This window comes from Talpa europaea (assembly GCF_964194135.1).
Source record: "Talpa europaea genome assembly, chromosome: 8".
Classification (NCBI taxonomy): domain Eukaryota; kingdom Metazoa; phylum Chordata; class Mammalia; order Eulipotyphla; family Talpidae; genus Talpa; species Talpa europaea.
Genome location: NC_140075.1, coordinates 10,818,995 through 10,963,173, shown reverse-complemented (window position 1 = coordinate 10,963,173; position 144,179 = coordinate 10,818,995).

Genomic DNA, 144,179 nt, shown 5'->3' with positions numbered 1-144,179 from the left:
TAATTTAATTTGAGTTGGTGACCAGTATATATATGTTTTCTAAAAGCATAGGAATGGCGAACATCAGTGAAGAAACCAGCTTGCTTATAGGTTTAGCTTATCATTGACAGGGCCGTGATTTACATCTGGACGCAGGCGCATTCCTAAGTAGTTAGGCTATTAATTTTTCTTTTTGTTTTATATGATTACTTCTTGTTTTAACTACTCACTACCACTAAATTACTATTAATTAACACGGGTGAATTTTACTTTCCACAATGTAATATTTTTATCATTAAGATTAATGCTAACAAGGCTAAGCATACAACAGAGAAATTATTAAGCTAACAGTTCTATTAATACACAGAGTTTAGTAACGTTTCATTTGAATTAGCCTAGTTATTAGATTTTGTATGTTCTTTTTTAATCAGCAACCAATGACCTTTTTAGACAGAGAAAGAGAAAAGATTTTAGAAAGAGAAAAGATTTTAGAGAGACAGTTGTATTAGAATAAAGTTTGTGGGCCTTGAGAAGGCAAGATAAGTTTCCATGCGGACAGCATTCCTGTAGTGGCTCCTGGTGGTCGTTATCTTTCAACAGGCTTCCGTCTTATCTATGTCTTCAGGGGGTTTTGCTGTTCTCCCCCTGCGTGCTGGTTCCTTGCCCAGCAGGACCTAGGGACCGTGGCTTATCCCTAAAGGTCACTGCAGGGGGAGGTGCAGCAGGTATGTCTTCAGGGGGTTTTTGCTGTTCTCCCCCTGCATGCTGGTTCCTTGCCCAGCCGGACCTAGGGACGGTGGTGAAAGCCATTAGCCCTAAAGGTCACTGCAGGGGGAGGTGCAGCACTCCAGAGTGTGGAGCCTCTCCCTGGGGCGGTCCTGGGGAGTGGGCCACTCCTCTCTGCTGCCCTTGGACGGGAGGCTGGTGTCAGGCTCACAGCACTTGGAGGGTCCACCCGGGGGAGGGCACCTGCACACACCTCACCCAGGCCTGGCCAGCCCTGCTGGGGGCTGAGACATCTCCCACCCGGGGTGCCTGTTCTCCCACAAGGTGGAATCCACCCAAACTCAGCCCTGCTCCTCTCGGGCCATGCCCTGCAGGGGTCTCGTGGGCCCGAATCAAAGTGCCAGAGCCTCAATATCCTGCGTGTGCCGGCCACAGTGTTCTTCAGGGTGCCATCCTTGCTCGCAGATGTCTGCTGTTCCTGTCCGGCAGTGTTATTTACTTAGGGCTGGGTTACGGTTGGATGATGAGGCCCGAGGCATGCGGTGTCCACCCCTACAGTGATTAGTTCCTTGCTGTCCTGTCCACGCTAGCTGACTCTCCCTTTCTTCTGTCTCTGTGTTCCTTTGACTCTGATTTTCTCTCTGCCTTTTTGGTCTGTCCTCAGCTACTTCTCTCTGTTTGTCCTGGTCTTCTCTTCATGCCCGTTTCTGCCCCAGTATTCTGTGTCCCCCTCTTTTTCTCTCTGGGTTCCCCGAGTGCTGGTGACTCTAGCTCAGCTCCCCTTAGGTGATCAGACAGTTCCCAGACCTTGTGGCATCCCCGTGAGAACAAGTTAGAGATGCCAGGGTTCTTCTGCCGGTCGGGCAGAGTTCATAAAGCTGAGGGGCTGGAGGAACAGGGTTGCTGGGAGGGGGGGCTGGGTGTACCCTGTGCTCTCCAGTGAGGGCAGTGAGAGTGAGTGAGGGGATGGGTGCACCCCATGGGGACAGAGGCCCTTCCTGGCTCCAGGTTGCCTGAATGTTGATGAAAAAGACCTGGACGGCCACAATCCATGTTGGGTGTGAACAAACTGGGCACTGGGAGGAGACGCTGAATTTGGCCCTGGAGTCTGAGGTAAGGTTTTATTGATGGAACCTCCATCTAAACACGTGGGTTGAGCTATCACGAAGCACAGAACCTGAACAGAGGGCCTGCTGGGAGGCACAGGACAGCTCTGTGCTCTGGCTGTTCTGGCCACGGTCCAGGCACCAGCCCTGAGGGCTGCTGACCCAACTCTGGCCATGTGGAGCAACGGTTTGCAGGGCTTGACAAAAGGGTTCAGCAGAAACATGGCCCAAGAGGCTAGTTATCTTCAAATATTAACCACTGGATGTTTCCGGGTCTGCAGACTAAATCTGGCACTTTGTGCCACCATCTACAAGTCACAAGGTTTACCCAATGACATACAACCTGATATCAAGACATCTATAATTCAGCAATGATCATTTGTGTCCTAATAATTACAATTCCATAATAGACAACAATCTATTCAATGAAATTGTAAAGTTGGATATTCCATTACAGCTCCACTCTGGATGGCACTCTCTTCCTAAACTACATTCTTCTATGGACACATGTTCGTAACATGGACTGTTGGATACAATAATAATACTGTCCTGATTACACTGATATAGTGATACAAATCTGATTTGATTAGCTGTTGGTCATTTACCCCACTCTACTGTATACCTAAAATTCAAGAGATCACAAATAATCATTTTTCATTGGGTATACAAGAACTGGGGTGTAGGCCAGAGGTGTGGAGGGATTTCAGGATTCAGCAGAGATAGAGTGTGATTCACAAAAGGCAGATTGAATTACACCGCTGAGGGGAACCTGTGGGCGAGACATGAGGGGTCTGCTGCACCATAGGTGGGTTTGCACCCTGGCCTGGGCTGGACTCAGGACTCAGCCGCAACAGTGCTGAGACTTTTCCCCTAGGCCACCAGGGAGGTCCAACCAACCCAAATGGTCAGATACCATGTAACTACCTCTAATGTGTAGTTGGAATGATCCCAAAGTCACCATTCATTTGGTTCCTTCCCTGGGAATCCCCAGGCAGCAACGGGAACAGAGGTGGCAGGCAGGTGAGGGAATCATGGCCTGAGAGGGCGGGGCAGTAGTGGTTTGGCTAAATGGCTCCCACTGAGGAGTTGGTCGTCTGCAAGGCCACAGTGAGGAGGAGGCCAGCCCTGTGAAGGGAATGGACATCAAAGGAGTACACAACTTGGGTGAAGAGAGAACAACTTTATTCGAATTTGTACAGTGAACAAGAAACCTTGGAGGATATACATGAAAATAACTTGAAATGAATTAGGAAACCAAGATTTGGAACTACAAGAGAAGGGCCAGGTGTCTGTGGGTAGAGGCCTTGTAGAAGTTAAAGGAGGGCATGTGGAGGAGGAGAAGTAGGGGGTGCAGCAGTGCTGAATGGTCAGCTGTCCCTGATGTGGACAGGCAGGACAGGGCTGAGGGGCTGGGTCCCTGGAGGGGTGGTGTCAGGTGAGCACCCTCAGCTTGTGCTATGGATCCCTGCAGGTCCCGCTTCCCCAGGCAGAGCTGCTGTTGCCTTAGCTCCCTCACTTTAACCTGCAGGAAGCTGGCCAGGGCTGCATCCTCCCACAGCCCTGGTGTGAGCTCAGGATCGCCTGCACAGGCTGCATTCTCCCGGGCATGGCCTGGCTCTCCCAGGAGTGTGGGGTGAGCTCAGCATCATCCTCATGGTGTGCAGCATCCTGTCATTGTCTGGTTCCTCCAGCGGCACTCTTCTTGCCTCAATATCCTCAAAGAAGTGTGCAGGATCCTAAGTTAGAGACCTTAATCAGAGACTCCCTAAAGGGGAGGAGGCAGTAGAAGGACCAGAGGGAGGGAGGGAGGAGCACAGGGGACTGAGGTGATGGTGCACAGGTGCCTTGCAGAAGGAAACTCTAGGCGACTACACCTGATGGGGTGGGGAGAAGCAAATAGTGTTTACAAGTGAAAAGTGAAGTAAAAAATAAAAAAAAGAAGACTATAAAAAAATACAATCAAGCCTGCAGGATCGTCCTCCTGTCTTGGCTTCTCCAGTAGTGGGGGTGTGAACTGTCCACACTGGGCAGCTCCTGAAGCATCCTGGCCTATACCTGTCTCCCGCAGTGGGGCTGCTGTGAACACACCACTGCCAGCATGCCCTGCTGGGGCCTGGCTAGGGCTGAGTGCTCCTCAACCTACTGGCCAGGTAGGGGCTCAGGAAGCTGCCCAACATCCTACAGGGCACAGAACAGCTCCCACAACTGAGCATCATCTGGCCCCAAACGTCATTGTTGTCAAAGTTGAAAAACCCTTTTCTAAAGCAACCTCCATGCATCCTTTGCCTCCTCTAGCCTGGGTGGCTCCTGCAGCTGTGCTGGGCCGCCACTTGCCAGAAGTGCTCTGCCAGGTGTGTATGTGTGGGGAGTGGGAAGGGGTTCAGTACCCCAAATCCTTTAATAAATTTTATCATATCACTGTCCTGCTCAGAACCCTCCTGGGTCTCCCAGTGCTCCTCTGACAAAATTCAGACCTCTTTCCGTGGCTGCAGGCCCTGACCCGGCTGACCTTCCAGCCCACTGGCTGCCTCCCCCAGTGCACACCTCTAGGCCTGTTGTCCTTAAGCACAGCCTGGCACTGGTGGGAATGTTCCTCCTTGTTCTCCTCACGGCAGGCTCCTCTCTCCTCCCTTGTCTCCTCAGTGGGGCCTCTCCCAAACCCCCTTTGAGAGGCAGCCAAGCTCCCACCCCGCCCTTGTCCCGATCACGCTGTCCAGCCTCACCATCTGCTCGATAGACGCTCCACACGGGCAGGATCTTCGCTGGTTTTGTTCCCTGCATAACAACCGTTCTGGCACATTTTCATTACTACTAGTATCCGCCTGAATCCTTATGTGAATTTTCTTATTTTCCAGCTTTATTGTCTGCCTCCCCAACTACAGAATGAGCACCGTGAGGGCAGGAGCTATTTGGCTGGTTTTCTAGTTCCCCAGCACCTGGAACAACAGCCAGCAAGGGGCAGGTGCTCGACAAAAGGAGCTCCTCAGGAGTTGGGGTTCCCCACCCCAGCCACTATCCTTCCTGCCTCGGGCTGAAGAGTGCCAGTTTTGCCATCACCAAGGGAGAGAAACACTGTCCCCGAAACAGGGGGACACAGTGCACCGGCAGTTAAGAACATGATCTGGGTTTGCCTCCATGAACACTGGCTGTTTGAAGGCAGCAAGTTGCTTAACTGCGCGGAGTCTGCCTTCTCCTCCATGGAAAGGGGTAAGAATAGAACAGACTTGATAGCATTGCTGGGGAATCTGGCATGCAGTAAGAGGTGAATAAATGCTGGCCAATATATTTGATAGAAGTGATGCTCATAACCCATCTGCCTGCCCCAGAGAAAATGACAAAGCCTTGGCACAGAGGCTGACAAGCACTCCTGTCCCCGGTGGCAGTCCAGACTTCGCTCTGCCCTTCCTGGTGTCCGCCAGATGTGCAGAAGCTGGAAACACACATTCTCGTGCAGGAAACAGAGATACTTGTGGCCCAGGGAGCCCTGAGGCCGACTCTGGGGTTTGCGTAGTTCGAGGGTGGACAGTGAGATCCGGGGATGTTCCCTGTAGACAGAAAGCGGCACTCAGGTATTGGGAGGGGGCAGAAGAAGCAGACAAATGGTCCAGCTAGAGTAAGGCCACGAGAGGTGATGGAGCAGCAAGGGAGCCTCAAGCCCTAATGGGACGCCTGGTACTGGCAGGCCGGCGGCGGGAACTGAGCAGAAGAGCACGGGAGCCAAGGACATGGCTCCTGCTTGCAGGGCATGTGGGCAGGATAGTCAGAGGCACTGCCATGGGGATGGGGGTTACAGCTAGTACATGTTATAGGAGCTCAGTGAAGGCACAGAGGTCTGTGGAGGCCACTGCATGGCACTACCCAGGGATTTTCATGCTGTCTATATGAATGGCACCAGTGGAGTCAGGCAGTGCCCAGCCTGTGCAGCACCATGACCAAAGTATCAGGATGAGCTCCCCAGAGGAAACAGTCTGATACAATATGACTCCAGAGAGAGCAGGATCCCCAGAGAATGCCCTCAAGCCCCAGGCAGGGCTGGCACCTACTGTAGCATCTGGGCAACCTCTGGATCCCTCCTCATCGGGTGTCTGAGGAGCTTCAGGGCATGGACTCCATAGGTCTCCCCTAGAACTGCAACCATGTCTGAAAGGAAAGAAATGGGAATAAATAGAGGGTATGATCCCACATAAGTTACCTGGCCTAAGGTGGCTCTGGCTAGCAGTGTGCTAAAGGGTTTGTAAATCAGAATATCACATCTCTATCAACAAGTACAGGCTTTGGCACCAGTGTTGGGTTGAGCCCAGGTGTAATGATTATCTAGGTGACCTTTTGCCAACCTCTTTGCATTTCCAACTTCTTCAGTGTCCTATGGGGTTAATGTGCAAGCTCAACAACATCATGCATACAAAACAGCACAGTGAGCAGCCAAAAGGAGTGCCTAGTGAGCACTTAATACATTTTTAATAGGAGCAAAGCTAGAGAATGCTAGGCTGTTCCATTCGTAACTCAGCAAGCATTTATGGAGCATATATAACATATCAGGCAAAATCCCATGTGCCGCTGACACAGTAGGACATGGTCTCTGTCTTCAAAGTTTAATTTCCAGTGGGATGTTCTAATTTTGAAAGTTTTGGCAAGGGAAGATGAGGAAGGAAAGATGAGGATGACAGAATAAGTTTAAAAGGGGTCTTTATTGCACTCCCGGGCAAACTTCACGGACCCAAGGTGGGGGTCGGTGAAGCCGAGCCTATTGTCAAATAAAGGCAGGTTTTTATAGGATGGGGAGAGGGAGGCTGGGCTTGCAGATAACAAGGAACAGTTGTTTTCTGATGGTATCAGCAGGTCCTCATTCTCGGGCCCTAGCTGGACTTCCTCATTCTGGCCCTTAGGTTGCTTCCTACCAGATGCCTTTTCACCCTTGTAACTCTGGTTACCACCAGACCTTTCAAATTTGATGGGTGCTTACGAATCATCTGTTTAGTACAGAGGTTCTCCATGTGTCTGGGTAGCAGAATCTGCCGGAAGTAGTTGGAAAAGGCAGGAGCTCAGAGCCACGGTCCTTCCTCCCCCTCCCCATGTTGGTCCTTCCTCCCCTCCCCAAATTCGGATTGAGTGAGTTTAGAATGAAACCTGAAAGGTCCATGCAAGAGGCCGGAATGAAAAGCCCACCAGGAAGCCCCCTGGGGCAAGAATGCAGAAGCCTGCCTAGAAAATTCTGACAATGAACGCCTCCCCGCCCTAGAAACTTTTCCCGCTCTTGCAAACCCAGTCTCTCACCTGCCTCCCCCTGACAACGTGTGCCACTCCACACAGGGGTCCCCACCTTGGGTCCATGAATTTCGCCTGGGGCGCAATAAATTTTCCCTTCCTTTGAGAAAGCTTGGCGGGGCTCTTTTCTGTACGACGCCGAATTGTCCTGACCCGCGGGATTCGGAGACACGGAAAGAGAAGGGCTGAGGATTGAAATGAGGGGCTTCAGACGACTTGCCACTAGCGGTTGCTTCTTTATTTTTCCTTTTTCCTTTTCCTACTTTTACATGTTTCTTTTCCCTGTCCTATTACCTTCCCTGGCCTTCTCTATGCTCCTCTCTCAGTACGTTTCTCAGTATCCTCTCTCAAAGTCTCTACGCAGTATCCTTTCCGCAGTCTCCTTCTCGAAGTCTCCTCGCCTTATCCTCTAAGCAGTCTCTGCAGTCTCTCTTCCTTATCCTCTACGCAGTCTCTCCTTATCCCCTACACAGTCTCCGCAGTCTCTCCCACTCTCTCCCGTGGTTCCCTTCTTATACCCTCGTAGCTCCTCCCATTGCACCTCCCAGTCCCACGTGATTTACCAGAAACGCAGTGGTTTCTCAGAAGGCGAAACAGGAATCGAAACCTAACTTGCAAGCATGTGCAACACAGCACATGCTCTAGGCAGCTCCAGACATCTCCCCCTTTTTCTTTTAAATGAGACACCTGGCCTGTCTTAGGTTGGCATATCCCGTAACCAGCCTTACCTGTCATCGCTAATCCGGTGCACTTGGTCCGGACCGCTGTCTTAGGTTGGTCTGGACGGGCTACGCTCTTACCTGTCTTTGGCACACAGGTTCTCTAGGGCTAAATTGACCCATCCAGATGTCACTGGGGAGTCCTGGTCAAGTACCATGGTGCCAAATACTTGCCTGACCGCAATAGCACGTTCTTTGTTTCGCTTCTGTAGCCGACAGAGAAACCATACACTGAAGGCACAAACAGCCAAGAGCTAAGGCTATCACCCTGCCCCAAGCTTGCAACTCTGAGATGAGTTCTCTAAACAAGGCAATGACACCCTCACCCGTAACAGGAGTAACACAAATAAAACTGTACAGAGGGTTACAAGGTATGTGAGTGGTTAACAAAAGTGTGTCTATCTCTTCTTACATGAGCTAACTGCTGACTAAGCATAAAAAGTCCAATTCATAAATGTCCATACATATCTTGTGGTGTTGGTAAAGCAGAAGCAACATTGGCAGCTGATGCACAATCGCCCATCATACTGACATCTGGGACGCTTGTGTCATCAAGGTTTGCAGGGTCAGGTGTATTGACAAACCGAACCAATCAAGCAGGAACCCATCAGGGCGCTTCCGCTTCCTGTGGGAAAAGACAAATGCTGCCAGGCAGCTGTATTAATACTGGTGCAGGTGGTTGCCACTCATTATTGACCAGGTCCTTCCATCTCACAACATCGTGACCTGCTGAGGATCTGGCGACCAGTGCCGATCAGCAGCTGACCACCCCTGGGTATCTAGGGTCAAAAAATTAAGGGTAAAGAGAGCTGTAGTCAAATGGTCCCTGGTGGAGTGCTCTCCCCCTGTTTGTTTTAAAAGCATAGTTTTCAGAGAACCATGGGCACATTCAACTATACCCTGCCCCTGCGGGTTGTATGGAATTCCCATTTTGTGCACAATGTGATGGAACGCACAAAAGGAGGCAAAAGCCTTACTGGTATAACCAGTACCATTTTCTGTCTTAATGACACGTGGGCGGCCCATTACCACAAACACTTGTAGCAAATGTGAGCAGACATCAGAAGTCTTTTCACCGCAATGTGGGGAGGTGAAAAGAAAACCAGAAAATGTGTCGATGGAGACATGGACCAGGCTCTGTCGTCCAAAAGAGGGTACGTGAGTCACATTGGTTTGCCAAATATGGTTAGGGAGGATGTCTCGAGGGTTAACTCCTGGGGGCGGCACAGCAGCTAGAGAAAAAGATGCACACTTGTGACAGGCACGAACAATGTCGAGCTTGACAACGAGTCAACCAGTAACGACCCTTAAGTGACGTGGCGTTGGTGTGCAAGACTGCATGTTCTTCTACTAACATTCTTGCAGCCTCTAACTTCTCTTCCGGCAAGGGCCACTGTGGTACCCACCCAGGTGTGTCAGATTTCCAGGTGATAGGAATGGGCATGGATGGAGGCCTAATCACAGCGGCCCCTAGAAAAAAGGTAACTGAGCCCTCGTTTATCCCCCGCTTCCCTCGTCACTTCCTGTAGATTAAAAGAGGTAGACCCTTGCTGTTGTTTACCCAAACCTTGTCCAGGCACGTAGCCCTGATTAATCATCATTTGGCCTACTGGACTATCCGTGACTAATGAAGCCCCCATCTCCACCAGAACATCTCGTCCCCAGAGGTTCATGGGGATTCAGGGGAGGACATAATGTTGAAATTGCCCACTATGGCCCTCATTGTCCCTCCAGTGGAGCACAGTAGTACTCCTGGAAGTATTTTGGGATATTCCCAGACCCTGGAAGGAGGTGTAAGCGGTAGCCACAGGACACTGTGAAGGCCAGTGCTCCTTGGATATAATGGAAGTGTCTGCCCCAGTATCCAAAAGGCCCTTAAATGTTCTGCCATTAATTATCAATTCAATTAGAGGCCTCTTATCTAATGTCAGAGCCAAATTCATAAGAGGGTTGCCTGAAGAGCCAAAACCTTCAGCACCATGAATTACATGGTGGACTTTTCCATCACTGGCTAATCTTGGTACTGGTATAATTTGAGCTATTCTGTCACCAGGGGATATAGAGATAACTCCATGAGCAACAGATGCAAGAATCTTAATTTCTCCAGTGTAATCAGTATCAACGAGGCCTGGGGTGACCTGAAGGCCTTGAAGGGCACTGGAGCTGTGGCCAATTATTAGCCCCACAATTCCATCAGGGAGAGGACCATAATGGCCCGTAGGTAAACATTGCACTCCCATGCTAGCAGTAAGAACAGTATATGCAGAGACACTCAAATCGAATCCGCCACTTCCTGGGGAGGTGCAGAAGAGGTCAGAGAAAAACTTTGCCTTATTGGGGGATTGCTCTGAACTTCCCTTATAATTGGCTGACAGGGTCGCCGGGACTGTGCCCTCCCCCTCGAGTTTCCCGGCTGCCCTCCCATACGGGGGGGGGGGGGAGGGTCAGCGGATTTCCCTGATAATCTGTCTTAGACGGACACTCGTTTGCCCAATGACTACCCTTTCGGCACCATGGACAAACTCCTGGTTTCTTTTGAGGGTTAGCAGTTTGTGGTGCCGTAGTGCCCCCGCTCTGCCCCAAAGACGGGCAGGAGGCCTTTATATGCCCTTGCTGACCACAAGCGAAACAGACATGGTTTCGTGGTCCAGTGACTGTACCACAGAAGGCCTGAGTGATCACCGCACCGGTAACTTGAGCTTCACAAATATCCTTACAAAGTCTCATAATCATCCAAAGTAGCCCGAACTTTCCAGGGTCTAATAGCTTCCTGACACCATTTATTAGCATTTTCAAATGCAAGCTGTTTAACTATCAGTAGGGAGGCATCAGTGTTACCTAGAATTCGGCCAGCTGCTGTCATCAATCTTGCTAGGAACTCTTCATCTGTCGACCGTTGAATGACCTTTGTTAATTGAATGTCAGCTCCTCCTCTATCTCCTATTGCCTTCCAGGCTGACCGTCCAGCTGCTGCAACTTGGGCAAATACAGCCGGATCATAATCCTTTTGTCTGTCGTTACTATCGTATTGCCCTTCTCCTGCTAACATATCCTTGTTTCTAACTGGAAATCCAGCACCAGCATTGAGTTTAGCTGCATGAGTGCAGTTCTCTAAAAATATACCTTTCCATACCAAATAATCCCCTGGGGAAGTAACCGCTCTGACTAGCGCCTTCCAATCATTTGGAGTAGGATTCGCGCCAATCCAGCTATCCAATAAGGTATGCGTAAAAGCACTCTGGAGAACATACTGAGTAACTGCCTCCTTTAAAGCCTTCAAATCTTTAAAAGCTGTGGAGACATGTACTCTAGTACGCACCCCTTGAGGATCTGTCCCTTCCACGACTGGATAAGCATAATTAGGGGCCTGGGAAGCCAGGACTCTTTCCATCATAGATCACAGTCTTTCTATTAATGGAAGATCAACCCTGTTGAGCATTCTAGGAGGTGGCTCAGGAGGTGGCTCACCGGGTGTTTTCCATCTCCTTTTACGCTTCCCTGGCTTATAACAACCGAGGCCTTTCTCATCCTGTTCCTCCCCTCCTCCCGACTCATTGGTAGAATAATCTAGGGGAGGGGCTGTTGGTATTTTTTGAGTAGAGGAAGGGAGACTTACCGATGTGGAACTCACAGTGGAACTTCTATCTTCTTCCTCTGTTTGTTTCGCTGTCCTGACGGCCTCAGTGGCTAACTGAGTGGCAGCAGTGCCACCGGCATTAAGAGCATCTCCCACCACTCCCCAGACCATCAAAGTAGTACCAGGAAGAGACTCAAGGCCATATAATTGCTGATGCAAGACAATAACTCCTTTCACCTTATTCCAATTGTCACTATCGACCTGATCCTGCTCCAGAAACCATTTACTAGTGATACTAAGGGTCTCTACAAATCCTTTAAGAATTTTTCTACTGAGAGGAACCCCAAACTTTTTTAGGAGAGCTTCCAGGGAAATAACTAACTGCCCCTTGGACATTGAAATGCCCATGATCCCAGCTACCTTTCCTTACTTTACTTTACTTGCCGGCTCACCACAGCTGATCCTTCAGTGTTTCCCTCGTTCTTTTTCATGCCCCACGTTGGGCGTCACCTGTCCCGACCTGCGGGATTCGGAGGCACGGAAAGAGAAGGGCTGAGGATTGAAATGAGGGGCTTCAGACGACTTGCCACTAGCGGTTGCTTCTTTATTTTTCCTTTTTCCTTTTCCTTCTTTTACATATTTTTTCTTTTCCCTGTCCTACTACCTTCCCCGGCCTTCTCTATGCTCCTCTCTCAGTGCTTTTCTCAGTATCCTCTCTCAAAGTCTCTATTCAGTATCCTTTCCGCAGTCTCCTTCTTGAAGTCTCCTCGCCTTATCCTCTACGCAGTCTCTGCAGTCTCTCTCTGCTCTCTCCCGTGGTTCCCTTCTTAAACCCTCGTAGCTCCTCCCATCGTACCTCCCAGTCCCACGTGATTTACCAGAAACACAGTGGTTTCTCAGAAGGCGAAACAGGAATCGAAACCTAACTTACGATCATGCACAACACGGTGCATGCTCCAGGCGGCTCCGGACACACACCCCACTCCCTCGGGGGCGTCTCCTGCCATCAAGAAAGGGGCAAAGTCACCCCAGAGCTGCAGCGGGAGGATGGGGGCATCCCTAGCGAGCAGCCCCTGCCAGGGGGCGAGTGGGCTGCGGGCCTGACTGAAGGCAAGCTCTGGCCACACCGGGGTGGATCCTTGTTTCCTCATGGGCACCTGGGCACAGGCTCCCCTCACATTGAGCAGGGTTACCCCCCCCACATTCAGGGGCTCCAGGGTTTAACAGCCAACTCACAAGAGCGGAGTGTGTCCCAGCTTAGACCTCAGGCACCGCCTGTGGGTCCAGAGCGCTCCAGGCACACACATACCTTGGCCATAACATACACAATTCCAGGGCCCACTCTGCCAAGTGTGGTGGGGCACCTCGCCAAAAGGGGGTACTGCCAAAGCCCCCTGGTAGCATAGGCACAGGCAGCAACCCCAGCCACATGTTGCTTTTTGGAGTGAGGCATCAGGACAGGGAACCTGGGGAGTCAGGCCCCCTCAACAGGAACACATGAGGGGGACAGGCCCTAAGCCACTGGGGCAACGCCCTGGAGGCCACAGGCAAGAGCTCAGAGGCATGGAAGCCACCCCCTCCAACCCCAAATAGCCCAACCCCCCATCTCTTCCCAGCCCTGCTACACCACAGTCACAGCCCAGGGAACAGCCCCCCACACCATGGGCTTGGGTACGAGGCCTGGCCTCTCCACATCTTGGGGCTCAGGGGAGCCAGTTCTGCACCTGCATTTGTGCTTGAGAACACCATGTAGCCCCACAGGGGACACCCCAGACAGCACACCCTCTTAAGAGGGGTGGTGGTATGGGCTGCAGCTCAGGCCCCAGCAGCTAGGGACAACACGAGGCCCCTTTGCTGCATTCCAGGCAGGAGCCCATGGCTCACTTAGTGTTGACCAGGCTCCCCACCTGTGGGGCACAGTGTAGGCACAACCCACTGCACCCGCAACCAAGTCTTGGGGAGCATGCAGGCAACATGGAGAGCTGTCCCGTAAGGACCCGCCCCCAGGGCTCCCAGACCAAAGCGCTCACCCACAGCCCACGTGGCCTCTCAGAGCCACCTGGACCACACTTGCTGCGGTGCTTGTTCCCCACTTGCCACGAGTCCATCTGCCCTGGTACAATCTCACCCCACTGATGAGCAGAGGCGACCCCCACAGGAAGCACACAGGCATAGCAGAGTCAGCCCAGCCCACACCATTGGTTGAGGTCAGGGTTATCATAGTGAGTAAAAAGGACACTTTCTAAGGTGCCATAGGAGATGCAAGGGGCTGCAGAGAGGAGCCACCACCCCTCAGAGCCCACCACTGACAGCCCAGGCCATGGCCCCCAGCTCCCCTCAACATGGGCCTGGCACCCCTGCCACCACAGCAATGGGGCTGAAGCTAAACACTCTTCCAGGGGCAGTCCAGTAAGGGCAGCACAACTCTGGGGTACACAGCACCAGGGGACAGAGCCACTGAGCTGGATGGAGCCAAGCCCGGGCATCAGCCCTCCATGACCCCAGGTGCCCTCTCATGGAGGCTGCAGCAACACCAGCCCTGCAGGCACAAGCAAGGGCTCCCACAGCCACCCCCTGGATGGTGAGGCTCTAAAGGCAGTTGGAGCCTGAAGCTGGCCTCAGCACCTCTGGGACATTGCTTGTCATGGTCCTCCACTGTCTTGAGAGCCGGAATCCCATGTCCAAGCTGCAGCACTCACAGGGGGGAAGATGCCACCCCAGGGGCCCTTGTACACAGGGCTCAGCCAGCACTTGATGTGCATCATGGAGGAAGAACAGCCATGTGGGGGCTCAGAGCTTTCTCTTCCTCTTCACCAAACAGCCCCCGCCACGTGACAGCAGCACTGACCCATGCACACAAGGCAGGGCTCAGCACACAGCCAACTGCTTGGACAACAGCCTTTGGCAGTTCAAGCACCCCCACTGCCCACCCAAACTCAGGGAGGCTGCAAACCTCAGTAATGGGGGCAGTGACCCATCAGGCAACGCAACACTCAGTCACCATGAGCTGGATCTCCACCTGCCCACCAGGGGCACCTCCCCCATAGGGCCCAGCTGGAGGGCTCCGCTCTACAACTGGCCACACAGGACCCAAAGGGCCCCAGCTCCTGAGACAAGCAGTACCATGTGGGAGATGAGTGCTGCTGGCCACCACCCAGAACTCCAGGCCTCTGACACTGGCAGGCAACACAGGGACAGCCAAATCCAGGCCCCCATGGACCTCCAATTACCACCTTCGCTGGATCTACGGTGACATTATAGCCCCCATGGGGCTGCGGTGGCCTGGGCACTGCCCACAGGCAGGCACTCCTGGAGCCCCTCCAGCAACAGCTGCCCTCACAGGCCTCTCTTGCACACTGGAGCTGGAAACGTGGGGCTCCTCCTTTCTCTGGCATCTCCTCCTCCAGCAGTACCACACAAAGGCTGCCCTCTAGCCCCAAAACAGCCCCATGGGCCCAGGTGGCTCAACACACTGGCTCTTTCCAAACTGAGGGCTCCAGGTAGCAAGACACCCCACTGAGGGTACCAGGCAGTATCCACCAGCCACACCATGAGCTGCCCAGATAGCAGCCACAGGTACCCATAGCCTGAGGGCCAAAAAGACTGACCCCCAGCACAAGACTCACCTCAGGTCCCCCTACATCTTGAGTGCTCGGTGATCATCAGTTGTAGAACACAAGGGCCATTTCACTGCATCCCAGGTGGGTAGTGGCCTTGGGAGGGAGCCCAGAGACCCTGGCACAGTGTAAGCCAAGAGCCAGGTGCCTGGTGGTGGCCAGGGCAGCACAGAGCACAGCCAGAGAAGACCGAGACAAGAAAGGACACAGAGGCCCGGAGGTCCCAACTCTCAGGCTGTCTGTGCACAGCAGGGTCAGCTCATGACACTGGCAATGGCATGATTAACCCTCCAGGAGGGGAGGACAAGCTCTCTAATGAGCCACACACAACACTGAGGTGTGCAGCTGTGGACACTCGGTCAACCCCAACTTGGTCTGAGGCCAGCACCACAGCAGGGGGGCTGCAGGGACACAAGGCCAGGGCAGAACCCACTGCTGCTTTCAGGGCATCAGGACAGCGAGGCACACTGGGGGCTAGGCCCTGTAGACAAGCAAACAGCAGCACAGAAGAGGAGCAGGTTCTGAGCCATTGGGGCACACAGTGGAGGCCACAGGCAATGGGCTGAGGGCCCTGGAGCACAGGGAGGCATCGCCACAGAAAACATGCACCTGCCAGGACACCTGCCTCCTCACAGCCCCAGAGCTGCACATTCACAGCATGGGGAGCAGCCACCAGCATGGGTGTTGGCGCAAGGTCTGACCCAGTAGCAGCCTCAGGCAGTGGGCATTTTCTCTACACGTCTGTTTGTGCTTGAGCCCGCCTTGTGGGCACAGGGTTCCCCATCTGACAAGACGCCCCTCACAGGAAGGGCTGGTGCAGGCCACAGCACTCACCATAGCAGTTGGGGGGTGAAGTGTTTTCCTAGTCTTGAAACAAGACTTCCAACTCCACTGGGAGTGCCCCCCTCACCAGCTCGAGGTGTGGGGTGTGTTGTGGGTCCAGTGTTTGCATTCTGCGTGAGGCACCACTACCCTGATCAGGTCTTGGGGAGCCTGCAGGAAACTCACAGCCCTGCCGGGCAGCACCCCCATCTACTCCGAGATGGAGACGCTTATTGCAGACTCGGCGGCTTCTCAGAGGCTGAGCACCGGTCTGGCCATGGCGTCTGTTGCCTTCTTGCCACCTCACCCCGCCTTTGGGCAGAGGCAGCACCCGCTGGGAGACCATGTATGGCCGCCGGCGGTGCATACGCCGTGGGCGGGTGCTGCTGGGCACGCGGTGCGCAGCTCTGAGGCGCCGTAGTGAGGGCGCGGGTTTGCAGACACGCCCGAAAACGCCAACACTGGCGAGGGCGGCGCGGGATTCTGCCCCTAGAGAGCAGCCGCCGATACTCTGGCGGCAAAAAGCACTGATTTTGGGCCAGAAAAACCTCAGTGCCCAGCGGCGGGGCCTAGCCGCTGGTCCCCGCAGCTGCGGCCGGAACACGGCCCCCCCAACCCCCCCAACCCTTTCCTGCCGCCCTAGTGTGCGCTGGGGATTCTGGACGACCTAGGGCGAGGGGAAGAGCCGGGGCCCCGTGGCGGGGCCGCCCAGCCTAGGCCATCTGGGGGGGCCTCTCCACACTTGGGGCGCTGCCAGCCCGGCTCCCCCCGCGGCCCTCCCCAAGGGCAGCTCCGGCCCAACCCCGCAGGAGACTCGCGTCCTGCGGCTCCGGGATCCTGGGATCCGGCCCTGGGCCCCCAGCTTCAGCCCACGAGCCGGCTCCGATTCGCGGCCCCGGCCCTGGCCTTTCCGCGGGCTTCGACAGGAAGCTCGCACCTCGCGGGTCTCATCTGGCCCCCCGAAACCCCGTTGCCTGTCCCCCGCGACAGCGCCCGCCCCAGGTCCTTGGCCCAGCTCAGCCGCCATGGCCCGGCAGGCTGAGCCGAGTTCACGGGGGGCTCGCCCCCCACCCCCGCCCCCTCACTCGCGGATGCTGTGCCGGCTCTGGCTCCAGACACCCCAGGCTTGAGGCTCGCGGACCCGCCCCAGTTCAGACGCCACCCCCACCCGCAGCGCTCGGCCCCCAGCCCTGGGCCCGACCCCAGGGTCACGGACCCCGCTTGATTCGCGGCCCCCGACCCAGCATCTCCTGCGGGAGACTTGGGGTAAACAGCAGGAAACAAACAAGTAACAATAACAAAACAGCAACAGCACTGACTTGCAGTCACTTGCTAAACCCCCTGCAAAACACTTCCGTGTGCGTGTCTCTTTGGACATTAACAAACCCCCAGCGCTCTCAACTTCCCATCGCACAGAGAAATAGAAGGGATGCTGGGGAGTCCCACTGCGGTGAGCTTGAGAGCCAGATGTCAGGGTCTACTCTCCACACACATTTTGATGTCCTTGCTGTTAGACTGCCTGCCTCCCTGACACAGTACATGGAGTGCCGGGGACCAGCCTCCGGCAAAACGTCTTGTCAGGGGTTCCTGAAAGGATGAGACGGCCTAGGCGAAAACGAAAGAACTGAAAACTTAAGGGCTGAGGGGAAGGGGAATGAGGTAGAATGAGGAGACACTGACACTTGGTGAGGTGCTAGTGTCTTCTGCCGAGAGACTCAGCAGGTCTTTATTTATTCATTATTAGTAATAATAATAAGAAAATACATTATCAAGTGTAAAGCATAAACAATTAGTATATTATGTTTCCCATAGACTACTGGCCCCTACAGGTCTCAGCTAGACGGCAGCTCTCAAGGTTAACAGATAATAAACCAAACCTAACATTAAAGCTACTTATTTTTTCATTTAGACAATTATTGAAAATAGTGAATAACCGCCAGTGCATCCCTATCAGCTAAAGCCTAAGCATCAAAGGACTATTCTATTCACATGACCTTCAGCCGGAGACCAGCTGCAGTTCAGCTATCAGAACTTTTTCTACCTAGAAACTCCTTAACTCAAATAGCTTCATATTAAAAACTTTCCCAAGAAACTTCAAGAGAAAACAAAATAGAAGGACCTGCTATGATTATTGTATTGTAATGCTTATCAGGCATATTCAATAAGTTGTCTTCCATTGTCAAGTAGGCCAAATTGTTTAATAATTAGTTTCTAATTTTCCATGCCGTTTATTTGCAATATACTGATGCATATAATATAGTGCCTAATGTACCTTTTTGGGAAATTTTTTCTTATTTATAACCAAGAACAAAAAGTGAAGGAATGTTAGATCTTCAACCTCACGGTGTGAGGCACAAGGAATCTTCGGCCCCACGGTGTGAGGCCCTTTGGCTTCGGCCCCACGGTGTGAGGCCCTTTGGCTTCGCTGCTTGCCAGTGTCTTATCTGGCTGGGGCATCAAGGCCTCCTGCAGCACCTCCCCCTTTTTTGTTTTTGGCCATCATTTGCATAGTTTGTAATTCAACACGTGTCTGATTGATAGCATGGAAAAGCAATTTAATAAACAATGGGAAGAGTACTAATATAACTATGGTGACAAGCAAAACAATACCTAAAGTAATAAATGATGGGAACCAGGCGGCTTTAGTGGTATAATGTTGTAAGGAAGTCAGGAAGGAAGCAGCAACTTCTGCAGGTGTGGAGGAGGGAGCATGAGCTAAACTAATTGCCTTAATATCTTTCTGCAAAGCAGTAAGGTCCAGGGAAACGTTTGTATTATTCCAAACACCCAGTAAATGATTTTTGACATTATTCCAAGAAATAGAAGAAGAGTTATAAACATGTGGAGTGACACAAATCCATTTGTAATCAGAATGACATTTGGTAGTCAAATGCGTTTTTATGTGTTGAATTTGATTGCCAATATGTAAAAGTGATTCCTCAAGAACATTTAAACGAGCTTCAAACTTATTATCAACGTGGTCTTGGATAATCAAAGCATGTGTGATGTTACGAGACAAATCATTAACATGGGAGGCAGTATGAACTTGTTGTACGAGAGCAGTAGTAGAAACAGCAACAGAACTAATAATAGCAATAAGTGCCGTAATACCCAGTATAAGCGCCGCTACAAACCTTTTGGAGCGACGCAGTCCCTGTCCCACAAGCTGAAGAGTATACAGTCCAATGTCATCATACCACGGCTGTTGTAAGCTTACAGGGAGCATGACATAAGGAGGTTGATGTAAGATAACAAAAGTATCTTTAGACAATGAGCCAACAGAGGTAATACAGTTGGTGAGAATACAGCCAGTACAATTAACATGAAAAGTATGGTGATGATAAGTAATGGTTAAATGTCCGGGGCCCTCAATGAGGAGGGCATGAGGGGGGCCCACACAAGCCCGCACGGTGACAGCATGAAGAGAATGTCCAGGTCGGCGAAAAAGCACAGGTGAAGTGGCGGCAAGGAGGCGAAATAAGTCCGGGTATGCACGGGAACCATTCGAAGTGTTGATGATGTAGGTGGGGGTAATCCATCCCTCTGAATACCATCGAGTGATAGGTTCAAGGGGTGGGATGAGGCGATTTGACCGGTTGTAGATGAGCGCATCCTGCAGAAGAAACCTATAATCCTTGGGGACATTAGTGGCAGATGTAACTGCTCCAAAAACTGAAAAATCATAAATAGAAAGATTAGTCTGGTAAGGCTGGTAACGAATTCCTGCAGAGGGAAACCTACAATTATGCCAGGTGGGAAATCTGTGATTTGTGTTAATAATATTCTGGGAATTATCTGAGTTATAAATTGAACAGGCTGGGAGAGTGGAGGATACTGAAACTCGAGTTATGTTTTCATTAGTGCTGTGAGGACTAAGGAGAGATATAAGTAGTACCCATAAATCACGGTTAAGTCCGGAGGAGGAAGGCTTTGAAGTTGCTGTCAAAAAATATTTATCATTAATAGGTAGGCAGCCAGGTAGTTGAGACTTCATATAGATAGGATTGGATGTAAAACACATAGGAGGTGAATCCATGCGTCCCTGAAAAGAAAAGTTATTAGTGCTTTTAAATAAAACAAAAGAGTCTGAATCTCCACCTAGTAAATCAGAATAATTAGTGTACACACGGGGCGAGGGAAATCCCCAAGGAGTGGGATGGAAAAAGGGGGGATCTGGGATGTAAGCCCAATAAGAAACAGAAGGCGTGAGAGGAGTAGGAGAAGTTGGGGATACTTTACATGATAAGATTGCTAGCATGGCAAGGAACATTGTTTCTGGGGTGATGTGTGTGTTTTGCTGTACAAGTAGTTGTCGAGCGTTGGAGGCCAGATTTCTGAGCAGATCCCAATTATCATGATGAGATGTCTCACGGACCCGAAAATGGTGCAGGGTTCAAGTCCCTGTTCAGGCGCCAGTTGCCGGGGACCAGCCTCCGGCAAAACGTCTTGTCAGGGGTTCCTGAAAGGATGAGACGGCCTAGGCGAAAACGAAAGAACTGAAAACTTAAGGGCTGAGGGGAAGGGGAATGAGGTAGAATGAGGAGACACTGACACTTGGTGAGGTGCTAGTGTCTTCTGCCGAGAGACTCAGCAGGTCTTTATTTATTCATTATTAGTAATAATAATAAGAAAATACATTATCAAGTGTAAAGCATAAACAATTAGTATATTATGTTTCCCATAGACTACTGGCCCCTACAGGTCTCAGCTAGACGGCAGCTCTCAAGGTTAACAGATAATAAACCAAACCTAACATTAAAGCTACTTATTTTTTCATTTAGACAATTATTGAAAATAGTGAATAACCGCCAGTGCAACCCTATCAGCTAAAGCCTAAGCATCAAAGGACTATTCTATTCACATGACCTTCAGCCGGAGACCAGCTGCAGTTCAGCTATCAGAACTTTTTCTACCTAGAAACTCCTTAACTCAAATAGCTTCATATTAAAAACTTTCCCAAGAAACTTCAAGAGAAAACAAAATAGAAGGACCTGCTATGATTATTGTATTGTAATGCTTATCAGGCATATTCAATAAGTTGTCTTCCATTGTCAAGTAGGCCAAATTGTTTAATAATTAGTTTCTAATTTTCCATGCCGTTTATTTGCAATATACTGATGCATATAATATAGTGCCTAATGTACCTTTTTGGGAAATTTTTTCTTATTTATAACCAAGAACAAAAAGTGAAGGAATGTTAGATCTTCAACCTCATGGTGTGAGGCACAAGGAATCTTCGGCCCCACGGTGTGAGGCCCTTTGGCTTCGGCCCCACGGTGTGAGGCCCTTTGGCTTCGCTGCTTGCCAGTGTCTTATCTGGCTGGGGCATCAAGGCCTCCTGTAGCAATGGAGGAAGGGCCATCAAACGCTGAAACTCAGGATTTTGATACAAGGAGCTAAAATGACCTCTATTACTTAGATCACTGAGATATTTAGAGTAACATGCAGGCTGGAGAAACAAAAATTCTTAAAAACCTAATATAGAAGAAATGGTTCTGGCAAAATATAAACTGCATATTAGGTATGGACTCATCTCTGCTGATTCATGGCAAGCAGCAGCATAGTCAGAAGGAAGAAAAATATAACTCGAGCAGTCTTGAAGTCTTACATGGAAAGAGGATTTGGGGACGCAGATGGTGCTTCTCCTTCTACTTCTATTGAAAATCATAATTTTGGAAATGAACAGCAGCCACATCGAGTCATACAAGAACGGTGTTTGTTGATTCATAAGCCCTACCACCGAGCCTAGTGAGGAGGGTTCAGATGAGGAAGGAAGGAAGGATGATGTAATTACAGATTCAGCATCCCTATGAATTCTTCCCCAAGCTGAAATGGTGAAAAGCAAAGACATAATTACCATTCATTTACATGAAAACATTTTTGAGTGTTCCAAGAGGCCAAAAATAACCTACCAAATTAACCCAAATAACACTGAGCATAGAACCACACTCGAGATCGTCAAAGCAGGATGCTGTGCTGGGCACCCAGCCTGTTTCCGGGCGTTCTGGGGTTCCCATCACAACAGCACATAATGTCCATTCTCCCTGCTGTTGTCCTGCTGACAGGTATATGGGCAGGTCAGCGTGGACGGCTGTATAGCACTGCTCCCTGGGTGACACTCAGCCCTCTTTTTATGAGTGGAAAGTTTTCTGCCTTTACTTCCATCCCATAAACTCCACCAAGCCAAATTCTCACTTGTTCCAGTACACACGAGCTTTCCTTGCTGCCCACTGGGTGACACGCGACACCTCTGTACTTGCAGCAAAGTGTACCCCAAGTCTTAGGGTTCTCATTCCCAAAAGGAATATGAAGAAGAATGACAGGGATCCGGAGAAGAAAAATAACTGTGAAGCAAGTCTGAGACCTCCAACTTCCTCTGATGCCTTATATGCAGGGAAAGAAAAAAAAAAAACTTGTACAGAAATTTGGCTTGCGTGGGCTTCATTTAAACAGCCACTTTAAAATAAGGACATGCACATGACCGCTACGCATTTGACAAGAAGTTCACAACGATTCCTCCCCAGGACGTGCTCGTGAGAGCCACAGCGACACCCCACTCCACCCCGAGGGACTCCTGCCCCACGATGGCTGAGCCAGCCAGGTGCCTGAGAGCAGCGCAGCAGCCCGGGCTGATGACAGCACACATCGGCACTGCCACTCTTAAACTATGGAAGGTTTTATTTTACGTTATTCTGTTAAGAACACTTACTGTCACTTTTTATCTCAAATATAAAGCTACAAATACACCAAAGCCACGGGGCAGCACCGGCGTAAACACACAGACCAAGAGAACAGAGTGCAGAGTCGGAGAGTCAGTCCGCACCCACAGTCACTGCCCCCACGGCAGCCAAGAACACACTCTGGGAAAGGTCTTCTCAACAAATGCTGTTGAGAAAGCTGGGTATTCACATGCCGAGGCCTGAAGGAGGATCCTCCTCCTACACCATACTTGAAAATCAATAAAAGACTTCAGTGTAAGCCCTGAAATGCCAGACTTTGGGAGGAAGCATAGAGGAGAAAGCTCGTGGTCTTGGTGTTGATGATATTTGTGCTGATGACAAGGAAAGCACAGGCAGCAAGCAGATTAAAATACTGAAAACAGCACCGCATGTGGCCTTCTCTCCCACCTGACAAGCTGCCGTGAGCATTCCTGGACACAGCTGTTGGTGGCCACGCACACTCATTAGCCTTGGTGTACCCTGGGGTGCACCTGTAAACACAGATGTGTGCACCTGCCGTGCACTCCAGACCAAGGAGGACATGTGCCCAGCAGACTTGTCCAAGGTGCCTCAGAGCCGCTTTACTCATAATAGCAGAAAACAGGAAATAATCCCAACCACAGAAAAACAGGAGATTAGCTAAATAACAAACTATGCTACAGCCGCACACATAGCAACACAAATCAGGAAGCTATGACTACACGCAACAACAGGGCTACATGTCATAAACAGCACATTGTGAAACAATGCCAACACGCGAAAGTCCCTGTCATGTGATCCCATTAATTTGAAGTCCAAGGACTGGCAAGCGAACCCTCACTGACAACAGTGGCCTCAGTGGGGACTGGCTGATTTGACATAGGCATGAGGAGGTGCCTGAGGGGCCATAAGCCGTCCATGTCTTCATCTGGGGAGTGAGGACATATTTTATATGGATTTTTAAAATTTTCTGAACTGCATACTTAGGATATAGGCACTTTATATCTTGCGAGAAATCCAATAAACTACACATTGACATACATAGATTTTACTCTGTGTCTACATCTCCATAAACAAAGTCTAACCCTCTAAATCAGGGACTCACTTTCAGTCCAGTGTTAGCACTGACAAATGCACACCTATCCAATCTTTCATTAAAAAATAAAATTTTAAAATAATGCCAGGACAATAAACAAGTCAAACGCCACCAGAGTCTACTTAGCTGATATCATGAGCCACGATCAATTGCACTCAGCTCACTGACTAGATTTGGAGGTAGCTTCAGGGCACCCAGGAACTGCCCCAACCTACTTTATCACCTAAAAAAAGCTTTGAGTTTTTCTGTTTTTTTTTCTAAGTAATTAGGACTAAAGAGAATGGCTTTTGTTACAGTAGTCAGTGCATCGTCTTGAAAAGCAGGAAACTTTTTGTTTTGCTCTAAGCAAATATTGTTGGATGTGTTACCTTAGAAGGCCTTGGCTTTGGGCTCCTCTGCTCTCTGGGCAGACATGCCTGAAGATGGGGTGACCGAGGAGTTTCATCTTAGAGCTGCTCTGTGCTTGCTGAGGTGGCTGTGGGGTGGGGAGCAGCAGGGGCGGTTTCCAGGTACAGGCCTGGTGCCAGCCGCGGCCCAACTTACCAAAGTAAGTCTCCAGAACCCCACTGCCAGGAGCAGACACAGAGGAAGAGTTAAGAGTTAATGGATTCTTAGGCCTCCCCTGGAGGCGCAGGGAGTTGAGAGCAGTGCTGTGAAGCTGTCTGTAGCCTCTGCAGAGCCAGTTCGATCCCGGCCAGCCGGCGAGGGTCCCACATGGTGCAGCAGACCTCTCCTGTCTCACCCACTGCTCCCCTCAGCAGTGTATTTCAGTCAGTCTGCCTGTTCTGTTCCCCGCTCTGTCTCTGGTGAATCCTCTCACCCTCCCGCACCTCTGGCCTGTACCCCGGTTCTTATATAAATAAATAAATATCTTCTAAAAAAAAAAAGGTTAATGGATTCCATCCAGAGATTAAACATCAGTGACCAGGGAGCTACTGAAAAACTAGAAGATTCTGAACCAAGAGAAAGCTATCATCTATCCCAGATTCTGCAGGAGCCTCCTGTGACCACAGCAAGGAAATCCCTTGGGAGTGGCCAGGCCCCCGAGTTCCTTCCATACCTGGAAAGTCCTTGGCCCCACTGGCAGAAGTGGAGTGCAAGCAGGAGGACAGGACAGGACCGTGGAAAAACCTTCTGTCTTTTGGGGGGAAAAGGCATGAAATGAGAGCCATAAAATACTTAAAAAGCATGAGGGAGTAATTCTGTATCTTGTTTACCTACATGAAATTTTACTATGAAATTCCCTGGTGTGCAATCTGTAAGAAGGCTGTTTTCTGAGAATGACTCATCTAATGATTTTCTGAAAAGCAAACTTGAAGAGCTGTCTATGAAAATTCTATTGAGAAAAATAGCTGGAAGACAAAAAATACCTTGTACCCAAAAGATGGAGACCGTCTAGTAGGTCTTTTTAAAAAGGGAGTCGTGTATGTGCTTATAGGAAAGTCGTACATTTTCTTACAGAAGCAGATCCTCAGCTCTCGCCAGGACTGGAGGGCAGGTGTGAAGCCCTTGGCGGGCCTAATGCTGTAAGCCGTTTATCTTTTTAACTTGGTATTTCACCAAAGAAAAGAGTCTAATTTGGGGCCTTTTTCACCATCTTTTCCTTTCATTATGGGAAGGTCTTCCTGACTCAAATCGGAGAGCATGGGCCAAGGAGAGGGCAGAGCAAAGCACATTGGGCAAAGACCAGATCTGAAGCTTCAATAGCCTCCGCGAAGTGGGCCGCAGAAAGTTGGTGACCAAGGGTGTTTGCGGTTGCATGTGGGGCGCAGGGACCTCAGGGGAGATGTGCAGTGCCTTGGGGGAGAAGCCAAGCCCAGCTGGCTCCACCCTTGTGCCAGGGGCAGGCTGGACAGGCCGGATCCAGCCCCCCTCTTCAGAGCACAGGGATACTCCAGAGGACAGAGAAAATGGCTTGGGAGAGGCAGCTGGACACGGAGTTTATGGGGTATGGGTTCCAGACACTGCACAGGGGTGAGAGTGTAACTCACTCTGATAGCTAAGGTGGTCAAGTTTACATCTTTTGTGACTTACCTTGATCACAAATGCTTCCCAGGGGAGGCAGTGCTTTCAGTTGGGTCTCAGTGCTATGGTGGCATGAAGGGCAGGTGGGGCACAGAGCCACCCAAAGGCAAGACTCTCTGTTGAGGCTGAAGGAAAAGATATCAGTACTCCAGGATACCCGCCGAGATTTCAAAGGAATTGAGAAGAAAGTCAAATATACTTCTCAAAAAAAAATAATAATAACAACAACAACTACGGAGCAAGCAGCATTTTGTGTTAGTGCAGAAGGCAGAACTACTGGGGGTATCCACTCCAAAACTATGAATTAGTGTCAGGACCTCAGGCAGAAATAGTTTATATTGTTCAAGTCAGGAGTTGGTCTTCTGGGCAGTTGCATTGGGTTCCAATCGCTGTAGTAATAAGTTGCCACAAACTTAGTGGCTTAAAACAACACAGATCTATGATCATTCCAGAAACCAGAAATAAAGATTGGGACCCGATGGGTCAAAATCAAGGAGTTGTGGGGATCATTCCCTCTACAGGCTGGAGGGCAAATCATCTCCCTGCCATTCCCAGGTTCCGGGCTCCCTCCCATTTCTTGGTTCCTCAAAGCCAGACATGGCCACTTGGGACTTTTTCAGGACAAACTACGCTGACGTATGCAAGGACCCTTGCCGCAGCACTGGGACAACCACAGAGCCCAGGGAGTCTGTTTAAGATCCAAGGACTGGCAGCCTGCAGCTCAGCTCCCCTGGGCCCAAAGTCATCACACAGTCTCGGGTCCAGGGACTGAGAAACAGCTGCCTGTGGGCCTGCCTTCTGCACAGCACAGCTGAGTCATGCAGCGAGGCTGTCATTACCTCACCTCCCCAAGTGAGATATCTCACTTTGCTCGCAGGGTGTTCATCTAATAAGATCTACAATTTACTGTCTATTTGCGTTGGTCTCCAGCCACCAAATACATCAGAAAGGTGGAAAAGAATAAACCACTGAGTTTCCAAACCCTTTAGCACTCCAAGCTAACTGGATGGAATTTCATCCAGCTTTTAGCAGTAAGGGGATGTATAATCCCGTTTTAAATGTACCCTTTATATCAACACATCCACTTGGAATATACAGAAATAAAGGAATAGACAAAACTAAATCAAAACAAAGCCTGGAAATCTGACCTTAGAATTGAGGTTATCAGAGGGGGAGGGAGGAGGGAAGTGGAGTGTCCAGGGGGAGGGGCCAATGGTCTGGGGTGGAGGACTATGGGGGCCTTGGTGGTAGGTGTGGTGATATCCACTTGAAGAGGTGTAAACCTATACCCCTAAACCATATACAGTTGTTGTGAGCCAACACTACTCAAGAAACGGTGACACAATAGACACAAGAGAACACATGGCTCCGCGTGGTGGTTGGACAACACGGTGCTGACGGTCCGAAAGGTAAGACAGTGTTTGCTGCCTGAAGAGTCCCAGTTTATTTCCTGATCTGGTTCTTTTCTTTTTATTTTAAGGTTTTTTTTAAAGATTTTATTTATTTATACAAGAACTGGGGTACAGGCCAGATGTGCAAGAGGGTGAGAGGATTCACCAGAGACAGAGTGGGGAACAGAACAGGCAGACTGACGAAATACACTGCTGACGGGAGCAGTGGGCACGACAGGAGAGGTCTGCCGCACCATGTGGGACCCTCACCGGCTGGCCGGGATAGAACCCATGCTGCAGAGGCTGCAGACAGCTTGAGAGTGCAGAGCTCAACTGCCTGCGCCACTAGAGGATACCCTTAAGTTTTGTGTTTTTTTTTTTTAATTTATACAAGAACTAGGGTAGAGGCCAGAGATGCGGGAAGGTGAGAGGATTCACCAGAGACAGAGTGGGGAGCAGAACAGGCAGACGGACCGAAGACTCTGCTAAGGGGAGCAGTGGGCAAGGCAGGAGAGGTCTGCGGCGCCATATGGGTTTCTCCCTGGCTGGCCGGGAATCGAACCCGCACTGCAGAGGCTGTGGACAGCTTCACAGCGCTGCACTCAACATGCTGCACCACTGGGGAGGCCCCTGATCTGGTTCTTTTCTAATTAAAATTTCCAAAAATATCTTTTGGAAGGAATTCATTCATTAAACATAAATATATTATTCGGGCCTCTCCGGTGGTGCAGCGGGTTGAACACTGTGCTGTGAAGCCGTCCGCAGCCTCGGCCATGCGGGTTCAATCCCAGCTGGCCGGTGAGATTCCCACATGGTGCCACAGACCTCTCCTGTCACGCCCGCTGCTCCCCTCAGCAGTGTATTTCTGTTGTCTGCCTGTTCTGCTCCCCACTCTGTCTCTGGTGAATCCTCTCACCCTCCTGTGCCTCTGGCCTGTACCATAGCTCTTGTATAAAAATAAATAAATCTTAAAAGAAATAATAAATACATTATTCCATAAATGTATCATTTAAATACCCTTTGGTATCATTATTTTCACCTCTACTTTTATTTCTTTTAATTACCTGGGCCTGATGACTATATACTATGCAAGACAATGACAGAAGCCTTAGCAATGCCACACACACACACACACACACACACACACACACATCCCTATACACACACACACCACTCCTCCACCACACAGCTGCCCCAGCAGGGTTCCCCCACACATGTTCACCCTCCTCCCTCCCTGTTATGGTATGTCCCTTCCCTCCCACTGTCCCCTGTCCTCCTACCTGTCAGGGTCCATCATCCCCGTGACCCTGCTCTCCCCGGGATGCTATCCAGGACAATCTCGTTCTGGAAGGTGAAGAGTTATCACTCGATTCTTACAACTTTCTCAAAACTGTTCCACATTCCTCTTTTCCACAAACAATGTCTACCACATTATCATGGGATGTCACCTATGAGAGAAGGGATTTCAGCTCATCATTATTAAGTATTATTATTTCATTTACTGAGTTTGCTCTTCTGGAATCATAAAATCAATCAACAAATAAGGACAGGATTAAAATAAAGCTGCAGTTATAAACACCCTGGTACTCCATCAGGCCTTGGCGAGTCCCTTGTCTTGTAATATGTAACTATGCCAACCAGCGTCTGTGCTTGATAATGGCCTGAATTCATTCCTGAGAGTCTAACAGACAAAATCCCTGTAATCCATTTTTATTTAAGACTTTTCTGCAGGTTTAGCTAGACTTGACCCAGGGAAAGGGAAGAGCATAATCTGTTCAAGCACAGCATGATTTCCTGTAGGAAAGGGGCAGAAGCATCTGAAACAGGAGCTTCGTTCATTTCTTGGTTCATTAATCAGCATGGCACTGACCTGACACCTTCTACAGGTGGCTCTGAAGCCACAGACACATCGGCAGTGAAACTGAGGTTCACTTCTTAAGGGCTTTTTTTTTTTTTCACAGTATAGGAAGTTTAGGCTTTTTCTTCTGGGTGTTCGAAAACCATATAATGGTATGAAAGACAGAATTGATAAGATCTCACTTTCAAAGGCCAGAGGAGCAGAGATCGTGTGAAGGAAAAAAGATATTATGAAGAGACAATAATAAAGTCGCCAGTGTATGCTGTTATAAACCAACGCTACCCCCACCCCCCAAAAAAAAGACAAAAGAACAAGCAAAGACAGTGCAGTGAAATGATGGAAAATGTCCACAAAGTACAATAAAACTACGTGGCTTGATGACAGGGGGTCGAGGATAACCAGCACATTTCTTCCCTTCATTCCCAATACAAAACTAATAATCTTTCTCCTTAACCTAACAGAAATAAAATGTTATATTAAATCTCTTATAACTACACAGTAGCAACTATCATAAACTTTTAAAATACTTTAAATTAAGGCAATATGAAAACTATATGAATGGATCCACTGTGGTTTTTAGTAATATCTACATTATCATCACAATTAATAACGTATGACATAACAACATCAATAAAACAAAGAATAAAAGATAAAGGTGCTTCCAGAGGGGCCTTCCTGGTGTTGCAAGGGTTATGTCTCAGTGCTATCAAGCTATCCCCAACCACTGTGGCCTGAGTTCCAACCCCAACAGGAGAGCTGACCCACATGTTGCAGCAGACCTTTCCTGTCTCCCTGCTGCTCCCTTCAACAGTGTATTTCACTAGATCCACCTGTTCTGCTCCCCACTCTGTCTTTGGTGAATCCTCTCAACCCTCACACCTCTGGCCTGCACCCCAGCTGTTGTATAAAAATAAATAAATCTTTAAAAAAAAAAGAAAAAATAATAAAAGTGCTTCCAGATAAGAGACAGCTATTTTGGGAAGAACTAAGAATGCTGATATTCTATCCTGTTTCTAATTATTCTGTATAACTAAATCAAGCCTTCATTAACAATGAAGACAGTCAGAAAAAAATATCACAAAATAAATTTAATACTAAATAATGACTGTCCAAGTTAAAGAGATAACTGAAAGATAATAACCATACTCTCGCTTGTTTAAGTAAATTTGCTCATTAAAGTTTAAAATACGTTTTAGCAAACATATACAACTTTTTACTCTTTGATTTTTAATTTTTTTAAGATATATTTATTTATACAAGCACTGGGGTACAGGCCAGGGGCGGGAGAGGGTGAGAGAATTCACCAGAGACAGAGCAGAGAGCAGAACAGGCAGAAGGACTGAAATATGCTGCTGAGGGGAGCAGCAGGCGAGACAGGAGAGGTCTGCCAAGCCACGTGGGAATCTCTCTGGCCCTATGGGAATAGAACCTGCACTGCAGAGGCTGTGGACAGCTTCACAGCGCTGCACCACCGGGGAGGGCCTAATCTTTGATTTTTAAATGCCAAATAATACAAGAGAAAGCTTTCAGATAACTGAAAAGGGATTCCTGCGTATGTGGGATTCCTGTCACCTCGCCCCACCTGCAGATCCCACTTTGATGTGACGATTCATGCCAGGGAGCCTCACACTGGTGGACTTTAGTCTTCACAGTCATCCTTACAGCAATCCTGAGGATTTTACCAATGAAGAAAGAGGTTTCAGGAAAGAAGCCATTTCCCAGATCACACGATTCATAAGTGGGGAAAAAAATCTTTGCTAAGAGATCCTTGCAAATTCACAAATTCTCGTTGCTTGAAAAACTTAAGAAAATTATTTGGCAGACAGAATGGGCTTCCTTTTGACTGTGAAAAATAGCCCACTTTCCTGACATCCAACATCCAGTTGCCAGGAGGGCTTCAACTTTTTACTGCAGGTTACAACCATCTCAGTTATTAGCAAAGCCCTCCAGAAGCTCTCAGAGTGGGGGCTTCTAGATTATCTTTCAACAAGATGATCAAAATACCCTCCAGAGCTGTCTCGGAGCACGTGGCTACCGCCTGGCTTGGATCCAGGTGCTGCTTGGCAGCTTCAGCTTCCTTTTGTAGGATTCATCATCAATGCTGCTAAGACTGCAGATGGGGCCCTGTAGGGCACAGAGGCTGAGGAGAGCAGACAATTTAATAGGATAGAAAAATACGGGTTGATATCTGTGTCCTTGCCTGCTCCCAGGCAGTCTCTCTTTGACTAATATGACATGGGAAACAACTGAATTGCCAAACATTTACAAGGTTATGAATTTAACAAATATAATAACCGAAAATAAAGGAAAACATTTCAATACCCTCTCTTTCCATAATGAAACTAAAGCCTGAAAAGAAAAATGAACACAATTTCCCTCCAGTACATGTATTCAAAGTAGAGTGATACTGTTATACTGTTTCACAGCAGGCAAATGCTCCCGCATGGGTAAAGTAAAGAAACAGAAATCAGAGTCAGTGTGTTTCCATCATGACAACTTACAGACCCTAGGAAAACACCATGGTTATTTGTATCAGCATTTTGCATGCTGATGTCGTCGACCACCCGTGAGAGACGATGATGGAGAGAGTAATCAGTGCTTCCAGGCCGCAGACTAAGTAAAGGGAACCAAGTCAGAGACATCTCTTCACCCGTGTGTCTTCCCTGTGTCACACGCTATCTGCCTGAGGGGTTGTGCTGCAGTTGTACAGGATGGGACAGTCAGCCCAGCCCCTCTGGACCCAAGAGGAAGTCTTGCAGCTGAGCCCCCTCTATCACTTGTGTGGGTTGGAAAAGGCGAGCTGGGGGTGCCCCCTTTATCACCAGCGTTTGGTAAACTCACATGGCAGCTGTGGTTGGCACCGGACAGCTGCCGCCACAGTGGGTGGGGGTCCCCAGGGGCCAGGGACCGAGGACCTGCCTTGTGTCTGCATACCTTAGAAGCGAGGATAAAACTGATTTTAAATTATCTGCTTTTGATGATCACCATTGGTCAGTGTCAACAGTCAATCGATTTTAAACTTGCTTGTTTAAAATCTCAAGAACCGCACAGGTTACTGTTAGGTTTGAATCATTGGTACGCGAGTCCCAAAGCTGCACATTTTCATTACTTGCCCCTTAATACAAGCTGTGTTCTACATGCGAGTCAATTCCGAGAACCTCAGTTGTGCAGAGGGCCCCTTTTTGCTGCCCGCGATCATGGGGGAGGGAGTGGAGTTTGGCTTTAGGTCTCTGAGCATTCCTTGGGGTCCTCATCCTGATCTTCCCGAGTTAAGCTGTAGATTCAGTATGAGCCAAGGAGGTGGAGCCAGGAAGGATGGGGCTGCCCTGAGCACCTCCGTCCTGCCACCTTCTGGGGCCGCCAGCCCGCACCCCTCTGAAAGCCCGCGGCCCGCATTCTGATGACTTTCTTCCAAACTTAGTGTTTCTGACTATCTTTAGCTTTATATTTGCTGCCTCGTGTGACAAAACTTCAAAATTAAATAAAACTTTGAAATTAAATAAATAAAAAGGTGTTGTTTGGTTATGAAAAGCAAACACTGACAAGCCTGGCTACCCCGTCTATGGTAAGTGTGCACTGTCTTCATCCATTTCTACAAGATAATCCATGTTCATCCTAACGAGTGGCACCAATCAAAGCTCATAGGGGTGGGGGAAGCAAGAAGAGAAAACGTGGACTAAATTCTTATTCAAAAAAGGAAAAATAGGTGCTAGAGCTGCTGTGTGCCTGGGCTCCTGGGGCGACAGGTCTTAAGAAGGGCAAGTTCTTTGCCAGAAACCTCTCCTCTCCTCAAGGAACCCTTCCACGAACTCCCCGCCCTGGCTTTGCTGTTCTGAGGCTCTTCGGAGGCTGCTCAGCCTGTTCCCATGGCACCAACACCAGGTCCAAAGTTCACCTGCAAGCTCAAGTAATCCAGAGATTTCTCTGAAGCATTTAAGATTTTAGCCTTTAGGACTTGTTTCACCTAAGACCTAGAGGGGAAAGACACAGGGTTATAGCTGGGCCTGCACTGCCTTATTTAAGGAACAGAGTTCAGTGCCCATTTTCCTGTGACCCCCCCGAGTCACTATTGATTCTGATCTCGGGCTCCCCAGGGAACTGAGGTGACCGCCCCCTGTTCTGCAGTGTCCCCTGAAGCTCTGCAGGTCAGGTCCTTAGTCTTCCCCGTAGTAATAAAAAACAGCAACAAGACACATGACTCTAGAGCCCTGAGTTCCCAGCGCCTTCTCTTAGATGTATTACCTCATACCCCCCTTCACAACCACCTGGTGAGGCAGGCACTATCACCTCACTTCACAACAGGAAACTGAAATTCAGGAGGATTCAGTAACATTCCCAAGTAGCTCACACAGGAAGGACATGGAATTCTAGCCTAGGCAGAGGCCCAGATTATTGTACTATCAAATGTGAGATGACACACGTTTCAAAAGTAAAATTTTTTTTAAATAAAATGGCACACACACACCCCCCAAAATGCTTCTGCATAAGGTACAAAAAAGGGATGATTTTCAAATGGCCAACAAGAAATGTGAAGGTATTTATTAAGTTGCTTAAATATGATTGAGCAATTTTCTAGTAAGACTTGAGAATAGCGAGGATGCCGCTGAGGAGAGCATGTCCCAAGGAAATTAAAATTTGTGGCCCAAAACATTTATTTCTTAAAATGCCCCTGAAAAAACATATACAATTTGTGTTTGGACACACAAGTGTAAGAAAGGAAAATGAATAAGAAATCCATTAAAATGTTCCTTCCAGTCTATCGGGTACCTTTGTTACCCGATTTGGGAGACAATGAAATGCAGGGAACATGTACACAGAAGTACAATGCATGCCCTGGACGTGTGGTCTGTGTGTGTGGACCTTACCAACTGACGTAGTCCAAATCATTCCTTTAGGACCTAATTCTATGTAAATCCAGGTTTGAAAACCTGAGGGATCTGATGCACATATATGACAGGGAACCAAAGGAGAAATTGTGTGTTTGAAAGACAAACTGTAGATTTTACACAAAATAAAAGCTTTGAAGCTTTGCCCCACACAAAGCAAACCCGCTCAAAAAAAAGAGATTAATACCCAAGATTAACAAGGTAAATGTTAAAAGAATCACAAAATGAAATCTTAAATGTGCTGAGCTTGGTCTTACATTTCCAGGTCCTCCTGTGACATTTGACAATATTAAACATTTTAACAATGTCTATGATAACATCTGCCAGCTTAGACTCTAACTTAAATAGTCACTTTTTTTTAAAGATTTATTTATTTATTTATTTATTTATTTATTTATTTATTTATTTATTTATACAAGCACTGGGTACAGTCAGAAGCGTGGGAGGGTGAGAGATTTCACCAGAGCCAGAGCGAGGAGCAGAGCAGGCAGAAGGACCGAAGTACACTGCTGAGGGGAGCAGCGGGCGGCAGGAAAGGTCTGCGTGCCATGTGGGACCCTCCTCCGTTGGCCTGGGAGCAGTCAGGGATTGAACCGGCGCTGCAGAGGCTGCAGGCAGCTTTGCAACCCAGCGCTCAACTGCTGTGCCACCGGGGAGGCCCTAAATTGTCACTTTTTAATAGTCAATCCACCTGAAAAACCAGTTTTGTACCTTAATGGTATCACTGGTGGTAGTTCAGAAATTCAAGAATCTCAAGTGAATGCATAATAATAAAAAAAAAATTGCGATTTACATATTATCTCTGCATGGAGATTTCCTGGAGCTCTCCTTAGCATTGCCTAATTCAGAGCATGTAGCATTACCGTTTTATGTGAACATAAAGTTTACTTCTTGGCTTCCCACAGGCAAATACAGCCTGGGAAATGATATGCCATGATCACAGGTTTAATTGGTTGTGGATCCTGCCATTTCTCCCTTTCTTTTTTTTTTTTTTAATAGAGGCATGCTGCTTTTATTTATTTATTTATTTGTTTGTTTGTTTATACATGCACCAGGTACAGTCAGAAGCATGGGAGGGTGAGAGAATTCACCAGAGCCAGAGCAGGGAGCAGAGCAGGCAGAAGGACCGAAGTACACTGCTGAGGGGAGCAGCGGGTGACAGGAGAGGTCTGCGTGCCTTGTGGGACCCTCCTCTGGTGGCTGGGGAGCAGCCGGGGATCGAACCGGCACGGAAGAGGCCGCAGGCAGCTTCGCAACCCAGCGCTCAACTGCTGCGCCACCGGGGAAGCCCCTGCCATTTCTCCCTTTCTAAGACCTGTTTCTCTCCTCATCCTGACTCCTTCTGCGCAGGGAGTTTGGCCCTGGGACCATCACAGTCATTTCCTAGAATTTCCCTGCCACCTCGCAGCTGGCTTCTGTGCTGTCGCTGACGGTGAATCTGATCTGGCCCCTTCATCCAAAACCTTCAGGGGAGCTATTCTTTCCTGGCCAGACCACTGAATACCACCATGTTAGCTCACACCTCTGCCCTGCTGCGATTCTCCCCTTTCTCCTTCCCTGTCCTACTCCCTCACTGCCCAGCCGCCTGAGAATATGCGACCAAGGCTTAGTTCAAGCATCATTTCTTTTATGAAATCTTTCAATAAATCAAAATGAATATATTTATAGAAAGGATATGGACAGATGAAATATATAGAGGATGCATACACAGATGAGACACAGGAAGCAAGGGTAGGAGAGTAGAGCAGAGGGGGAGGGAGGAAGCCTCCGTACCCAGGTCGGTCTGGAATATATTTGCTAAGTAATGACGCAGTTAGAACACAAGGGAAAGAAAGGCAGGAAGGAAGAAAAGAGGGAAAAGGTGGGGGAGAGAAAAAAGGAAGGGGAGTAGAAAGAAGAGAAAGTAAAAATAAAGTAGTGAAAGTTTCATGGCCACATTATCTTGAAAACTGTAATCAAAAATATGTTCATTTCACACAATTTTATGCAAAGATACTTCCAATGTTCTTTCTGTACATCCTGAGTTCACCAGAAAAGATAGGCCAATCTTACAGAATGTGTAAACCCTCTCATTTATAGCTTCTCTGCAGTAACAACAACTCTATCCTCACATGTGCTGGGTGCTCTATTAGGCACACAATATAAAGGGGCTCTTGAACCTCAAAACTAACCCCTGGGCAGATACTGTGATTCCCACCTCTGCGGCCAAGAGCTCACCACAGCTGTGCCTGGCTAGCAGTGGCGCCGGAGCACAGTCCGCGCTCTCCAGCAGGCTGGAGGTCACCCGCTATTCCATACCAAGTGCTAACAGTGTTAAATTCTCGACCAGAAACCCAGATGGGAGCCTGGGACTCATAGAGGGATCTGACCTCTATGTAATTTCACTGGACTGACCCTGTTATTTTCTAAACTCAGTTTCTTGAATGCTGCTCAACAGATACTGTGCTAAGATGTTTCACGTGTTGCTTTATTATTTCATTGGTATACGCATTTTAAAGTCAGAGAAACTTGTTTAAATGATTCGCACAAGATCGGGCCACAACTGGCTAGATTAGTGTACGGTCTAAGTCCAAAGCACACACTCTACCAAGATGCTGAAGCAGACCTAGTTTTAAGGGGTGATCAAGGTAGGCTAAGAGAGAAAAAACAATCAAGGTAAAGAAGGGACCCATTAGGAGATGTTTGGAAGGGCCCAGGAAAGTAACAACACGAACTCAAAGGCAGGGCCCGGGGAATGGAATAAAGGGGGTGGTAACTAAAGGGAGAGCTGACGTCTGCGAGGCTAGTGCATCCATGTTCTCTGCAGTCCCTCCCACATTAGCTCTGAGCTAATGAGACAGGGGCAAATATAATTCAAGCAGGGACTTCAAAAGAACTGGGAGGGGGGTTGGAAGTAGGTGGCAAGTGTTTGCAGGCCGCTGCGGCTTCACAAATCTATGAGGAAGATGTGTCACTTTCCTCTGCTGCAAACACCACGGCTGGCACCAGACCATTTCTGGTGAATGGTGCCAAGGATTGCGGTGCCACATGACAGTGCCAAAGATGAGCACTGAGTGCCCCCAAGTGAGGAACTGGTGTCACCCACACTGCACAGGAGCACATCACCTTGGCCGTTCCCAGGATTGCCTCTAACATCGCAGGGCCCACTAACAGGGATTGCCTCTAACAGGGCCTACTCTGAACAGCAATTTGTCTTCTAGGGAAATGAGGTGAGCAGGTAATTTAATTGAGGAAGGAGAAAACTTGGCTCTGGTTCAGGGACTAAAAGGGTAGCCACGCCAGGGGAATCCGGAGAGAACAGGAGGCAGTGCAGACAATGCCACAGGGCCAGCAAAGTCATCAATCAGGCATTTGTGAAACTGAACCCTGGTGGTTCAGATACAACTGCATGAGGCAGAATACTGACCTCTCCAGGGGAACGTGCGTTGTCTTCCAGAAAGGCCATGGACCGACATCCCTGCAGACCTCTCAGAGATCTTAGTAACAATGGAAATGACTGGGAGCAAAGAACAAAAACTGTGTTCATAAACAGTGTGAGAAAAAAGGACTTTTTTCACGTGATGAATTCTGAGGTAGAAATCTCAGTTCCCAAGTGCTTGGTAACTGCAATCGTAAAACTGAGGAGAGAGTTTGTATGGAGAACAGTTGCATATCCTGCTGTTATTCACTGTCCAGGTGGTTATTACATTCATTTCTCCAGGCCATTATAAACACTAAAGAGAATTTCCAGCCCAAAATCTATATGGCTTAATGAGATACCGAGATTCTGCCTCACACGCATGAGAACGGCCCACATCAAAAAGACCAGAAACAAGTGCTGCTAAAGTTATGGAGAAAAGGGAACCGCCTACATGGCTGGTGGGAAGGTACACTGGTCCAGCCCCTGTGGAAGCCAGTATTAAAACAGACCTAATATATGATCCAGTAATCCCATGCCTGGGTGTCTACTAAAGAATGCAAAAACATGAATTGAAAGGAATACACGCACTCCAATGTCCACTGCAGCACTATGTATAATAAATAGCCAGGTTAGGGAAAAGCTAAACACCCTAGGACAGATGAGTGGACTGAAAGTGTGTGGTATCTACACAGTGAAAGACTACTCAGTTATTAAAAAACAAAAAAAGATGAACTCCTGCTACTTGCTACAATGTGGATGAAACTGGAGGGATCCTGCTAAGTAAATATGTCAGAAGAAGAAAGATAAATTCTGGGTGGTTTTACTCATATGTGGAATATGGAGAAACAAAGCAAAGGGTCAGATAACATCAAAGCAATAACCAACCCTAGAAATCTGACTGTAGAGCTGAGCCTCCCAGGGGAAGAAGGAGACAGGAAGCGAGGCAGGAGGAGGCCCAGCGGGCTGTGGTGGAGGCTTTCAGGGCCGTAGTGCTGGGGGTGGTGTGAGCACGTGCATCTGAAGAGGTCTGATCCTGTGATCCTCTGAATCATACACAGTGCTGTAAAGCAATGTTACCTAAATAAAAATAAAGAACAAAACATGGAAAATATACACAAATAAAATCTGAGTGAAAATTAAAAGCTGAATTCTAAAGTGGGCTTTGCACTTGGGGCTGCATATAAAGCTTGGTGGACTAACTACGGAAGGTTCCAAGAGGGTCATTACCTGACTGCCCTACTTTGCTTTAAAATGGACCAACTTCACAGGCAAAAGAGGATGTTTGAAGCACACCTAGGTAGGAGCTCACACTTCTTCCTGCGCACAGTGTGGAAGGGCCGACTGACAGTACCTGGTGGCACAGAATCCCCAATGAACCACAACACAACTACCTGGGTGATTTACCAGGTGAGCCAAGAACTGGTCTTGGCCTGACTTGTTAACCACTCTGCTGCAAGCACTGAAAAACCTAATTGTGTCAAGAGGTAAGAAAAGCCACTCTAAGTAAGCAAGGTATAGCTTCCAGAGAAGAAGATTTAAAGGTACCTTCCAGAATGCCTTCTTTAATCTAATCACAAAAATCACTGACACATTTAATACAGGAGAGTCCCTGGAAAAATCCACTTCTGACAGACTGGTTGGGTTGAGCTAAGGAGTCTGTCCTTTGAACACGGGTTCTAGATGATTCAATCCAAGGAAGTTCTGAAAACACCTCTAGAGTACATTGTGCGTTTTCCTATTAGGTTTCCGAATGGCCAGTCTTAAAGTCTCTGCTCTGTATGCTGCTCACATCTCCCCGGCCCCTTGATAAACACCTACGGCCTCTGCCTGACTTCCTGTCTGCCACATTTGACATAATGAAAGATGAAAATAACCTCCAAACTAATAATCCTCTCTCCAGGCTCTTATGCAAATACCAGACTAATCTTTTAAAAATACTTTGTAATTATGTTAATCCCTTGACAAAGAAAATATTCAGAGAACAGCGCCAGTAAGCAGGAGCCTGGAGCAGCCTTCCTGGGTTTGAATCTTAGCTTCACCACAACTTACTGGCCCCTCAGCTTGGCAAGATAATCAGCTTTTCAGAGTTCTGCTGTCTTACCTCATGAACTAAGTAATGGTGTACACCCCTTAAAATTGTGTTTATTAATTAGATCATCAATTACTTAATCAAAAATGAGATCATCCATGAGTACCAGCACAGACTAAGTGGTAAGCAGAAATACTAATTGGTATTATGTTGTGAGGCCAAAGCTGGAAATTTTACTTTTTATCTTGTTTCCATGTGTCTGATTCCTATAAATCAGAGGCCTCTACTTTGCCAAAACAAGATTATAATTGTGAAGCATGAATAAAATTTAGAAGAAACTGCCAAAGTTCAATGTTTGTCCTTGTTATTTATGTAACTTAAAGTAAACTTTGAACCCACATCAAAAACGAAAATAATACAAGCAACATCTTTTATTTGAAGGACCAAGATGACTGAGGGAAGAAAGGGCTCTTGGGAACCAGAAAGGAAGACCCAGAAGGGAGCAGAGCACAGAACTCAGGCCATAAAATAATGCAGGCCTGGAAGGAGATGGGGGCATCCTACTTGGGGGACATGAAGTCATTTATGACAAAACCAGCCAACTGGGGAGGAAAAGATTCGTGGAGTGGGCATTTACAGGAGGTCTATGCCAGGGGCTCTGGAGAGGGGGCGGAATGGCCTGTGGAACTGCCAGGCGGAGTCTGGCACCAGGGCGGGGGAAGGGGTGTGCCTGAGAAAGCTGTACACCCCGCCCTGTGACAGGGAGCCCTGTGGCTGCCTGGGGGTGGGAAGGTGGGAGTGGGGGCCTTCCCCATACCTGTCTACATGCCTCTCCTACAATTAACACCGCACAACAATGAAGAATCACTGCCCCCTCCAAGACCTCCATACACACCAACTTTCTCAGGGGTCCAGGGTTTTCCTAAGCTTCAGGAACAAAGCACTGACCCCTCAGAGAAGCGGTAGCATGGGAAGCCTCAACAACGGGGCTTGGACTGACAGCCCTAAAAGCCCGATTATATTTTGTAATTTCAGTGTCCTCTGTGTTGTCCTGTGTGCCTCAGCTAAGCCCAGGGCTGCCGTAATCTGGGCTCCAGAGTCAAATCATTCCTTATTGCTTCCGCTCTCGCGCTCTCGCGCTCTCTCGCTCCCCGCTCTCATCACCCATCCAGTCGGGTCATTCTCGCTTCATGTCTGCTTCACAGCAAGGCTGCTGACACTTCCAGTCCTGCTTGGCTATTTCTACTGTTTTTTCTTCCTCTGTGCAAAAGCTGCCCACCTTAAATGTTCGACGTACATCCAACATTCTCTGCAAATCCTACCACCAATCCCAACCAGCTCACCCAACGCTAAACCACGATTATGATCAAATGCTCCACACTCATGCCCTTGAATACAGGTTGCATTTTTAATAATATTTCTCTTTGATTTATTAAAGTACAATACACATTAATATTGGGATACTGCAAAGGTATTAGAGTATTTTACCTCAATACATGTCCCTATTTTATGCTATTTGCATGTGTCTTTTAATTCCACACAATTAAAGCTGCATAATCCTAACTGTTTCATAGAATCAGCGTTTACATCTTGGGCCAGTCTCTGTGCATTTCTTCACTTGAGTAGATGAGTAGTTCACAGTGGTTAAAGGCAACATCTCATTGGTCTTATGGGTGATGCACCAGCCCATTCCGAATTCAGCCAGTACCAAGCCAGCACCCCTGGCTGATGGAGCTGCTCTGAGCCCCACAGGGATGCAAACCACTTTAGACCTTGTGAACTGCCTCCTGGACCTGTGCACTGGTTGTGCATTTCAAAAATGAGAACAAGGAGGTGCAGACATGAAACTTCTTAAAGGAAAAAAATCCTTAAATCCAATGTTTCTGGTTTTGTTTCAAAATGTGTGACATATATTTTTCACTTTTTTCCCACAGGTGCAAAATAAATCAGCAGAAGTGTGTGAAAATCAGTCAAAAACATTTTCCAACCTAGAAACCTTCTCGCCAGCTGTAGCCCTGCCTATATGGTGTATTGCCCAAAATTTTGTACTATCCTTGATATCAGAGTTGTTAACATACCAAATTTATTCATAAAGTATTCATCAACTTAAAATTTAAATAACTTAAGTGCTGATAAAATAAGATTTAGTGATGGATGCTACCAGTGTCTCTTCAAAGGCTAACATCTGCTCCCAGGCACCTGTGAGACACAGGTGTGGGGGGCCAGTGGTGAGGTGAGTGCTGGTCTCTGCCCAGGCCTTCTTCCAGAGGCTTCCTTTTCATTTCCCTACCTCTGAGCAAGGGTAACCTATTCCACAGTTTCCTCTGATAGCTCTCTTATTTTCTCTCCTTTGCAGCTTCTATCCCAACTATGAAGAGGAAGCTGAGTGTGGTGGGCACAATGGCCCCGCAGTGAGCCTTCCATTCCAAGGTGCCCTTTCCAGCTGCCTCCGGTCTTCAAGTTTCGCTGGTCCCAAGGTGCCACCACCACAGGCCAGGAGTGGGGACACCTCAGTAGAGTAAATCCATTTATTTTTTACCTTTTTTTTTTGAGTTTTTTTTAAAGGTTTATTTATTTTCATACAAGAGCTGGGGTACATGCCAGATATGCGGGCGGGTGAGAGGATTCACCAGAGGCAAAGCAGAGAGCAGAACAGGTAGATGGACCGAGAGCACTGCTGAGGGGAGCAGCGGGCGCGACAGGAGAGGTCTGCCACGCCATGTGGGAATCACCCTGGCTGGCCGGGAAACAAACCCACACTGCAGAGGCTGCGGACAGCTTCACAGCGTGGCTCTCAACCCGCTGCGCCACCGGGGAGGCCCTTTTAGCTTTTTAAAACTTACTGTTACTGATGTACCATTGCTGTACATAGATGCTGTGTTTTGACAGTATAGTCAAGATATACAAAGACTAAATGCTTTGAAAACAGATGAGAGGGTCGGGAAGATGTGGACCATACACAGCGGAATACTGCTCAGCAATCAAAAAAGATAAACTCTTGCCATACACAGCAATGTGAATGGATCTGGAAGGGCTTCTACTATGTGAAATAAGTCAGAAGTAGAAAGATAAGTACCGGATGGTGTCACTTATGTGTGGAATACAGAGAAATCAAACAAAAGATCAGACAGAGAGAAACTTTAAAACTAGCTCTTAAAAGCAAACCATATGGTAAATCTCTTCAAGTTAACACAAGCCAAGCCAAACATGTAGCTTTTCTAGGGAAAGACAGGCAAGCTTCTAACATCAGCCTATATGGCTTGGAAAACAGTCCTGATGGGGGCTTGCTTGTTCCAGCTCCAGGACACACGTAAACATGCACCGCGCAGCACAGGGGTAGATGACGCAGATCTGTCTTTACCCCAGCTCTCATAAAAGACCTTGCCATCTGCCTCAGAGGGCAGACCTTGCCAGTGCCAGCGCTCAGTGTCCTCGGTGCTCACCTGAGCTTTGGAGACGCCAAGACTGAGCAGGTGTGGGCACAAGGGCCAGGCTTTTCAAACCGACCTCTGGGTCCCTCTGACCTCGTGCTGCCCACAGTCTGCTGAAGCTCTGCCCAACTGCATCCCAGCCCTCTCAGCCCTTCCTATGCAGGTGTCAGCCTCTCCTCTCCTCCCTCCACACCACTGCCCCTTAAAACACTCAGGCTGCAATCTCAGAGTCTCCTCCACAGAGTAGCCTGACACACACACCAGTGTTTTATTTTACCTTGTAGTGTGAGAGTAAAAATGTCATGCGTGGTACACACACACACACACACACACACACACAGTTACCTCTTTACTTCCCAGGGCTAGGACTTCAGAGCTCATCTCCACTTTTATATATGCTACTCCTAAATGTATTACCCTTTTTTGTTAGGAGAGAAATATGGTGACCGCAATAGAAACTAAATGGTAGGCTTCAGATGCGGATGAACGCAGCGTACTAAGTCAACTCCTTGTGTTACCCAGAAGATAGTCTGCAGTTATTCCTCATAATCACTAGCTGTTTGTGAAGGGTTTCATTTCAAGTTTTGGTGTGGATAAATACAATGCAACAAATTTTCATTAGGTTGTTAATTTTTCAAAAAGCCAACATTTACTCCCACAGGCTCATGCTGGGGAAATTGTCCTTTTTTGCTCTGAGCTAATACCCACTGTTTTATGAGAAAACTGAAATGTGCAATATTAAGACAGTTGTCTTCTTGACAATAGCAACTGTTAATGATGTCATGGGGAAAACATCCCTGAACAAAGATCTTGATTAAAAATACCTACTTAAGTAGTGTGATGGAAGTTGGCATTTTAATGGGAATGATCAGGGTAAGTGATGAGCAGAAAAACAGCCAAATGAGTGTGGCCCCTTGAGGCAGTCACCTTGGAAAAGGATCATTTATTCAGGTGAAGCGATTTTGTTCAGATAGCTTTGTACTTCACTTTTGGAAATCATCTTAAAATATTCACCAGGGTAAATCACATAACTATAGAGTCAAACATTTTTAATCCTCAAATATTTACCTTAGCCATGCCAGTTATTTCTAAGTAGCTTCTAAGTACTTCAAAGAAATGCAATGTAACCCCAAAGAATAAAGGTAATGCCCATCCAAATATTTTTTTTTAACTGAGAAAGGAGAGCAATTTACTGTTTCTCTAACAAAAATTTCTACTGAATAATTTGTCTTACTGAGTCTGAATTCTTACTCCTCTTGAGATGACAACTTACTTTCTTTTAGTACCTACACTGCAAAACACTAATTTGTTTTTCTCATCAAAGACATTTTTAAAAGATACACTTCCCAAAACAACTGTTAGGAAAGAATTGAGAGATTTCAAATAGAGGCAGAATTTCTTGAGTGAGCTAATAGTTCCCCACTATCAAATCTGAAATAACAACATATGTGGGTTTCCTCTGTGTTTGCTGAAAACCCGTTTCTTGTCTCTTAGAGGCTTGCTGTTCATCACCAGGTTCCATTCAAACTGTTCAGAGCACAATTTCCCCAAAATAATGTCACTCAGAAGATGCTTCCTCCCTTTGATTTACAAACAGTTGGTGTGCTAAATTTGGTCTTTTTTTTTTTTTTTTTTGGTGGGATCCTCATCGGCGGCCAGGGAATGAACCAGCGCTGCAGAGGCTGTGGGCAGCCTCGCAGCCCAGCGCTCAACCACTGTGCCACCAGGGGAGGCCGTATAGTCTTTTCTTATAAGTACTATTTTTTAAGATTCCCTCTCTTTCAATGAGCTGACACAGGATTTGGTTGCCAAATCAGACTGACATGAACCAGAGATTTTAACCAGTAAAACACTCCAGAAAACTCTTGATTAAAAGGATCAAACATGGGAAAGTCTGGGATGTCCACTGGCTCCAGGGAGTCCCTTCTGGGTCAGCCACGTTCTTCTGGCCAAAAAATGGATGGGGTTTCTAAGTAAAGTTCACTGGTCCTCATGGTGATTGCTTCCAGTTGTGACACTTCTCAAGTCCCCAGAGTTGCACGGCTTGGAAGACGCACCCAAGGCTCCTCATCCTAGGTTTCTTTGGTAGGTGATGCTTAGTCTGGACATCACACCGCAGACATCTTAGAGATAAAGCTACTCCAACTACCCCGTCTTTATTCCTTTTTTCCGGGGGTCTAATTTTCAAAGCGATGCACACAACTTCGGTTCCCTCCACAATCACCCACCACAACTCTAGGAAGAAAGAAAGAGGAGGAGAAACTAACCCTTGAATTCCGCCTGTCTGGATCTTGTGGTTTACAGTGATTTTATAAAAAGGAAGAAGGGGAGGAGAAAGGGAACGAAAAGAGGGAGGCGGGAAGGAGGAAAAAGAAGGAAAAGAAAAGAAAGACAAGGAGAGAGGAGACACATCAGTCAGTCAAAGACAGGAGGGACAGCGCTGTGACACCCAGTGGGTCTAGTAACAATCATGCCCTGCGTGCGAGCTGCGGCCCATGAACAAAGTACAGGAGTAACATGCCTGTGTGTATCCACTGCAAGTAAAGATTTTTTTTTTAAGATGAGAGCTTAAGACAACTTTATTTGAATCTGTATATATATTTTTATTTGTATTTTTTTAATGTATTTTATTTTTATTTTTTTTTATTTTTAAACAGTATTTGCTTCCCCCTACCCCCTCAGAAAATCTCATCTGCCTACAGAGAAAAATACGTGTTTTAGCCACACTGGATGTTAAGAGGAATAGGGAGATGTGTAGAAGTCTTATTGCAAGCTTGTCACATTCTCAAAATGATTTTTCAGGTTTCTATAAGACACCCTTCCGACAGTTCTCCCTCTGAATATCTATTTGTTCTGCTCTGGCCACACAAATTGCAGGGCCCTTGCCATGCACCTCCTGCCACAGGCGCTGCTTTTCTCTGGATGTGTGCACTGTCAGCGCCACAAGCTTTTTTAGCATTACATAATCTCAAGATTATGTCAAGAGGTAAAATTTATGGGCAATACCTAGTAATTAACAATTTCCATTCCATTTAACTTTATGGATCATCAAACCAATGGCATGACTGCTTTACAAGATAATCCAATATGGGGCCAGGTAAAACTTAACAAAAAGCTTGGCTACTATGTGACAAACTGAATTACACACCTGGAGTGAATCTCATTTGCACCTGATTAGGGTGACCTTGCCTCAGAGCTCCACATTTCTACCATGAGAATGAATATAATATATTATATAACATATATACCACAGAAGTGTTACATACTAGACTTGTCAAGGGCTTGGCACAGAACTGAGAAATGGTCAGTAAAATACTAGTCACTATTTCATTAAATCCACATCTACATTCAGAAAGGCATCAACTGCATAAACCAAAACATAGCACCTATGAACTGTTTTTAAACAAATGCTGTGTTACTTTTGCTACTCAGGCCCTGGGTTTTTGGGAAATCCATCAGCTCTTCCGTTGCTCAGCAGGCCCCGCTCATAGGACGTGAGCACAGGAGACGAGCTCCTGGCCCTCTGCTCACACAGGAACCAGCAGCACTACTCAGGGCCCTGCCTCTCCTATCCCACAATTTATGCGGTAGTGACATTTGCTTATGATAATAGCTTGGTGAGAAATGGATTACCTCAGTGCTAAAGCTTATTTGCTGAAACAGGACAAAGATAAAATGCCTGGCACTGTCACAAGTGTCACCCTCAGCGGTGTCTTGTATAGGTGAGATGCTCTGGCCAGTACTGCTGCAGCCAAAATTACCTCTGACATTTCCAAATGTCACAGTTAATCCATTCTTAACAGTAGTGTGTTTAAATGTGTGAGAGGGAAGACTTCCAAACGTCATATGGAAGCGATAGGAAGCATAGTGATTTTAGCTCAAGGTTGCTCAGAAAAATAGAAGAGTTATTTAGACTTGCATTTGGAAAGTTTATTATTGATGCTCTAAAAGCCTCCACAAAGTTCAATACAGGAAAGGTTTAATGTTTCTTATGAGGACGTGACACTAATGTGCTCATACCCTCTCTATTCTAGCAGCCATAGAATCCCACAATACCCTGTTGTGGACCTCATGTTGTATACCCCCAAAATCCACATGTTGACTTTGGGAGGTGACTAGGAGGAGTCGAGGTCACCAGGGCGGGGCCCATGAATGGAATTAGTTCCTTGTAGGAATCAGAGGAGAGGCTGACCTTGGGGTCTTCGTTTTTAATATAAAACTTTAAAAAAAAACTTTAGGAAAAAGCCTACAGAATAAGGACACAAAGAAAACATTTTTGTACAGTTGTATGTGTTTTAAGCTTTTGTTAGTACAAAAGAATGACAAGTTATTAAAATGTTTAGTTTCTGTAGTGAAAATTTTTCAGCAAGCTAAGCCTAATTTTTACTGCAGAGAGAGTGCTATTTGGTAGCCTGTGTGCAGTGTCAATAAGCCTGCAGGAATGTTCTCACCTTCACACTCACCACCACTCTTCACCCACTCCCCCGGCCTCCTCCCATCCTGCAGTCCAACAGGGGGAGCGCCTCAGACAGACTGACCCCTTTTTACCTTTCATGTGTTTTTCCTGTACCTTTTCAAAGCCTGGATGTATCCAGACACACAGGGGCCGTGTGTACTGCTGTGAGCCTGAGAGCTCAGCACAGGGACATGTGCAGTTGGGGCAATGTCTACGTCGCACAGCCAGGGCGGGTAAGCACACAAGCAGGTCCAGACCATCCCAGAAGGTGAGTGTGCGCTTCTGACGTTTCAAGGCAACAAGTCTGCAGTGATCTGCCATGGCTGCCGCAGGGCACTAGTACAACAGAAGTGCTCAGTGCCTGTAAACAACCTGGGTGTTGTTTCTGCTGGTTTCCTGGTGGTGATAAAGGCTGTTTTGCAGCACTCTTCTTAGAAAATCCACCATAAAAACATTTGCCATGTGTGAAAGTTTCTGGGAGTTTTGATCTGTTTTTCTCTGGATGGCTACTTTTTGGTTTGTGTGTGTGTGTGTGTGTGTGTGTTTTAAGATTTATTTATTTATACAAGAACCGGGGTACAAGCCAGATGTGCAGGAGGGTGAGAGGATTCACCAAAGACAGAGCGGGGAACAGAACAGGCAGACTGATGAAACACACTGCTGAGGGGAGCAGCGGGCAAGACAGGAGAGGTCTGCTGCGCCATGTGGGATTCTCGCTAGCCAGCTGGGATCGAACCAGCACTGCAGAGGCTGTAAACAGCTTCACAGCACAGCACTTAACAGCCTGCGCCACCAGGGAGGCCCTGGATAGCTACTTTTTGTGAAAAAGTTTTCCTGGGAGAGCAAGGACTCATCCCTATTTTACAGCAAATGGTATTTTTCAATTCTGTTTTTATGAGGAGGCCGGGGAGGACCCTGGGAGGGGGGCTGCCATGCGCAGGGAGGGGCGCCCCCTGCGCGCCACGGACGGGCCTCCCGCCAGGGACTGCGCTGCGGCGCCCCAGGTCGCGGGATGAGGCGCCTGAGGCGCGATGCCGGCTGTGGCGTCCAAGGACAAGGGAGAGGAAATGTTTTTGTTTTGCTAATTAACGTGCAGTGAAGACCATGTTCGGCGGGAGGAAGAGGTGAACGCGCGTGGACGCGTCGCTGGACGGAGCGCGTCGTGGAGGCCGTGCTGAGGGGATATGCGCTGGCGCGGCCGGGAGGGCGCGGCCGAGCCCGCGGCCCGGGCGCCGAGACGCTGCGGGCCGAGCCCGGACCAGAAGGGCCGAGACGCCGGGGCTGCAAGGGCGAGGCTGGCGCGCGGATGGCTGCTCCCGCGCCCGCAGAGCAGGACCAGAGGCCGGACAAGCGGCCGGAGCAGCCCCGCGGGAAGGCGCTGTCTGTGGCCAAGCTTTACGGGCAGCGCAGAGGCGGGCCCAGGGGACGCCCCGTGCCGGCCCTGCCTTCCCGGGGCCTCAGTGGGGCGCGGGGCGCTTCACAGCACCCGGGACAGTCCCCAGGACACAGACACACCGGGGAGCAGCGCCCCGGGGGCTGCCCCGCTCCCCTCGGGCCTTTCCTTGGCCCCGGACTCTCCTGGGCCCGGCCCTCGGCCCGAGCAGCCTCGAGGGGACTTTTCGCCACGGGGACCAGCTGGGCCGAAAAGCGCAAGAGGCCACACTGGCGGAGTGGCCCGCGGCCCGGGGTCAGGCCTCAGCGGACAGGAAGCCCGGGGTCATGCCTCAGCGGACAGGAGGGGCTCGTGGAGGGGAAGGCCGGCCTCGCACCCCCCGCCCCGACCCGCCCTCGGGCGCCCCAAGCCGGGAAGGAGGAGGGGAACCCATGAAGGGCCGGAGGGTGACTATGAGCCAGGAGGATCTGGGCAGCCCAGAGCAAGGCAGGAGTCGCAGAGCGGGGCAGGCCGGCTGTGGGGTCGGCTGCGGACCGTGGCTGCGCGAGCGACGCGGCACCAGGAGGAGCCGCATCCCGGATCCCGCGTGGCGCTCGCCTGAGCGAGCCTCCTGCGGGGCGCTGGGAGCCGAGAACGCGCGCCACAGAGAATGTCATTCGGTGCTTGGGAAATGACTTTGAAACGAAGAAAACGCTGTACTTGCGAAGACGTCCCCTGGCACTTCATTATTTACAGGAACAAACGCTGGGAAACCATCTCAGTGGAAACCCCAGAGGGCCGGCCACTGCCGTTCCCAGACACGTAAACGGCTACCGCCATCGGTGGAGAAACGGGCACGTACAGTTCCTGAGGTAGCGTTCTTCCAGCTCGAATAGATACATGCACGAAATGATCTCGCGGGCCGTACCAGAGAAGGTCCAATTACTTGGCACCGAGTGGAATACTATAAGGCGGAGAAAACACGAGCCTCTGGCTACAGCCAACCCTGTGGATCGCCTCACCCACGTGTTGTTGGGTGAAAGAGCCTAGATAGAAAATGAACATATGATTTATTTATATTTTAAACACCAGACAAAATAAAAAGTGTTTTTATTATACATTCAATAATACATGATCGTGTGGGGATGTGTTTTGGTGAGCAAGGGAAACGGTGATTGAGGGGGTCCCCTATTGGTGCGGACTCAGAGAAGCAGAGGATGGTATGGGATTTTGTTTCTTCATCCAGTGAAGGGGAGTTCATTTTGTGATTCTTAAACTGTACATTTTTCTTACCTACCCTGATACACGGGTGGTGCAGTTCACGTTTCAAGGTATTGGAAATGACGAGGTTGAAAGTCAGCAAGCTCATAGAAACATTTCTCTTTGGATGAAAAATCATAGCTGACCCTTGATCACTTTGGTTTTATTCTACCGTTCATGTTTTCTAGAAGGTACACAGATCTCTCTTAGGATCGGAACCAGTCCACTACAGCGGACGAACACATCATCAGCGCACTCACTTCCCCATCCTTGGCAGGGGGAAAGGAACTGGTAACATGATTTTTAAACTAAATCATTCCATTGTGGTCATACAAAAACTATTAATAAGGATGAAAATGTGGCCTCCCTGCTAGTCAGGCAGGCGTGGGCAGAGCGGCTTCATTTGGAGAGAGTGTCAAGCTCACATCAATTATTTTGCTGAAGGGGTTTGTGTTTCTGGCCTGAACCAAGACTCCTGCTTGTCTGTAAATACCAATAAACACATTTTCCATTTTTTTAATTTCTAAAATTTTAAGTTTATTCTGTTTTATGCAGAAGTTTCATAATTTGATTTGTTAAAAAAAAGTGAAATAATACACTCATCCAAAGTCTACACCCATTCAGCTTTCGAATACAAGAGTTCTCAAAGTTGTACACGTACATGCTGGAGCCATGATATTTCATAACACAAACTTTGAAATGACTGAAAGATCCTTGCTCTGACTACTTCATTGCCTCTACCAAAACACAAACCACAAAAAAGAATAGGACAGAATATGGGCCTCCCTGCTGGCACAAGGGATTAAGCACAGAGCTATGAAGCTGTCCCCAGCCTCTGCAGCACGAGTTCGATCCCTGGCCGGCCAGGGAGCAGCACACAGGGTGCAGCAGACTTCTCCTGTCTTGCCCACTGCTTCCCTCAGCAGTGTAGTTCAGTCAGTCTGCCTGTTCTGCTCCCCACTCTCTGGTGAATCCTCTCACCCCCTGCATTGCTGGCCTGTACCCCAGCTTCAGTATGCATGAATAAATAAATAAATAAATAAATACATAAAAAGACAATTTTATTTTGGGCTTAAATATTTCAGTCTTAATGAATTTATGTCAACTCTCAGTGAACAGAGGAAACTAACGTACTGCAGTTGATTTTGCAATGTCTATCCTGGCCCTTTTATTTTTACAGCGAAATTTTCAGCATAGTAATGTGGACAACATCGTTATAGTCAAAAGCTCAACACAGTTTAGCAACTTTGAAATTGAATTGTGTACAAACAACATAAAATTGACGTCCCAACACGTCTGCCAAGGCCTATGGGGGTGTTGAGCCTTCCGCTTTGTACTCAGGCTTCTTAGGTGGACACTATTGATGGAGCAGGTTCCAGGCATTTTTTGATGTGGGTGTGGGGTCCCATCCTCCCCAGCGGGCCCTCCTGGACCTGGAGTGACATCCGTGCTGGTGGGAACCTGGTCCCATGGGACCCAGCAGGGCAGCGCCCTCTGCACTTTGAAATGGGGAGAAGGGGTGCCCTTAGGGAGGGAAAGGTGAGGAGCATCTTCCTGTGGGCAGCGGCTGCCTGTGGAGGGGTGTCCAGAGGGAGGACACACTGGAGGGAGAGCTGGGTGTGAATGCTGTCAGGTTTGAGGTTCTTTTTGTGCCTGGAGGAACGCAGGCATCCAGTTTCATTCCTGAGCAGACGACTGGGTGAGAACCTGCCCTGGAAGGGATCCCCAGGAGACCTGCGCTGTGCTGAGCACTCTGAAGACAGAAATTAGTGGAACAAGGTAATAACACACCATGCCACTCCCAGGAGCCTTGCCTGCAGCTCCATGCACAGCCATGGGTCCTGCCAGGAAGGGAGCCGGCTGCTCACGGACTCAGGTCTCAGTGGTCACCCGAGATCATCCACATTCGCCTGACCAGAACTCCACCCCTGGAGGAGGCTGACCGCACACCGGCTGCCACCGAGCCCAGGAGGAATGCAGGGTCAGTCCGGCCAGCATGAGGGAGGCCTCTGACGGACCTGACATGGGGAGGGCAGCTCCAGTACTCGCCCCTCCAGGAGGCAGAGCCTAACTCTCCTGCCTCACCCACTGCTCCCCTCAGCACTGGGTTTCAGTACTTCTGCCGGTTCTGCTCTCCACTCTGTTTCTGGTAAATCCTCTCACCCCCCGCACCTCTGGCCTGCACCTCAGTTCTTGTGTGCATAAAAAAATAAACTATTAAAAAAAGTATTTTAAAAAAGTTCCCACTCTGAGCTTACCTGTCGGTTGAGGCATCTGGCCTCTGGGTGACTAGTGGTGGTAGTTTCGGGACGTGATTCAGTGGCCTGGTGGTGGCCACAGGATTTGGCTGTGCACTTGCACCCCCAAGGGGGGGTGCTCCTATGATTGGGAAGGGTCAGAACACCAGGCATCACAGGGCCCATGGCACGAGGGGCGGCACATGACCTACTCCTCTCCTGCAGAAACAGGGCTTCGGACACTGTCTCTGTATCCTAAGGGCTGACGGCAACAGGGCCACAAGCAAAGTGCTGATGACAGACACTCAGACACAGGCCCAAGTGTGATGCACTGGGGCTCTTGGGGTGCCCATAGCATTTTGATGTCAGGCACATGGCCGTCGGTGCCCACGGCAGTGGGTGGAGCTTGCAGGTGTGCCTGTGTGCCGAGGGCCCAGAGACATGGCTTCAGTGTGCCTGGACCTGTTGGAGGCTCCGGCACCATAGTCCATCCAGGCTCAGGACCATGGTCTGTGGCCAGAATGGTTTGGGCTCAGGTTCCTGATGCAGGTGTTCATTTGTCAGAGTAGGGGGTGCAGGTGGCCGGGGGTGCAAACACACAGGCTGCAACATGGATGGTGCATTTCCTCTGTGGCCTTTACTTACAAGACAGTGTCTGCAGCAGCTAAGTCATGTTTTGATTTCACACTTAGTTCAATTCCACTTCTTTAACTGGGGGGCTGTTACCCCAGCCTCCAATACGCAAGCCACCTGCAGGTGTTCTGGCATTCTGTCCCACCTTTGAGGATTTTCATGAAATGCTCCAACAACATTCTTGCTTGTCAGCAGGGGCTCCGAGCAGTGAGGTGTCTGCTGGCCGCAGCTGTCACTGAAGATGGGGGCCTGTGCTGGAGACCCAAGGCCCCTGTCTCCATGGCCATGGTAGGACCGGAATGCACCCAGGGACCACCTTCGTACCTCGGCCACGGCACAGGCCTCAGGTACTTTGTCTCATCATTCCTTGTTCCTTTTTCATCCGCCTTTACTTTTCAAATCAAATTTTATTTAAATATTGCTCCATGGCTTTAGGAGGACAGCGGCACCCCCAAGGTGGCAGCTACATCCCTCACCGAACCCACTCCCTGCCAGGAGCCTGAGCCCGGCAGGAGTCTGAACCCCCGCAGGACCCCTCAAGCAGCAGAGCCGCCGGCCCTGGTGACACGCGTTTCTCCAATGCCCCGATCCCTGCTGCTTGGCTCAAGTGCCTGGTCGGTGTGTTTCCTCCACAGATGCCGACACTATCCTTAACTGTCTGATTTCTTTCTTTCAGAGTGACCACCTCCACCCCATCTGAACTGCTACAAAGGCTTGATTCCATCTTTTTAACAGTTGGACAGTGTGCATGCGACGTCCCCGGGGCAGGCGCTCGGGCCTCAGCGTCTGGTCACTCCTTTTGTGGTTCAAGCGGAGTCTGCAGCGGCTTCATGTTGTTCCTGTGAAACCCCTGACCTCCTCACTGGCTGCCTTGCTGGCTGGGGCCAGGGGCAGAGGGCGTTCTGCACACAACCAGTGCGGGCGAGAAGCCCTGGGCGGTCCAGCAGCCTGTCAGGGAGGCCCAAGGGGCAGAGGGCAGGAACACGCCTCGCGGTCCCGCACCGACACGCAGATACAGGCGACTGGGGAGCGCCTCCATCATGGCCATGGCAGGCAGACGGGGTCCCTTGTCCGCCCTTATGAGATGCGTTGTCCTTGGTCAGCCCAGCGATCCGCCCATCACCGCTTGGGCTCACTGGAGTAAGTTCGGTGAGTACCCTTCCCTCTGCCGACGACGGTCTCCCTGTGTGAGCTTCCTGGACTCTTCTTTCTTGTTCTTTAGCCTTAGGAGGGGCTGTGGGGCAGGCTGGTGGGAGCCCAGGAGCTGTCCTGGCATTGTGCCTTTACCAACCGCCTTCTTCCGTAGCCATGGACACAGGGTTGGCCAGGAGAGCACAGGGCCACAGGCCCAGGGCTGTGTGGTTCTTTGTGATGCCAGCAGTCTCTGCTGCTGAGGTATGTCCCTGGTCGCTGCCATCTGGTCTGCATGTCCCCGAGTGTCTGCTGCTTTGAGGGACTGTAGTGAGCACACGATGTGACTGCTAGTCTCAGAAAGCGACTCTACTGAGCTGACCATGGCCTGTGCAGGAGCGAAGGCAGAGTCAGGCAGACCAGCGAGGGGCCGCGATGTCCCTGGCTGTCCCGACTGTCCTGCTGTTGAGCTCAAGACAGCTGGGAGTGTGGCTGAGAGCAGAGGAGTGTGGTGCAGCAGCTGGATTCCAGGCGGCTTTGGGTTGTGGAGCCAACAGCTGGCTGGGCCAGTGCTGGCCCAGATGGGCCCTTCGTGCTCCTGGGACAGGCGAGAATGCAGTGTCCCCAGAGGGCACAATAAGCAAGAGGAGACAGCAGGAGGACTGTGGGCACGGGCCGGCCCCCGCCCCCACCCCACCCCCACCCTGGGCCCCAGGGAGACACAAGCTACAGAAGTGAGGTTTTGTGTTTCTAGAGAGTGCTGTCCGGGAAAAGCAGACATCAGGAGGACAGGGCAGGCGGGGTGCAAGTAGGAAGAGCAGGCGGGAGAGGTCAGATCTGACTAGGCTGGGGGCAGCGGGAGGACAGCACCCCCGGCTGTGGCTCCCCCCGCTGCAGGCAGAAGCACATGGCACTGGCAGGGGTGAGCAGGCACAGCCCCAGGTCCTGCCTGGAGCCTGGCTGGGTGCACCCTGAGCCCTGGAGGGCTCCTCACAGACTCACACCTTTGTCTCGGCGGTGGGTCCTTCCTGACACCTGCATTTCCCGCTGAGCAGAGTGGTCCTGGCACCAGCAGGAAGCCTTCCAGTCACGGTGCCCCGGCTTCCTTCCAGAGCTTCTGGCTCACATTGATGCTTGTCCCAGTCTCTGCGCCGCCCCACCCACCGTGCCTTGGGTCGTGACAGGCTGCACGACATACTGACAGGCCAGCATCTTATTTTAAGGTTAAACCTGACTTTTTTATTTGGGGGTTACACTTTTGCTCTTCCACGTGTGCACTTTACACTCATGCTCAACCCACCGCCCACACCCGCGCCCCGCGTGTCTCCCTCCCTGCCCCTTGTTCGCGGTGGAAACCAAGCTATTTTTTCACTGAATTCACGATTTCTCCCTACTGTACTCTGCCTGTGGATGTTTCTGGTTATTTGTACTCCACAGACGAGTGAAACCATCCAATATCTTTCTTTTGCTTTTTGACTTATTTAACACAATCACCTCAAATTCCATCCACTTTGTCCCAAATACCCTTTTCCCTCTTTCAAACGACTGTGTAATACTCCACTGAACATATATTCCCCGATTTCATCCATCCATCTGGGGAAGGGCACATGAGATGGTCCTATGACTTGGCCATTCTGGACGGTGCTGCTGTGAACACAGGCACGGGAGACCCATATTCACTTTCTTATTATTTGGATAAATACCTAATAGAGGGATTGCCAATTGTAGAATTTTCATTCTTATTTTCTTAAGAAATCTCCATGCCACTTTCCATGGGGGCTGCCCCAATTTGCACTCCCAACAAAAGGGGATGCAAATTCCTCTTTCACCACCACCTCACCAATATTTAATGGTTCTGTTCCTTTTTCTGCAAGCCATCTCACACCGGTGAGGCAGCATCCGAAGAGGTTTTGATTGGCCTTCCCCTTCTAAGAAGCGATGTTGGACAGTTTGTCATATGCTTGTAGGCCATCTAGAGGTCTTCTTTAGCAAAGTATCTATTTAGGTCCCCTGTCTATTTTTCAATCGGGTTGTTTCTATGTTGTTGGGTTATGTAAGTAGTTCATAAATTTTGGCAGTTAGTCCTCTGTTAGATGTCTGATGTAAAAGTATTTTTTCCCATTCTTTAGGTTGCCTTTTGTTTCTGTGACTTTTTTTTAAGATTGATTTATTTATGCACACAAGAATTGGAGTACAGGCCAGAGGTAGGGGGGAGGTGAGAGGATTCAACAGAGACAGATTGGGGAGCAGAACAGGCAGAAACACACTGCTGAGGGGGCAATGGGAAACAGGAGAGGTCTGCTGCACCATGTGGGTCACCTCCCTGGGTGGGGATTGAACTTGTGCTGCAGTAGCTGTGGATAGCCTCAGAGTGCTGACACTTAACCCCTAGTATCACCAGAGAGGCCCCTGTATGGTTTCTTTTGAGCTACAAAAGTTTAAGATCCTCCCACTTGTTTGTATTTGCTTTTGTTTCCCTTGCTATTGGGGTTAAGTCCTGAAATACATCTTTGTGGTAGATATCCTGGGGTGTCCCCCATATTTTTTTCAAGCACTTTATGGTTTTGGTTCTTATACTCAAACCTTTAATCCATTTTGAATTAACTTTTGTGTATGGAGTTAAGTATGGGTTCTGTTTTGCTGGGTTTTTTGTTTGTTTTTGAAAGCGGCCATCCAGGTTTCCCAGAACCACTGATCTAAGAGGCTGGCTTTTTCCCATGGTGTGGCCGTAGCACCTCTGCCAGAAATGAGCTGTCTGTGTGGGTTTATCTGTGGGCTTTCGTTCCCTTCATCTGCCTGCCTGTCTGTCTGTGTCCCAGAGCCACAGTTTTCATTACTACTGCTGTGTGACAAGTCAGCAAGTGTGATGCCTCCTGGACCTGGTTCTTGGCAGTTCCTGGACCCAGAAGGCTAGAAGTAATCCACCGGAAGTTGAATCTTGCTGCGAACCACCCAGAACTGCTCAGAAAGTGGACCCTGCACTTGACCCGCCCACCCTCCTCCAGTAATGTCACCTTATGACATCGCCATCTGTGGCGCGAGCATGCCGGTGAGCCTCTCACATGAAAGAAGACCACGTCTCCAGACCAAACACCACCTTTGTGACAGCGAAAAGCACCCCTTCTCTGGTAAATCGCAGCTGTCACAGTCACCCAGGAACTTACTTGTTGCACACACGCCACTTGGCTTCAGGCCTTGCTGCAGCCCTCAGGGGGGCTGGGGCTTGGGACCTTGCGGAGTCACCCCCTCCACCCTGGGAGGCAGGAGGAAGGTCATGTGGGAGCAAGCTGCTTTATGAAGGAAGAAGATGATGCATTTTGTGATGCAAAATCCATCTAAGTATGAGCAAACCAAATGTGTTCAACAGTTTCACTGAGAAACTGGTTTCACAATACTGAGTTTCCAGCATACTTTTGTTTTAAAGAAAATGCAATTGGCTCAAATAAACTACGTTCCTTTCTTAAATGACCTTTGCAGATGCAAGTATCTTTCTAGCTGCTAATAACTATCAACTGTGATCACAGCCTTCTAAGCTGGAATAATAAATCTGTATCTGTATTAACAAAAGGTCAGACTTGCTGAACCACCTAACTGAGCTTCCCAAACATGGACTGGCAAGATGCAGGCGGCAGATACCAGCTACGGCGGCAGCAGCATTCCTATCTAAGGTATTACCGCACCTTACAGCACCTGGCACTTGATTATGTGCTCCTTATTGGTCTTCTTGTCATGCTAGAGGCTCCCCAAAGGCAAGGGCTGTGTCCCCAGAAGTTTTCAGTGTGTAGTGTGCTGTGTAGCCCCTCAAGTATTAAAATATGATTTTGAGATTAATCAAGTTTAAAAACTGCTAATATACTGATTTCTCTTATTCATCAAACTGTAATTAGCTGATCGAGATCAGAGTAAGAACAACTTCACAGACAAGGGCTTTCTATCATCAGGGCCTGACTTCCCCGAGCCACACCCCCCAGTTCACAGACACCTCAGCCTCCCTGTGGGGGGCCAGCTCTGACACCAGCTGCATGTCTGGCAATGCGGCTCAGCCCTGACACCAGCCTAGAGACAGTGTCCTGCGGCTCGGCGCCCCTGCCACCACTGCTCTCCTCACCCACCTGTGCTCAGGTGCCAGGGCAAGTTCAGGAGGTTGCCTGCCTGCGGGCTACAGGCCAGAATGCCCAACCCCCTTTCAGCTCAGTCACTTTGCCAAGGGGCTCTCAGGACTCTGGAAACACACTTCCCAGTCCAAATGAAGAGGTTCAGGGACGAGGGGGCCTGGGCAGGTGTGTCTGTCCCCAGGGGTGGGGACGCCTCCCTGGGGTGCATCACCCTCGGGTGTTGACGCATCTGTCGGCCTGGAAGCCCCCAAAACCCTGCACTTCCGGGGTTCCCGGGGCTTCCTCACTATGCCAAACTAGCTATTAACTCTGTGGGGGGGGTTGGGCGGGCTCCCTTCTCTGGAGAATGGGGGCAAAGGAAGGGCAGAATCTTCCAAGCTGGCCGTCATGTCAGTCTTCTGGCCCAGCTCCCTCAGGGGCCACCAGGAGCTACCTCAGTGGAGCAAGAGCCATCCCTGCACTCACCTGTCAAAGCACTTCAGGAGCTGGGTCAGGGGAGAGCAGAGGCTCCTGCGCTCTTCTGAGCTGAGGGGGGCTTGGGGGTTGCGCCCTACAAGTGGAGCAGAGGCCCGAGCTGCCTCCCATTATTTCACTGATGCAAATGTGGGCACCAGTATGGGGGCCGGCAAGCAGCCCCATTGCATCCGCTTTGATATCAAGGAGCTCAGGCTTACGGGGTGTCCCTGCCCCCAGAGACACTTCCCAGAGCGACCAGGCAGGCCAGAGGCAGGGCCACCCACAGGGAAGACAAGGCTCAGGCCCACCCCCCGGGGAGGATGGTCAGCCTGGCCCTCCCAGCCTCCCCCGCCTGGGCCCAGCACAGCCTGTCCCTACCCCTTCCTGGCGGCGGTGGTGCTCACCAGCCACATCCTCTCTGCAGCGTCCCGGCCCAGCAGGGTGGTTGGGGCTGGCGGGCAGCAGCAGAGACTGCCATGGCCAGGGCCTGGGGCTGGCTGTGCCTGGGCTTGTGCTTGGCGGTGCTGGCGGCCTTCCTGGCCAGGGTCCTGGTGGGTAAGTGCGCACCGGGTCTGCCTTGGGGAGCGGGCGGGCGGGCCAGCTGGGGTGGCCTTGACAACCCCTCCCCCAGGCTGGATGGCGAAGCTGCTGGAGGGAGCAGCCTGGGCGCCGGGCCGGCACCACAGCGTCCACAGGAAGCTGGTCTCGGGGATGGACGCCGGGAGCATCAGGCCCTTCCTCCGGTGAGTCCCACGATGCCTGACGGCCACCTTCTCCCTGCTTCCTGCAGCCGCCAGCAGGGCCATCGCGGACACACCCGGCACTTGCCTTGAGAAGTTTTCACTCTGGCTTAATTACTGCCAGCTGGATAGTGGGGGGGCTCGGCTGGCCCTCCCTTGCCACCCGTGTCTCCCCAGTCCAGCGGCCGACTCTGGTGGTGCTGGCGGTGCCTGTGACCTGCATCCCCCCCACCCCCATGCCAGTTCTCATCCTGCGCCCCATGGCCTGGGCTCCATGGGCATCTTGTCAGACAGGGTGACCTGCCATCCATTTCAGTCAGGCCTGAGGGACTGTTCCTCCGTGCCAGGGGTCACACTTAGGGCTCAGGTTAAGAGCTCCTCAGCCTCAGATGCCTCCTCCCTACACTGTCCTCCTGACTTCACCGTCTACACTCTACTCTCTGCCTCGCATCCGGTTACTCTCGGGGTGCACATCTGCGGAGAAGCTTTCTCTGCCTCTGGCTGTGTAGTTGCTCAGCAGCATCCGCTGACACGTTTCTCCTTTCATTTCACTGCTTTTGTGCCTTTATTAAGAAAACGGGCATAGCTGTGCACGCCTCTGGGCTCTCTGATCTGCTGAGTCCCCCAATGTCCTGCTCTGCCTCGAGCGTTCACGGTCCACAGGGAGCCTCTGCAGCGTGTGGGGTGATTCCCACCACTGTACTCTTCTCAACGATTCCTCCGCTTATTCCCTATAACACACACAATGAGTGTGGCTGTCCGGGAGTCTCTGCTGGGAACGTGGCAGCGAGGCTTGGACACCAAAGAGCCCCTGGGGCACCAGATCTCAGGAGGCGTGTGCGAGGTGGCCATCCAAGCTTGATGTGTCTTTAGGTCAAGTATTAATCCACTGTGAGTCACTTCATTCTTTCATGTTTGCTGTTAATATGTGGAAACACTGTTGGATTCTGTGTGCTCTCTTGCATCTTGTGGCCTGTCTAAGCTCTCATTAGGTCTAGAAGTTATTTCTTCGTTTGTTAGGGCTCTGCATCTTTGAGTAGGGAGTTTTTATTTCTCTTTCCAAACTGTGGGTCTTTTATGATTTTGTGTACTTGTGCTGAACAGAACCCCGGCACTGTCCCGGGGAAGACTGAGGAGAGCAAACATCCCACCTCTTGGCACCTCAGGGGAAAGGATTCTGTTTCGCCATGAAGTCACGGCAGCTGCCCTCTCCTCCAAGATGGTCGAAGGTGCCACAGCTCTAAACGTATGAACGGACAGTCTATCAAATTGCTTTCCTGCATCAGCTGATATGGTCGCATGATTTTTCTTCTGAAGCTGACTGGCATTGTGATTCGCATTTCTTTAGTTTCTGAATTGCGGGGTGACCAGATTCTACCAAGATGACGGTTAACAGTCTCCTCCAGGTTGTGAATTGTCTGTTTTTCCAGCTGACTCTGGAAATTGTTGCCAAGTATGTTGAGGCCTGTTTGTTGTTCACATAGTGATGGCGTCATGCTGCTCTTTATCTCGAGAACGTCCTTTTCTGTGTCTGGCAGGCCCATCAGTCCGCCTCCCTTGGTGTAAACGAGCCTTTCCAGCTGTTACAGGCTGTGTGCTGTCTCTTCTTCCCTCCGCTTCCTGTCAACCTGTTGTTTTCTTTACAATTAAAATTGACCTTCTGTAGAGAGGTGCCAGTGTTCTGTCTCTTCTCCCTTCCGAGGTTCCAGCTAGACCACGGAAGCAGGTCCTTAGAGTAAGGGACCACGGTTCAGCCCCACCACGTGTCTATGGTTGGGCAGGGTCACGAAGTTCCACTTTAAGTGTCCACAACTGAACTGGAGCAAGTGAAAACACTCAACCGATGTGACACTTGTGTCTCATCTTCACTGGGGCTACGCACAAGAGCGCAGGGGCAGTGTCCTGTGTGATCAGCTGGATTGCAGCTGTCACCTCGCTGGGGTCAGCTGTTCCTTCCTCCACACCTGCCTCGACATAGGTATTGCTCACCAAGGAAGACACCAAGAGCGAAGTGCATTAAATGAAGAGCCTGAGAATTTAGGGACAAAAGAGGCGTGGCCCTCGGTCTTGCCAGCACCTAGGAGGAGGAGTAGGTGGGGGCTTTTGGTAGGCATTTCAAGTGTTCTGTTACTTTTCAAAGAAGGAAAAATATGTGAGAGGGCCAGTGGAGGGTGTGGCCTCCTAGCCGAGACACCTGTGGGCACAGAAAGCAAAGCTGTGTGCAGGTATGCGGGGTGCTCAATGCACCGGCAGACCGGGAGGTGGCTCAGACAACGTGGAAGGGCTGGAGTCGACTGGCCACAGGCCAGGTGGCGAGAGGTGGGAGGGAGCGAGGCTCAGCTACAGGGGCTAATGCCATAAATCTGGTCTGGCTTCTCCAAGCTGTGCAGCGCTTGCCCCACTCTCTCCAGCCCAGGAGGCCTGAATGGCCCATTACCCATCGCTGTGATTTCCTTTTGGCGATTCTGGTTTGATAATGTGCTATGTTGTTATTCCTGATGATAAACACAAAGTTTTCTTCTGTTAGACACAAAGAGAGACTAGCGAATAACCAGGCAAAAGTTCAGGGTTACTCTTCCATCTCACGGAAATACACTTTCCCCTAATCATGCAACTCCCTGCTCACCACAGAGTGTGCCTTCTGGGCCGGGGCATGGGCCTGTGCCTGCCAGTGCAGCTTCTGCCTGGGGTGGACACGGCACCGCCATGCCTGCGGGAGAGTGTGCACTTGGCCTGGTATCCGGACGGCGGCTGTAACCCAACTTCTATCTCATTTTCATTCTAGTTCATTTACAAAGCTCCGTCACCGGAACAGAACAGAACTTCCTGCTTGCCAAGAAAATCCAAAGCCAGTGGGAGGAATTTGGACTGGATGTGGTCAAGCTGGTTCATTATGATGTTCTCCTGTCTTACCCCAATGAGACGAACCCCAACTACGTGTCAGCCATGGACGCGCAGGGGCTAGAGGGCTGGAGGTGACAGAGCACTGCTGACACCGTTCGTGCTTTTATGTGTCCACCGTATTCTGTGAAATGGGACGTGGGTGCAATCCAAATGGACACTTGCCAGGCCGCAGCGGGCTCCTGAGCTTAGGAGCCCATGGGCTGTGGGCTGATGCCGTGGGGCCCAGTGCCAGCCCCCACGGGGCTAGGTCATGAGTCAGAGCGAACCCGAGGACGTGGCTCCTCTGCGTAGGTAAATTGAGGCAGGTGCGGGACATGCCGCAAGTTTGTGGGGTGAGCACGGATCAGGGCCAGCTCCACACAGGAGGGTCACTCAGCGCAGTCCAGGAGTCAAGAGACCCCATCCTGAAAGTATTAATGTCCCCAGGGGCTGATGACACGAAAAAGCAAACAAAATGCTTACTTCTGGGCAGGAAAATTGTATTGGCAAAGGCTGGGAAACACACTGGCTCCATGAGCGGGAGAATAAGCTCTTCTCTATTTAACAGTCAGGTGCAAAGTGGCCACGGAGAGCGCACAACAGCATGTCCTCAGGCTTCTGTGCTGTCCGAGGGGCTGAGGCCCCACTCAGACAGCAGGAACCGCTGGCAGCCCTAAACTCACAGGTGTGGCTGGCACTCACAGCCCGGGCAGGCGACAGGTCAGGCTGGACAAGGCGAGGGGCTGGGCGCGGAGTCCTGCCAAGAGGTGGCACAGCCCGTGGGGCAGGGTGGAGGGAGGCTGGGATCAAGGAGCAGGCGGGATGCGGCTGTGGCTCCCTGGAGGGAGGGGCAAGGGCCTCCGATGACACTGGTGTCAGAGGGCACCAGACGCAGGCCCGGGGTGCGACAAGTCCAGGCTTTGGCGTGTTGAGCTCGCTTGTCCATGGGCCAATCATAAGCATCCAGGTGAAATGTTGAGTCATTTCAGCCTTGCGGGGAGGGCTGGAGGCAGCAGGCAGGGGGCTGGGGCAATTCGTTTGGGGCAGACAAAGGGGCCATGCATGGCGGGGGGTGGAGGAGTGGGTGCCGCCTCTGGAGCCCCCTTGGCTCCTGAGCACCCAGCTGCCACAGGCCCAGGCATTTCTAGAAGCTGCTGCTTTGAAGACAGGACACAGCTCTCTCTCGCCACTGTCTGGGAGGGTGGCCTGTGCAAGGGTAGACCCTGTTTTCAGGAAGCACAACTTTAAGTGGACAGTTGGGGGCAAAATGTGTTATTCTTCAACAGCAATCTGGAATGTTCCTGTCCAACTTCGTGTGTTTCTTGTTAGATTTTCAAGACCTCAGGCCTCGAGGCAGCACCGGGCGGCTATGTGAATGTCACAAACATCGTCCCGCCATATAACGCCTTCTCAGCCCAGGGCACGCCAGAGGTGAAGACACTCAGCCCCTCACACCTGCCTATTTTATAAATCTGTGTGGTAGGCAGGCCAAGGCAGTGCCCGGGGGAGTCCTGGACGTGCCTGCACTGCACCCTGCCATGGCTGGTCCCCTGCCCGTGATCCTGGGGCAGGGACCCTGCACTGGGCCTGCTGCGGCCTGGCTGGCACCGATTCAGGGGGAGGAACACACCCACTCACCATGAGGCCAAGGCCAAGGGTGGAAACTGAGCAGCTGGGGTGTGGCCGCTATTTTATTCCCCTTCTCCTTGGCAGCTCCTGCCACTCGGGCAGGCCCAGGCTGTCTTACACACCACCCCTTTTTAGCTTCGCAGGGCTGCCCCTAAGCTGCACGCTGGTCTGGCCGTGGTCCAGGCCTGATGCAGCTATCCCTCACAGGGGGACCTCGTGTACGTGAACTACGGGCACACCGAGGACTTTCTGCTGCTGGAGAGGGAGATGGGCATCAGCTGCACCGGGAGGATCATCCTCGCCAGATACGGGAAGGTTTTCAGAGCAAACAAGGTGCCTGTGCTCCGGGCCGCCCCACCTAACCCTAACCCTAATCTGCCCTGTGTTGTCCTGGAGAAAGTTGCCTTTTGCTGCCTGAGACCCCTGGAAATTGCGTTTACTGGTTGGCAGGTTTCAGGGGTGCAGGCTGATAGCTCCACAGATGCCGTCACCACCCCCTCCAGCCCCCAAGGCACCCACAATTCTCCATCATCCAGCGCCCTACCATGCCCCAGGGGCTCCGCGCAGCAGCACCGCCCAGCCTGCTTTGCACCTGGGTGCCCAAGGCCTCGTGGTGAGTGGGTGAACTCCGCCCCATGAATCGGTGCCAGCCAGGCCGCAGCGGGGCCCAGTGCAGGGTCCCTGCCCCAGGATCACGGGCAGGGGACCAGCCATGGCAGGGTGTGGTGCAGGCACGTCCAGGACTCCCCTGGGCACCGCCTTGGCCTGCCTACCACAAAGGTTTATAAAATGGGCAGGTGTGAGGGGCTGAGTGTCCTCACCTCTGGCGTGCCCTGGGCTGAGAAGGCGTTATATGGTGGGAGGATGTTTGTGACGTTCTCATAGCCGCCCGGTGCTACCTCGAGGCTCCTCACTCGCGGATGGCCGCTCAAGCACGCTGTCTGTCCTGCCGTTTGGTAGCTTGTGTCTTTCAAGAATCTTGTCTATTTCATCTTGTCTATTTCATCTGAGCTGTCGGATTTGCGGCCAATGCATGGCCAAGTGTGGCCAAGTGTGGAAACTGAGCAGCTGTGGTGTGGCCGTTATTTTATTCCTGTTCTCCTTGGCAGCTCCTGCCACTCGGGCCGGCCCAAGCTGTCTTACACAAGATGACACCTGAGGCCCCCGCCACTGCGGTGTTCCTAAGTGGAGAGCCTGGGGAGCAGGGGATGCTGGCTGGCCTTGTCTTACACACTGCCCCTTTTTAGCTTCGCAGGGCTGCCCCTAAGCTGGGCGCTGGTCTGGCCGGGGTCCAGGCCTGATGCAGCTATCGCTCACAGGGGGACATCGTGTACGTGAACTACGGGCACACCGAGGACTTTCTGCTCCTGGAGAGGGAGATGGGCATCAGCTGCGCTGGGAGGATCATCCTCGCCAGATACGGGAAGGTTTTCAGAGCAAACAAGGTGCCTGTGCTCCGGGCCGCCCCACCTAGCCCTAACCCTAACCCTAATCTGCCCTGTGTTGTCCAGGAGAAAGTTGCCTTTTGCTGCCTGAGACCCCTGGAAATTGTGTTTACTGGTTGGCAGGTTTCAGGGGTGCAGGCTGATAGCTCCACAGATGCTGTCACCACCCCCTCCTGCCCCCAAGGCACCCACAATTCTCCATCAGCCAGCGCCCCACCCTGCCCCAGGGGCTCTGCACAGTAGCCCCGCCCAGCCTGCTTTGCACCTGGGTGCCCCAGGCCAGCCAGCATCCCCTGCTCCCCCGGCCCTCCACTTAGGTCAGGAACGCCACAGCGGCGGGGGCCTCAGGAGTCATCTTGTTCTCAGACCCGGGCGACTCCTCTGCGCCTGGGGTGCAGCCGTACCCCGAAGGGTGGAGCCTGCCTGGGACTGCTGTCCAGAGAGGCAACGTGTTGAACCTGGACGGCATGGGGGACCTGCTCACTCCGGGCTACCCAGCCAAAGGTACCCCAGCCCGCGCCCCGTCCTGCAGGATATGCAACACAGCCGGCCCTTCCACGTCGTGCCTGGGACGCCAGGAGGGGGTCCTGACCAGCACCGCCCAGGCTCGGCATGTCCTGCTCTCGGCCGCACGCATCTTGTGATGACACCGAGTCTTCCCCTGGGAGCAAAACGGGACGTGCGATGTCGCCTCTGCCGTCACCCAGAGCGTCTCCGCCCCATACCAGCAACCGCGCCAGCCCTCCCTGCTGAGCGGCTTCCTGCAGGTGGGCCCTGGGTCTGCTGCCCACTTGATGCTGGACAGCCAGACGCCCACACTGCCTCTGTCCCAGCAGCTACCACTTGAAGGCTGTCGTGCAGGGTTTCAGGAAAGTGTTCGTGGGCTTCTCTCTCTCAGGCAAACACAGAAACAGGTTCGCAGGAAACAGGCCCAGGGGTGCCTGGCTTTCTAAGAAGCCCAACTGCTTGCGGGGTGGGCCCTACGCCCAGAGGCCGGCAGCAGGCAACAGCCACAGCTACCTTTGAACTTTATTCCAGCGGGGACGCACACCCTCCAACCTGCTCTGCCTTTTTCCTCTTCAGAGTCTGTAGCGCTAGTCCAGATGGTTCCACGTGGCGTTTGGAACCAGCTGTGAAAGAAGCCCCTTGTTTCCACAGTGTGGTTTATAGACCAGTTTGGAGAAAACTGACATCTTAAAACATGTTAAATCTTGGGGTGCAGGAGTGAGAGCCGGGGGCCTCCCCAGCTGTCAAGGTGCCCCAAAAGGCTTCCCAGCACCTGTGGCTTCCCCACACCCAGGGAGCTGTCTCCAGCTCACCTGGTGCCACACACGCTCAGGCCGACCCAGCTACACTCCCCAGGGCCCCAGTCGGCACGTTGGCCTTGGGCCCCACAGCCAGGGGTCGCCAGCAGGTGGGGTCTCTGTGGGTTGTATCAGGGCTCTCCGAGCAGGTCAGCCATGTGCAGACTCAGCTTTGTCTCTTTCAAGTTCTTTCTTGTCTCACCATCGGCTGATGCTTCCAAGGCATGCTGAAAATGGCCGTGAGAGATTTCTGGCTTGTTCCTGCCCCAAGAGAGAAAACACAGCTTTTCTCTGTTCAGTAGGACATTAGCTATAGTTTTTTTTGGAGTCTCTTGTCGGTCCGCGGACGTTCACGGCCCTGCTGGATGTGCGGTCAGCACCGGGTGCGGCAACAGGAGCTGTTCTCCAGGGGCTCTGCTGAGTCGCCGTGTGCCTGCACCATGACTGCTGCTCTCAGATCACGCAGATTGACCTACCTGCCTCCTGGGCAGACCAGACCCTGGTCACCACATACCCCTTTGACACGTCATCAGTGCATTGCAGACTTGTGTTGACATTGGTTCCGAGAATCCTTGTCTGTCACCATGAGCTCATTCCTGCTGCCAGGACGGCTGTCCTTGTGGCATCTTCCCCCATGGACCTGGTCCTTGCAACCCTGCCTGCCATGCCTGCCTGCCGGAAAATCCACCTGGGCCTGCAGTCCCATTTGCAGGAAAGTTTCTGCTGCATGCTCAAGCTCCTCGCTCGCGGACTGCCGCTCAGGCACGCTGTCTGTCCTGCCGTTTGGTAGCTTGTGTCTTTCAAGAATCTTGTCTATTTCATCTGAGCTGTCGGATTTGCGGACACGGAGCTGCTCAGAATCTCGTTTTTCTTTCTTGGAGGCCATAAGCAGGGAGGGCGACATTTTCTTCTTGCTGCTGGCCTGCCGCGGACCAGCACAGCAGCGAACGATGAGGCCGTCTCAGGGTTGAGAGACTGTGCAGGGTGGTCAGGGATTTGGCGAAAGAAATGACAAACAGACACACTTCCAGAGAGAGTGTAATTCTGAGTGTAATTTTCTTTGAGTTGGTGACCAGTATATATATGGTTTTCTAAAGGCATAGGGATGGCGAACATCAGTGAAGAAATCAGCTTGCTTATAGGTTTAGCTTATCATTGACAGGGCAGTGATTTACATGGGGAACCAGGCGCATTCCTAAGTAGTTAGGCTATTAATTTTTCTTTTTGTTTTATGTGATTTTTTTTTTTGTTTTAACTACTCACTACCACTAAATTACTATTAATTAGCACGGGTGAGTTTTACTCTTCACAATGTAATATTTTTATCATTAAGATTAATACTAACAAGGCTAAGCATACAACAGAGAAATTATTAAGCTAACAGTTCTATTAATACACAGAGTTTAGTAATGTTTCATTTGAATTAGCCTAGTTATTAGATTTTGTATGTTCTTTTTAAATCAGCAAACCAATGACCTTTTTAGACAAAGAGAAAATATTTTTAGAAAGAGAAAAGATTTTAGAGAGACAGTTGTATTGGAATAAAGTTTGTGGGCCTTGAGAAGGCGAGATAAGGTTCCGTGCGGTCAGCATTCCTGTAGTGGCTCCTTGGGGTCGTTATCTTTCAACAGGCTTCCGTCTTATCTATATCTTCAGGGGGTTTTGCTGTTCTCCCCCTGCTTCAGGGAGTTTTGCTGTTCTCCCCCTGTGTGCTGGTTCCTTGCCCAGCCGGACCTAGGAACCGTGGCAAAAGCCATTAGCCCTAAAGGTCACTGCAGGGGGAGGTGCAGTACTGGCCCTGGCCACTTTGCGGCTCCTTAGGCTCGGTCTTGCTAGAGATGTGTCAGTTTTACTGACCTCAAGTAGCCAGGGTTGGGTTTCGTTAATAGTGTGTTTCCCATCTCTTACATTCCTGCTCTGACCCATGTTGTGGGCTTTTTTTTTTTCTCATTAACTCTTTTTCCTAGTTTCTTTAACTGGAAGCCGGTGTTGTTTGCAAATGTCCTTGTTTTCCTAAATGCTGGGCTAAGAGCGGAAGTCCCAGGGAGGTCCTGGGCCACCTTCACCCCCCTTCCAGGCAGGCAGTGTGGCTGCTGAACAGGCCTCCATCAGGGTCCCCTGAGCTCCCGGCCTCCCCTGACTTCTTCACTGGTTTCTTATTTCAAAATCCTGGATACATTTTCCAGGCATCTGGTTAACTTCTGCAAGACTCACACATATCCTTGAGGAAACCTTATAAAATTAACCAAGAGAACTGACTGAGATGGCAAAACCAACTTGAAAATCTCAGTAACTAACATGTTCCATTAAAACCTGAAAGATTTCATGTCTTACTGCTGAATTAGGCCCTAGTAGAACAACCATTGGCTTTGGGGACACTTGATGTATTTTTAGTATCATTTCAAATACATGGCAAATATGGAATAGTAATAAAATCAAGTCCTTTTCACCAGCTGTCTTGTTTTCATGTGATTTTTGCAGAGTATGCCTTCAGACTTGATGCAGAAGAAGGAGTGGGATCCCCCAAATCCCGGTACATCCCATCAGGTATCATGATGCAGAAATACTATTACGGTATAGTTTTTAATGGATATAAGAGATTATTTTGCACTAATATTGAGGCACAGGGGAAGCTAGGGTTATTAGGCAGTTTCAGGGACAGTGCAGGAGGGGACCTCTGAAGAATTTAGGGAGGCTTCAGAGATAAGGACAACCAAGGTTATATAACCAATTCCATTAGGAAAAACAAACACCCCAGGACCACGGACAATATTAATGCTGTTAACGATGTTCCTGGTTTTCTTCAGGTGATAAAGGGAGGTGGAGACTAGAGAAATGGAGAGTGGTTTAATTTATGGACAACTTAGAAGGGCAGCTGCTTAACTTCAATGTAGAGACGCTCACCCAGAGGACCAGGCCATAAAGATAAAGTGTAGAGTTGCTCACCGGGAGGACTAGGCCATAAAGATAGAGTGACAAGCATGAAAAATGTGGAAAGGGAAAGCTGTTAGATAAGGAATGTGAAATTTCCCCACTTAGTAAGTGTGAGACCCTCTGGGAGTTAACCAATCAGGGAGAGAAAGAGTAAAATTTAGAAGTGGGCGGAGCAACATGGCGGCGAGGAGACGCTGCGAGTAAGATCTCCCATTAAAAAAAAGTTAATAGGGAGGAAAAGCGGCAGGTCCCAGTGAGAACTGGGACACGGAAGATAAACGGACGACTCCAGCAAACTGCCCGAAGAAGAAACTGGCCATAAAAGAGGACTAGAAGGGAGGAAAGCGCAGAACCCTGCTCCACTCCCCCGCCCACAGAGGCAGCACTCTCCGACCGCCAGAGAGGAGGAAAACAACAAACCAAAACGGCCAACAAAAACAAACGACGCAGCAAGTGGGACTGTGAGTGGAAAGGAACTATTGCAGCCACCACACCCCGTGAACGGGAGCTGAGGCTAACCCTGCAGGATCCACCGTGGCGGTGAGCGAACGGCTCAGGGCGCCATTAGAGAAGAACAAAGACCCCGGGAGACGCGCACACAGCCCGGGCTGCCGGTAAGCTTGCGCGGAAAGTGGCGCACTCGGCGCGCGCTTGAAAAGCAAGTGCAGACCTGGATCGCGGCTGCCCAGGTCCCTGCGCCTGCGACCTAGGCTTGCGGGGAGACGACCTAGGCTTGTGGGGAGACGCGCTGAGGTCCTCACTGAGGTGAAGGTCCCTCCCTGAGTAAGCAGGAACCAGGCGCCCAGGCACGGGAGCGGTGCAAAATGCGCCATTCCCGCACCACTGAACTGGGCTACAGACCGCGTCCTGGAACTGAGGGCTTTGAAATGAGACCCGGGGCACGAAAATTCGGGGCGTGGGTTCTCCAGGACGGTGGGGCACAAGGCAGACACAGCACCCCAAAGCTGTTGAGGTGTACCCTACCATTCCCGCTCTGTTCCCTGTCCCACGGGGTGGGGGGAGGCAAAAAACAGCCCCCCAAGGACAATAGGAGAGATCTCTGGCGCCACCTAGCAACCAGGAAAAAAAAAGTCACTAACACCCCATAAAACAGGAAATTTCTTAAGACTGCTTAAAAAGGGCAGAAGGCTTCTGGAGGACCCAGTGGCCAGCCGGGAAGTTATTCCATGCCAGGCCCCTTCCGACCAGCAGTCTGAGCCCACAGAGGGAGCAGGCACCCACGTCCGGGGCAGACCGGGGGCGCAGAAGAGTGTGCCTGAAACCGGAGGCGCAGGGACTGCATCCCGCTTTGCCATTTGAGAACAGGGACATTTCTTCAGTAAAAACTGCCTAAAACCAGCAGAAAGCTCCCCCAGAAGACAGAGATGGCTCCTGGAAGAGCCAGAGGGGAGCGGAGAAGTTCACCCAAGATGTCAGTCAGTCCGAGCAACACAGTGTCCCAACGCATACGACAAATTAGAAAACAGACAGTAGGGAGTAGAAGAACCACACGCAACCTAACAACTCCTCAGGAAAGAAGCACACCACAAAAAGAAAACCACTCCGCAGATTGCAACGACAGCAACTTGGAAGAACTTCTGAGCCTTCCAGAAAGAGAATTTAAAATTGCCATGATTAAAAAAGTGATAGATCAGAAGAAGGAAATTGAGTCCCTAAAGAGGGAAGTAAAAGAAATGCAGGAGATCAAGAATTAATGGAGGAACTAAAGAACTCTGGGAAAAGCAATGAAAGCAGAATAGATGAAATGGAAGAACGAATAAGTAATCTTGAAGACACAGAAATAAAAAGAACCATAACAGAAAGGAAAGAGAAGTAGGAAGGAAAAAGAATGAAGAAAGACTTCGGGAACTATCTGACTCCATGAGGAAAGGAAATATAAGAGTTATAGGAATTCCAGAAGGAGAGGAGAGAGATGTAGGAACAGAGAAAATATTCATGGATATAATTGAAGAGAACTTCCCAAATGCGAAGAAGGAGCTGAAAATTGATATACAAGAAGCAAGAAGAACACCAAACTTCCACGACGAAAGGAAAAACACAGCAAGACACATAATAGTAAAGCTCCCAAGAATCCAGGACAAGGAAAAAATAATGAAGCTGACAAGAGGGAAGAAACAGATAACATTCAAAGGAAAACCAATCAGGCTGACATCAGACTTCTCTGAAGAAACACTACGGGCAAGGAGAGAATGGAGGGACATAGTCAACAGACTCCAAGAAAACAGATGCCAACCAAGAATACTCTATCCCGCAAAGCTCTCTTTCCTCCATGAAGAAAGAATATGGACCTTCCCAGACAAAGAGAAACTCCGGAATTTCATTGCGACTAAACCCCCACTCCAAAAAATACTACAAGGAGTCCTAAAGCCAGAACCTCAGAGGGACGAATAACAACGAAAGAAGACCAAAAAAAAAGTTATTAAAAGAATAAATAAATAAAATCAAAGGAAAGACAAACATAATGGCAAATACAGATGCTAACATATCAATATTAACTCTAAATGTAAATGGACTAAACTCTTCAATAAAAAGACACAGAGTTGCAGCCTGGATTAAGAAACAAAACCCAACCTTTTGCTGTCTCCAGGAAACACATTTAGCTACAAAAGATAAAAATAGGCTCAAAGTCAAAGGATGGAAAACAATCCTACAAGCAAATGGGCCAAAAAAGAAAGCAGGAACAGCTATACTTATATCAGATAAAACAGACTTCAAACTCAGAAAAATAAAAAGAGACCCCAATGGTCACTACATTATGATTAAGGGGACAATACTTCAAGAAGAAATAACACTCATTAACATATACTCACCAAACGAAAGAGCACCAAAATATATCAGACAACTGTTGTCCTCTCTGAAAACAGACATCAGAGAAAACACATACGTAGTGGGAGATTTCAACACACCACTATCAAAAAATGGATAGATCAACAAGACAAAAAATAAGTAAAGAAACTAAAGCTCTAAATAAGGACCTAGAGCATTTGGGCTTAACAGACATCTATAGAACACTAAACCCCCAAAAAAAACGGAGTACACATTTTTCTCAAGCGCACACGGATCATTCTCCAGGATCGATCACATACTGGGGCACAAGACAAACATCAACAGATACACCAAGATTGAAATCATACCAACCATCTTTTCTGACCACGAAGGCATCAAACTAGAAATAAATCATAAAAAGAAGGCAAGGAACTATCCTACCTCATGGAGATTAAAAGCCACACTACTGGAAGACCACTGGACTAACGAGGAGATCAAAGAAGAAATTAAAAAATTCTTTGAATTGAATGACAAGGAGGACACCAATATCCTAAATGTATGGGATGCAGCAAAAGCAGTAATAAGAGGAAAATATATAGCAATAGAAGCTCACATCAAGAAACAAGAAAGAACTCAAAGAAACAACCTAATCTCGAAGCTCAAAGATCTAGAAAAAGAACAACAAAAAAACCCCAAAACCAGTAGAAGAAAAGAAATAATAAAAACCAAAGCAGAAATAAATGAAATTGAAACTAAAAAAAAACAATCCAAAAGATCAATGAAACCAAGAGCTGGTTCTTTGAAAAAATAAATAAAATAGACAAACCCCTAGCCAGGCTCACAAAGGAAAAAAAAGGGAGAAAGCACAAATACACAGGATCATAAATGAAAGAGGAGAAATCACAATGGACACAGCAGAAATCAAAAGAATAATCACTAACTACTATGAAGAGTTATATGGAAACAAGTTCAACAATCTAGAGGAGATGGACAAATTCCTACAACTCTACAATCACCCAAAGCTAGATAAAGAAGAAATAGAACACCTAAACAGACCAATTACAAGCAGCGAAATTGAAACGGTAATTAAAAACCTCCCCAAAAACAAAAGCCCAGGACCTGATGGATTTACAAATGAATTCTACCAAACATTGAGAGATGAATTAGTGCCTATCCTTCACAAACTCTTCCAAAAAATTGAGAAGGAAGGGACAATACCAAACACGTTCTATGAAGCCAATATTACACTAATACCAAAACCGAATAAGGACAACACAAAAAAGGAAAACTATAGGCCAATCTCCCTAATGAACACTGATGCAAAAATCCTCAATAAAATTTTAGCTATCAGAATCCAACAATGTATCCATAAGATAATTCACCACGACCAAGTTGGATTCATTCCAGGGGCACAAGGATGGTTTAACATCCGAAAATCAATCAACGTTATCCAACACATCAACAAAAAGAAATATAAAAACCATATGATAATATCAATAGATGCTGAGAAAGCTTTCGACAAAGTGCAACACCCATTCATGATAAAAGCCCTTGAAATTCTTGGGATACAAGGAACATACCTCAACATCATAAAGGCCATCTATGACAAGCCAACAGCCAGTATCATTCTCAATGTTGAAAAGCTGAAATCATTTCTATTAAGATCTGGAACAAGACAAGGATGTCCACTCTCGCCACTGCTTTTCAATATAATACTGGAAGTCCTAGCCAGAGCAATAAGACAAGAGAAAGACATCCAAGGAATCCAAATAGGAAAAGAAGAAGTCAAACTATCACTATTTGCAGATGATATGATAATATACATAGAGAACCCCAAAATCTCCACAGAAAAACTAATTCAACTCATCAATCAATTCAGTAAAGTGGCAGGATACAAAATCAACACGCAAAAGTCAGTAGCCTTCCTATACACAAACAATAAATCTGAAGAAGAAGAAATCAAAAAAACCACCCCTTTTATTATCGAAACAAAAAAAATCAAATATTTGGGAATAAATCTAACAAAAGAGGTAAAGGACCTTTACAAAGAAAACTATAAAACACTGTTAAAAGAAATAGAAGAAGACACAAAGAAATGGAAAGACATCCCCTGCTCATGGATTGGAAGAATAAACATTATTAAAATGGCCATCCTACCAAAAGCAATATACAGATTCAATGCTATTCCAATCAAAATCTCAATGGCATTCTTCAAAGAAAAAGAACAATTATTGATGAAATTCATATGGAATCACACAAAACCCCGAATAGCCAAAGCTCTACTGAAAAAAAAGAAGGAAATGGAGGCATCACACTCCCAGACTTCAAACTATACTACAAAGCCATAATCATCAAAACTGCATGGTATTGGAACAAGAACAGACATACAGACCAATGGAATCGAATAGAAAATCCAGAAATAAACCCACAGATTTATGGTCAACTAATCTTTGACAAAGGAGCAAAGACTATGCATTGGAGCAAAGAAAGTTTGTTCAATAAATGGTGCTGGGAAAACTGGGTCGCTACATGCAAAAGAATGAAGCTTGACCACTACCTCACACCATACACAAAAATCAACTCAAAATGGATTAAAGAACTAGACATAAGACCTGAAACCATAAAATACATAGAAGGAAATATAGGCGAAACACTACGGGATTTGCACATCAAAGACATCTTTACAGACACATCACCCAAAGCAGTGATAGTGAAGAGAAAGATAAACAGCTGGGACTACATCAAATTAAAGAGCTTCTGCACAGCAAAAGAGACAATAACAAAAACAAAGAGAAACCCCACCAACTGGGAGAACATTTTTGCACCCAACACTAATGGTAAAGGACTGATCACAAAAATCTGCAAAGAGCTGATGAGACTCAGCAACAACAAAGAAAATAATCCAGTCAAAAAATGGGCAGAAGAGCTAAAAAGAAACTTCTCTGAAGAGGAAATGCAAATGGCCAACAGACATATGAAAAAATGTTCAACATCACTTGTAATCAGTGAAATGCAAATTAAAACTACCATGAGATACCATCTCACACCAGTGAGAATGGCACATATTAAAAAAACTAGCAACAACAAATGTTGGCGAGGATGTGGAGAAAAAGGAACTCTTGTGCACTGTTGGTGGGAGTGCAAACTGGTCCAACCACTAGGGAGAGCTGTGTGGAGATTTCTGGACCTACTAAACATAGAGCTTCCATATGATCCAGCAATTCCACTCCTAGGTATTTACCCAAATTACACAGAAACATCAATTCCAAAGAGCACCTGCACTCCTATGTTTATAGCAGCACTGTTTACAATAGCTAAGCTTTGGAAACAACCCAAATGCCCAAAAATAGATGACTGGATCAAGAAGATGTGGTACATATATACCATGGAATATTACTCAGCATTCAAAAAAGATAAACACATGCAATTTGCAGCAACATGGATGGCACTGGAAGGGATCATGCTCAGCGAAATAAGCCAAAAAGAAAAAGAAAAATACCGGATGGTCTCACTCATAGCAGGAATCTAGAAAACTTAAATAAGGGACCAGGAAAATGAATAACTATAAGAAAGTGAAAATCAAAATCAACAAAAAACTATGAACCAGAGACACTTTTTGGGGGGTGGGGGGCGGGAGGGGAAGGATTGGGGTCAGAATGGGGTGTTTGCAATTGTATGGGGGAATATAAAAATAAAATTTAATATTAAAAAAAAGAGTAAAATTTAAACATAATGATGGAGAGAAAGTGTATATTGCCAACATAATATCCCGTACCAGCTCATCTTGGCCCCTCCCAGGTTCTTTATAACTGGGAGTCTTTCTTCTTTGTCTCTTTTCTTCCTAAATAAACTTTTCTTTCAAAGATAAGATTTGTCTCTCTCTGCTTACTTACTCCAAAAAGTCTGTGAATTCCTTTCTACGGTTTCGCGAGACAAGAACTCGTGGTAAAGTGGCAGCAGTTGTTACACACGCCGGCATCAATATGTCATTTTCCAACTAAAACGAATACACATCAAATCTGCTGTCCGCTACTGACTATGCAGGCCTGTTTTGCTCCTCTCCCAAATAAACATGTCCTTTTAAAATGTAAAATAGATGGGCGGAGCAACATGGCAGCGAGGAGAAGCTGCAAGTAAGATCTCCCATTAAAAAAAAGTTAATAGGGAGGAAAAGCGGCAGGTCCCAGTGAGAACTGGGACACGGAAGATAAAGGGACGTCTCCAGCAAACTACCCGAAGAAGACAGTTGCCATAAAAGAGGACCAGAAGGGAGGAAAGCGCAGAACCCTGCTCCTCTCCCCCACTCACAGAGTCGGCACTCTCCGACCAACAGAGAGGAGGGAAAAAACAAACTAAAATGACCAACAAGAACGAACTACACAGCAAGCAGGACTGTGAGTGGAAAGGAACTATTGCAGCCACCACACCCCGTGAACGGGAGCTGTGGAGAACCCTGCATGATTCGCCGTGGCGGTGAGCTCCAGACGCCATTAGAGAACAACAGAGACCACGGGAGACATGCACACAGCCCAGGCCGGCCGGTAAGCTTGCGCGGAAAAGCGGCGCGCTGGAAAAACAAACGTGGATTGGGATAGCGCTGAAAAAGCAAACGCGGATCGGGATCACGGCTGCCCAGGTCCCCGCGCCTGAGACCTAGGCTTGCGGGGAGACGAGCGGGGTCCCTCACTGAGGTGAAATTCCCTCACTGAGTAATCACAAACCAGGCGCCCAGACACGGGAGCGGGGTGCAAAAGGCGCCATTGCTGTGGCCACTGAGCTGGGCTACAGACCGCTTCCTGGACCTGAGGGCTTTGGAACTGAGACCCGGGGCACGAAATTCGGGGCGTGGGCTCTCCATGACGGTGGGGCACAAGGCAGACACAGCACCCCAAAGCCGTTGAGGTTTTCCTTACCATTCCCACTCTGTTCCCTACCACACGGGGTGAAAAACACAGCTCCCCAAGGTCTCTAGGTGAAATATCTGGTGCCACCTAGCGACCAGAAAAAAAGTCACTAACACCTTTCTTCAGAAAAGACCACATGACAGCAGAAGGCGGAGCCTGTGGCCAGCTGGGAAGTTAGCCCACCCCAGGCCCCTTCAGACCAGCAGTCTGAGCACACAGGGGGAGCAGGCACCCATGGCCAGGGCCAACCGGGCAAGCAGAAGAGTGTGCCTGAGACCGGACGTGCAGGGCGTGCATCCCGCATTGCCATTTTAGAACAGGTACATTTCTTCAGTAAAGACTGCCTGTAGAAGGCTCCCTCAGGAGCCAGAGGTGAGCGGGGAAGCTCGCCCACGCCAGGCCCCGTCTGGCCTGCAGTCCAAAGCCAGAGGGGGAACGGGAACCGACTGCCGGGGCAGACCAAGCACACAGAGGAGTGTGTCCCCACATCAGCATTTTAGAACAGGGACCCTTCCTCAGTAAAGACTGCCTGAAACCGACAGATGGCTCCGGGAGAAGCCAGAGGGGAGCAGAGAAGCTAGCCCAAGATGCCGGCCAGTCCCAGCAACACAGTATCCCAATGCATACGACAAATTAGAAAACAGACAGTAGGGAGTAGAAGAACCACACACAACCTAACAACCCCTCAGGAAAAAAGCACACCATAAAAAGAAAACCACCTCCCAGATTGTAACGACAGTAACTTGGAAGAACTTCTGAGCCTTCCAGAAAGAGAATTTAAATTTGCCATGATTAAAAAAATGACAGAACTCATGAAGGAAATTGAGTCCCTAAAGAGGGAAAACAATGCTCAGAAGAATGAAATTGAGTCCTTAAAGAGGGAAGCAAAAGAAACACAGGGGATCAAAGAATTAATGGAGGAACTAAAGAACTTTGGGAAAAGCAATGAAAGCAGAATAGATGAAATGGAAGAACGAATAAGTACTCTTGAAGACACAGAAATAAAAAGAACCAAAACAGAAAAGGAAAGAGAAGTACGAAGGAAAAAGAACAAAGAAAGACTTCGGGAACTATCTGACTCCATGAGGAAAGGAAATAAAAGAGTTATAGGAATACCAGAAGGAGAGGAGAGATATGTAGGAACAGAGAAAATATTCCAGGAGATAATTGAAGAGAACTTCCCAAATGTGAAGAAGGAGCTGTAAATTGATATACAAGAAGCAAGAAGAACACCAAACTTCCACGACGAAAGGAAAAATACAGCAAGACACATAATAGTGAAGCTCCCAAGAATCCAGGACAAGGAAAAAATAATGAAGCTGACAAGAGGGAAGAAACATATAACATTCAAAGGAAAATCAATCAGGCTGACATCAGACTTCTCTGAAGATACACTACGGGCAAGAAGAGAGTGGAGGGACATAGTCAACAGACTCCAAGGAAACAAATGTCAACCAAGAATACTGTATCCCGCAAAGCTCTCCTTCCTCTATGAAGAAAGAATAAGGACCTTCCCAGACAAACAGAAACTCTGGAATTTCATTACGACTAAACCCCCACTCCAAAAAATACTACAAGGAGTCCTAAAGCCAGAACCTCAGAGGGACGAATAACAACGAAAGAAGGCAAGGAAAAAAATGTTATTAAAAGAATAAATAAAATCAAAGGAAAGACAAGCACAATGGCAAATACAGATGCTAACATATCAATATAAACCCTAAATGTAAATGGACTAAACTCTTCAATAAAAAGACACAGAGTTGCAGCCTGGATTAAGAAGCAAAACCCAACCTTTTGCTGTCTCCAGGAAACACATTTAGCTACAAAAGATAAAAATAGGCTCAAAGTTAAAGGATGGAAAACAATCTTACAAGCAAATGGACCAAAAAAAAAGCAGGAACAGCTATACTTATATCAGATAAAACAGATTTCAAACTCAAAAAAATAAAAAAGAGACCCCAATGGTCACTACATTATGATCAAGGGGACAATACTTCAAGAAGAAATAACACTCATTAACATATACTCACCAAACGAAGGAGCACCAAATTATATCAGACAACTGTTGTCCTCTCTGAAAACAGACATCAGAGAAAACACATATGTAGTGGGTGACTTCAACACACCACTATCAACAATGGATAGATCAACAAGACAAAAAATAAGTAAAGAAACTAAAGCTCTAAATAAGGACCTAGAGCATTTGGGCTTAACAGACATCTATTAAACCCCCAAAAAACTAAACCCCCAAAAAACGGAGTACACATTTTTCTCAAGCGCACACGGATCATTCTCCAGGATCGACCACATACTGGGGCACAAGACAAACATCAAAAGATACACCAAGAATGAAATCATACCAAACATCTTTTCTGACAATGAAGGCATCAAGCTAGAAATAAACCATAAAAAGAAGGCAAGGAACTTTCCTACCTCATGGAGACTAAAAACCACACTACTGTAGACCACTGGACTAATGAGGAGATCAAAGAGGAAATTAAAATATTCTTTGAATTGAATGACAAGGAGGACAACAATATCCTAAATGTATGGGATGCAGCAAAAGCAGTAATAAGAGGAAAATATATAGCAATAGAAGCTCACATCAAGAAACAAGAAAGAACTCAAAGAAACAACCTAATCTCGAAGCTCAAAGATCTAGAAAAAGAACAACAAAAAAAACCCCAAAATCAGTAGAATAAATAATAAAAACCAAAGCAGAAATAAATGAAATCAAAACTAAAAAAAAAAAAAAATCCAAAAGATTAATGAAACCAAGAGCTGGTACTTCGAAAAAATCAATAAAATAGACAAACCCCTAGCCAGGCTCACAAAGGAAAAAGGGAGAAAGCACAAATAAACAGGATCAGAAATGAAAGAGGAGAAATCACAACGGACACAGCACAAATCAAAAGAATAATCAGTAACTACTATGAAGAGTTATATGGAAACAAGTTCAACAATCTAGAGGAGATGGACAAATTCCTACAACTCTACAATCACCCAAAGCTAGATAAAGACGAAATAGAACACCTAAACAGACAAATTACAAGCAGCAAAATTGAAATGGTAATCAAAAACCTCCCCAAAAACAAAAGCCCAGGACCTGATAGATTTACAAATGAATTCTACCAAACATTCAGAGACGAATTAGTGCCTATCCTTTAAAACTCTTCCAAAAAATTGAGAAGAGACAATACCAAACATGTTCTATGAAGCCAACATTACACTAATAACAAAACCGAACAAGGACAACACAAAAAAGGAAAACTACAGGCCAATCTCCCTAATGAACACTGATGCAAAAATCCTCAACAAAATTTTAGCTATCAAAATCCAACAATGTATCCATAAGATAATTCGCCACGACCAAGTAGGATTCATTCCAGGGACAGAAGGATGGTTTAACATCAGAAAATCAATCAACGTTATCCAACACATCAACAAAAAGAAATATAAAAACCATATGATAATATCAATAGATACTGAGAAAGTTTTTCACAAAGTGCAACACTCATTCAAGATAAAAGCCCTTGAAATTCTTGGGATAGAAGGAACATACCTCAACATCATAAAGGCCATCTATGACAAGCCAACAGCCAGTATCATTCTCAATGGTGAAAAGCTGAAAGCAATTCTAGTAAGATCTGGAACAAGACAAAGATGTCCACTCTCACCACTGCTTTTCAGTATAATACTGGAAGTCCTAGCCAGAGCAATAAGACAAGAGAAAGATATACAAGGAATCCAAATAGGAAAAGAAGAAGTCAAACTATCACTATTTGCAGATGATATGATAATATACATAGAGAACCCCAAAAACTCCACAGAAAAACTAATTCAACTCATCAATCAGTTCAGTAAAGTGGCAGGATACAAAATCAACATGCAAAGGTCAGTAGCCTTCCTATACACAAACAATAAATCTGAAGAAGAAGAAATAATAAAAAAAAATCCCTTTTATTATCAAAAAAAAAAAATCAAATATTTGGGAATAAATCTAACAAAAGAGGTAAAGGACCTATTCAAAGAAAACTATAAAACACTGTTAAAAGAAATAGAAGAAGACACAAAGAAATGGAAAGACATCCCCTGCTCATGGATTGGAAGAATAAACATTATTAAAATGGCCATCCTACCAAAAGCAATATACAGATTCAATGCTATTCCAATCAAAATCTCAATGGCATTCTTCAAAGAAAAAGAACAATTATTGATGAAATTCATATGGAATCACACAAAACCCCGAATAGCCAAAGCTCTACTGAAAAAAAAGAAGGAAATGGAGGCATCACACTCCCAGACTTCAAACTATACTACAAAGCCACAATCATCAAAACTGCATGGTATTGGAACAAGAACAGACATACAGACCAATGGAATCTAATAGAAAATCCAGAAATAAACCTACAGATTTATGGTCAACTAATCTTTGATAAAGGAACAAAGACTATGCATTGGAGCAAAGAAAGTTTGTTCAATAAATGGTGCTGGGAAAACTGGGTCGCTACATGCAAAAGAATGAAGCTTGACCACTACCTCACACCATACACAAAAATCAACTCAAAATGGATTAAAGAACTAGACATAAGACCTGAAACCATGAAATACATAGAAGGAAATATAGGCGAAACACTACGTGATTTGCACATCAAAGACATCTTTATAGACACATCATCCAAAGCAGTGATAGTGAAGGCAAAGATAAACAGCTGGGACTACATCAAATTAAAGAGCTTCTGCACAGCAAAAGAGACAATAACAAAAACAAAGAGAAACCCCACCAACTCGGAGAACATCTTTGTACACAGCACTAATGATAAAGGGCCGATCACAAAAATCTGCAAAGAGCTGATGAGACTCAACAACAACAAAGAAAATAATCCAGTGAAAAAATGGGCAGAAGAGCTAAAAAGAAACTTCTCTGAAGAGGATATGCAAATGGCCAACAGGCATATGAAAAAATGTTCAACATCACTTGTAATCAGGGAAATGCAAATCAAAACTACCATGAGATACCATCTTACACCAGTGAGAATGGCACATATTAAAAAAACTAGCAACAACAAATGCTGGCGAGGGTGTGGAGAAAAAGGAACTCTTCTGCACTGTTGGTGGGAGTGCAAACTGTTCTAACCACTATGGAGAGCTGTGTGGAGATTTCTGGACCTACTAAACATAGAGCTTCCATATGATTCAGCAATTCCACTCCTAGGTATTTACCCAAAGGACACAGAAACATCAATGCCAAAGAATACCTGCACCCCTATGTTTATAGCAGCACTATTTACAAGAGCTAAGCTTTGGAAACAGCCCAGATGCCCAAAAATAGATGACTGGATCAAGAAGATGTGGTATATATATACCATGGAATACTACTCAGCATTTAAAAAAGATAAACACATGCAATTTGCAGCAACATGGATGGCGCTGGAAGGGATCATGCTCAGCGAAATAAGCCAGAAAGAAAAAGAAAAATACCGGATGGTCTCACTCATAGCAGGAATCTAGAAAAAGTTAAATATGGGACCAGGAAAATGAATAACTATAAGAAAGTGAAAATCAGAATCAACAAAAAACTATGAAACAGAGACACTTTTTGGGGGGTGGGGGGTGGGAGAGGAGGGATTGGGATCAGAAAGGGGGGGTTGCAGTTGTATGGGTTATATAAAAATAAAATTTATTATTAATTAAAAAAAATGAAATGTAAAATACAGGAGGCGGATCAACATGGCGGCAAGGAAACAGTGCGAGTAAGATCTCCCATTAAAAAAAAGTTAATAGGGAGGAAAATCAGCAGGTCCCAGGGAGCAATGGGACACGGAAGATAAACGGGTGACTCCAGCAAACTACCTGAAGAAGAAAGTTGCCATAAAAGAGGACTAGAAGGGAGGAATGCTCAGAAACCTGCTCCCCTTCCCCAACCACAAAGTCGGCACTCTCCGACCAACAGAAAGGAGGAAAAAAGAAACTAAAACGAGCAACAAGAACAAACTACGCATCAAGCGGGACTGTGAGTGGAAAGGAACTATTTCAGCCACCCACATGCTGCACCTCCCCCTGCTGTGACCTTCAAGGCTAAAGGCTGTTGCCATGGTCACTGAGGTCAGGCGTGGGCAAGAAACCACATGCACAGGGGAAGAACAGCAAATTCCCTAAGGCATAGATAAGCCAGCTGGATCCCTGTTAAGAGATAATGACCACCAGAAACTGCCACAGGCTTGTTAAGAAGGAACACTGACCACAGGGAACCTTATCTCACTTTCTCAAGGCCCACAAACTTTATTCTACTACAACTGTCTTTCACAAATCTTTTCTTTTTCCCGGTCTAAAAAGGTCATTGTTTGCTAATTAAAAAACATACGTAATTTAATAAGTAGGCTAACTGAAATGAAACATTACAAAACTCTGTGTAATAATAGAATGGTTATTAATTTCTAGGTTATATGCTCACCTTTGATAGCTTTGATGTTAATAAAAAAGCATTGCATTATAAGAAGTAAAATTCACCCATAATAATCAATAATAATTAAAAATAAGTTAGTGGTAGTGAGTAGTTATTAAAACAAAAATGTAATTACTTAGAACAAAAGAAAGAATTAATAGCCTGTCTACTCAGGAATGTAGCAAGGTCCAGATGTGATTCCGGACATAGATCACTGCCCTGTCAATGATAAGCTAAACCTATGAGCAAGCTGGTATAGTTCACTGATAACCAATCCTATGCCTTTAGAAAAACATATATATACTGACCACTGACTCAAATAAAGACACACTCAGATTTTCACTCTCTTGAAGTGTGTCTGTGTGTCATTCATTCACCCAAGCCTTGACCACTCTGCGCAATCTCTCAACCCTGAGACGGCCTCATTATCCACTGCTGTGCTGGTCCGCGGCAAGTGGCGCCCGATCGTGGGGCCCAACTTCGAATTTTGCTTAGTTTCCACCTAAATGGAGAGGTGAGTAGCGAAGAGATTGCGTTGGGTAAGCTATCTCCCTTCTAGTGTGTGAGTGTGAATGTGAGTTCCCTTAAAAACCCCTTCTTTCTAAAAACAGTCAAGGATAGGATCCTCACTGGAGCGTCCGGAGCTAGCTGATAAAGGGTGATCAGTTTGAGACAGTGAGAAGTTTTTCTAAGTGTGAAAGTATACTCGTGGTGCTGTGTGTGTGTGTGTGTGTGTGTGAGTGCATGACTACGGCTCCATGGCATTTATGGCTATGGAGTCTGAGTGAGCTGCACCCGTGATTCCCGTGGAGGAGCTTCATATGGCATAACGGTCATCTGCTCTTCGGAGTAGCCTGGTCCGGGATTTATATGGACAGACCTCAGCTAAGAAGCCTCCACAAGCTCCTGCGAGGGACACAGGCCGGACAGCACAGTTGAAAGAAAACTCTGGTTGAGTGAACAAAGCACCAAGAGGCTGAAAGGTCCATGCAGCAGGCCGGAATGCAGGAGCCAACCAGGAAGCCCACCTGGGGGGCAGGAATGTGGATACCTGCTTGGAGGACTCAGACAATGAGCCTCCCCCCTCCCCCTACCAGTCTGGTCTCAGACAAAAAACCTCTACCTGCCCTACAAACTTTTCCCGCCATAGGAACCCAACTACCCACCTGACCTCTCCTCGCCCTATAAAACCCTGCTTCCCCCTAACAACGTGCGCGACTCCACTGACCCCTGCCTTGGGTCTGTGAGGTCCGCCCGGGGCGCAATAAACTTTCCCTGCCTTTGAGAAATGTAGCCTGGCTCTCCTTTTCTTTACCGCACCGAACCTTTCAGAGGCCATGGGTCAATTACAGACCAAAACCAGAGATCTTTTTCTATCTATACTAAGAAATATGATTGAAGCACGCGGTATTAAAGTAAGTAAAAAAGCTTTGCTGCAACTTTATGAATTCATATTATGGATGTGCCCGTGGTTTCCAGAAGAAGGCAGTTTATCACTAGAAACCTGGAAAAAGGTAGGGAAAGAAGTAAAAGATTTCTATACCCTTCATGGACCGTCTCAAGTCCCGACTCAGGCACTGTCCTTGTGGATACAGATTAGGGATCTGCTGGTTGATGCCACTGAGGCAGAATTATGGGAAAGTCAACACAAGGATGCGGCTCAGGATGTTCATACAATGAACAAAGACATAGAAAAAAACCCACTACTTGCTCAATCCTCCGCTCCCATACTGAAATAATCCCTTTCCCAATTGGAGGATGAGCTTAGTGATCATGAGTACACTGAAATGTTAGACAGATTAACTTTCAAAAACAAAAAGCCCTCCCGCCCAGCCACCAATCTTTTTCCAGTCGTTACTAAACCTAAAACTACATCACATAAAAATCTTGTTCATGAAAGTACCCTCCTAGCGCCACTAGGTGGCATTCTAGGATCAGCCAGAGAGGCCAGTAAAACGGGAGATTTTTCATTTGCCTTTCCCGTGGTCGGACCCCCGGCTTTGGCTCATGCTGACGAAGAGGGCCCTGAATGGGAAGCTATCCCTATAAAAGCTCGTCCGGGATCTCACAAGATTTAAGGTAAGTCAGCCGAGAGGCACAAATTGTTTCTATCTTCAGCTTGTCCTAAACTACTCTCGCTAAACATTTTCTTTCTCTCGGAGCCATTAAAGAGGCCATAAAAAGGGCACAGGACAGTCAGTAAATGACAAAGGGCGACTGCCTTAAAGACTCCTGTGAAAGGATAAACTGATGACCAGACCAGGTAAGGGGACTAGCCCATCTGCCAGTCAAAGAATAAAAGTCTGGTGTCGTCGTATGAGGGACTCCGGTCTCTGAAGAGCTAGGCACATATGTCATGTAGAGGCCGTCCGGGAGCTGCACATAAGGGGTTGATCTCCCAGCAGCTCGGTCCATCCTCCCTTGACTTCAGCAGAGTGGGAGCTGCCGAGACCCAGTAGAGGATGAATGGTCCCAATGTGACAGTTGGGAAAGTCATTCCTCACTAAGCACCACACAGGATCTGATACAGAACCCCATCCTGGTCTCAGATCCCTGTTAGGATTATTTGGATGGCTCCATATATTTCCTTGCTCTCTCTCTCTCTCTCTCTCTCTCTCTCTCTCTCTCTCTCTCCCCTCCCTATTCTTCCATCTCCTGCAATGCAACTGATTTTACTTCTCGGTTATCTGTGGGCTTCAGACAGGCAGTAGATATTTCACAAACTTTTTCTCTGTCCTTTATTTGATTGCAAAAAATTAATGGGCACCCGTCGGTCCGGTAAAAGCGACTAGCATGAGGCCGCCATTCTTAAAGTCTCGGGTGACAGGTTTCTCAGCTGGCAAGGCTTCCTGATCCCCCACTTTCTGAGTGGGGATGTCGGGATTCTCTTGTCACTGATTCCTACTTTCCTCTATCATCCGTGGACTCCGAGGGTGCTCAGAACGACCAAGCTGTGACCCTTGGAATCCTGGACATCCAGGAGATCCGATGGCTCAGACAAGGTGTTCTGCTAGGTCGGCACCTAGGCGAGAGTCACGGAGGCCTAACAGAAAAAAAAAAAAAAAAAAAAAGGACTTCTTAATCCCTCCCCTATAAATAGGACGGACTTCTTTCAGCTTCTATCAAGGCAACTTACAAACATAAGGTACAAAATGGTCTTATAAAAATCTTAGGACACCCCTGAGAGCCTCTTCCCTGGTGTCTGTTTTAATCCTACTGGTTGGCACAGGCAGGAGAGGCTGAGTATCATATTATGACAGGGATGTATGTGCAGTTTTGCCTCAAATCCTAGGTCCAGCTAATTAATTATGCCTTTGCTATTATAAATTTGTCTAATGGCAGTTTTCCAAAAGGGAGTTTAAGACAAGTAAATGTCAGGTTCTGGGCTACTGCCGCTTCAAGGGCTATGGCTTAAGAAAAAGAAATCAGTTTTGTTGTCTGCTAAATGGACATCATTAAAAGTTAGGTTGCAGGACTCGGTCTGTGGCTTGTGTTGAGTCTCTACTGTTCAGGTGTGTTCAGGGTACGAGGAGAGTAGAATGTAAACCCTTTTGTACAAGGACTGGATAGGGGATGCCGGTAGGATCCCACAAAGCCCGGGCTCCCCATGCCTGTCTGTTTGGTGGGAGACAGACAGTGCTAAGATCAAATTGGTCACACTGGTAAGGGAGTGATTAAGTCCAGTAGACCTTATGCGAGGAAACTGTTAATCACACACAGTTAGAGATCCAAATTTAAATGGAGGGACACCTCCGGTAAAAGGGAGAAGTGGATTTAAAATTGGGTTCAATTTGACCCTAAATCCATAATTTGACCTGTCTATAGGTTTTAATTTGGCCTATTATAGGTTTTCTCCGCCCTTGGGGAAAGAAGCAGGTGTTGGACACCCGCTTTCATTCCTTTTTGCAGATGGGAGCCTCCTCGTCAGCCTTGCAAAAGGGGCACACATCTCTCCTGCATCCTAGTGTTAAGACAAATTTTCAGGAGTAATTGTCTCCTTTCTCACCTGTTGCTTCTCTTAGTCAGTCACTTAGACCCAAGTCTCGACATCTCTCCTGCATCCTAGAGCTGAGAGCCAGTCGAGAGGCCTTAATATATGGTCCTGGTCGGATGGGACGACCTCTGACTTAACTGCAGGAATGTCCCTACTTTGTCTCTGCACTGCTATTTTCTTTTCTTGCTACAGAGACCATAAAATGCTCTCTCTCAATTCCATGGGACATGCCCTTAAGCCACATTCTTAAAAACTAGCCCAATTTGGCCATAAATGGCATCTTCTCCAGCTAACCCTCCTTGGTCACAGTCAACACAAAACAAGACAAAATGCTGGGGACTAATAATTAAAGGGGTCCACTACAGCTGGCTGGTAAAAAAAGACTGCCTTTACTCTCAATAAGCAGCTGCCTGGATTATTTTTTCCTGTGTTGAGATTATTGGTATGTCTCTGCTGCCTTCCAGTTGTGAGGGAACTAGACTATCCCTTTGTCCACCTGGAAAAACTAGGGAAAAAGTTCTATTTTCCTGTGTTTTTCTGATTTTAAAGTCTAGATTGTTAAAGGTGAAAACTGCTGAGATACTTTGGACTTGCTAATGAGCTATAAAAGGTGATTTTTGGTTAAGTGACAACTTCTAAACTGCTTATTGGACCTGTAAAAGTTTAGCTTCTTATTAAGACTAATTAATTTTTGATAAGAGTTTGAAAACAGGCAAACTGTAAAGATCTTATTCTTCCTCTTCTGTCCTCCCAATACATGGTTCTGAAAAGAAAAAAAAATGTCTTTTGTCTTAAAAATGTGCTTGGTCTCAGTGTGACAAAACTAAAACAATGTAAAGCCAATTGGTAATACTTAAAAATACAAACTCAAAATGTTTTTCTTATCTAAGAAAGTTAGTACAAACTGCTTGACTTTAAAATTGTTGTGGTTTTGGTTGGACCCTAGGTTTTAAGTAAGGGTTAAAATTGGGTAATTGTTATATGTAAGAATTCTAACTTCTATGTCATTAAAAACCTACTTGATATAAAAAGGATCTTAAAAACTTGGTTAAATGGATGTGTCAAACAAAAAAATGATACTAAAGAAGGGGAGTATGCTAAACTGTAGTTTCTCAGTGTCTTTGCAAATATTGGTAAAAATAACAGTTTCATATATATATATATATATATATATATATATATATATATATATGTAAAAGCCTAAATCTTGAGATCGCAATCTAAAACTGTGGTTAAAAAAAAATTCAAAATTTAATGTTTTAAAAAACATACATGCCTTAAGGTTTTAATGTTGGTATTAATACTTTACGTTGTTTAAATGTGTTTCCTCATGCTATACAAAGAAAATAATAATTAACCTGGCCTATGCAAACAAATAAAACTTACTTCTAGGCTTCTATCTTTTAATAAAATCTTGTTCCAGGAAGACTAATCTACTTGTCTTTTCCCCTTGAAATAAACAATATATTCTCCCAGTAAATGACTATATTTCTTTACAGAATTCAAGGTAACATATAAAGCCATATGGACAAGTTACTGAAAAATGTTTATGGTATTAAGTGTCTAATTTTTTTCTTGCTTTTGTCAATCTAGTGTTTGCCTAAGAAAAATTCGGTATATAAAATTGTTACAGTGGCAACTCTGCAGCTGACTTAAAATTTCAGTTCTAAGGAAAAACTAAAGCCAAACTAAGGTTTTTGCTAAGTTTAGTAAAAAAGTGTTAACCATTTACTCAATTTTCAGGTTTACATTTTACTCCTTATTGTAAGGAAACTAAAGTTTAATGGCATCTCAACGAAAACAATTTAAAAAAAAAGTGTCTGTAAGTTGTGTAGTCTAAAGAGATGATAGTGTATCAGTTATTATGGTGTCTTACAATGCAGAAATTAAAAACTAAAGTGTGATAATTCTGAATACAAGTAAAGTAAGGTGTGTTTGTATTGTAAGAAAAAAAAGGCAAAGAAAAGTGTAAAGGTCTGAGTGAGGGATTTTTGACAGAAAATTTTGTGTTCTCAAGTGACTTGCCATGAAATGTTTTGGTTAACTTAAATGTCAGTTGTGCACCTGTGTGGCACCAGGCTTTAGTTATTTTGATATAAAAAAACGTTTCTTGTTGTGAAAACAAAGTGAGTCAATTTGGGTATATTGATACCTCATAGACAGTATTCTCATAAAATTGTTTCACCTTTTCAACATAAATGTAAACAAATAAAATTATTCTAAAACACATAAGACTTCTTAAAACCTAATAAGCCAGTCATTTCAGAATAAATTTACTGAGGCTATAAAAAGGTATACTAATCTAGACCCTAAAAAGGACAAACAATTTAATGGTCTCTGTCTCCTTCATTAGTCATCCTTGCTCTGACATCAGGTGCAAACTCCAGAGAAAAGTCAAGGGCCTAAAATCCTTTTAGCACTTTTAAACACGACCTTCAAGGCCTACAGTAATATGGAGGAGACTAACTAGACTAAAAAGAAATGGAGGAAGGCAAGAGAAGGGCCCGTAAATGGCAGTTGCCATTGTTAATACCCTGCTACCTCAGGCTCACCCAAGGCCCCATGTGCCCTAGGGCATTTGGGACCTCAACCTCTTAATGGACTGCCAGCTTGTTTCCACTGTCTGCAACCAGGACACCTCAGCTGCAAGAAGCTGTCCCCAGGGTCTTGCCTTCATTGCCATCGCACAGGGCACTAAAAAAAAAAAGGGACTGTCCCACTCTCCAGAGAGGGAGGGGCCAGCCCAAACCACGGGCCAGGATGGGAGGACAGGCTTGACCGTCAGCTGCCTGACTATGAAGAACCCGGTGCAGGAGAAGATCTTCTCTGACGAAGCCCAGAGGTGACACAGACTTCCCTGTTTACTGTTTATATGGACAAGTCTCAGGTGACCCTAAAAGTGGCAGACATAAAAGTCACCTGTTTGGTAATTAAGGGGCCACTTACTCTGCCTTACTCCAATTCTTTCGACTGACCTACTGGTCAATTGTCCCCCTCACTAGTACAAATGGCCAGCCTAAGCCAGGACACTTTACAGCACAGCTACCTTGCTCACTATAAGGCTACTTGTTTATACATTTTTAGTTTTATTTTCCTAACTTCCTCTATTAGGGGAAAACTGTAACTAAATTCCAAACTAGCAGCCTCCACAGCCACTATTCGCTCTCCTAGCTGCTGCTACTAAATATAAAATGGTACTGAAGTCCTAGGTCTCACTAATTCTGTCATTTTGGCTACAGCACCTCCAGGTGTTTAGGGCACTAGCCCAACATTGCTCCTTAAAATCTCTAGTCTCAGTGGTAATATAAAATCGCAGAACCCTAGACCTGCCAATGGTTAAAGTTAAAGGAGTTTGTGACCTCCTTACTCTTAAACCTCCTCACTCTTAACATTTTTTTTTCCATTTTCCCCTTGCTTGGGCTCTACATCCTCAATGCCTTTGAGACAGGGCAAGCTAGGGTTATTAGGCAGTTTTAGGGACAGTGCAGGAGGGGACCTCTGAAGAATTTAGGGAGGCTTCAGAGATAAGGACAACCAAAGAAATATAACCAATTCCATTAGGAAAAACAAACATGCCAGGACCAAGGACAACATTGTTAATGCTGGTCCTGGTTTCCTTCAGGTGGTAAAGGGAGGTGGAGATTGGAGAAATGGAGAGTGGTTTAATTTATGGTCACATTAGAAGGGCAGCTGTTTAACTTCAATGCAGGGATGCCCATCCAGAAGACTGGGCCATAAATTTAAAGATGCAACAAATGGGGAAAAAAAAAAGCTGTTAGATAAGGAATGTGAAGATCCCACTCAGTAGCAAATTAAGTGAGACAGCCGAGAACTAACCAATCACAAAGAGACTGGGGCAGCTTTAAAATAATGAGGGAAAAAAGGTATATATTCCCTAAGACACGACTCTACTTTGGCTTCCTTGCCCCTCCCAGGCCTGGTTCCCTGGCCTAGGAGTCCCACTTTATTTCTGCTCTTTTTCTCCTCAATAAACGTTTTCTTCTAAACAAACCTGCGCTTCTTGCTTGCTTGCCTGAGCGTCTGCGAAGTTCCTGCTGCGGCTTCGTGAGACACCAACCCGTGGGGGTCTAGCGGCTGGGGCTCAGCGCTGCCCTGCAGCCTGAAATCCGATCCTGGCTGGGAGACTAGGCCTGACAATTCGGGTATCACCTTCAGCGAGGTTATCTCTCGCCTGGAGACCATCAAATTATGAAGCCTCCACTGTCCTCCTTTCGAGGTCCTTAGAGCGTCGCTCTGCTGTGGAGCCCTGACTGTCTCCCCACGTTGCCCACTTTCAGCAGGAAGTACTCATTGATCAGACCGACGTCCTTTGTCCTAACAGCAGTTAGGTGTGCCACTGTAAAGGGGGGAATGAGACACAGGGCAAGCTAGGAATTAGGCAATTTTAGGGACAGTGCAGGAGGGGACCTCCTAAGAATTTAGGGAGGCTTCAGAGATAAGGACAACCAAGGGAATGTAACCAATTCCACTGGGAAAAACAGACATCCCAGGACCACGGACAATGTTAACTATGGTCCTGGTTTTCTTCAGGTGATAAAGATAAAGTGTAGAGATGCTCACACTGAGGACTAGGCCATAAAGATAAAGCGATAAGCATAACAAATGGGGAAAGACAGACCTGTTAAATAAGGAATGTGAAGATCCCTCACTCAGTAGCAAATTAAGTGAGACAGCCAAGAACTAACCAATCACAAAAAGACTGGTGGAGCTTTAGAATAATTAGGGAAAAAAGGTATATATTCCCTGAGACACAACTCCACTTTGGCTTCCTTGCCCTTCCCAGGCCTGGTTTCCTGGCCTGGGAGTCCCACTTTATTTCTGCTCTTTTTCTCCTCAATAAACTTTTTCTTTTTGTAAACAAACCTGCCTCTTCTTGCTTGCTTGCCTGAGCGTCTGTGAAGTTCCTGCTGCGGCTTCGTGAGACACCAACCCGTGGGGGTCTAGCTGCTGGGACTCAGTGCTGCCCTGCAGCCTGGGATCCGTTCCTGGCTGGGAAACTAGGCCTCACAATTCCGGTATCAAAAGGTTTATTTACAAGGGAAAAGGAAATAAGGAAAACATACAACTCAGGAAGAAAATAGGGAAATAAAGTCTTTAATGCGTCCTACCCGATCTGTCGACCTGGAAACCCAAAGTCACTCTCAGAGCTGGCCGGACGCTGCGAGCTGGCGGAAAGCCAAAATGGGGGAACTCCCCAAGCCCACGTGCTGGCTTTATATCAACCTGGCTGCTTAACCCCACCCTCAGGTCCCAGCCACCTTCCCTTAGGTGGTGATGGGATGTGGAGTCCCAGTCTTTGGCCTGGGGTGGGGGTAGAGTCCACAAAACCTGTATGGAATTAGCTTTAGGACATCCTTTTCCCCCTAACAACCCCACGCACATGCTAAATACCACCAACAACTCACTCACATCTCTGCCTCAGAGTCCACAACCCGCCAGGTGCGAGCTCCTAAAGGAGAGCCCCGAGGCAACCCAGCAGGACAAGAGCCAGAATCGCTTCTGTTGGTCAATCTTTATTGGTTACTCTCACCCTTCACCTCAGGGATGCAGACCGTGGGGGAAAGCAGGAAGCCACGTGTGAGGCAGCGCCAGCCGGCGGGGAGGGTGGGGCTGGGCCCCAGCACAGAGTGCACCCCAGGGCAAGGGAGTCCCTCCCCCCACAGCAGTGTGGCCTTCACAACCCTGGGAACAGCTGCACGCACTATCCTTTTTTTTTTTTTGCTTTAATAATAAAAGAGGAAAGCAAAATTGTGTATAATGTGTATGCTATTCTTGCTATCTAAATTATGTATAAAATATAGACTCTGTTTACTTTATAACACACATCTTTCCCCTTGATAAATAACTTCAAAATATCTAGTACACATGCCTTGACATTGTCTATATATGTTTGGTATTCTACATACATACATATATATATATATATATATATATAAATACATACATATATTTACTCACGTCTGTAAAACACAATAAATACATCCTCAACAAATACAACTGAACAAATGCAATTTTGGTTTTAAAAAATGAAGTATTTCTGTGAAAGCACCAGGCAGCAAACAGAAAGCCATAACTGCTAGAAACTTCTTCCTCCCCTGGGCTAGACACAGTGCAGAATTCTAAATATGTTTGGTTGCCTAAACAACAAAGAGGGGTCTAAGGAGTTGGTCGGGTCCCTGCTTTTGTTTCTTTTCCTGGGATTTGACTAGAGTTACAAGTAAGTCATTACATTCAGAAGGACACCAAGGTGTCCCGGTGATGCTTCAGGGACAGCAGAGACCCACACAGGAAGGGAAACACAATGGCAGCAGGCCACCATGGGGCAGAGCCCGGCCTGCCTAACAGCCTAGCTAAGTGCAGAGCCATCACCTATAGCACAGTCTTGCTATTAGTCTGCTCGCTGTGTAAACAGAAAGGGTGCAGCAGATTCAAGAGTATTCAGCAGTGCAACACTTTAGTAACCTGACTGAGAGCCAGATGCTCGTGTGCCCTGTCCAGGACTCCAGCACAGAGAGACTGGGATGTGGGGAAGAGGAAAGTTCTGAGGCCACTGCTTTGCACTGCTCACTGACTGGGGTCACTCAGTACAGTCCTGGCTTCATCTCAAGATCCAGTGAGGCCACCGAGCCTATCACCTGTTGCAGTTGCACAGAAGGTCTTCACTGTTCTTGTAAGAAGTGCTGGAAGCCACTCAGGAGGGCCACTCCTGAAATTGGGAGCACTCCCTGTCTGTCCACTTTCCTGCCCAGGGGGGAGGACAGCCCAATGCAGCCACATTGTAGAGCAGCACACCTTTCTTTCTCTGCCCTCCACCCTGGATTCAAAAGGAAACTCAAACGTAGGGTGAACTCTTGATCTTTTTTGTTTAATGAGCTCCCACTTCCACAGCCTCTGCAGTAGAAAAAATGAGGCAGTGGGTAGAGCAGAGTCCTCGGGCATTGGAGCCCTAGGTCTGGATCTAGGATTGGGGTGGGGGCAACCTAAGGAGAGCTGGCCTCAGGAAATCCAAAAAGGAAACATCTGAATTGCTGTCCCTGCTCTCCCTACTATAAGACAAATCAGAGAGAACTGTTCACCTTACAATTACAATGGGAAAGTTTAAACGCTAGTTTTTTTGGTAGAGTCGAGACATAATTGAGTTTCTAAAAACATTCAGATAGCTACAATACAACAAAAACATTCTGTAGCTAAACATTCATTTATCTACATTACAGTCCTTAGCAGGTTTGAGTTCTAGCTGCAAGTCATACACCAATCAGCCAGGACCTCAGCCCAGTCACTTCACCTCTGAGCCTCCCTCTTCCTATCAGAGAGCCCCAAATCCTGGTATGAGCGCAGTGTGACTTAGAAATCTGGGTGACAAGTGGTACCACTAAGAAGTACTGTAACCTTGACCATCATGTCACCTCCCTAGGATGTAAAATGCTGGAACTGAATATGCTGGACAGAATCCAGGGCAACTTGATTCACTTTCTCCCCAGGATATCACTGGCCATGGCTAAAGCGACCCCTTCCCGGCCCAACCCACCAGAATAAAGACAATCACATCAGAAACCTAATTTATGAGCACAGACCACATTCAACAGCTTCTGCTATGAGACAAGATAGTTAAAAGCGGATAAAGGTATGAATTCAATATACAGCTAAAACTGAAGTCACAAATGAACTGTAAAAGCTCCACTCCCTGAGAAAAGGCATTTTCCCATGGGATACACCCAGACACCGAGAACACATTTGACAGTCATTGGTAATAACCGGCCAAGGACATTTGAAAATCCTAAGTCTGAAGCTTGCTGCATCACCTACACTCAAAATCAACTAGGAAGTCAATTTTAAAGGAGTTTAGCGATATTTCTGTTTTGGAAGGGAAAGAAAAATCAACTTCTACTTGCAGCTCTCTCACTAACCTTCTGGAGGAATGTGAGTGTGGCTTCCTGCTCAACAGGAGGGTGCTGACAGAAGTGCATAGAGCCCCATGCAGGTTGCAGAGAGCCCTTATCACAGCTGCTCCACAGGGCAGGAGGGCAGCCCCCTACAGAGACCGCAGGGAGTGCTTTCCTGCCCGGGAGAAGTACAGAGTCACAAGTCCTTCTACTAGGGAGGCAAACTGGTTTGATGGAGAGGAAAAGCTTTGGAGTCCATTTTGCTTAATAGCTGTGGACTTTTGGCAAGTTGCTCTTCCTTCAAGTCTCAATTTCCTCATGTATAAAATGGAACCAGCAATACCCACCGCTGAGCGTGGTTTACAGATGAATGAAGTCACAGATCTACAACACTGCACACAGTAGAAAAATCAAGAAATGTTGGCGTACAGGGGTTCCTCAATGGCTCTCTGCAGAGAAAGTGTTTGGGAGGAGTTGTCTTGAGTTGGAGAGGGCCAAGGCTGCCCCTGAAGTGTCCAGATACACCTGACACAGGTAATGAAGGCCAGGCAGACCAAGGAATGTGGCTGGACTCTGCAACACCTCTCTCATCGTGGAGAGACTGACAGTGATTGCAGACTCTCCAGAAGAAAGCTCAGAGAATCCAAAATTTCCAAATAAGCCCAGTGCATTTCCAAACACTGGACACCAGTGGATACCAGAACATTAGACTTACAACCTCTTTCAGGATTTGGAATTTGGGATCCCTGTGAAAGCAACCAGTGGCATCAGCCACATTTTCAGTACTAGAAGCAGACACACATGGCAGAAAGTAAACCAGGGAACGGCAGAACTAGATGTGAAAACCAGAAAGTGCTGCCTCCATCCCACAGGTTCCTTGCTACATCTTAAAGCCAAAAGGCGCCGGATTATCACCAGGACTTTGTCCCAGGTCAGTCAGTAGATGTGCCCAGACACCCAAGGGTGCTACTGTCCATCTGGGCTAAAACAAAGCCTTCCGCAGAGTGCCGTCGAGGGCTTAAGATGACCGTTTCCTATTGTGACTCCCAATCAAGGCTTTGCAAGTGGTAAGACTGGGACCAACGGAGCACTAAGGTGTATCCCAGGCCCACTCGCAATGAATTTTGTATTAAAAAGTCAACTATCTGGGGCTTTATTCCTCCCATTTCTTCATCTACCTACTACACGCGTTGCAGCAGATAAAACTGGAATAAACTTACTAAAATATTTTTCATGCTTCTCTAAAAGTCTATTTTCTTTCTATCTACCCCAGCCTCAAATGAGAATTTTTGTTTTAGACATGGAGCTCAGAGGTCTCGTGGGAAAAAACTCCCAAGTATCATGGCTAAGTGGAGAAACCTAAAATGAAAATCCGAGTAATATCCTAACTTACATTATCAACAATTTAGAAAAATGAAATGCATAGAATCACTGGTTTCCCTCCCTATTCAATCACAGTCTCGTAGGCCAGCCAGAAAAAAACTTGTTTCCACTCAGAAGGCAATTTAGGACAACCTGAACCAATACTTTCCCTGGCATGGCCTCTACTCAAATTACTGGGAGACTTTCAATCTATCAGATGTGGTTTTGATGTGATAGTTACCAAAGCAACTAGCCAATGGGGAGCCAAGAGGGAAGCCAAGAGGGGAGCCGCAGGTCATTGTGAACCCACAGTCTGATTTTGGGGCCTCTCCTGGTGGCACAGACTGTTGAGCATCACGCTTGAGGCTGTCCACAGCCTCTGCAGCGCCAGTTCGATCCCGGCCGGCCTACGAGGGTCTCACAAGGTGCGGCAGAACCCTCCTGTTGTGCCCGCTGCTCCCCTCAGCAGTGTATTTTGTCAGACTGCCAGTTCTATTCCCTGCTCTGGCTCCGGGGGATCCTCTCACCCTCCCACACAACTGGCCTGTACCCCGGTCTGGTATAAATAATCTTTGAAAAAAAATAATAAAGTGAAGATTTGCACCCAGGAAACCGCCTGATCCACTTTCTTCCAAAAAAAGTTTGCATTTACACTAGTGGAAAAGAAGCGTGAGCACAGAGGGACTTTGCCTCCCGCCCTTCGTGACCTAATCATGTGGAGGGTTTATCTCCTCATTTTTTATTTATACATACCAGAACTGGGGTACAGGCCCGAGGTGTGGGGGGTGAGAGGATTCACCAGAGAGAGTGGGAGCAGCACAGGAGGATCTACTGAAACACTGCTGAGGGAACAGCGGGGAGACAGGAGGGGTCTGCGGTGACCTGTGGGCAGCTTCCTGGCCAGGACTGAACTCACGCAGCAGAGGCTGCGGACAGCCTCACAGAGCTGTGTCTGACCCTTGCTCCCCGGCAAGGCCCTGTGGCCTCCTTCCTGAATGTCCTCTCTGGAGGGTAGAGGCTGGGTGCCCCGGGTTAGATCCTCATCACCTGTCCCCAGGGCACACGGTGGGGTGGAGAGACCAGCTCCCCTTCCTTCGGGGCACCATTCAGACCTGGTGGGGGCGGGGTGCTCTCCTGCCAGCCAGATGTGGGTGGGGAGGGGGCGACGGCCCTGGATTATGTCACCGCATGGTCCCCAAACCCTGAGGTGCGTTCCTGAGATGAACACGCGGGTGGGGAGCAGGACTGGCCCGGTGCACCCACCCCAGGTGCACCCACTCGCCACGACGCGCCGGGAGACTGGTCCACGGAGGCAGGTCACGGAGGGTAATGCTTAGGAATGAGCACAGACCCCCAGGGTCCTCCCGGCCCGAGAAGATGCAAGCCAAGCCCCCGGTTCCCACCTACAGCCCCCACGCCTGGGCCTCGAGACCCCTCTCCGTGGGCAGGTGCACGGGGGTGTTCCCACGCCCCCCCACTCACCTGCTCCTCCTGCGACCACAGAGGCCCCAGCCCCGAGGAGACAGGTCACGCTGAAACTTGGATCCTGCCGGCCCCGACTTCACTCCAGGGCTCGGGCGGGTCGCGTGGGCAGGAACACGCAGGTGCGGCCCGGGAGGTGCATGGGGCCAGCACACCTGGGCGCCTCCCGCGGGGCCGCCCATCAGGGAGTTCCGCCAAGAAGGGAGGAGATGGCCCGTGTCTGCTCCGAACACGGCCATGGATGTGTCAGGAGCCTTTCAAGCAACGACAGTCATCTGTCCCAAGCTGGGCACCTGCTTGAGATTCCTCAGCGGGGACCGTGGATGCGCCAGACCGGCCCTCCCGGGAGAGACAGGTGGGCCCACTGCGCCGTCAGGCTTGGGCGCCGTGCACCTGGCACCCCGCCCCAGCAACACCCCACACCCTGGCTGCCCCGCGTTCATGGTATCCCAGCCTCTGGGGCGGCCTCTTCCCTGCCCTGCGTAGACCGAGGCCCCTGCTGGGCCCCGCATTCTCCACAGCACGCTCCACCGTACACCTGTAGCTGCCCCAGCGCAGTCCAGGGACACGGTCCACTGTCCTCTGTCCAACCGTCCTCGCGGTTGGACTTACACATCATCTCCAGCGATTTGTTACTGCAAGACATGGCTGGTGAGTACTGTCACACTCGAAGATTTCATCTGCATTGGAAAGCATCTCCTCAGGTCATTCCCCCCAAAAAAGAAAGACAGTATCCAGCAGTCCACATATTCTAAATGCACAGCTCTCTGCAGGAGGATGGCACGATCTCATTCTTTTCTCAGGAAGGAGTGAGGGGATGTATCGCACCGTACCGTGGCCAACATGTCCCTCCAGGTGTCCAGGGCTGGGAGCACCCGGTCCACGAGAACCAAGGACACAAGGAAGTGTCGCTATAGACAAGAAATATTTAACTACTTGAGACTCTCAACAATACGCAGCATTGGCTCTGGAGTACAAATAAGGGAAATACTTAAAACCCCCTGAGTTTTCAAGGGTGAACACAGGAATGAAGCAAGGAATTGAGCAAAATGGCCACATGCTCGCAGTCACACGGTCTCTGCGCACCACAATGAGATCACATCACGGGTCTCCACCGCAGTGGTGCCTGCGGGAGCTGCAGCCACCCGAGCAGGAGCAGGAGGGAGGTCTGCTAGTGAAACCTCCCCACCTCACCCACAGTGTCCTTCCCCACCCCTCCTTTGGCTGCAGCCAGAGGACTCCACAGACACGCAGGAGGACGGAATCAACACCTGAGGAGCCAGAGGTCCCAAATGATCACGTAGATGCCCCCAGCCAGACAGGCACCCCCATGAGAGACGGAGGGAGTTTAGAGGCTGAAGCACCTGGTGTTCCAGGTTCCACGTTATAGCACCTGGGGTCCTTTACTGTGAGCGATGGAAATGGTGTCTTGAATAACGACGGCATCCTGGACACCACATGAAATATCTTTTCCTTTATCGGTGCATCCCGTGCTGTCCTTCTAAGTATCATCTCCCAGGAACCGATCTGCCCAAAATGTAAATTTTTCCCAAGCTGAGATGACTGCTCTCCATAGAGAAAACTGCCAATAATTACTGTCATCAGAAACTTCTGGATGCTCTTATGAACCCGAAACTCCACTTGGCTCTAAACAACAACTCGGTTTAACTGTTAGAATCATTCTCCTTAAACAAGGAAAAATGGAAGCTCCTTGACCTATGACTCTGTCGACTGTCCAGTTTATGTTTCACAGCCTTCCTGAGGGGCCGACTGACCTGGACACATTCTGTGGCACTGAGAGGCTTGAGGGGCTCTGCACGCAGGGCCTGGGGGCAGCAAAATGCTGTTGCTTCCGTGGCCGCAGCCTCGGCCACCAGAGGGGCAGCTGCGCTGGTCCCACTGTGCAGAGCTCAGCCGCTCCCCTCCTGCCCATGGGGTTCCAGCAACCATCCCTTCCTTAAGACGCTTGGCCAGATTGTTTTAAATTTATGCTTTTTTTTTTAAAGATTATTTATTTATTTATTTATACAAACACTGGGTACAGTCAGAAGCGCGGGAGGGTGGGAGAATTCACCAGAGCCAGAGCAGGGAGCAGAGCAGGCAGAAGGACCGAAGTACACTGCTGAGGTGAGCAGCGGGCGGCAGGAGGGGTCTGCACGCCATGCGGGACCCTCCTCTGGTGGCCGGGGAGCAGCCGGGGATCGAACCGGCACCACAGAGACCGCGGGCAGCTTCGCAAGCCAGCGCTCAACCGCTGCACCACTGGGGAGGCCCCTTTTTATGCTTTTTTTGATGCAGCAGATGCAGACCCTTTATGGAGCGGATATTCTGGGGGCTTTGCGCTCCACCCACCTCCTGTAACACAGGACTTTTTAAATTCCCAATTTTGACGTCACGCCCCCCAGAAGACGAAGGAGGTGAGTGACAGAGACAGAACCACGCCCGCACGCACTTATCTCTGTACACTCTGACGACAGCCGCCCGCACGACCCCTCGGTACACCCAGTGTCCAGCGGAACCGAAGGAGCAGCGCCCGGGAGAGTCGAGGGAGGATTGATAACCCGGAGGAGGCACCGCCAGCTCGGACCCCGGCGCGCGGGGAGGATGTGCCTGGGACGGACTGACGCTCCCGAGGCGCGCAGACTGTCGCAGGGCGGGGAGGACACACGGGTCATGGAGGAGCGCTGGGGGGACGGTCCCACAGGGGACCCGGGACGGTCCGTCCCCCCGTGGAGTGCCCCGCGATGGCACGAGCCCCTGCAGGCGACGGTGCCACCGCCGCCTCTGCCCTGGCGGGTGCAGGTTCCCCCACCCACTGCCGCCCGTGGCTTCTCGTCACCCCGTTTCCTCCATGGGCCTCGCCGGTTGCTGTAGAGAGAATCCCCCGTGAGCGCCTTGAGGACATCCGCACCCGATGGAGGAATCCACCCACCGAGGGCCGATCCCGGCACCACAGGTTATGGGCCGCCTCGCCTCCTCAGCCTGAGTCCACCTGGCCCAGGAACCACCCCCCCAACCCCCGAGTTCGGGACTCAGGCCCCTGGAGGCGGCGGCTATGGCTTCCCAGAGGGCTTCCCTGGAGGGCTGGGAGCAGTCGGAGCAAGCACAGGGCCCGCCCCAGAGGGAAAACATTCCCAGGTTACTCAGCCTTTTCACAGACTTCACGTGTCCTTCACACCGTTTCCTCAGCTCACCCAGAAAGGCCGCCAAGCAGGGTGCACAGAGTCACGGCGAGACGGCGCTCCAAGCAGCGTCTGCGTCCTCCACCCCAGCTCTCCGCAGGAGGACGGTCGCGATCACTCTCTCCTCAGGACTGAGAGAGAGTCCACACTTCACCTCACCTTGGCCGACATGTCAGTCACCGCAGCCAAGCCCAGGAAAGTCTCATGACACGAGCTGGAAACAACGCGGCCTCTCCCTGCCCGAGAATGCTTGATGCTCATCCCTGCTTGTGAGGTGAGTATCTCCTCCTGGCCTGCTCTCGGGATGTATTTTCTGTCTCTCAGAATGTTCCACATATTCTTGCACACATCCAAGTTTTTACAGATTTGTTTCATGAATCTACACATACTTATGAGTAGTACTCTTCAAAATGATATCACGTCACATTAATTTATAACTAAGGATTTGATAAGGTAACTCTAGCTCAATTATTTGGCTTTCCAAAATACTCGTTTAATGGATATTTAAGATTTATTTATTTATGCACACAAGAGCTGGGGTACAGGCCGTAGATGCCGGGGTTGAGAGGATTCACCAGAGACAGAGCAGGGAACAGACCAGGCCGGCTGACAAAATACACTGCTGAGGGGTGCAGCAGGCCAGTCAGGAGAGGTCTGAGGCACATGGCAGTCAGCTCCCTGGCCGGCTGGGGATCCAACTTGTGCACAGTGGCTGGCAGTAGTTTGAGAGCACAGTGTTTAACCCCTGGGCCACCAGGGAGGCCCCTTACCTTTAGTTTGAGGTCAGAAGTGTGACTCCTTCATTTCCCCCTGCTTTTAATCAGGAAAGCTTTGGTTATTTGGGGTCTGTTGTGTTTCCATATGAACTTAAGTAATCTTTGTTCTATTCCTCTGAAAAATGCCATCGGGATATTTATTGGGGTTGCAGTGAATCTAGAAGGGGCTTTGGGTTGGATGGCCCTTTGGACAATGTTGATTCTTCCACCCCATATGCTGGGTCTTTCTTTCCATTTCTCTATGCTTTCTATTATTTGTTTCCACAATGTTTGATAGTTTTCCTTGTAAAAGTCTTTCACCTCCTCTGTTAAATTTATTCCCAGTTAATTTTTTTGCGTGTGCAATTGTAGGTGGAATGGCTTTGTTAATGGCTTTCCTCTTCTAGTTCATTACTTGTACTTAGGAAGGCATATGTTTTTCTTTTTTTTTTTTAAATAGAGGCATGTTTTATTTATTTGTTTGTTTGTTTGGTTTATACAAGCACTGGGTACAGTCAGAAGCGCGGGAGGGTGAGAGAATTCACCAGAGCCAGAGCGGGGAGCAGAACAGGCAGAAGGACCGAAGTACACTGCTGAGGGGAGCAGCAGGCGGCAGGAGAGGTCTGCGCACCATGTGGGACCCTCCTCTGATGGTCGGGGAGCAGCCGGAGATTGAACCGGTGCCGCAGAGGCTGCGGGCAGCTTCGCAACCCAGCGCTCAACCGCTGCACCACCAGGGAGGCCCAGGAAGGCATATGTTTTTCAATGCGGAGTTTGGTGGCATTACATACACTCAGTCATGTTACTCTTATTTCTGAAACCAGGGTGTCCCAAAGGCTTACATTCATCCCCAAAATAGACCTGCGTTCTTTCTGCTCATTGCTTAACCCTTTGCACTCCGCTGTCCCCTCTCAGGGGACATCGGAATTATAGCATATCACTCGGATGTCCCCTCTCAGGGGACATTGCAATTTATTAGTGATTATGGGGAATTGAGTTATTTCAACGCAACTTTTTGAGATATGCATGTTTCCCTGAAGTTTTATCTTGAAATGGCAAAAGAAATTAAATCAAAATATCGTAAAATTACTAAGATATATACAAAAAATGTCAGCGGGTTTTGTGTCGGACAAGAATGTGAGATGCGTGCTCACAACGGTCCGAGGACTTCAATATGCCACTTGAAAAGAGTAATAAGGGGACTTTGTAGAAGAAAGGTCAGTTTTCAAACAGTGTGCACTGTGTAGTGAGATATATAATTACAAATAAACAAGTCTACATCTGGAGGAAAAGATTTTCAAAGCTGAGCTCATTTTGGTTTGAAGCCTCGAGCAGTGCACATAAATCTAAAGAGGAGAAAATCGGAAAAGTGATTCTTTTCTTAGTGAATAAATTGTTTGGTGAAAGCTATTTTGGTAAATATCATCTTGTCAGTTAGTAATAACAACTAGAAACTTTCAACCCATGCATTTATTTATATTTTTTTAGAACAATGGCAAAGCGTCCAACCACGAATGAGTCTCATGACACAAGTAATAGTAAAGATGAGCTCCACTAATCAGCCTGCAATGCATATTGGGGAGTGTTACAAAACTTATCATACTGTACAAAATTATAAACAATAAAATATTGTTTTTTTTGTAAATATACATTCCTCGATGTCACCCAATTCATGTATGTCCAATATCATTACAATACGTTACTTGGTTCCAAAATTATACTAAATAATACGAGGGTCTGTAAATGCACGTTTCCGCCGCAAAGTAGCATCGAGTAGCTTGTAGCCAATGTCCAGAATGGTTCGGAGTGCAAAGGGTTAAAAGTCAAACTATTCTTTGTCTTCTAGCCTGGCCACATTACCAAGACCAACATGTTCTTCCCGAGCAGTTCTGCTTCTCCAGAGAAAGAGAACCTCGCAGCCCAAGACCGGCCATCCATCTCGGTATCTTATGGGTACACTCCCTTTCATCCAGGGGATGAACTTAGAGGTGGGGGCGACCAATGGAGATGGCACAGACCTGCAAGTAGCACACACCTCTTGTCCCCATATCCGAAGGATAAGCGCCCCACACAAGAATGGACCCATAGCCTCCCTGCTCCGTAAGTCTCAGACCGTGAAGCTGTCCACAGCCACTGCAGCAAGAACTCCATCCCCAGCCAGGGAGCTGACCCACAGGTCGCAGCACCTCTCCTGTCTCCCCGCGGCTCCCCTCAGCAGTAGATTTCAATGGATCTGCCTGTTCTGCTCCCCACTTGTCTCTGGGGATTGCTCCCCTGCCCTGGTCCACAACCTGTCCCTGGAGATCAAGGCTCCTGTAGTGTCCTCACCGCTGGAGCGTGGACAGTGTCTCTGGGCTGTGCTGATGCTGCGCATCCTGACCCCGGGATGTGGCTGAGCTGGGCAAGGTCCCCATGGAGCACGGTGGAGGCCTCTCCTGGACCACCGCTGACAGCATCACCACCCACCTGGGCCGCCCACCCATCCACAGAGGCCTCACAAGCCACACCCCTGGATGCCCCAACACACCTGTAGGGGGACATGACACGAGTCCCCTGAACCCATGAGTCACCTTCAGAGCAGAGAGTGACCCTTGCTGCAACAGCCCACATGGGTCACGTCACAGCAACAGACACTTCCAGGGAACATGGTACTAGCAGAGGAGCATTGTCTTAGCAAACCCTGCAGGCCTCTTTGGACAAGGTCTGAGGTGAAGGCTGAGGGGGCCGATGCCATCTTTAAAGGGTGCTCGAGGACACGTAGGAGCCTGCAGCATCATGGAAACCGTCCTGCGGCCTAGGGGTGAAAACCTCAGCGACCTCCCATGGCGTGTTGAGGAATAAGGCCCGTGGCCACGACATTCCAGGTGGAGTTTGAAGGGACCAATGTACCTCCCCCTGAATCAGGGAGGATGCTCTCAGAGGACAGACACCCCATCAGTCACTGACCTGTAAACACAGGACGGGGGCTCTGGCCGTAGAGATGTTCCTGACTGAGGAAGCTGCGTAGAGGGCACGGACAGGGAGGAGTGGGCGCCCAAGTCCCAAATCCATGATCAGAGAAACAATCCCCGATGGACGGGCCCCGAGCCCAGCCCCGCGGAGAGGACACCGTGGAGCCTACACAGGGCACAACTGCAAATCCACAGACTGAGGCTAGGTGTGGACATGCGGGCGAGTAACGGGGGCAAACTTAGCGGGACTCAGAGCCTCGGGAGAGCCCTCAGGCCAAGCCCCTCAGCAAGAGACACGCGGCAGAGACCCTCACGACCAGCCCCTGCTCCCTGCCCGCCACAGCCGTGGGAGCCCCTGCTTCTTGGCCCCAGCGGACAACCCTTGGGACCGTTCTGCTAAGGGAGCTTTCTTGTCCTTACTCCTGTAAATAAATGTCTGGCTCTTCTGGAACTCTGGGCTCCACCTGGAAGTACTTTCGTACCAAAAACAAGAAATGAAGAAGAGCACACCCGAGACCTCAGACTCTGGGCCTGCTGCACAAACTCTCCGCTCGGCATCACCAAGGAGCCAAAGAAACACACCAGAAGGTGCCCAGGGCCCCTGAGGGGGGAGTGGGAGCGAGAGTTACATCAAGGACTTCCTCGGCCACCACCTAACACACCGACCACTCACCCCAAGGTATGAAATGACTCAGACAAAGACCACATTCAGGGCACGGCCAGCAATGGCAGAAGGGATTATGTTCTGAACAAAGAGTGAAGAAAAAAGACCTGGATTACATCATCACCTCCAGGAGGAATACAGGCGAACGAAGAAAGGGTCAGGGGAAAAAGACAAAACTAGCAGGCAGATGACAGAGCTGAGACGCCAGCAGGGGATGGGGCAGAAGAGGGGCCAGGAGGGGAGGAGGAGCACCAGGGCTTGGGGTGACGGGTCACAGGGGCGGTGTGGACAGGACATTTGCAAGAATTATACAGAAGGGGAGCAATCCAATATTGCACAAAGATGAACAACAATTTATTAAAAAAAAAATTAACAGACAAGAATCCTTTCCTTTAAAAAAATTTCAGGGGCCTCTGTTGGTGCAGGGGTGAAGTCTCAGCACTATGAAGCTGTTCTCAGTACTGCAGACACGAGTTCGATCACTGGCCAGGGAGGTGACCCACGGGCACAGTAGACCTCTCCTGTTTCCCCACTGCCTCCCTCAGCAGTGGATTTCAGTAGATCCGCCTGTTGTGCACCCCACTCTCTCTGTGGAGAATCCTCTCACCCCCTCATACCACCGGTTTGCACCCCAGATCTTGTATGCAGAGTTAATCTTCTAACAAAATTCCCCTATTTTGTAGAACTAGGGTGTAGACCAGAGGCTCGGGGGTGAGAGAATTCACCAGATACTGAGTGTGGTGACAAACAGGCAGAACCACTGAAATACCTGATTAACAGGAGCAGCAGATGACACAGGAGAGGCCTGCTGCGGCCATATGTGGGGCGGCTCCCTAGCTGGGGCTGAAACCCTGGCCAGAGCAGGCAATAGCGCTGAGACTTAACACCGAGGCCACCAGGGAGGCCCCAAAAAACCTTCATCATGAAAGGTAGGTAAAGACAGCTGCAGACCTCAACCTATAGCCGAGAGCACACAGTTCAACGTTTCCTTCTAGAGGAGGACATTTTGGTGGTGAGCAATTCCAGCATCGGGGGGCACCAGAGACTTAGAGTACTGGACAGAATGTGACAACTAAGTTAGAAAACCCAGAGGGATCACTTATCCACGCAACATGCATTGTGCCATGTAGACAGACAGCTGCTGTGGACAGGCATAGCATTGCCCAGGAACTTAAGAGGATACTAGGAGCAACAGCAACAGGAACAGCAATATCATCACTGCATGAACTTGGGAGAACAGAGTGAACCAGGTAACTCCACGCAATTAGGATTGAAACTGTATGTCAGTTCCCATTGCTGTCAGCTGCATGATGTGGTTTGAGCTCCTAAGTTTGAATATTTTTAAAAGATTTTTATTTATTCAAGCATACAAGAACCAGGGTATAGGCCAGATGTGTGGGAGGGTGAGAGGATGCACCAGAGACAGAGCGGGGAACAGAACAGGCAGACTGACCGAAATACACTGCTGAAATACATGCAGCGGGCGAGACAGGAGAGGTCTGCCGCACCATGGGGCTGCTCCTGGCCGGCCAGGGAATCAAATTCCCACCGCAAAGGCCACGGACAGCTTCACAGCGCTGCACTCAATGACCTGCACCACCAGGGGAGGCCTGCCTGCGCACTCTTGACATTCATAGCATTTCCCTCCAGTGTGGAGTTTGTCATGCCTAGTGAGGGCTGACTTCTTGAAAAATTTTCCCACTCTTCACAATCATAGGGATTTTGTCCAGTGACATCTCTGATGTCCAGTGAGAGCTTGCTTACTGGAAAAAGTTTTCCCACACTCTTGACACTCATAAGGCTTCTCTCCACTGTGACTTCTCTGACGTTTACTGAGGGATGATTTCTGGCGGAAAGCCTTCCCACATTCTTGACACTCATAGGATTTCTCTCCACTATGAATGAATTCTCTGATGTGTAATGAGGTGTGGCTTACTAGAAAAAGCTTTCCCACACCCTTCACAATCATAGAGTTTCTCTCCAGTGTGACTTCTCTGATGTCTAATGAGGTATGACTTACGGGAAAAAGCTTTCCCACACCCTTCACAATCAAAGGGTTTCTCTCCAGTGTGACTTCTCTGATGTCTAATGAGGTGTGACTTACAGGAAAAAGCTTTCCCACACCCTTCACAATCATAGGGTTTCTCTCCAGTGTGAATTCTCTGATGTCTAATGAGGTGTGACTTACGGGAAAAAGCTTTCCCACACCCTTCACAATCATAGGGTTTCTCTCCAGTGTGAATTCTCTGATGTTTACTGAGGGATGATTTCCACTGGAAAGTCTTCCACACTCTTGACATTCATAAGGCTTCTCTCCAGTGTGAATTCTCTGATGCACACTGAGGTAACACTTACTGGAAAAAGCTTTCCCACACTCTTCACAGTAATAGGATTTCTCTCCAGTGTGACTTCTCCGATGTTGACTGAGGTATGATTTCCATCGGAAAGTCTTACTACACTCTTGACATTCATAAGGCTTCTCTCCACTGTGAATTGTCTGATGCTCACTGAGGTAACACCTACTGGAAAAAGCTTTACCACACCCTTCACATTCATAGGGTTTCTCTCCAGTGTGAATTGTCTGATGTCTAATAAGGTGTGTCTTACTAGAAAAAGCTTTCCCACACCCTTCACAATCATAGGGCTTCTCTCCAGTGTGAATTCTCTGATGTTTACGGAGGGATGATTTCCAGAGGAAAGTCTTCCTACACTCTTGACATTCGTAAGGCTTCTCTCCAGTGTGAATTCTCTGATGCTCAGTAAGGTGAGACTTCCTGGAAAAAGCTTTCCCACACCCTTCACATTCATAGCATTTCTCTCCAGTGTGAGTCCTCTCATGTAGAACAAGAACTGACTTACGGGAGAACACTTTCCTGCACACCTGACATTGATAGGATTTCTCCCTTGTATGAGTTCTCTGATGGACACTAAAAGCATGTTTCCGCCTTAAAGTTTTCTTACGCACCTGACACGGGTAGCGCTTCACTCCCGTTTGAGACTGTGGATGTAAAGTGAGGGCAGTCTTCCATGAGTAAGTTTTCACATAATTGTTAGAGCCAAACAACTTTACTGCAGTGAGATTTCTCTGGTATCCCCTCTGTAAGGAAATCTCAGTGGTGCCCCCACACTCATCAGGTTGATCGTCTGCTTGTGTTTTCTGATGTTCAGTCAGAACAGAGGTTTTAGAGGCCGCTTCACCATATCTCTTATATCCAAAATTATTCTTTCCTAACTGGGTACTCTCACGCTGATAGGCGTGAAATGTGTTTCTGAGACTGGCCCCACTTTCACAACATTTCTGCTGCTCATGTTCAACATACCTAGGAGGATTCAAATGCAATGGAGTCATCTCCACAGCTCTCCCCTTTTCATTACAACTGCAGGGAGTCTGTCCTCCTTGGGTTCTGTCTCGGACAATGAAAGGTACCTCATCACGGGTGTCCCTGCACTCATTGCATTTACGGACAATCCCTTCCAGAAGGGCTCCTCTAGGTGTAAATACTGTTTCTTCACTCACGACTTTTCCTTGTTCACGAAATTCAAAAGGCTGCTGAACGTTCTGAATCACCTGGTGACTAAGGTGCTCAGGATACTTGATAGGTTCCCTCATTCTACTAAAGACCTCCTCGTTCTCTCCAGCATGCCCTTCATGAGGCTCACCAGGGATCATCATGGTCCTATGTATAGTAAAGTTCTCAGGCATCATTGCTGAATTGTTTTCATTTTTGATACTATGGTTCAAACAATGAATTGAGTGCAAATTGCTTTTTTCCATTAAGTCAGTTCTCTCATTGGATGGTATTTTGCTGCTGGTGGTAACAACTTGCCACGCATGTCTGCCCTGATTTGCAGGGCTGTCCTGAATCAGGTGATCCACAGTATAGACATCTAAAGTGAGATAAAAATGACCATGTCTTTAAAAAGTAAGCATTCTGAGTGAATATTACTAAGTGACACGAAAGTTCCTATATTACAACATAATTTACAGGTATTGATTTTCTGATTCATGCTTTTTGCCCGTAGTAAATTATGGGGAGAATAGATTTTTTGGTATTTTTTACTTTAGCATAGGAGATCTGGGGTGTAGGCCAGAGATGCAGGAGTGCGGGTGCTGTAGGAGAGCGTGCTGTAGGGGAGTGTGTTGACCAGAACAGGCGGACTGACTGAAATACACTGTTGAGGGGAGCAGCGGGTGAGACAGGAGAGATTTGCTGTGCCAAAGTCGGTAAACTTCACTGTGGATCAAACTCAGGCCATAATAGTGAGAGCTAAGAGACTTACTCCCTAGGCCTCCAGGGAGGCCCCAATTAACAGATTTTCTAATGCCAAACCAGGATAACAAAGTGGTAAAACTAATTTCACAATGGTTTTATAAAATCATAAATATTTGGTAAATATAGTCTTTTAACTAGAGTTGTCGATTTCAACCAGAAGCATTTCACCCAACATAGATCCTACACACTTTCTTTCTTAGACTGACCCTGTGCAGCTCGTGTGGGTACTTTCTGAATAACCAAGCCCTACAGAGGCCATGGATTTCCCAGAAACCTGTGGACTGAGTGACCCAGTCATTGCCCAGGCACTTTAAGCAAGAGGCCTGCTGAGACACAAGGACTCTGCTTCTCCATTTCCTTAGTTCTTCCTTCGACCCCGGCCTGGGCCACGGTCACCTGCAGAGGTTCTCAGAGTTATGCGCTTCCCTCCACGGCAGAGACCAGTCAGTTCATATTTAAATATCATATCACATAAGGCTCAGAATACTAATACATGCAGCAAACTCCACCTCATCAGTGTGTCCCACGTTCCCTGCTAAGCGATAGGAAAAAAGTTCTGCATCCATCCTGTGCTATCAGTGTTAAAGTCTTTTCCCACATCCTTCTGAGAGCAACATCCTGGTGTTCTCACCGCACTCCCTGGAACCTGTGTTTCTGCTTTGTTCATAGCAGCTCCAGTTTCTATGCCGTGTGTGACTCTCAGCTACATCACACTGTCGTCAATTCCTTTACTTTCCTCCCAACGATTCCCATGAGAAGGTGGAATTGCACAGGTCACACTGCTCCCCAAGGTATGAGCCCCCAACCTAAAACTCTTGGTTCCATGGCTTTAGAAACCACTACCTCAGGTTCCTCCTCCCATGTCACAAAACATCCCTTCCAACGCTGAACAATTCTGGTTTCTCCTCAGCCTCACAATTACTATGAGGGCGGTCACAAGGCTTGCCCCTGGAACACTACTCATGTTCTAAATAACTCTCCAGTCAACGCCCCTCTATCCCTTTTGAGTTAGTCACCTGTAAAGTGACATCTCCAATAGCAATACATAGCCTCTATCCCAGACTGCAGGGGAACTATAGATATGACATGTCTGTGCAAGCCATTCACCTCACCTGAGCTTTGAAAGAAAAGAATTAATCTCTATAATGATGCGTATGGAGCACACACACAAAAACAACATCCTCCACTTTGTTTCACTCATGCTGGTCAAACATCCTCTGTGGCTTTACCTCTCTATTAATAAAAGTATTTATTATATATTCTTTCCTCACAGAGTGTATAGCTTCGGAATGTAAAGATCATTTCTGTGAGTACTGTTGCTCTCCCCTGTCATAGAAAATTTATCACTGGCTAAACTTCCCATAAACATACGGAAAGAATAAAAAAATTCCTCAACAGGTACCTAAAGAAAACAGTCTATGAGTATACACTGAGAGAGAGAATAGAGATACGTGATTACTGCAGAATAATCCCCATGTATCAGGGACTGCATACTGGTTTAAGAACATAGACAACTATCATTAAAAGAGCAGGACGAAATTCACAAGAGAGTAATATTTGGGAACTGAATAAAGAATCAGTTTGATATATGCAGACACACCCTCCAAGGTTGGACACTGGAAAAGCACCTCCCAGCCTCCTCCCAGCCTCTCCTCTCCTCCCGGCCTGGCAAGCACTAACCGACCTGAGTGGTCCTGGTTTGGGGGATCATCCACAGTCCACAACTGTAATCCCTGCTCCGACCTGATGCTCTCCTTAGGATCGGTAACACAGTGCCCTGTGATGAGAAACAGTGTTGGTCTTCAATCAAGTTCAACTTCAGTCTTTGAAAAGTAATACATGCAGGGCCTCCCCGGTGGCGCAGTGGTTGAGCGCTGGGTTGCGAAGCTGCCCGCGGCCTCTACAGTGCCGGTGCGATCCCCGGCTGTTCCCCGGCTACCGGAGGAGGGTCCCGCATGGCGCGCAGACCTCTCCTGCCGCCCGCTGCTCCCCTCAGCAGTGTACTTCAGTCCTTCTGCCTGCTCTGCTCCCCGCTCTGGCTCTGGTGAATTCTCTCACCCTCCCACGCTTCTGACTGTACCCAGTGCTTGTATGTATAAATCAATCAATCAATCAATCTTTAAAAAAAAAAAAAAAGAAAAGTAATACATGCAGTGTGACGAGCTGTGCAAAAGAGGCCAATCTGAATCTTTCCAAATGAAAACCAAAACACCCACAATGCACACTGCCTGCCATGTTCAACCTCACCAACACTCAGTTTCATAAGCAAGTGCACACTTATCGGTGCAGAAGAGAGCACTGCACTAGAGTGTTACACTGGAGCTTCCTCACCTAGGGACACCAGGTGATTGCAGGTCTCCAGCATCACATCCCAGTACAGGGTCCTCTGAGCTTCACTCAGGTACCGCCACTCCTGCCACGTGAAGTTCACAGCCACATCTTCAAATGACACCGTCCCTTCTGAGGGAACATTTCTCATCTCAGGGCCAGCAGCCTGGGTCAGACAGAGCAAGTTCAAACACATCTTATTTTGTGGGTCTTCGGTCCTGTATAGAATTCGTAGTTGAAAGAGCCTCACCTCTACATTCACCCCTTTGGTCCTACAAGTAGAACTATAGCTTACTTATATATTTGGAAGTGTCTATGATTCTAAGAATAAAAAGATGAAAAAAAAATTTGCTCCTTGAGGAGCTGATAGCCTGGCTGGCAGGTATAACAGACACACACCCGGAATCATGTGCTAAATGAGCTTCATAACAAATAAAAGCATGTGCAACTTTGTGTCAATATTTTACTCCTGTGACCTCAAAGCCTGGTATCTTCAACTCACAGTAAACAAAAAGTGAACCCGAAACCAGAATGTTCAAGCAATGAGGTGGGAAAAAGCACAGGTAAGAGATGTTCAACTACAAGCAAGTATAAACCAGAGATGCACTATGGGGGGGGTGGAGGGATTAGGGTCAAAATAAGGGGGGTGGGATGTATGGGGACTATAACCAAGATGAAAATGCATACCTTGTGCAGAAATAAAAAATGATGTAAAATATATATAAAATAAAATTTTAAGAAAGGATGTTCAGCTGACAGAGTCAGAAGACGACAGAACAGGTCATCTCTTCTAAAATGGAAGGACAAAGGGGAGCAGAACTCGGTAATAACTTGGTGGCTGAGGTACGAGGAATGTTTTCCTAATATACTGTGCGCATAATGGGCTGGTAGACACTGGAATTCCACACGCAACTGGACATGTGTCTGATAGACCAGGAAGTCTAAGCTGAAAACAGAAATTTGGGAATCATGACCTCCCTGGTGACACAAGAGTTTAAGACTCAGCACTATGAAGCTATCGGGCAGCTGCTGCAGCAAGAATTCGATCCCCAACCAGGGAGCTATCCACAAGGCACAGCAGATATCTCCTGTCTCCCCACTGCTCCCCTCAGCACAGTATTTCAGTCAGTCTGCCTGTTCTGTTCCCCACTCTGTCTCTGGGGAATCCTCTCACCCCCTGCACCTGTGGCCTACACCCGAGCGTTTATATGCATACATAAAATAAATATTAAAGAAAAGAATTTGGGAATCTCCAGGATATTATTGATAGTCTTCATCACCGTAGGGGAGAACACGGTGACCAGAACAAAAGGTATCAAAAGAAGAGGAAAAACAACTAGAAGAGACAAATATTTCTTTTGGAGAAAGGAAAAAAATATATCATAGCAATGAAAGAGTTTTGAAAAATAAGATATGCGGTATAAGAAAACAAACATCTTAAGAAATCCGTAAATTTATTCCATCATGTCCTTTCCTGTGTAGTAAATCCTGTGCACCTCCACATACATATAGAACAGGAACCCATTAAAAAAAATTTCCATTTGTATTAGCTAAAAAAGGATTCAGAGGATTTTTCCTCAACACAAAACAAGTCCTTGACACAGCCACAGGCGACATCAACATTCCCAGTGAGAGAAGGACTAACAAAGATTCTCAGTGTCCCCTATTCACAATGGGTTCTGGTGACACTACATAACAACAGCAACAACAAAAAGACAACATACATAAAAATGGTCATAACTAGTTATAATTCATTCTTGGAAAACTAATGAAAGCCACAGTAAAGCGACTCTGGAAAGGAAAACCCAGTGAGCAGACTATAACACACACCCGTGTTCACACACACAGGAGCTCTTGTATGCTGCCAGTGAAATGACAAAACAGTAAGCAATGCATGTAGCGGAACCGAGGGCAGAGACTCGCTGGAATTAAGAAACCCGGAGGGTTAAACAATGAATTAAACAAACGCAAAGACACAACAGCATCCAGGACACGATGAGCCTGCTGCACTGACAGCAACTCTCGCAAGGTAACATGGCACATCCCAGTTCTAGGAAAACAAAAATGCATTTATTTACAGGTTCATTCATTAAAACACTAATACGAGAAATAAAACAACAGCAGAGAGAAGGTGAATGGCTCATTTCTGTGCACAGAAACTCACGGGGACCTCTCAGCAAGAGTGGGCTCAGGATGCCATAAAAGGACCGTATGACAAAATGGGACAATACAATCTCCTTGCGCTTTCGACCCTGTTCAAAATGGAAATGTGCAGCGATGAGTAAAGGACTGGAATACACAGCTCTGCAAATCACATACCCAAGCGGGTCCTAACACATGAACGTGCTCAATGCGACCAGTCACGAAGGAAAAATGAATGAGAAGTACAAGAGATGAGATTGTACGTCCGCTGGGATCGCAATGCTTTAAAAAGACAGAAAAGAACAAGTACTGGCAAAAATCGGGACCTGGATCCCTTGCGCACTGTTGGGGCAAACATAAATGATGCAGCCAGGAGGGAAGACAGGAAGGTGATTCTTGGGAAAAGGGAACTCAGAATGACAGGAGGACCCACCCCCACCCCGGGGTGTTCACCAATAGCAGGGACAGCAGGGACGGGCAGAGACGTTTGCTCACCTACGGTCACTGCACCACCAGTCATTACAGCCCAAAGCAAAATCAACCCAAGCCCCAGGTGATGGATTAATGGATAAATAAGACTGGAAAATACACATAAGAGATTATTAATGAGCCTCACAATGGAACTAAACAATGACATACACTACAATATGAATGCACTCCTGTACGATACCTATGAAATGACAAAACAGTTAACAATGCAATAAAATAATAGATTCGCCAAGAAAACAAGGTGTAATAAGACTCCATTCATACAAGTCTGAGTTGTCAAACTCTTGAAAACAGAAAGTAAATGGTGGACACAGGGGCTGAGGGACAGAGCAGTTGGGAGCGAGAGTTTAATGAGTACAGTATTTTATTACTGGGAAATGAAAAAATCTGGAATGTGGCGATGGCTGTATAACACTGGCAGATACTAAAAGCCAAAGAACACCACATGCAATTAACAGCGAAAGAGACTTTTTATTTTACATTTAAATAAAGGGTCGGGGCTTTCCTGGTGGCTCAAAGGTAAAGACACTACCTATGGAACTGTCCCGCAGCCACAGCTGCATGAGTTCTATCCCCAGCCAGAGAGCTACCCACATGGCGTGGCAGACCTCTCCTGACTTGCCCACTGCTCCCCTCAGCAGTGTATATCAATAGATTCGCCTGTTCTGCTCCCCACTCTGTCTCTGGAGAATCCTCCACCCCACACACCTCTGGCCCATACCCCAGTTTCTGTATGCATAAATAAGTTCATCTTTTGAATTATGAATGAATGGAGGGCCACGTTTACTAGGAAAAGGAGAAAAGGAAGCAAAGGTCATGCTGGGCAGAAGAGCAGCCACTGCTGCTCTCCAGAGTGCAAAGGTTTATAAAATGAAACACTTGCATGGTCACAGGTGATAGAAGAGCTGGTAAAATTAGGTTTTGAAATATATTCATTCTATCAATATACTATAAACATCTATCAAAATTAAAAATATCTACCATTAACCACAACTTCAGCAAGAATCATACGTATGACAAATGCAAACACACCTACTATACTCCAGACTCGATGACAGAAACCTGGAGCTCTTTATTAAAAACTACATTAAGCATCACTGACATAAACTCCCAACAACCAAAGGTCAAAGGATGAACATCTGCGCTACCTGGTTTTACTCAGCAAGTGTCTGTGTCATGACCCTTGTTCCAACACGTCCCACTGACTCCTGAGTACTTTCTCCCCCTGAACTCTGAGGTGTCACACACACTGGCCAGTAGGAGGCAGAAAAGGGAGCAACCTCATCACTGAGAAAACACATCCATCAGGTTTGGCCAAGAATGAGAACTGTAATGTGAAAGAAAGTGAACACACACACACACACACACACACACACACACGCACGCACGGCGGTACTGCTGTTACCAACCATTAAGATATCAGGTAATATTGAAGAGTAACTTGCATTGGGTGAGACTAAACTCTGGAACAGAGATATCCCTTTCTGGTGGCAGGAGACCTGGGCTGAGAAAGATCTAATCCCACACGGGAGGGCACAACACAGGATGAGGTTTGCATGTTGCAGGAGCATCAGGTGCCATTGGGACGGCTACAGGCGCAGTCAGGTGGGAGCCGAGCCTGTGGTACTAGGCCTGGGGAGGAGGCCCACGCTCAAGTGTAACTGGCAGAAATGGCAAAACACAGTTGACTGACTCACTCAGGAGAAGTGCAGACTGAAGACGGGAGACCAGAACGGAACACAGGGAAGCTACATTCAGGAGCACAAGATACTCAAGCATTCAGGGACACAGAAAAGAAATCATCAGAGAGACCATGACAAAAGCAAACACAAAGAAATTTGCATCTTCCAAAACACTGAAGACGGAGGAAAACTCACCAACACATACAAAGAGGTCAACATTGCCCTGATCCCCCCAAAAAAAAGACAGCATAAAAGGGAAAAATAGACCAACACCACCAAAGAATAGAGAAGCGAAAATCCTCAACAAATTCCAACCGAGTTAATACAGCAACATGGAGTCTCCCTGGTGAAGCAAGGGGTTAAGGCAAAGCACTATGAAGCTATCCACAGCCCCTGCAGCATGAGTTCAATCCCCAGCCAGGGAACTCACCCACACGGCACACCTGACCTCTCCTGTCTCCTTGCTGTTCGCCTTAGTAGTGTATTTCACCAGAAATACAGGCAGCTGTTTTGTTCCCCGCTCTGTCTCTGGTCAATCCTCTCACCCACCACATGTCAGGTCTATACCCCAGCTCTTATATGGATATATAAATCAATCTATAAAATTCCAAATGGCTTAAATATTTGGTGATGTACTTGACAGAAAATATAGGGACACACTTAGGACAGTTGCCCCAAAGTGCACTAGGGAACACATCCCCAACACCCAGGGAAACAAAAGCAAAAATCAACAAGTGGGACATCATTAAAACTAAAAGCTTTCACACCTTAAAAGAAACCAGCCCAAAAACTGAAAGGCAGTCTACAGAATAGAAAAAGAATCTGCATGCCACACATGTGAGAAGGGGTTCATTCCAAAATTTATAACATCCCCAAACAATGCAATAATCCAACTGATGACGCAATTAAAAATGGACAAAGGGGGGCCTCCCTGTTGACACAAGGTGTTGGGACGCAGCCTATGAAGCTCTCCACAGCCTCTGCAGCGCGAGATCGATCCCTGGCTGGCAGGGAGCAACCCGCATGGTGCAGCAGACCTCTCCTGACACCCCACTGCTCCCCTCAGCAGTGTGTTTCAGTAAGTCTGCCTGTTCTGCTCCTCACTCTGTCTCTGGCGAATCCTCTCACCCTCTGCACCTCTCGCCTGTACCCCAGTTCTTGTATGCATAAATTAATAAATCTTAATTAAAAAATGGACAAAGGCACTATGTACACTCTTCTCTAGAGAGGGAATTCTGACATCCTACGCACAATAGGAATGTTCACCTTAACTTATTTTAAGAGAAATGTAAATTAAAAGCACACTTAGATGCCACCTCACCCCTTGAGAAGGCCCAAATGAAAACGAATGGATTTATACAAAACGGGGGGTGAGGGGTGAGAATTTTATGGGGACTATAACAAAGATGTAAATGTTTACACTGTGCAAAAATGAAAATGATGTAAAAATATGTAAAATAGTATTTAAAAAAGTGAAACACTGAAAAAAAAAATTATGGAATGAACAACGCTGGAGAGGGCACAGAGAAAAGGGAGCTCTCACCCACGGCTGGTGGCCATGACAGTCGGAACAGACCCTGTGGATGAAGGTGCAGAGGTTTCTTAGGAAATAAAAACGGAAAATCCATATCATCTGCAATACTTCTACACATTATCCTCACGGGAAAACTCAAACACAAAAAGATTTATCCCATCCGTGAGCAGAGCAGCTGTGTTCCCAACTGCCCAGTCATGGCCCAATCTACATCCCTTTGGCAGAGGCAGGGCAGGAAGGGTGGAGCACACGCAGGAGAGCACTGCAGGGCTGGGAGGAAGGAGCAAAGGGCCACACTGAGGATAAAATGGGTGGGCAAGGAGGTGATATTGTTTTTTTCTTTTTTAAAAAAGATTTATATATTTATGCATACAGGAGCTGGGGTACAGGCCAGAGGTGCAGGGGAGGAAGGTGAGAGGATTCACCAGAGACAGAGCAGGGAACAGAACAGGCAGACAGACCAAAATACACTGCCAAGGGATGCAGCAGGCCAGTCAGGTCTGCTGCGCCATGTGGGTAGCTCCCTGGCTGGCCGGGGGGTGGAACTTGTGCTGCAGAGACTACAGACAGCCCCATCGGTTGCATCTCAACCCCTTGTGCCACCAGGGAGGCCCTGGGAGGTGCTACTCTTGAGTGATATAAGCCAGAAAGTAAACACACATATGAGATGGCTTCACTCATCTATGGAAAATAAATACCCAAAAAACATTTACAGCCAAAATACTTCAATAAAAATTGAACAGGGTCATTTGAAGGTAAAGATGACCACCAGAGGGAACAGGGGAATGGGTGGAGAAGTTAGGGAGGGAGGCAGAATAGGGATGGGCCAGAGTGGTTTGGTAGAGGGGAAACAAGGGGTAGGGCAAGATCCATTAGGATTGTAGGAAAAAACTGGCAACTATTTCAGCAGAAGGCTTTTAGTGCTACACTTGTCAATGACAGATCAAGGAGGGAAAATAAGTAAAAGAATAAGAAAAAAGTATAAGAAGCTTTAAAACAATTAAAAAAAAATGAAATTTCCCAAAGGTCACACATGGTGTTCTCAAACATGGCAGGAAATTTTGGAGAGTGTAACTGGACTGGAGAGCAACTTAGGGTGTAGTGAGTGTCACTAGAAATGCATTCAGACCACACCAAGGAGAAATGCGCAGGAGCAGTGGAAACAACAGCCAGAAAAAAGGACTCTGAAGAGTCTACTGGGCACCAAAAATTATCTCATAAAATAAAGTCTATTAATTTAAAAACTACAAAATAAATAATTGAAATTTACTGAGACATGACGTGGCAGTGAGTGAACAAAACATATTTTTACCACATTTAGTAAGTTTTTTTTTTAGTAGCTTAATTAAAGACAGAAAAATAAAAATGAGAAAATAATAAGTAATTCACCAGTATTTATCAAGCCCTATCTTTTCTGTAATAGAATTTGTGTGACAATTAGATAAATACTCAACAGAAAAGAATGGAAGTTCACTGAATGGTTGTGCCTATTAATAAAGTAAACAAGATTAATTTATATGGTTAAATATGCTGAAAAAATGGGAAGCTTTTAGTGCAGTTCTTAGCACATAGTATATGCTCAACAATGCTAACATGTGTTGGGTAGTTTGTGGTCTGTGTGACAGAAGTGAAACACTTAATGCACATGATAAGAATTCAGAGAACAGGGCCTCCCTGGCAGTGCAAGGGGTTTAGCACCACACTATGAAGCTGTCCACAGCGTGTGCAGCATGAGTTCCATCCCCAGACAGCCAGGGAGCAACTCACATGGTGCAGCAGACCTCTACTGTCTCACCCGCTGCTCCACTCAGCAGTGTATTTCAGTCAATCTGCCTCTATTGTCCGCCCCCGCCCCCATGTCTCTGTCCTGTACCCCAGCTCTTGTATACATAAATAATTAAATCTTTAAAAGAAAAGAATTCATAGAACAGAGAACTTACTGCAAACTGGAATACTTGTGATGGAACTGAAATTTGTACGAATGTTAACACAAAAAAGAGGATCTGATAGGCAAATAAAAAAAAATACAAGCAAACCCACAAGGAACAATAGAAAGGTGTTGAACAAGCAAAACATGTCATGAACAGACATGCTGAAGTCTAAGCCCCTTGGTCACTGCTTGCAAATATGTCATGGTGTTTCATTGCCAAGAAAGGCAGTCGTTCCAGGAAGCCATCACAAGAGGATTCTGTGTCATGACGCAAGCGAGCCCACCCAGGGGAGCTGAAAATAGAGTGGCCTGAAGAAAGGCAGTGGTGGATTCAGCCCAGATTGCAAATGCGGTGGTGCACACAGATCACACACAGTGTGACTTTGGTCTAGGCAAAAAAAAAAACTTCTTCTGTCTCTCCATTCCCTGAAACTTCAGCAACAGAAATAATAGCAATCAAAGGGTGCTTCTTAGTAAATTTTATGATGTAGCCTGAAAGATGTTCCCTAAGTGAAGAACAAAATGAGCAACAGCACATAAACATTCAGACATTACAGCAATTTCGTTCATTTGAAGTTTAAAATCACTACATAGTACTGCTGTTTTAGCATAACCTAATGGTGATAGTCATTATTTTTCTTAAGAGTTTTTAAAGATATAATCCAAATACCATAAAAGTCACCTGTTAAAGCATACGAATAAGTGATAACTTCACAGTTGTGCAAACATCACCAAAATAAAATTTGGAACATTTTCATCACCCCCAAATTAACCCTAGACCACTAGCAGATACACAGATACTTCCCTTTTGCACCAACCCTTAGGCTTGGCAAAATCCAACCTACTATGTCTCTCTGTAGATATCCCTCATCGGGTTTTTGAAATGAATGGAATCTTATAAGAACTTATGTTCTGTGTCTCGATTCTTTGACTTAGCATAAGACTTTCAAAATCCATCCAGGTCTCAGACTTTCATTCCTTTTTTTTTTTTTTAAAGATTTATTTATTTAATTATACAAGCACTGGGTACAGTCAGAAGTGCGGGAGGGTGAGAGAATGCACCAGAGTCAGAACGGGGAGCAGAACAGGCAGACTGACGAAATACACTGCTGAGGGGAGCAGTGTGCGTGGCAGGAGAGGTCTGCATGCCATGTGGGACCCTCACCGGTGGCCGGGGATCGAACCTGCGCTGCAGAGGCTGTGGGCACTTTCGCAGCCCCACCAGGGGAGGCCCCATTTGTATTTTTCTTAACAAGCCATTTTAACCCAGAGCTGGAAATTTACCACTATGTTTTCTTTCAAGAACTTTGTAGTATTTGATATTCCTTTTAAGTTGACTATTGATATTCAACATGAAGTTGAATGAAATTTTGTGTGTGGTCTAAGATATACAACTTCATTTATCTGCACACAGACATTCAGTTGTCCCAACATTTGTTGAGAAGACTAATTTTTTCCATTGAGTTTTCTTTTCACCCTTGTTAAAAAATCAGTTGGCCATAAATGTAAAGGTTTACTTCTGGACCTTCCCTACAATTTCATTGATCTATGGCTGTTCTGCTAGTATCACATTGTCTTGATATCTTCAATTTTAGCAAGTTTGGAAATAAGACTGAACCCTTCAAACTGGTTATTCTTATTTCAGATATTTTTGGCCATTGTGAGTCTTTTGTATTTCCCTATGAATATTAGAATCAGTTTGCTAATATTTGCAAAAAAATACACAAACAAGACAGGTTGAAGTTTCATAAATATGCACTGAAACTATATATCAGTTTAGGGAATATTGCCGTGGTTACAATATGAAGCCTCAGATCCATGAAGCTATGATATTATTCCATTTATCTAGATCTTTAATACAGCTTTCAACAATGTTTTATAGTGATCTATGCGAAGGTCTTGCATTTCCATTGTAAAATTATTCTTAAGCATTTATTCTTTTTGATAGATTGTTATCTTAATTTCATTTTCAGCATTTTATTTTATTTATTTTATTTTACAATCTGAATTTTTCTTTCTTGTCTAATTTTTTTTGGCTAAAACCACAGTACTGTGTTTAGTGAAGGAGCCAAACTGGAAATCTCTATGTTGTCTGAGATCCTTGGGAGAAATCATTCAGCCTTTTACCATAAGTCTGTTTCTGCCTGCTTGTTTTTGTAGATAACTTTCTCAGGTCGAGGGAATTTCCATCTGCTGTTTTTTTTTTTGTCATGAAAAGATATTGAATATTGGGCCTCCCTGGTGGCACAGGGTAAAGACAGTGCTATCAAGCTAGTGACAACCACCCTAGGCTGGCCAGGGAGCAATCCATATGGCACAGCAGACCACTCCTGTCTCCCCCAATGCTCCTCTCAGCAGTATATCCTATCCTGCTCCCCACTCTGTCTCTGGTGAATCCTCTCATCCCCCCACATCTTTGGCCTGTACCCCAGTTCTTATATGCATAAATAAATGTCTTAAAATAAAAACTGGTGATACTTGTCCCTATGAAGCTCCACCACCAAAGGGAAGGTAGCTAGGACCTGAGGGTGGGGTTAACCCGCCAGGTTTGGTATAAAGCCAGACACATGGGCTTTAGGGGGGGTTCCCCATTTTGGCTCCCCACCAGCTCGCAGCATCCGGCCAGCTCTGAGAGTGCCTTTGGGTTTCCAGGTCGGCAAATCGGGTAGGACGCATTAAAGAATTTATCTCCCTATTTTCTCCCTGAGTTGTACATTTTCCTTATTTCTGTTTCCCTTGTAAATAGACCTTTTATTAACCTTTTGTGTATGCCTGTAGTGGAGTATTAATAAGTCCCTTTTAAGTGCGCGGGTGAGGACCCACAGCCAGGCAACCCGTTCAATATTGGGCCTGCCCTATAACACTAGGAGAAGATATAATCCCTGGTCTACAAAACAAGAAATGGGCCTAATGAGAGAAACCAACATCACAAAGAAATTCCAGATTTAGGAAGTAACGACTAGCTCCTGCATTGGAACTAAAACTTAGGACAGTGGAGTCTTCCATCAAGGGCTGCCTTCCAGGCCACCCAGATGGACAAAATACATCATCACATTTTACAGTTGAGCAGATGGTACATTGAGCTTTGACTAAGTGCTCTCCCTTCTTCACTGTTCAGAACTGCTCTTAGGTGTACTACAGGATTATAAGATGTGAGAATGTTATGTGTGTGCTGTGATGTTCCCCATGGTGGCAAGGGTTTGTTGCAACTTGATTGTCTAAATGGATGGGCCAAATGCTGAATGCATTAACATAAGACCAGCTCAGAAGGGCATGAATACAAAGATCATGGGGACCATGCTACTCATGTCACCTGACAAAAGTCCGGGCATGGGGCATATTTCTGAAAAATCAGGAATCTCGTTACCTGTCTCCTGCTAGAGTCTCTTCATTTGTTTAGGGCTAGTTTCTACCATTGCTAAAATATGCATTTAAAAGTAAAATTGCAAATATGGATCAATCACTGAATAACCAGTTTGATGGCAAATGGCAGTGCATGATACAAATATTACATTTTTTATAAAATTAGTAGTTCTCTGCCAAAGGCAGCAATTCAACATTTGGCCTTATATGAACAAGTGAAAAAACTTCTGGGAACAAAAGGCTGTAAACTTCCCTGGGCTAAGTCTTTTAGGATGGAGATGTGGCCATTTAAGGCAAGGGCTAACTGGAAGTTGTTGTGCCCAAGATCAATAAACTCTGTGAGCATAGCCTCCAAGAATCCAAAGACAGCTGATGCAAATGCAAAAGGGAGTTTATTACGGCTCGAGTCCGGGCCCTGGACAGGCACCGATGCAATGGCAGAGGTCGAGAGCCCGAACAGAGGAAGCAGGGGTCAATTATATGGTCACAAGCGGCGCGAATTTTGAAAGAAGCTGGCAATTACTCATTGGCTACCACAAAGGCATTTTGGCGCGCACGGTTACAGTTTCAAACTGATTGGACAGGGAGAGATGCTGTCCCATTTATGGATAGGACTGCCCTCATTGGAGGCTGGGGTGTTCTGCTTTCTCGTCACCAAGTGGAGTGAGGGTTGTGACTGCTGAAACTATCTCCGGAATGCGGCTGGACAAGAAGTAACATATCAAGTTGGAGGATATACAAAATGGCAAAACCTCGGCTAAGCTTGGTTCCACAGAAGAAAGTCTTTTACTTTACAGTTAAAGATAACAGTTGAATGTCAGAGGTGAGCCAAGCTCCAAGTAGAAGAAAACTCTTGATAAGCCAGAAGGCACCATAGTCGACTCCTGCTAATTCATTCATGTTTATTTAGGGCTGATTGGTATGGTAGCTGTTAGAGTACACATTCGAGAATAAATCGACAGTTTTGTGACTGGTTGAGCTAGCTATAACTATCTTTGGCCATGCCTCTAATAAAATATTGGTAACTCCTTACAACTACAAACAACAATCAGCAATCTTACAGAGAAAGGAATTTTCCCTTAATCTTAAAGTTAGATACAGAAACTAGGCTGCCTAGATAATTAGAAGAGTAATAGGCAGAAAACTCCTTGTTTACATTAGGGGAATTCCTCCCTGAAGGGAGAGCTGGGGGCTAGGGAGGAGTCAGTGCAGCTTGCCTGGCACTAATGCCCTCCAGGCCCTTGGTTCCTTAAGAGCCCATCAATATTAAAACGATATACTATAGATGATAACTTCTAGATAAATGCCTTCTGGTTTTTGCTTTAGTCAATGAGTTAATATGTTAATCTCAACTTTATAGGTTAGTTGGAAAAAAATCCCTTTGTCTCCCTTCCCCCAGGTAATTTCCTGCCCTTTGTTTCCCCAGCCCTTAGTTAATCCTTCACTCAGTAAACATGGAAATGTTAGTGCAGTCCCAGAAGCCTTTTGCTAGTAATAAAATGACTGGTCATTTCAGATAAATGACTATTCTGAGAAACTTGTTGAGCTAATGAGCCTCCTTTAAATAAAAAATAATAATAATAAATGTCACAGCCTGTGAGAAAGGGGAGACAGGAGGGGTCTGCCGCGCCCTGTGGGCAGCTCCCTGGCCGGGACCGAACTCGTGCAGCAGAGGCTGCAGACAGCCTCATAGAGCTGCGTCTGACCCTTGCTGCCCAGGGAGGTCCTGTGGCCTCCTTCCTGAAGGTCCTCTCTGGAGAGTAGTGGCTGGGCGCCCTGGGTTAGAGCCTCATCACCTGCCCCCAGAGCACACGGTGGGGTGGAGAGACGGGCTCCCCTTCCTTCGGGGCCGCCATTAAGACCCGGTTGGGAGCGGGGTGCTCTCCCGCCAGCCAGACCTGGGCGGGGAGGAGGCGACGGCCCTGGACTATGTCACCCACGGTCCTCAAACCCTGAGGCGCGTCCCTGAGATGAACACACGGGTGGGGAGGACTGGCCCCGTGCACCCACCCCAGGTGCACCCACTTGCCACGACGCACCGGGAGACCAGTCCGCGGAGGCGGGTCACGGAGGGTCACACTCAGTAATGAGCCCCGACCCCCAGGGTCCTCCCGGCCCAGGAAGATGCCAGCCAAGCCCCCAGGTTCCCACCCGCAGCCCCCACACGGTCTCTGCATGCCACAATATCACATCACGGGTCTCCACCGCAGCGGTGCCTGCGGGAGCTGTAGTCACCCGAGCAGGGGCAGGAGAGAGGTCTGCTAGTGAAACCTCCCCACCTCACCCACAGTGTCCTTCCCCACCCCTCCTTTGGCTGCAGCCAGAGGACTCCACAGACAAGCAGGAGGACGGAATCAACACCTGAGTTGCCGAAGCTCCCAAATGATCACGTAGAGGCCCCCAGCCAGACAGGCACCCCCATGAGAGAGGGAGGGAGTTTAGAGGCTGAAGCACCCGTTGTTCCAGGTTCCACGTTATAGCACCTGGGGTCCTTTACTGTGAGCGATGCAAATGGTGTCTTGAATGACGACGAAATCCCGGACACTACATGAAATATCTTTTCCTTTATCGGTGCATCCCGTGCTGTCCTTCTAAGTATCATCTCCCAGGAACCGATCTGCCCAACATGTAAATTTTTCCCAAGCTGAGATGACTGCTCTCCATAGAGAAAACTGCCAATAATTACTGTCATCAGAAACTTCTGGATGTTCTTATGAACCCGAAACTCCACTTGGCTCTAAACAACTCCGATTTCACTGTTAGAATCATTCTCCTTAAACAAGGAGAAATGGAAGCTCCTTGACCTATGACTCTGTCAACTGCCCGGTTTATGTTTCACAGCCTTCCTGAGGGGCCGGCTGACCTGGACACATTCTGCGGTGCTGAGAGTCTTGAGGGGCTCTGCACGCCGGGCCTGGGGGCAGCAAAATGCTGTTGCTTCCGTGGCCGCAGTCTGGGCCACAAGAGGGGCAGCTAATCTGGTCCGACTGTGCAGGGCTCAGCCGCTCCCCTCCTGCCCATGGGGCTCCAGCAACCATCCCTTCCTCAAGACGCTTGGCCAGATTGTTTTAAAATTATGTTTTTTAAAGATTTTTTATTCATTTATTTATACAAGCACTGGGTACAGTCAGAAGCGCGGGAGGGTGAGAGAATTCACCAGAGCCAGAGCGGGGAGCAGAGCAGGCAGAAGGACCGAAGTACACTGCTGAGGGGAGCAGCGGGCGACAGGAGAGGTCTGCGCGCCAAGTGGGACCCTCCTTTGGTGGCCGCGGAGCAGCCGGGGATCGAACAGGCGCTGCAGAGGCTGTGGGCAGCTTCGCAACCCAGTGCTCAACCGCTGCACCACTGGGGAGGCCCCTTTTTATGCTTTTTCTTGATGCAGCAGATGCAGACCCTTTATGGAGCGGATATTCTGGGGGCTTTGCACTCCCCCCACCTCCTGTAACAACAGGACTTTTTAAATTCCCAATTTCGACGTCACGTCCCCCAGAAGACAAAGGAGGTGAGTGACAGACACAGAACAACCCCCGCACAAACTCGTCTCTCCACACTCTGAGGACTGTCGCCCGCACGACCCCTGGGGACACCCCATGTCCAGTGGCTCCGGAGAAGCAGTGCCCCGGGAGAGTCGAGGGAGGACTGAGAACCCGGAGGAGGCGCTGCCAGCTCAGACACAGGTGTGCGGGGAGGACGTGGCCGGCACGGGGTGACGCTCCGGAGGCGCCGAGACCGTCGCGGCGCGGGGAGGACACGCGGGTCACAGGGGAGCTCGGGGGGGGGGGGTGGGAGACGGTCCCGCCGGGGACCTGGGACGGTCCTTCCTCCCCGCGGGCGACGGTGCCAGGGCTGCCTCTGCCAAGGCGGGTGCAGGTGCCCCTGCCCACCACCACCCCTGGCTTCTCATCACCCCGTTTCCTCCGCGGGCCTTGCCAGCCGCTGTGGAGAGAATCCCCCGCGAGCGCCTTGAGGACATTCGTGCCCGATGGAGGAATCCACCCACCAAGGGCCGCTCCCGGCACCACACGTTCTGGGCCGACTCGCCTCCACAGCCCGACTCCACCTGGCCCAGGAACCTCGCCCCCCCCCCCCAAGTTCGGGACTCAGGCCCCTGGAGGCGGCGGCTCCGGCTTCCCCAAGGTTTTCCCTGGAGGGCCGGGAGCAGTCGGAGCCAGCACAAGGCTCGCTCAGAGGGAAAATGTTCCCGGGCTACTCAGCAGTGACCACGGCAAGCGCCAGGGGCCTTTTCACTGACTTCACGTGCCCTTCACACTGTTTCCTCAGCTAACCCCGAAAGGCCGCCGAGTAGGGTGTGCAGAGTCACGGCTAGACAGCACCCCAAGCGGCGTCCACGTCCTCCACCCCAGCTCTCTGCAGGAGGATGGCCCCGATCACTCTCTCCTCAGGACTGAGAGTGTCCACACTTCACCTCACCTTGGCCGACATGTCGGTCACCGCAGCCAAGCCCAGGAAAGTCTCATGACACTAGCTGGAAACAACGCGGCCTCTCCCCGCCCGAGACTGCTTGATGCTCATCCCTGCTTGTGAGAAGGTGAGCAGCTCATCCTGGCCTGCTCTTGGGATGTATTTTCTGTCTCTCAGGATGTTCCACATAATCTTGCACACATCCAAGTTTTTTACAGATTTGTTTCATGAATCTACACATACTTATTAGTAGTATTCTTCAAAATGATATCACAAGTCAGATTTATAACTAAGGATTTGATAAGGTGACTCCAGCTCAATTATTTATTTGGCTTTCCAAAATACTCGTTTAACAAATAGTTAAGATTTATTTATTTATGCACACAAGAGCTGGGGTACAGGCCGTAGATGCTGGATGAGAGGATTCCCCAGAGACAGAGCAGGGAACAGAGCAGGCCAACTGACAAAATACACTGCTGAGGGGCGCAGCAGGCCAGTCAGGAGAGGTCTGAGGCACATGGCAGTCAGATCCCTGGCTGGCTGGGGATCCAACTTGTGCATAGTGGCTGGCAGTAGTTTGAGAGCACTGTGTTTAACCCCTGGGCCACCAGGGAGGCCCCTTACCTTTAGTTTGAGATCAGAAGTGTGACTCCTTCATTTCCCCCCAATTTTAATCAGGAAAGCTTTGGTTATTTGGGGTCTTATGTGTTTCCATATGAACCTCAGTAATCTTTGTTCTATTCCTCTGAAGAATGCCATCGGGATATTTATTGGGGTTGCAGTGATTCTAGAAGGGGCTTTGGGTTGGATGGCCCTTTGGACAATGTTGATTCTTCCACCCCATGAGCTGGGTCTTTCTTTCCATTTCTCTACGCTTTCTATTATTTTTTTCCACAATGTTTGATAGTTTTCCTTGTAAAAGTCTTTCAGTTCCTCTGTTAAATTTATTCCCAGTTATTTTTTTTTTGCATGTGCAATTGTAGGTGGCATGACTTTGTTAATTTCCTCTTCTAGTTCATTATTTGTACTTAGGAAGGCATATGTTTTTCAATGCAGAGTTTGGTGGCATTACATACACTCACTCTGTCGTATAACTCTTATTTCTGAAACCAGGGTGTCCCAAAGGCTTACATACACCCCCAAAATAGACCTGCGTTCTTTCTGCTCATTGCTTAACCCTTTGCACTCCGCTGTCCCCTCTCAGGGGACATTGGAATTCTAGCATATCACTCGGATGTCCCCTCTCAGGGGACATTGCAATTTATTAGTGATTATGGGGAATTGAGTTATTTCAATGCAACTTTTTGAGACATGCATGTTTCCCTGAAGTTTTATCTTGAAATGGCACCAGAAATTAAATAAAAATATTGTAAAATTACTAAGATATATACAAGAAATGTCAGCAGGTTTTGTGTCAGACGAGAATGTGAGATGCGTGCTCACGATGGTCCGAACACTTCAAAACACCACTTGAAAAGAGTGATAAGGGGAGTTTGTAGAAGAAAGGTCGGTTTTCAAACATAGTGCGCACTGTGTAGTGAGATATATAATTAAAAATAAAACAAGTCTACATCTGGAGGAAAAGATTTTCAAAGCTGAGGTCATTTTGGTTTGAAGCTTCGAGCAGTGCACAATGATCTAACGAGGAGAAAATCGGAAAAGTGATTCTTTTCTTAGTGAATAAATTGTTTGGTGAAAGCTATTTTGGTAAATATCATCTTGTCAGCTAGTAATAACAATTAGAAATTTTCAACCCATGCATTTATTCATATTTTTATTAGAACAATGGCAAAGCATCCAACCACGAATGAGTCTCATGACACAAGTAGTAGTAAAGATGAGATCCACTAATCAGCCCGCAATGCATATTGGGGAGTGTTACAAAATTTATCATACTGTACAAAATTATAAACAATAAAATATTGTTTTTTTTGGACATATACATTCCTTGATGTCACCCAGTTTATGTAAGTCCAATATAATTCTAATATGTTACTTGGTTCCAAAATTATAATAAATAATACGAGGGTCTGTAAATGCATGTTTCCGCCGCAAACTAGCGTCGAATAGCTGGTAGCCAATGTCCAGAATGGTTCGGAGTGCAAAGGGTTAAAATTCAAACTATTCTTTGTCTTCTAGCCTGGCTACATTACCAAGACGAACATGTTCTTCCCGAGCAGTTCTGCTTCTCCAGAGAAAGAGAACCTCGCAGCCCAAGACCGGCCATCCACCTCGGTCTTATGGTTACACTCCCTTTCATCCAGGGGATGAACTTAGGGGGTGGGGGCGACTAAGGGAGATGGCAAAGACCTGCAAGTAGCACACACCTCTTGTCCCCATATCCGAAGGATAAGCACCCCACAGAAGAATGGACCCATAGCCTCCCTGCTCCATAAGTCTCAGACCGTGAAGCTGTCCACAGCCACTGCAGCAAGAACTCCATCCCCAGCCAGGGAGCTGACCCACAGGGCGCAGCACCTCTCTTGTCTCCCCGCAGCTCCCCTCAGCAGTGGATTTCAATGGATCTGCCTGTTCGGCTCCCCACTCGTCTCTGGGGATTGCTCCCCTGCCCTGGTACACAACCTGTCCCTGGAGATCAAGGCTCCTGTAGTGTCCTCACCGCTGGCACGTAGACAGTGTCTCTGGGCTGTGCTGATGCTGCGCGTCCTGACCCCGGGATGTGGCTGAGCTGGGCAAGGTCCCCACGGAGCACGGTGGAGGCCTCTCCTGGGCCACCGCTGACAGCATCACCACCCACCTGGGCCGCCCACCCATCCACAGAGGCCTCACCCACCACACCCCTGGATGCCCCAACACACCTGTAGGGGGACATGACACGAGTCCCCTGAACCCCTCACCTTCAGAGCAGAGAGTGACCCTTGCTGCAACAGCCCACATGGGTCACGTCACAGCAACAGACACTTCCAGGGAACGTGGCACTAGCAGAGGAGTGTTGTCTTAGCAAACCCTGCAGGCCTCTTTGGACCAGGTCTGAGGTGAAGGCTGAGGGGCCCAATGCCATTTTTAATGGGCACTCAAGGACACGTAGGAGCCTGCAGCATCGTGGAAAGCGGCCTGCGGCCTAGGGGTGAAAACCTCAGCGACCTCCCACAGCGCGTTGAGGAATATGGCCCGTGGGCCCGAAACTCCAGGTGGAGTATGAAGGGACCAATGTACCTCCCCCTGAATCAGGGAAGATGTTCTCAGGGTAGAGAAAACGCGTCAGTCACCGACCTGAAAACACAGGACGGGGACTCTGGCCGTAGAGATGTTCCTGACTGAGGAAGCTGTGTAGAGGGCACGGGCAGGGAGGAGCAGGCGCCCAAGTCCCAAATCCATGATCAGAGAAACAATACCCGATGGACAGGCCCCGAGCCCAGCCCTGGGGAGAGGATGCCACGGAGCCGACACAGGGCACGACTGCAAATCCACAGATCGAGGCTAGGTGTGGACATGCAGGCGAGTAACGGGGGCAAACAGCGGGCCTCGGAGCCTCGGGAGAGGCCTCAGGCCAAGCCCCTCAGCAAGAGAAACGCCACAGAGACCTCCACGACCAGCACCCGCTCCCTGCCTTCCACAGCCGTGGGAGCCCCTGCTTCTCGGCCCCAGCGGCCAACCCTCGGGACCGTTCTGCACAGGGGTTCTTGTCCTTACTCCTGTAAGTAAATGTCTGGCTCTTCTGGAACTCTGGGCTCCACTTGGAAGTACTTTCGCACCAAAGACAAGAAATGAGGAAGAGCACACCCGAGGCCTCAGACTCCGGGCATGCTGCACAAACTCTCCGCTTGGCATCACCATGGCACCAAAGAAACACACCAGAAGGTGCCCAGGGCCGCTGAGGGGGGAGTGGTAGAGAGAATTACATCAAGGACTTCCTCGGCCACCACCTTCCACACCGACCACTCACCCCAAGCTATGAACTGACTCAGACAAAGACCACATTCAGGACACAGCCAGCAACGGCGGAAGGGGTTATGTTCTGAACAAAGAGTGAAGGAAAAAGACCTGGATTACATCATCACCTCCAGGAGGAATACAGGGGAATGAAGAAAGGGTCAGGGGAAAAAGACAAAACTAGCAGGCAGATGACAGAGCTGAGACGCCAGCAGGGGATGGGGCAGAAGAGGGGCCAGGAGAGGAGGAGGAGCACCAGGGCCTGGGGTGACGGGTCACAGGGGCGGTGCGGACAGGACATTTGCAAGAATTATACAGAAGGGGAGTAATCCAATATTGCACAAAGATGAACAATAATTTAATACAAAAAATTTTAACAATCAAGAATCCTTTCCTTTAAAAACATTTCAGGGGCCTCAGTTGGTGCAGGGGTAAAGTCTCACCACTATGAAGCTGTTCTCAGTACTGCAGACATGAGTTCGATCCCTGGCCAGGGAGGTGACCCACGGGCACAGTAGACCTATCCTGTGTCCCTACTGCCCCCCTCAGCAGTGGATTTCAGTAGATCCGCCTGTTGTGCACCCCACTTTCTCTGTGGAGAATCCTCTCACACCCTCATACCTCCGGCTTGCACCCCAGATCTTGTATGCAGAATTAATCTTCCAACAAAATTCCCTTATTTTGTAGAACTGGGGTGTAGACCAGAAGTTCGGGGGTGTTAGGATTCACCAGATACTGAGTGTGGTGACAAACAGGCAGAACCACTGAAATACCTGGCTAACAGGAGCAGCGGGTGACACAGGAGAGGCCTGCTGCGGCCATATGTGGGGCGGCTCCCTAGCTGGGGCTGAAACCCTGGCCAGAGCAGACAAAAGCGCTGAGACTTAACCCCGAGGCCACCAGGGAGGCCCCGAATAGCCTTCATCATAAAAGGTAGGTAAAGACATCTGCAGACCTCAACCTATAGCCAATAGCACACAGTTCAATGTTTCCTTCTAGAGGAGGACATTTTGGTGGTGAGCAATTCCAGCATCGGGGGGCACCACAGAGACTTAGAGTACTGGACAGAATGTGACGACTAAGTTAGAAAACACAGAAAGATCACTTACCCACGCAACATTCAGTGTGCCATGTAGACAGACAGCTGCTGTGGACAGGCATAGCATCGCCCAGGAACTTAAGAGGATACTAGAGGCAATGGCAACAGGAACAGTGACATCATCACTGCATGAATTCAGGAGAACAGAGTGAACCAGGTAACTCCACGCAATTAGGAGTGAAACTGTATGTCAGTTCCCATTGCTCTCAGCTGCATGATGTGGTTTGAGCTCCTATGTTTGAATATTTTTTAAAAGATTTTTATTTATTCAAGCATACAAGAACCAGGATACAGGCAAGATGTGTGGGAGGGTAAGAGGATGCAGCAGAGACAGAGCGGGGAACAGTACAGGCAGACTGACCGAAATACACTGCTGAAATACATGCAGTGGGCCAGAATGGAGAGGTCTGCCGCTCCATGGGGCTGCTCCTGGCCGGCCAGGGAATCAAACTCCCACCGCAAAGTCCAGGGGAGGCCTGCCTGCACACTCTTGACATTCATAGCATTTCCCTCCAGTGTGGAGTTTGTTATGCCTAGTGAGGGCTGACTTCCTGAAAAGTATTCCCACTCTTCACAATCAGGGATTTTGTCCAGTGACATCTCTGATGTCCAGTGAGAGCTTGCTTACTGGAAAAAGTTTTTCCACACTCTTGACACTCTTGACATAAGGCTTCTCTCCACTGTGACTTCTCTGATGTTTACTGAGGGATGATTTCTGGCGGAAAGCCTTCCCACATTCTTGACACTCATAGGATTTCCCTCCACTATGAATTCTCTGATGTGTAATGAGGTTGGACTTACGGGAAAAAGCTTTCCCACACACTTCACAATCATAGGGTTTCTCTCCAGTGTGACTTCTCTGATGTCTAATGAGGTGTGACTTACGGGAAAAAGCTTTCCCACACACTTCACAATCATAGGGTTTCTCTCCAGTGTGACTTGTCTGATGTCTAATGAGGCTGGACTTATGGGAAAAAGCTTTCCCACACTCTTCACAATAATAGGGTTTCTCTCCAGTGTGAATTCTTTGACGTTTACTGATGGATGATTTCCACTGGAAAGTCTTCCTACACTCTTGACATTCATAAGGCTTCTCTCCACTGTGAATTCTCTGATGCTCACTGAGGTAATACTTACTAGAAAAAGCTTTCCCACACCCTTCACATTCATAGGGTTTCTCTCCAGTGTGAATTCTCTGATGTCTAATAAGGTGTGCCTTACTAGAAAAAGCTTTCCCACACCCTTCACAATCATAGGGTTTCTCACCAGTGTGACCGCTCTGATGTTCAGTGAGGGATGATTTCCGGTGGAAAGTCTTCCTACACTCTTGACATTCATAAGGCTTCTCTCCAGTGTGAATTCTCTGATGCTCAGTAAGGTGAGACTTCCTGGAAAAAGCTTTCCCACACCCTTCACATTCACAGCATTTCTCTCCAGTGTGAGTCCTCTCATGTAGAACAAGAACTGACTTACGGGAGAACACTTTCCTGCACGCCTGACATTCATAGGATTTCTCCCTTGTATGAGTTCTCTGATGGACACTAAAAGCAGGTTTCCGCCTGAAAGTTTTCTTACACATCTGACATGGGTAGCGCTTCACTCCCGTTTGAGATTGTGGATGTAAAGTGAGGGCAGTCGTCCATGAGTAAGTTTTCACATAATCGTTAGAGCCAAACAACTTCACTGCAGTGAGATTTGTCTGGTATCCCCTCCGTAAGGAAATCTCAGCAGTGCCCACACACTCATCAGGTTGATCGTCTGCTTGTGTTTTCTGATGTTCAGTCAGAACAGAAGTTATAGAGGCCGCTTCACCATATCTCTTATATCCAAAATTATTCTTTCCTAACTGGGTAATCTCACGCGGATAGGTGTGAAATGTGTCTCTGAGACTGGCCCCACTTTCATAACATTTCTGCTGCTCATGTTCAACATACCTAGGAGGATTCAAATGCACTGGAGTCATCTCCGCAGCTCTCCCCTTTTCATTACAACTGCAGTGAGTCTGTCCTCCTTGGGTTTTGTCTCGGACAACGAAAGGTACTTCATCACGGGTGTCCCTGCACTCATTGCATTTACGGACAATCCCTTCCAGAAGAGCTCCTCTATGTGTAAATACTGTTTCTTCACTCACAACTTTTCCTTGTTAACGAAATTCAAAAGGCTGTTGAAAGTTCTGAATGACCTGGTGACTAAGGTGCTCAGGATACTTGATAGGTTCCCTCATTCTACTAGAGACCTCCTCATTCTCTCCAGCATGTTCTTCATGAGGCTCACCAGGGATCATCATGGTCCTATGCATAGTAAAGTTCTCAGACATCATTGCTGAATTGTTTTCATTTTTGATACTATGGTTCAAACAATGAATTGAGTGCAAATTGCTTTCTTCCATTAAGTCAGTTCTCTCGTTGGATGGTATTTTGCTGCTGGTGGTAAGAACTTGCCACAAATGTCTGCCCTGATTTGTAGGGCTGTCCTGAGTCAGGTGATCCACAGTATGGACATCTAAAGTGAGATAAAAATGACCATGTCTCTAAAAAGTAAGCATTCTGAGTGAATACTACTAAGCAGCATGGAAGTTCCTATATTACAACATAATTTATAGGTATTGATTTTCTGATTCATGCTTTTTGTCTGTAGTAAATTATGGGGAGAATAGATTTTTTGGTATTTTTTACTTTAGCATAGGAGATCTGGGGTGTAGTCCAGAGGAGCAGGAGTGGGGGTGCTGTAGGGGAGCGTGCTGTAGGGGAGCGTGCTGTAGGGGAGTGTGTTGACCAGAACAGGCGGACTGACTGAAATACACTGTTGAGGGGAGCAGCGGGTGAGACAGGAGAGATTTGCTGTGCCAAAGTCAGTGAACTCCTTCACTGTGGATCAAACTCAGGCCATAATAGTGGAGCTAAGAGACTTAATCCCTAGGCCTCCAGGGAGGCCCCAATTAACAGATTTTCTAATGCCAAACCAGGATAACAAAGCAGTAAATCTAATTTCACAATGGTTTTATAAAATCATAAATATTTGGTAAATATAGTATTTTAACTAGAGTTGTCGATTTCAACCAGAAGCATTTCACCCAACATAGATCCTACACACTTTCTTTCTTAGACTGACCCTGTGCAGCTCTTGAGGGTACTTTCTGAATAACCAAGCCCTGCAGAGGCCATGGCTTTCCCAGAAACCTGTTGACTGAGAGACCCAGTCATTGCCCAGGCACTTTAAGCAAGAGGCCTGCTGAGACACAAGCACTCTGCTTCTCCATTTCCTTAGTTCTTCTTTCGACCCTGTCCCGGGCCACGGTCACCTGCAGAGGTTCTCAGAGGCATGCGCTTCCCTCCACGGAAGAGACCAGTCAGTTCATATTTAAATATCATATCACATAAGGCTCAGAATCCTAATACATGCAGCAAACTCCACCTCATCATTGTGTCCCACGTTCCTGCTAAGTGATAGGAAAAAAGTTCTGCATCCATCCTTTGTTATCAGCGTTAAAGTCTTTTCTCACATCCTTCTGAGAGCAACACCCTGGTGGTCTCAACGCTCTCCCTGGAACCTGTGTTTCTCCTTTGTTCATAGCAGCTCCAGTTTTTATGTCGTGTGTGACTCTCAGCTACATCACACTGTCGTCGATTCCTTTACTTTCCTCCCAGTGATTCCCACGAGAATGTGGAATTGCACAGGTCACACTGCTCCCCAAGGTATGAGCCCCAACCTGAAACTCTTGGTGCCATGGCTTTAGAAACCACCACCTCAGTTTCCCCCTCCCATGTCACAGAACATCCCTTCCAACGCTGAACAATTCTGGGTCCTCCTCAGCCTCACAATTGCTATGAGGGCGGTCACAAGGCTTGCCCCTGAAACACTACTCATGTTCTAAATAACTCTCCAATCAACGCCTCTCTATCCCTTTTGAGTTAGTCACCTGCTCAGTGACATCTCCAATAGCAATACATAGCCTCTATCCCAGACTGCAGAGGGAACTATAGATATGACATGTCTGTGCAAGCCATTCACCTCACCTGAGCTATGAAAGAAAATAATTATCTCTATAATGATGCGTATGGAACACACACAAAAACAACATCCTCCACTCATGCTGGTCAAACATCCTCTGTGGCTTTACCTCTCTATTAATGAATGTATTTATTACATATTCTTTCCTCACAGAGCATATAACTTCAGAATGTAAAGATCATTTCTGTGAGTACTGTTGCTCTCCCCTCAGAAAATTTACCACTGGCTAAACTTCCCATAAACATACGGAAAGAATAAAAAAATTCCTCAACAGGTACCTAAATAAAACAGTCTATGAGAATACACTAAGAGAGAGAACAGAGAAATGTGATTACTGCAGAATAATCCCCACAGTATCAGGGACTGCATACTGGTTTAAGAACATAGACAACCATCATTAATGAGCAGGACAAAATTCACAAGAGATTAATATTTGGAAACTGAATAAAGAATCAGTTTGATACATGCAGACACACTCTCCAAGTTTGGACACTGGAAAAGCACCTCAGTGTGGCCAATATCACTGGCCACACTCCCAGCCTCCACTCAGCCTCCCGGCCTGGCAAGCACTGACTGACCTGAGAGGTCCTGGTTTGGGGGATCGTCCACAGTCCACGGCTGAAATCCCTGCTCCGACCTGATGCTCTCCTCAGGATCGGTAACACAGTGCCCTGTGATGAGAAACAGTGTTGGTCTTCGATCAAGTTCAACTTCAGTCTTTGAAAACTAACAAATGCAGTGTGAAGAGCTGTGCAAAAGAGGCCAATCTGAATCTTTCCAAACGAAAACCGAAACACCCACAATGTACACTGCCTGCCATATTCAACCTCACCAACACTCAGTTTCCTAAGTGCACACTTATCGGTGCAGAAGACAGCATTGCACTAGTGTTACACTGGAGCTTCCTCACCTAGGGACACTAGGTGATTGCAGGTCTCCAGCATCACATCCCGGTACAGGGTCCTCTGAGCTTCACTCAGGTACCGCCACTCCTGCCACGTGAAGTTCACAGCCACATCTTCAAATGACTCTGTCTCTTCTGAGTGAACATTTCTCATCTCAGGGCCGGCAGCCTGGGTCAGATAGAGCAAGTGCAAACACATCTTATTTTGTGGGTCTTCGGTCCTGTATAGAATTCGCAGTTGAAAGAGCCTCACCTCTACATTCACCCCTTTGGTCCTACAAGTAGAACTATAGCTTACCTTATATATTTGGAAGTGTCTATGATTCTAAGAATAAAAGGATGAATAAAATTGGCTCCTTGAGGAGCTGATAGCCTGGCTGGCAGGTGTAACAGACATACACCCGGAATCATGTGCTAAAGGAGCTTCATAACAAATGAAAATTGTGTGCAACTTTGTGCCAATATTTTACTCCTGTGACCTCAAAGCCTGGTATCTCCAACTCACAGTAAACAAAAACTGAACCCGAAACCAGAATGTTCAAGCAATGAGGTGGGAAAAAGCTCAGGTAAGAGATGTTCAACTACAAGCAAGTATAAACCAGAGATGCACTATGGGGGGTGGAGGGATTAGGGTCAAAATAAGGGGGGTGGGATGTATGGGGACTATAACCTAGATGAAAATGCATAACTTGTGCAGAAATAAAAAAAAATGATATAAAATATATATAAAATAAAATTTTAAGAAAAGATGTTCAGCTGACAGAGTCAAAAGATGATAGAACAGGTCATCACTTCTAAAATGGAAGGACAAAGGGGAGGAGAACTTGGTAATAACTTGGTGGCTGAGGTACAAGGAATGTTTTCCTAATATGCTGTCCGCATGACAGGCTGGTAGACACTGGAATTCCACACGCAACTGGACATGTGTCTGATAGATCAGGAAGTATAAGTTGAAAACAGAAATTTGGGAATCAGGGCCTCCCTGGTGGTACAAGAGTTTAAGTCTCAGCACTATGAAGCTATCGGCAGCTGCTGCAGCACGAATTCGATCCCCAACCAGGGAGCTATCCACAAGGTGCAGCAGATATCTCCTGTCTCCCCACTGCTCCCCTCAGCATTGTATTTCAGTCAGTCTGCCTGTTCTGTTCCCTGCTCTGTCTCTGGTGAATCCTCTCACCCCCTGCACCTGTGGCCTACACCTGAGCGTTTATATTAATACATAAAATAAATATTAAAGAAAAGAAAGAATTTGGGAATCTCCAGGATATTATTGATAGTTTTCATCACCGTAGGGGAGAACACGGTGACCAGAACAAAAGGTATCGAAAGAAGAGGAAAAACAACTAGAAGAGACAAATATTTCTTTTGGAGAAAGAAAAAAAAAATAGATCATAGCAATGAAAGAGTTTTGGAAAATAAGATACACGGTATAAGAAAACAAACATTTTAAGAAATCCGTAAATTTATTCCATCATTTCCTTTCCTGTGTAGTAAATCCTGTGCACCTCCACGTACATATAGAATAGGAACCCATTAAAATAAATTTCCATTTGTATTAGCTAAAAAATGATTCAGAGGATTTTTCCTCAACACAAAACAAGTCCTTGACACAGCCACAGGCACAATCAACATTCACAGTGAGAGGAGGACTAACAAAGATGCTCAGTGTCCCCTATTCACAATGGGTTTGGGTGACACTACGTAACAACAACAACAAAAAGACAACATACATAAAAACGGTCATAACTAGTTATAATTCATTCTTGGAAAACTAATGAAAGCCACAGTAAAGCGACTCTGGAAAGAAAAACCCAGTGAGCAGACTATAACACACACCCGTGTTCACACACACAGGAGCTCCTGTACGCTGCCAGTGAAATGACAAAACAGTAAGCAATGCATGTAGCAGAACCAAGGGCAGAGACTCGCTGGAATAAAGAAACCCGGAGGGTTAAACAATGAATTAAACAAATGCAAAGACACAACAGCATCCAGGACACTATGAGCCTGCTGCACTGACAGTAACTCTCGCAAGGTAACCCGGCACATCCCAGTTCTAGGAACACAAAAATGCATTTATTTACAGGCTCATTGATTAAAACACTAATACGAGAAATAAAAACAATAGCAGAGAGAAGGTGGATGGCTCATTTCTGCACACAGAAACTCACGGGACCTCCCAGCATGAGTGGGCTCAGGATGCCATAAAAGGACCGTATGATGTCTCACCCTCCCGCACTTCTGACTGTACCCAGTGCATGTATAAACAAAACAAACAAACAAAACCAGCAAAACAAATAAATAAAGCATGCCTCTATTAAAAAAAAAAAAGGACCGTATGATGAAATGGGAAAATACAATCCCCTCACGTTTTCAACCCTGTTCAAAATGGAAATGTGCCACCATGAGTAAAGGACTGGAATACACAGTTCTGCAAATCACATAACCAAGCGGGTCCTAACACATGAACGTTCTCAATACGAGCAGGCACGAAGTAAAAATGAATGAGAACTATAAGAGATGAGATTGTATGTCCACTGGGATCACAATGATTTAAAAAGAAAAGAAAATGTACTGGCAAAAATTGGGACTGGGCTCCCTTGCACACTGTTGGGGCAAACTAAATGATGCAGCCAGGAGGGAAGACAGGAAGGTGATTCTTGGGAAAAGGGAATTCAGAATGACAGGAGGACTCACACCCACCACGGGGTGTTCACCAATAGCAGGGACAGCAGGAACGGGCAGAGACGTTTGCTCACCTACTGTCACTGCACGACCAGTATTACAGCCCAATGCAAAATCAACCCAAGCCCCAGGTGATGGATTAATGGATAAATAAGACTGGTAAATACACATAAGAGATTATTAATGAGCCTCACAATGGAACTAAACAATGACACACACTACAATATGAATGCACTCCTGTACGATACATATGAAATGACAAAAGAGTTAACAATGCAATAAAATAAGAGATTCATCAAGAAAACAAGGTGTAATAAGACTCCATTCATACAGGTCTGTTTGTTAAACTCTTGAAAACAGAAAGCAAATGGTGGATACAGGGGCTGAGGGACAGAGCAGTTGGGAGCGAGAGTTTAATGAGTACAGTATTTCATTACGGGGAAATGAAAAAATCTGAAAGGTGGTGATGGCTGTATAACACTGTCAGATACTAAAAGCCAAAGAACACCACATGCAATAACAGTGAAAGGAGACTTTTTATTTTACATTTAAATAAAGGGTCAGGGGCTTTCCTGGTGGCTGAAAGGTAAAGACACTACCTATGGAGCTGTCCCGCAGCCACAGCAGCACGAGTTCAATCCCCAGCCAGAGAGCTACCCACATGGCGTGGCAGACCTCTCCTGATTCGCCCACTGCTCCCCTCAGCAGTGTATTTCAATAGATTTGCCTGTTCTGCTCCCCACTCTGTCTCTGGAGAATCATCCCCCCCACACCTCTGGCCCATACCCCAGTTTCTGTATGCATAAATAAGTTCATCTTTTAAATTATGAATGAATGAATGAATGAATGAATGAATGGAGGGCCACGTTTACTAGGAAAAGGAGAAAAGAAAGCAACAGTCATGCTGGGCAAAAGAACAGCCACTGCTGCTCCCCACAGTGCAAAGGTTTATAAAATGAAACACTTGCATGGTCACAGGTGACAGAAGAGCTGGTAAAATTAGGTTGCAAAATATATTCATTCTATCAACATTCTATAAACATCTATCAAAATTAAAAAAAAATCTACCATTAACCATAATTTCAGCAATAATCATATGTATGACAAATGCAAACACACCTACTATACTCCAGACTCGATGACAGAAACCTGGAGCTCTTTATTAATAACTACATTGAGCATCACTGACATAAACTCCCAACAAGCAAAGGTCAAATGATGAACATCTGTGCTACCTGGTTTTACTCAGTGAGTGTCTGTGTCATGACCCTTGTTCAAACGTGTCCCACTGACCCCTGAGTACTTTCTTCCCCTGAACTCTGAGGTGTCACCACACCCTGGCCAGTCGGAGGCAGAAAAGTGAGCAACCTCATCACTGAGAAAACGTACCCATCAGGTTTGGCCAAGAATGAGAACTGTAATGTGAAAGAAAGTGAACACACACAGACAAACACACACACCCACACACACGCACGGCGGTGCTGTTGTTAGCAACCATTAAGATATCAGGTAATATTGAAGAGTAACTTGCATTGGGTGAGACTAAACTCTGGAACAGAAAAATCCCTTTCTGGTGGCGGGAGACCTGTGCTGAGAAGGATCTAATCCCACATGGGAGGGCACAACACAGGACGAGGTTTGCATGTTGCATGAGCGGCAGGTGCCATTGGGACGGCTACAGGCGCAGTCAGGTGGGAGCGGAGCCTGTGGTACTAGGCCTGGGCAGGAGGCCCACGCTCAAGTGTAACCGGCAGAAATGGCAAAACACAGCTGACTGACTCACTCAGGAGAAGTGCAGACTGAAGACGGGAGACCAGATCGGAAAGCAGGGATTAGCTACATTCAGGAGCACAAGATACTCAAGCATTCAGGGACACAGAAAAGAAATCATCAGAGAGACCATGACAGAAGCAAACACAAAGAAATTTGCATCTTCCAAAACACTGGAGACGGAGGAAAACTCACCAACACATACGGCGAGGTCAACATTGCCCTGATCCCCCCAAAACAAAGGCAGCATAAAAGGGAAAAATAGACCAACACCACCAAAGTACAGAGAAGCGAAAATCCTCAACAAATTCCAACCGACTTAATACAGCAACATGGAGTCTCCCTGGTGAAGCAAGGGGTTAAGGCAAAGCACTATGAAGCTATCCACAGCCCCTGCAGCATGAGTTCAATCCCCAGACAGGGAACTCACCCACACAGCACACCTGACCTCTCCTGTCTCCTTGCGGTTCCCCTTAGTAGATTTCACCAGATCTGCCTGTTTTGTTCCCCTCTCTGTCTCTGGTCAATCCTCTCACCCACCACATGTCTGGCCTGTACCCCAGCTCTTATATGGATATATAAATAAATCTATAAAATTCCGAATGGTTTAAATATTTGGTGATGTAATTGACAGAAAATATAGGGACACACTAAGGACAGTTGCCCCAAAGTGCACTAGGGAACACAACCCCAACACCAAGGGAAACAAAAGCAAAAATCAACAAGTGGGACACCATTAAACCTAAAAGCTTTCACACCTCAAAAAAAACCAGCCCAAAAACTGAAAGGCAGTCTACAGAACAGAAAAATAATCTGCATGCCACACATGTGACAAGGGGTTCATTCCAAAATTTATAACATCCCCAAACAATGCGAGAAACTAACTGATGACTCAATTAAAAATGGACAAAGGGGGGCCTCCCTGGTGACACAAGGGGTTGGGACGCAGCCTATGAAGCTCTCCACAGCCTCTGCAGCGCGAGTTCGATCCCTGGCGGCAGGGAGCAACCCGCGTGGCACAGCAGACCTCTCCTGACTCCCCACTGCTCCCCTCAGCAGTGTGTTTCAGTAAGTTTGCCTGTTCTGCTCCCCACTCTGTCTCTGGCGAATCCTCTCACCCTCTGCACCTCTCGCCTGTACCCCAGTTCTTGTATGCATAAATGAATAAATCTTAATTAAAAAATGGACAAAGGAACTACATACACTCTTCTCTAGAGAGGGAATTCTGACATCCTACAGACAATAGGAATGTTCATATTAACTTATTTTAAGAGAAATGTAAATTAAAAGCACACTTAGATGTCACCTCACCTCTTGAGAAGGCCCAAATGAAAACGAATGGATGTATACAAAACGGGGGGTGAGGGGTGAGAATTTTATGGGGACTATAACAAAGATGTAAATGATTACACTGTGCAAAAATGAAAATGATGTAAAAATATGAAAAATAGTATTTAAAAAGGAGAAACACGGGGCCTCCCCGGTGGCGCAGCGGTTGAGCGCTGGGTTGCGAAGCTGTCCGCAGCCTCGGCAGCGCCAGTTCGATCCCCGGCCGCTCTCCGGCCACCGAAGGAGGGACCCACATGGCGTGCAGACCCCTCCTGCCACCCGCTGCTCCCCTCAGCAGTGTACTTCGCTCCTTCTGCCTGCTCTGCTCCCCCCTCTGGCTCTGGTGAATTCTCTCACCCTCCCGCGCTTCTGACTGTACCCAGTGCTTGTATAAATAAACAAATCTTAAAAAAAAAAAGGTGAAACACTAAAAAAAGAATATATATATGGAATGAACAACGCTGGAGAGGGCACAGAGAAAAGGGAGCTCTCAACCACGGCTGGTGGCCATGACAGTCGGAACAGACCCTGTGGATGAGGGTGCAGAAGTTTCTTAAGGAAATAAAAACGGAAAATCCATATCATCTGCAATACTTCTACACATTATCCTCACGGGTAAACTCAAACACAAAAAGATTTATCCCATCCGTGAGCAAAGCAGCTGTGTTTCCAA